Genomic DNA, 124401 nt, shown 5'->3' with positions numbered 1-124401 from the left:
CATCTAGAGCAGTCTACATTTTTAGTATAGTTATATTTAATTCGAACACATTCAACCACATTTCATGGATAAGTAATAACGATTTAGTAATTTAAAATAAAAACAACTACAAACACGTCTTTAGAAATATGTATAGTATTATCCAAACTAAAATACATTTCCAAACATACACATATATCGCTATTATTGGAAGGTTCCCAATGTCAAGCTTACATTCCAATACGTTGTAATATCGGATCAATTTAACACAAATGGCACAACACCAAGAACACTGAATAACCGTTTTATGGGCCCATGAATCCTAAACTGCGACGGATACAAATCCGCGAATCGTTCTCACTATTCCTTATTTCCACTAAGAATTTTTGGACCATCTTCTTGTTCTTCTATTTCTTGCGGGGAGATGTCCCCGAAAAAAACCAAGGCTCCGCATATTCAAATACGGTCGACATGTAACTTGGCATGCTTTTTACTTGGACAATTGCGTATTGACTGACGATTCGAAGATGGCGGTGGTACTATCGCACTTTTTGTGAGACGCCTTATCCAAACTATATTCCTTGTCTAATATGAATAACGAACCAATTTATTTGGAACCCAGAAATGGATGAAACCGATGGCTTGATTTGGAGTTTGGCGGTGTAGTGTGAGTTTTAGTTGCTATAGGTTTAATTATTCCCATCTTTCGAGTTTCACTCAAAAAATCTCTTGCATGTACGGAACTTGATTTGTGACTTTCGGGTATGTTCGAATTTAATGAAGGAAAGGGAATTCTATGTGACACTATACTGCTGCTATTCGTGGCGGAACGATTCGGGTCTATGGATGAGCAGAACGGTGACAAATAGTCCCTAATTGGCATTTTATCCTTTAATCCGTAATTATGATATAGGTATTCTGTGATTGGATAACGTGACATGGGTGACATTAGTCCTACAGGCGGGCACGTTTGCACTTTATCCAGAAATAGTTTGTAAGCGGCCATTTGCTCATTTAAGGTTCTTGGATATGCAGGATTCATATAGAAGGGGAAAATATCCGTCATTTTTGGAACAGTTTGGCGATTTGGTTCCTGCCAGAATGAGGCCGGGAGTGGCCGCTGTCTCAGTGGAATTGCAGGATGTTGGTCCATAAATTTTGGGTCCGATTGCATTTCTCGTCTGCTCAGACCATGCGGAAATAATAATCTGGGTTGCACTGGTCCCGAATGAAGGGATTGTAAAGCAAAAGCATCCATTTCTATGATCCAGAAACGAAATATTCCTGGGAACACAAATAGATCACTAAGTGTAAAAAAAAAAGAAATCACAGAGTGTTGTTCACACACATTTTATAAAAAGTTCTTTGAAAGCAGTTTGGATAACGAAGTTTTCATTATTATCTATTTTAGAGCATTTCTGTAGCGAAAACTGTTGTTTTTATCATTTCACTTAACACTATCCTATTTTCACAAATTCGCGTATTTTAATTAGTTTTTGTCCAGTACACCTTTTAATAGAAGGTGCTATTTAAGTAAAACCACTAAAACAATTCTTCTCTCACTAATGCAATTATTTTCCCACCGAACTTCCTCTGTGGCATCTGCCCTGTCTGATATCGGGGAGATGGAAATTCACAGTGCGCGAAGTGCACGTGTTACTTTGTCAATATGGTTGTAGTTTTTATATTGAGAACGAGGCCGGGATGAAATACGGCGTATCGACGTGGTAGATAATTATTTGGAATGTTAACATGACAATAATGTCGACCCTAACTCGCTAACTATGTTGCTTATGTCGATTGAAAAGTGTCAGGCGTAAACAAGCGAACATAAACAACGAACCTAGCTCGCCTTTAATCATCTTTGCATCTCTCTTTTTTCCAGCCGGTTAGAATTCTAAACGCACATTCTCGACGTGTTCCGGTGCAGGCTTGGGATTCCACGCTCAGCGTTCGGCGTCGTTGGGGGAATATCTTAGTGGAGCCAGGAAATACTTGTAGAAAATGGCGTCATATTTACGATACCTGCTCTCAATTCCAACAAGTAAAAATGTAAACATCAAGAAAGAACGAAATCTTTTGATTTTCTTCTATCTTTTTTCCCTTCGTAGACATTAACTTGTGGAAAACTTAACTTGTTCAACTTAATGTTCTGCCAAAGTGTTTAAGTTTGTCATGTATATCTATGCAATCATTGGTTAGCTATTAAACATGATTTTATCACAGATGTTTGTCATTATGATGTGTTGAAATGCAATATATACTGAAATAATGTTCATATGTACCGTACTCTGAAGTCTAATATTGAAGCAGCAGCGGATACAGGATTTTTCAAAAGGGTGCAAACCGCAAATATAAGTATTTGGACCGTCTGAGATCCCCCCCCCCCCCCCCGTGTCAAAGTCGATTAAAATCTGCGACTTGTTAAAGGGATATGACCAGTTTTCCATAGAGACTAAAGTTGACATAAATTATATAGCATTCATATCAACAATTTGTCCACGGGAGTAAATCCCATACGACGACCGTAAATATAGACCCGGTTATCCAGACGAAACCTATTTTAAAACGTTACTTACGAGTTTAGCACCCCGGTCCGTCGGTTTGTCAGTCCGTTCACAATTCTTATAAACATGCCACATTTCACTTGAATTGATGGTGGGGACACTATTGAAAACGTGTCGGTTATCCAAGCGAAATTTATTTAAAACATGGCCCACGACATTAGCACCCCAGATTAGTGGTGCAGGACAGGCGGCTTGTTGAAGAACAGTGTCTAGTCGTTCGGATGGAACAAAAAAAAAACCGAGGTATCATGTACGTAGTAGAGAAGGCCGTAGCTTGCTAAACATACATTACGCAAGAGCTAAATCTGCCTATTACAGGTCTTTCTTTAGGCCTGAAATGCTATCTTAATCAACTCTCGATATCATCACTAGCCTGCGACATTTACTGGATTGGAATCCGATCTGCTGCTGAAAGCTCATTGATGATTAAATCAAAAAATGGATAATGCCTAAAATTCAATCGCTAAATTCTCGGTTTAGACTGCAATTTTCAGCAAATTCCCTTTACAATATCTAGTTTTAAACTATTATAGTGAGAACTGCCAGCTTTTTATCTAATCTCCCATAATGTATCTTTGACTAATAGACACTACAATTTTTTTTCTCCATGTTGAAGTGAATAAACGCTAATGTACGCTGGAAAATCAACGTTTTAGCCTGGTTACCCGTTTGCCATTTTTGGCGGTAAAGTCATTCCATTACTTAGACACAAGTACAGCTAAGTTCAACCCAGCTTTTGATTTACGGTTGTGAAAATATCCGAGTAATTTCAAGGAATCAGAGGAACGCGAGTAACAAATTGGATTTTTTAGTTTGGGGAAATTGTTAAATAGCAGACGACATGTTGTTAATTGCCACCAGATAGCGTCTCGGGAGAATAAAACGTCAGAAAGCTTTGAAGTAAAGAGAAGAAAACTCGCTAACTCTTTAAACAATTTCTTTCAAATTGTTTTACATACTTGTTTATTTTCTTTCATTAGTTTTTAGTTTTGTTTGAAAAAAAAACCCAGTTACTTAATAATTAGTTCCTCTGGGTTTATATTGAAACACATTGATCGTTTTCTGTTTGTTGATCTCTGCCACGGATCGATAAATTATTTAACGCCGTTTGAAGCGAATGGAAATCATATTTTAATTTATTTCCCTAGACCACCAAAAACTCCCTGAAAAAAGACCATTCTAATTCACAGAGATCTGGTGAATATTCCGTCATTTGTCATTCAGCTACTTTTATTTCTAGCACCTGTCTATAAAAAGAAAATTTGCATTTAATTGCATACGTGGAGGGCGTGGTGGCCCCATAAACATAACTGATTTATTTTCTAAAGTTAGGAATTTATATTTGAATTTTTAACTTTTACAATAACGGATCATTCTTGTAGCCACCACTAAATTATATGTTTTTATTTAGTTTCTAAAAACAGGGTTGTATGTAGTTCAGCTCTGAACGTAGGTCTCAGTACACTTGCCCTGTACGTTCAGGAACCGTCCTTTTGAATCCTTGTCGAAAAACTCTCGAACCCCAGTCAATTTTACTGGGCAACTTTTTGCTGCTAAACGGTCGCGTGTCAGTCCCTGTGAACGCCTGTACAATGTAAAGGAACATTTTAGTGAGAAAATAAGACCTTGCTTGCCTCGCTAGAGTCAGTATGCGCGACACAACATGCTGGTAAAAATACGTCCCCTTCTGCTACGGCTTGGCAGATTAAATTAGGGAAACGCAGAAGCCATTAAAATTTAAATATAGTATTAGGGTAACGCACAAATTTACGTAACTCGGACATATGAGGAAACGAAGTTATGTAAGCAGGTTTCTCTCACTGCTGAAGACTCCTACGCGCAAGCGAAATATTGAAATAAATTCTGCCATATGATAGTTCTGAAATGCCCTTATTTGTGTCATAATAAATGATGAGTTTAATAACAATAACAAACAATTAGTTATTAGTTTAATAACAAGTTTAATAGCAATAACAAACAATTAGTTTAATAACAATTAGTTCAATAACAATTAGTTCAATAACAATTAGTTTAATAACATAGTTTCATTAGTTTATTAACAATTAGTTTAATAACATAGTTTAATAACAATTAAACAACAATAATGAACAATTCAAATTAACCAAGAAACTTGTGATGTTAGTCCCGAAATAATCTAGTTTGTATCGACGAGTGGACTATACCCCCCCCCCCCCCCCCACCCAACACACACACACCTACTATCTCTCTCATATTGTGCGTCAGTTTTTTTTTCAAAAGTAAGCTATGGAGAAACAAAATGGACGTGGACTTTTTAAAATGTCTTCGATCTTCAAAAAGCGTCACGTGGCTCATCGCGCATCGTTTTTTCTAAATGGATAAAGGCGACGCGCGGCGCGGGAAGTGGCTGGACTAGAACACCATAGGTTTGTGATTCAAAACATACTGAAGTATTATACCATTTTATGTTAATGCCATTTCAAACAAAACTGATACAAAGAATCCAAAACACATACCACACAAAATCTAAAATATTAAACAAAAATGTAAGAAAACATTTACTTATTCCATACTTGAAATTTAAGGTGGCTTGCGATAAACTCTCATATTGTAATGTCGACGTAAACTAGGTCAAAACTTGAGATCTACTAAGCGAACGAAGATGAACCTTTCTTCTGGACTGGCTTGCCTTTTTCTTTCTCTTTGAAGCGAAAAATAACCAACACGAAAACATCTCCGTTGTTATTTCAGTTATCTGTTCACTGTGTACTCGATATATTTCTGACATTTTTACAAATAGTATGAACCGCCGAAGCACGAAAAAAATCTAATTCCTGGCCCGGCTATGTTACAACAATCTTGCGAAAAATTCACCTCATGAAATTTCGTTGTCATCCCCAAGCGTTTGACATAGTTTGAACGAAGGGTTGAAAGAAGCCGTATTTAGAGACAAAGGTCAGAACTATTCGTTTGTTGTCAAACTTGTAACTTTCAGATGTGGAAATCTGGTTAAAACATGATGGATAAAAAAGGGAATTATTCGTGTCGATGGCGATTGAAATATTTCTGGAGAAGTTTCTTGTAGCCTGGAAATAACTGTTTTGTCGTTTTATTTATTTCCTGGATTTATTTTTCGTTCCAGAAATAGTGATAGGCTACTCTAGAGAAATTAAAGTTATGAAAATTGAGATATCGGTTTAAATCCTCGCCAAAAAAACATGATGTGATTAAATTTTATACGATTGGGCCTGTGAATCGTTGTGATGGTATAGAATTGGCATTTTCAGCGATCGATGATGTAATTAATGCACGTAATAGATATGACCCGAGTTTTCTTGTTTCTCTTTGAATCCATTTAACTCACTAGCTTGAGAATTCCAAGCACATTGGAGACATGATTCTTTGTAATTAAGTAATCTGTAACATTTCAATCATGTTAAACACAAAGATAATATTTATTTTACACCACTTTTTGAAATGTAAAGTAATGCTAAATAACATTCCAACTGCTTGGTATCTTTTACAGAATCACCTGAACGTACTAGAAACATCGAATCATGTAAGTAAAACGTTCTACTCAAGCGACTATGCAGATAGCTCTTTACGAGAGTGGGAAAGCTCCTTGTTATGAGGGGGGTTGGATGGTCGAATGGTTAGCAAGCGCGCGCTGTATCATAAGGCCTGTCATTGAGTCAACTGGGGTGGTTTCGAATCCCCATTGTACGTGACAAGGAGTAGGGTCGCCTGTCCGACCTCGTGGGTTTTCTCCGGGTTCTCCGGTTTCCTCCCACTGCTAAAGACCCCTACGGGCAAGCAAATTATTAAAATAAAATTACCATATGTTAGCCCCGAAATGACCTAGTTTGTGTCGAGTGGACGTTAAACCCCATTTCTCTCTCTCTCTCTCTCTCCTTGTAATGAGATGGGATGACTGGTAATGGGATGGAAGTTACACCTGATGGTAAGGGTACATTCTAATGGTCCGAGGTCATTCCTTTTTGGCATGGATACATATATGATTATTTAAATTGAATGATAATCTACATTATTCCCCAATCTAGAATTCTCATATTGTCTAGGATTGTCATCAATTGACTTTAATACATCCAGACCACCAACGCTGTTCCTGATTTTGGTTGCAGCTATTTCTATAGCAGCTGACAAAATAGAATAAAACGCGGGAAAGGATGTGTTGCATATAGTGACCAGGTGTTATAGCGAGAAATACATGAAATCATAAGCTAGCTGCCTGTCCTTAATGAACGTGTTCAGATGGTATGCACATATGTATATATATATATGAATATATTAAGGAAACGTGCATGCAGATAAATAATCTAGTTCGTAACAGACAGAGGCGGTTTCATTGCAGGTTAGGGTGGTGAAGTGAACAGAACAGTAACTAAATATTTAGTAAAAATTTACCAAAAGAAGCTCAAGTAGTTCTCCTTCAGTTTCTAACAACGAAATTATGCATAGCTTCACCACCCATCACCACCACCACCCCCACCACCCACCGCATGCACAAATACCTCTCCGCCTCTAGTAGAAAATTACGATCTTGAGAGCTCGGTAATAACAAATCAGTACAAGAAAAATGTCAATGCGCAAAGCATAGCAGGGGTAGTGTGGGGCGACTAGATCATGCTTTATCGTACAAAAATTGTTTTTCATTTGCTTTATTTTAATTCTAAAGTAGCACTTAACGTTTTCCTTAGATAGTAAGTTATATATATATTTATTTATCTTGTTAAAAATCATCTTGGATAACAATCTAGAAATAAAATATGTCCCATACTTTCATCGACAATACATCACTTTATACTCTCATTTATTTTATGTACAAGATAAAGAAACCTCGCTTTGTTATTCCATTCCCCACGTGCTACAAGAACGTCTGTTATTCCATTTCCCGCGTTCCTGTTGCCCTAACAACATACCAGACGTAGTTGATAAATGACTATAGATATTTTAACGGTACAAGATCTAAGACTGACATTTTAAAGGAACGATAACTACGTTGATTTTGGAACAACAAACGGAGTCGTTTTTTGTCGGACCACCCTTCATGAAGTGAGAAAAAACGGACGTTTGATCGTATTCCCCAACACACAAAAATAGTTTTAAATTCAACGCTTTCTCAGATTATAGATGCTATATATAGCTAGGCCAGTTGAATGAGATATATGGTCTCTATTGCTAAAGTTGTAGTGTTTTGAGTCTCAATCATAGACATCCGTGTGTGTGTGTGTGGGGGGGGGGGGGGGGGGTAGCATGTGCGCTCAGGTCTGTCTTTGAGTCAACTGGCGTGGTTTCGATTCCCCGGTTGTACGTGAAAAGGGGTAGGGTTGCCTGTCCAACCTCGTGGGTTTTCTCCAGGTCCTCCGGTTTCCTCCCACTGCTAAAGACCCCTACGCACTACCGAATTATTGAAATAAAATTGAGCCATGTGTTAGTCCAGAAATGACCTAGTTTGTGTCGAGTTGACGTTAAACATCTCTCTCTCTCTCTCTCTCTCTCTCTCATAGACATCCGCTACAAACTATAGGAAAACAGCATTATAAAAAAAACCCCACTGTTCAAATAAACATTGTAAACTACAAGCATTCGTGACTTATTAGCAGTAATGGAATGAAATGAAATAGCTTTAACAGACTGTTGTTCTGCACCAACTGAGATAATGAAGACTGAAACACACCAAGCAGTGTATAACCACAACGGAAAGTATGCCCGGACAGCGGCGTTTTCGCCTACCCTTCGTCGAATAGGCAGAAACGCCAACTGTCCTGGCAAAACTCCAGCTGCTGATTATATGTGCAGTTGAGGGTTTAGTTCCATAACATTCTTTCTGACTCATTTTGAATACTTGATAAATATTTTCATGTTTAAAACAACATAGAGCTATATCCTACTATAACTTTATTCAACACCGCTTTAATAACAGAGAATATTCGAGCACTAAAGTCAGCAAAACCCAAAGACTATCTTTTTTAGATAAGATAAAACAATGGAAACGTGGTATTCTCCCTAGATGTTTGTCAAAAAAAAATCATTGTGACATTTAAAAACAGATACTGGGATTGGGATACTGTTCACAAATTCGGCTTTGGAATTTTAACTAGAAAGTCATTTAGCTTTTAAATTTCAATAGCCCATGAACTCCTCCTTCTCGGAAGAACGATCAATGACTTGTCAACAAAGATCAGAGGGAAAGTAATGTTCATAATTTCTAAATAATCTATTCATAATACATGGCATAAAGGGAGCCGACGGCGTAAAACGATTTGCATTCAAAGGTGGCAGTAGCGAAATTATCTACTTCCTGGTCCCATAGACAACGACTAGCCTGTTGACAACCTTCACCCATATTCTGTACAATGGTAACGTAAGCGACCAGTTTATAACGCGACAAACCGGAAGCTTTAACGCGTTCTTTTATTTGATCCGCCATTTTGGTTCCAAGAGAAGGACACTTTTTTGCGTCGTATTCTTTATCTTTAAGTGAAGATTCCAACACACTGTAAATAATCTGCTCGACTTTAGCAGTTGAAAATCTGTCGACTTCATCGGGTTTTAATTTATATGTATTTTGATACACAACTTCCGGTATTGTGCTATGACAGTTTTTTGACATCCGCAACCGACCACGATATCTGTAACGTCCTCTCCATGACATCATAGAACTAGCTGTTTTACTACTTGTATCACTACGCCTATCCGATTTACTGTCGTTTAATCGAGAACTTTTGTTCTTGTCGGGTGGTAATAAAAAATTATTCCGAGATGTATTTAACGAAGACATTTTGTTCATTTTAAACTTTTGAATTCACAGCTGCTTCCGAATATTTCGTGCACTAACTACCGTTGTTCTTTATATGAGTTTTTTTGGTGCTACTCAAATAAGGCTATCCAGGCCACTCCCAATTTATCCAGACTTCTAAAACACCAGCTAATCAGTGGTATCAAATAGCGTTGAATCAATAATGCCCATATCAGACTACTCCATCCGGCTTTTATGTTCAGGTTTTCAACTTAAGAACCAGGCAACTTTAAATGTGATCTTCTTGTGAACGTACCTGAATTTTATCCTGAAAAATATAATAGATACCATGTCATAATTATTTCGTTTTATCTAAAGTACATTTACACCTGGATAATACTGACTCGGGCAATGAAAACTGTTCTTTGAAATTATATGCCATACATTTGTCTTTTGTGCATTTTATCTGGTAAAGTTGCCGTTTGAGGTCATGATGGATTGGTTAAATGTAGCGAATATTCTATGAACATTTATATATGTTAAAGTACCTAGAAATTAACACAAATATATGGGTCGCAACGCATATAATAATGTAATGTGAATGTATATAAACTGATTTACATTCAACTGTTTCCGTTTTTACTCTAATTTTAAATCAATCTCCAGCGTCTGGTTATTCCAGTCAACATCGTTAGTATTTATTGTGCATGCTCTCCAGATCATGGTAAAATGTTTATTTTGTCTTAATTATTGGATATTATAAGCCCATCTTTTCCCGGTATGATCACTACATCCATGTTGATTTAAATTGACAAATAAATCGTGTTTTCAATGTCCAAGATTTTAGATGATATTGAGTTAGAGACTTAGCTACTTTAAATAACATTCGAAACATAATACTTTTTAAAATTGTGTCATGTCTTTTTTGGTATTACGAGAGATTAACAGAGATTATTCTGTCAATATAGCTATACATTTGGTCAAAACATCTACAGCCCAATAATATCTGGACCGTACCCCATCTGCCTAGTAACTACGACTGTAATTGAACACATTTCTCTATTTTCTAAAATATTTGATACATTAATTACTAATCAAGCAGTTTGTGAACCAACGTTTCTTTTGTTTTAATGAAATACCGTTAACTGTCATAGTAAATAAACACCGTTATCTAAGGTACTCTAATCTACACACAAAAGATTGATATTTTTTTACTGATCTATATCAAACAGTAAGCTGTCGGTAGGTCAGATTATTTATAGTTTTATAATTTACAAATCGAATGTGCAAGAAAGGGAGCGTTAGTGAATTTAGATTTCACAGTGACTGTCGTGCATGGGTGCACCCACATGCATCAATCAGTCTGAAGTAGGGTAATTACTGCATATCCTTCTTCTGACTAAATAATTGTTACGGAGAGTGAAATGAATGCGCCTGACAGACCAATAATAAAAAGTGTTGTTGCCTACAAATTAAATGTGTAGCCAATGAACATTGTCAAAATTTGGAGTCCCTCAAGGCTCTGTTTCTTTTCACAATCTATATAAACGAGTTGACATTATGTTTTCTGAAAAGGGGAGTAACATCGGAACGGAATGCCGCGGAACGCTGAATAACGATAGTTTGTCCCCTCATAATTTATTCAATGCTTCAAAACAAATTTGGCCAACATCCTTAAAGGGACAAAAACACTCTTGCTGGCTTGACAGCTCCAGAAAATAAAAAATAGCCTTATTCTAAGTACTAGATGTGTTAGTGTCTTACCTGTTGTGTAAATTATCCATTAAACCATATTTTACTTGTCCAGAGGGTTCAAAAATATTTTTTTTTAAATCCAAGTCACATTTGAAAAGCTTTACGTCAGGCTTTTCAAATCATTTAGTTGAATTTTTCCAATTTTTTAAATTAGGTGTGTTAAGATGAAATTTGTATCACCAATTAATTGGAATATTGTAAAATAGTACAATTTGTTCACCAGAATAAAGATTGGGATATATTATTCAGTTACAACAAGAGTGGTATTGAGCCTTTAAAAGCTTGTGGCCTCTATCGCGTTGACACGTTTCTGGAAAAGAGTCAACACCGGAGAGGAAGATCTACGGACGCTGAATATCAATAGTGGTCGTCCTCTCACGACCACAGGGCTTCACAACAACTTTGACCAACATCCGTTAAAAGCACCAAGGTTTACGGAACAGGAGTCGGGAGGTTGGGATCAAATAACTCAGAAACAGAATGCTTCACACAAAATTTGAAACGACTAGACACTTTAGACGCTATAAGATAGTGAACAACTCCCCCTTTCGTCTGATTGTCATTTGTATTTCCAGAAAATATCAAATATTATACCAATCCAATCTAAAATTGATTATTTAATATTATACCAATCCAGTCTAAAATTGATTATTTAATATTATACCAATCCAGTCTAAAATTGATTATTTATTTTTTTAATATCAAAGAATAAACAGTATAGATAATTTATCTGGATTCAGTCGCTGTAAATGAATGCACATCACAGATTTTCGGAAAGACGGCAGATGCTGGTTTACTTTGGCGATTCCCCGTTTAGATCGTCTACAATTAAGAGGACGCAGAATGTTGACAAATTTTCATTTGATCATATCTTTGTAAATACTGAAAGAAATTGAACCATTTTTGGACCGTTAATTCTTTATAGATACAACTTTCACAATACCACCCAATATATTGCAAAATATATTGTTCTTGATATATATATATATATATATATATATATATATATATATATATATATATATATATATATATAAAATATATACATGGATTTATTTTCACTATCGATAATGGAATTATTTCTATCTAAGCAGATACAACTAATAAAAATATATTAGAATTTATAATTTTTACCTACCAGTAATGTAAGTAGATAGAGCTGTAGATTAAGGTGTGTATATGAAGATCCTAGGTTATATATTATTATATTATGATAACAGTTTTATATATATATATAGATATATAGATAAGGTTTTTATATGACAATAAATAATAAAACCACTAAACACTGCTAGATATTTCAAGATGCAGTTGTAAACTTAACAATGTGGAATTCGGTGAAATTGGGGAGGGGATGGGGAGGGGAAGCAAAGGGTAGGGGAGAGTTGGGGAAGGGAGGGGTAGGGATTAGGCTGCTTCAATTTATAGACTCTGTGGAAAGTGTACTATGCTTTAATTGTAGTTTTTAATCAGTTTTTGGTCCCATCCGAAGGATTGGCACACTTTCATAGTCAGCTCCGATAGATTATTGGATTAGAGAGTACATAGTAAGACATCAAACGTATGTATGGATTAATACAGCAGTGTTGGGTGTAGCTTTATCAAACGAAAGGATGAGGGGAATTGGATCCTTATTGTGATTAAAATTTTACGTGACACAGTTGATATTAAACTTAACTATAAAGTCTTTTAAATTGTTATTGTACCAGTCGATACGTAAAAACCTAGTTAATTTACAGCAACGAGGCCAGTTTATTGTGTTAATGGTGTTTTTAAAGGATTAAACAAGCATTACAAGTTCGAAGTTATCTTGTAAATAGTTTTGTTTAAAATCACTTCAAGTGTAGATAACGTTATTATAAATGTTCTATAAATTTTATGATGATATAATAAACCAATAAAATCTTGTATTTATATGATTTTAAAAGGAAAGTTATGTAGTACAATATAAAACCCTTCCTACCTTATCTTTCACTAATGCATACAATGAAACACTGTGAAAAACAACTTGTTGAAAATGTGAAGTAAATGTGGTAAGTCTAGTTTTCAGAAAATTCACGATACCCAAGATAGTTACCCTTATAATGTGGTCAGACCCACAAGAGTTACAGACCATTTAACATTCGTTAGCAGTAGAGTTTAGTGTCACAAGAGGAAATCGTGTCATTTTGAAAACCTAAATAGTTGAATGAGGGTCACCAAATTAATGCTTGATATATGGTAATAAAAATCCAATCCCGTTCTTCGGGAAATTCTGTCTCGTTTCACGTTGTCGATCGAAGGGGACGAAAACCCGAAGTCCATCTTACACATTGGCAGTTGGAATTCGTTGGGGTGTAGGCGGAAACGCTGTCCGGGTAAATTCTTTCATATATAGCATACTTTTGGCGTATGGCTGCCTTCTTAAGCCCGGTTTATTTCATTTCTATTGTCTACCAATTCTAAACGTTACGTGTCAAGTGGTATCTGTCAATAATTCTCACACTAAATCTTTGCTTTTTTATTTTATTGGACATTTTTGCAGACTTCATTTCATTTGTTTAAGTGCGTCGAGCCCATAACGTGAAATTTGGCTGTGCACAAAAAGGTTTTTTCAATGTCCTTCCAAACTATTTTTATTAACGGAACCCGTGGGTATATCCCTCCTCTTCGTTCAAGGGACACATAGAAATTATGTTACCTCGTTTAGCAGGAATTATTTCTCCAAAACAATCATTGGAGTCGCACGTCGTCTCCTGTGTTCGTACAAAGTGGTACTTGGGAGCTCATTAGACATTACACTATATAAATAAATATATGGAAGCCGATAAGTATCCTTCTTGACTCCGCGTTAACTAAGTGCGAAGGAGAAATTTAAGTGCCGCAACATGAAGACGGAAATGGGGTACTTATCTACAGTGTTCTATTTCGGCCACTTCCCGCGTCGCCTTTTTCAATGTTAAGCTATAGAGAGAAAAAAAGTGACGTCGGCTTTTTAACACGACGTCGCCCTTACAGTTTTGGTGATGAAATGCGCATGTACCAGGAGAATTCATTTGCAGTTTTTTTGCCGTTTGGTATTTTATCTTCAATACAGTAATTTATATTGGACACAAGGAACTGCTATTAATATCCTTTATATAACAATACATTTCTATAATACCCAGATTATGTGTTATATACTCTTTTAAAAAAAGTAGGGGACATTGAAATGCAAATACCTATGCAGGTTGCGATATGATAAATAGTCATGAGTATGTTCACAGATGAAGAACTTATCGCCCAACAGAACCACTGAGCTGCATAAGCGACCCGCAATAGCGCCATACACGTGGGAGGGGTTCATTGTCAAATTTGACACTTCAAGTAAGAGTTGATGAAAACTGCCGCGTACTGGTTTATCTACCCATGTTTGCTTTCTTATCGGTTCTTGCATAAGATTTACTGTTTAGCGTATCTTTGCTTTAGTGTGTTACGTTTAATTTGATCGGGAGAGGTGTTCGTAGACGACAACGTCAACTTCAACCGACAACACTGCAAGAATTGGCCGTGGCACTCCTAGAGGAGTGGGTCAGATTGCCCCAAATCGCGATTGGACGGTTGATTAGGGGCATGCCACAACGAATTGCTGAATGCCCGAGGATTGGTGGAGCAATTACTCATTGCTCATGGTGGAGAAATTTTCACTTTTGACCGTGTATCTCTTTGCGAGTGAAATGGGGCCGTCAGATAAGCCGCCCATATGAACTGTTTATGTTCATGTGTAGGCAATTGGCCTGTTATTAATATAGATAAAGACATGATGACAGGGTACTGAGAACTTGTGGGTATGATTTCCGTTATTTACATTAGTTGTTTTATAGGTTCTCAAGTGTTGTATTACTGATAGTATGAACATGAGTGGGGCATACGCCCGGGGGCGAGCCTTTTTGGGAGGGGGGGGACAAATTATCTAAGTGCTAACCTTGGAGCCTGAGATAACAAATCACCGGCCTTCGCTTCTCCAGTGTAAACCAGGTCATGTTTCAACAAATAGAGGGGTAGAATTATGATTTTTCCAAGACATATTATAGGGTTTTTCGATCAAACGGAGAGTTCAAAGGGAAATAAATATAAACAATTTAATAAATTTAATAAATAGTTATTTAGACAAGGTGTTAAAGGTATAAAAGATGATATTTTAAAATTTATTTGTTCATCAAAATTCAACTGAACGAAGACACTGAACAAAGCAGTTACAGTGTGCAATGGCGGGAGGAGGGGGGGGGATACGTCACTGAAACGTTTGCTCTGGGACGCCACATAGGCTTGTGAGGGCCCTGCTAGTAGCTGCCTTTCGTTCCCATATCTCATTCAATGATTATAAACTGTGTGACGAAGTTAACTAGTGCAGAAGTGAACCTAATCAACATCGATCTTTAGGGTTGCTAATATATTCGTCGTAGGATATCCACAATAAAAAATATTCTCGTATTAATTCTGTCTTGGGAACCTATAAAACAGCTGATGTAAATAACGGAAACCACACCCACATCGTTATCAGTACCCTTTCATCGTTTGTTTAACTATATACTGTAGTGTATTACTGTATCTGCAGAGAGCACTCTTTCACAGTAGCGTTTAAAATTTTAAGTTTAGAATAGAGATAACATATTATCTGGATGTTATAGAAATGTCTTGTTATATAAAGGATATTAATGGCAGTTCCTTGTGTCCAGCATAAATCAATGTATTGAAGATAAAATACCAAACGGCAAATAAACTGCAAATGAATTCTCCTGGTACATGCGCATTTTATCACCAGAAATGTGAACAATATCTGTTTAGAAACGGCGTCGCGTCGCCTTTGCGACGTCGTGTTAAAAATGAAATGAAATGGAATTTAACGTCCTACTATTCTGCTCCTAACCTGGGCTAATGAAGACGGGCATACGCCATACAGTGTGCTATGAGGGAAATTTTGCCCGGGCAGCGGCGCTACGGCCTACTCTTATATCGAATTCCAACTGCCAAGGGATCTTTTACGTTCACGCCAATGTGTACACGGGACCTCGGTTTTCGTCCAATCCGAACGACTAGACAGCTTTCCTTGTCAGCCCCTCCGTCCTGCATCACTGACAAGGGAGAACCACGCCGGAAAATCTGGATGAACTTTCTCGGCCAATGCAGGGATCGAACATGTGATCCCCCTCGTGTTAAAAAAGCCGACGTTGCATTTTTTTCTCTATAGAACTTTGAAAAAGGCGGCGCGAGACGCGAGAAGTGGCCGAAATAGAACACTATTATACTTATCGGCTTCCATGTGCCACCTACACGCTATGTTGCTTTTAACCAAATTTTATGACGTCGGTTATAGTTTGATAGATTCTTGACATCTATCGGTCCTATCTTCTATATCTATATGCATAATCTAGATTTTCATTTTTTTTTAAAAATTCAAAATGCTGGATGAAAAATGTTTGTTTTATTAGGTTGTTCTTTAAATAAATCTGTTAATCTGTTACCTGGGGTTCTTTAAATAAATCTGTTACCTGTTTTTTGTGGTCTTTTTTTCCCCAAAGATATCAATTAATGACTATGGTGCTTTTCTTTATATGGAGAAGCTTACCAATCATATCAGAGAAATCGAACTCATCAACAATTAAATTTGTTATGTTTTAGAATAATTATGTAGCATGTCTTCTCGGATGAGGCTTTAAATTCATACACGACAGCAGGGGCTATCTGTGGAACAAGGGTTGATACGGCTTTAATTAGGCTACGCGTGTATTTCTAAAAATTCTGGGAGCCACGGTGGCTCAGTGGCTAGGACGTTGACTCGCTAACCTGAAAGTTCATGGGGATTTTCCGGCGTGGTTCCCTCTTGTCAGTGGTGTAGGGCGGAGGGCCTAAGGGAAAACGTATAGTCGTTCAGATGGGACGAAAAACCAAGGTCCCTTGACAGTTGGAATTCGAAATAAGAGTAGGCCATACCGGCGCAGCCCGGGCCAAATTTCCCTCATAGCACATTATGGCGTATGTCTGTCTTTATTAGAACATTAGGGCAGAACAGCACATTTCTTTCATTTCTAAAAATTCTGGGGGATCCAAATTCTTGGAAGTGTCGTTTGTTTAGAGAGGGTGCTCTTTTTTGCTAACTGTGCATGGCTGAGAATTACTGTTGAGTATTTCGGAAGGAATCATTTGATAACGGTAAATTTGATTTATAATGATTTTTGTAAGGATATTATCCTGTTTTCTTACCAGTAGAACATTTTATGAAAATAGTTTTAGGCAAAAATTATATATTGGTAAGAATTATATTATGTTATTCAAAATAGCAGAGGGGGTTAAACCTTGGGATTAATAACTTATATAGTCCCGTCTCCTTTCGAGGCAAAATCCTTAACAATTACCATATCACGAGTTTATATTACAATATAAATAATTGTAATTAAATATATTATGTAAATAGTACATAAAATATTTAGATTTTAGATTATAATACAGTTTACAATAGTATAATGGTATTCAGTTTTATTTACATTATATTAAGTTTACACTTTTCACAAATACTTCACGAAGATTTAGAATATTTAATTTATAGGAGTATAGAGTGTGGGCTTAGAGCCACGCTGGTCGCCTTCATATTATTGACACCAAATCCCATGGCAAATTTCGATATGAAGAAGTAATAAAATACACCCTCCCTGACCCTCACAAAGAAAATAATTTTTGATTTTTCTCCTCTGTGTTTTCAAATTTAAAGATAAAATAATTTAATGTCAGTCACATAAAAAATAGACCATTCTTTTCAGTTTGTGTTGTTTAGGTTTACATTATAGTAAGGTCTAACGGTATCTTTAAGAAGTTTTTATAGAGCTGAACTGGCGTGCCTTGACGTTTCATCTTGCCAATTGAACGGGACCGCAAAGACTCAATGGGAACAGAAATCAGGGCATTTTTCTGAAAAAAGGCGTCCGAAGCACTGGGGCATAAGGAGGCCAGAGAAAATTTTGAGATTGTGGTGTGCCACGTTACATCTCTCGAATAGAACTAAAAGCGTGTAATTTTCACATGACATTATCTGCCCCACTATTTATTATAATAAAACAAATGCCCTGACAGAAATGTAATGAGTCTAACGTCCTACTTTTCTGCACCAACCGGGCTAATGAAGATGGAAATTGATAAAGAATGTAGTGTAGGTCATTCGTAACAATTGTCTTTTAAAAGTTAGATTAAGTCCATAACGTACGTGTAGAACTATAAAGTATAAAATCTTAAGGATAAAATTACCCGCAATACTGTCCTATAGCCAGTGTAACTATCTCACAAAAATACAGAATATCACAGACAACCGATATGGCAAATCCTTTTACAAGTACATACAAAAAATGCACCAGGAAATTTTTTTTTATCCCGAATGTCAAGATGAAACAAAATGAGCAGGTGCGTTTATGCGGTCAGTTGAATAAAAAAAACCCAATCGATAAAATAAATCTGAAAATGAAAGAAGATAAAAATAATTTAATTGAATTATCTTACCTATAAACATGAAGTAGTAGACAGATTTGGGGTGATTATAAAACGCTCTACATGCTTTACAGGAGACGTTATTAACAACCATACTAATAAACCTATTAAAATCAAACAAATATTTGACGCGCTTTATATCATTCGGACTATTCGTTGGTTTCCAAGAGTTTGACGTTGACTATAGTCAAACAATGAGACACGATGAAATACACTGTGTAGAATGCAATGAGATTTAACGTCCTACTTATCTGCGTTAACCGGGATAATGAAGAAGAAGACGACGTTTTAAGTTTTGCCTATCTGTTTTGGGGCGTTTAATTAATCAGTAAGCTAAACTTGGCTGCAACTAAAGCATTGCTCCTCCTGAAATTATCAATATAAGCTACAAACCCTGTTTGGCATTTACCGTAATGACGGTTAAAAAAGATTACAGTCGGAATTTAGTTCGTTAGTTAGATATAGCTGTGAGTTGACACATTTTGAAATTGCACCCAAATCCATGCTTCTCTGATAATCTTATTTTATCTCACCAATGAATTGGTTCCATTTACGACAGCGGGTTTAAAACAACCATACCATAATAGCAATCTAATGTTATAACTATACAGCATTTATTTTCATTAGAATTTTAGAAATTGACTATCCATAGATTAACCTATGTGCGACTAGTTTCAGATCATAAACCACTTATTTCCAACTCTACTTTCCGATTGAATTTATGTCTAATCAACAATGTTTATCTTCAGACACTTCGTCATTTGTCGGCGTTTAGTCAATAAGTAAACACAACAGGGTACATTTAACTCACAGTAAGCTATAATATCAATATAATCTAGCTCAGCCTACTATAAAAACAACACAGGTGGGAGGTCAATCATATACACATACAAGAATCTTCCTTCATACTTTCTATCCTGATCTATCACTGCCTACTCCCCTTCACATTTTAAGCCGTACTCCAATAAATAAATACTGCTAGTTATTAAAGAAACAATAAATTAAAGTCATGAGAATAGAAAATTGTTAGCTTTAACGACTAAAACCCCAACAAATTTCTTGAAACGATTTTGTTTGCATGTAATATGGTACCTTTAATTATCAATATAGACGTTTCAAAACACTAATGTAGTCTATATACGCAGCTAACTTTGTCATTGTCTTCGAAGGATCACCCATTTGGGCGAAAGTCCTAGGGTAGTTCTCGTAGATGTATTGCAAGGGTGCATTGCAAGGGAAGGTTACTAACTTACTTGTAAAAGATTTGTGAGCATTATGCAGATATACAAGCATAAAAGATGTTACTTGGTAACAACCACATAACGATATTAAACGGTTCCTTAATTACAAGGGGTGTAAATGTTGGTCTGAATGCAGATTGCTCCAAATAAAATTAGACTTGTAATATTACTGGTTGGATTAGAATAGTATGGAAGTATTTAACGTTGCCAGAATCTGAAGATAGACAGCGTTTCAAAATGCTAATGTCATGTTTTAAAATTGCAAAGTACAATAATTCATTGATACATTCTGAAGAATGAACAACTCCGAAGTAACTACTTTAAACTTTACGTTATGCACTTTGGATTGTTGACCTAGGTACCGGTATCTGACAATTTGCAAAGTATAACGTATCCAAACCGGTTTTGGTAGTGAATTTTTTTATTTCAAAGAATCAATGGAGGAACTACAGGACTGCAAAATTTCAGATGCTTCCTATGTTTGACACATTTTAGCTGATTTTGCTTTACTTAACTTTTGCTTGAAGACAGGTGTGTGTACTATGACCAGGACCAGTCAGTTTTAGATAGTATTTAATAATGTGTTATGGTTAATATCAATCAGGGTAGAAGCTAATTAGTTAAGTATTTAATCCATTATTGTTTATTTATGTTAATGTCTCTGGTGATAATCCTGTATAGTTTATGTTTTGATGTGAACGCTTGAGCTTATCCATTTATAGTTAGAATATACAAATGCTAGTGTACATTAGGTCACCAGACGTAGTACTAGTAGCAGCTTCGTCGGCCATTCATTGTGCTGGAAGTGTACATTGTATGTATTGAATTATTTTGATTTGTAAGATATAAGTTCCCGTAATTACGTCGTAAAAGATTGAAGAACCATTCCAGACGTATTAGTTATTGAAGAACCTAGTGGTTATACATGGTGGAGATATCGGGTAAGATCCTGTAAAACTAGATAATGTAAAGGAAATTTGCCGAATTTCAGTCAAATTGATTCACCCTGAACCGAGAAATTAGCGATTGAATTTTGGGCCTAGCCTCGATCATTACTAAAGTCGGTACGATAAAAAACATAGTCTCGATTATCCATTTTTTGATTTAATCAACGATGAGCGTTCTAAGTTAATTAATGTCTAATTAATAATTTAGATAACATTTTAGGCCTAAAGAAAGACATGCATAATGTATGTTTAAGGCAGTGACCGCCCTAGACATTCGCCAATGGCGACAATTATTTTTATTGGCGAATAAAGTGATGATACTGGCGAAAAATTTGGCGAATGAATTTTAGAGAGTGTTATTTCGTAAATCAGCTAATATTAAACTTGAAATCGTCTCGTTAAACGCTTCTTTCGATCGACTCGATGGAGTGTCTATTTTTAGTACATTAATTACTCTAGTCTCAATCTTACAAGTCGCAAATCAGTCAATGTTACAATATTACGCATTAAAACGACCGAAAGATCGAGTCTGGAGACTATAAAACACAGTTACGCCCCTGCGATATCACCTCGGTGGAAGCGGACGTAAAATACAACTAACACTAACTAACTTTTGTGTGGCACTGCGTTGTTTACATTCGCTTCACTACAAGTTTTCTTTACTTACGCAGCAAATAAATAAAACGCACATTAATGACAACTAATACTAGTAAACCCAAAATAAGGATAGATTCCTTTTTCCTTCCTACGACTACTGTTAGTCCAGAATCTACTTCCGTGAGTGAGCGTGTCATCTCGGACGCAAGTCCTTCGTTGGCTTCATCAACATGTGGACAAAAATTAGACCTTTAACCGAGACCGTCGAGCTAACCCTCAATGACCTCATGCTTATAAAAATGGATGGACCGGACATAAATTTCAAATCAGCGGTGTCTTAAAAAGAATCGTCGTGTCTTTTCTGTTATGACGATGAAGTAAATTAAATCATGTGACTGTGAAGTACGTCCTATAAACATTTTTTTGTTATCTGCATTCATTCTCTCAATAATGTGAACTTTTGCATGAACAAGGAGATAAAATAATATTCTTGTGTACTATATATAGAGGATATTTGTCGTTTTAGAGTGAATAACATATTTTATTTCATCGAGAAGCAAGAAAACTTATATTTTCACGAATGCGTAGCATGAGTGAAAACATAAACGTTTTCTTGCTTAGAGATGAAATAAAATATGTTATTCACGACAAAACGACAAATGTTATATTTATTTTATGATTTTACAATCATTTTAGGTAAAAACAACTAGCCAGTGGAATAACACTTTTATTTCACTGATAAAACGCGATATTCCACTACTGATCATAAAATAAAAGTACATATTAAACATTTATTTTGTCCGCGATATCACCTCGGTGGAAGCGGACGTAAAATACAACAAACACACACACACATTTATTTTCATTTTTAATTAACAAACATATGAATAAAAATGATATAAAATATTTGGCTAAAACTTTCTGAATTGGCTAATAAAATTTTGAATTGGCTAAAAATTTGGCTAAAGGTTTTAAGAGTCTAGGGCGGTCACTGTTAAGGTAATGGATTTATATTCAGAAGCACATGTGTGGAGATGTGCAAATGGAAATAATCATTTCATAGTTACCTTGACATGGATAAAAATCGCAGTTCACAAGGACAACCCAAAATCTTCTAGTAGAAATACAAGAAATGTTCTTAGATGCCAGACTGTAGGTCTTGTTGAAAAAGGGACGTTGTGACAGGTATGAACTTTCAAAACCAGCAACACAGGCAGAAATCAGAATGTGTGAATGTGATGAAACCGTATATCCAAATGGTAAAAGATACAAAGCACATGCTCAATTTCAAGATCCACAAACTTTTACAAGATACGCCCACATTTTGCAAGAGAAGAATAGAGAGCAAGCTAAACAAAAAGCGATTTTTCGTACAATCAAGGGCCATAATTCAGGAAGTTACAATCTGATATGCGCGAACATCGACAGGGACCAAGATCTTTGGTTTATAAAGATATATTTCAAGTTTCATCAAAATCGGATGTAAATTGTGACGTCTAGAGGGTCCACAACCTTGATATATCATATATTTACACTATTTGCTCACGAGGGGCGGCCATTTTGTCCGGCAGTTTTGGTCCCATTTTCACGATATTTGAACTCAGTCGGCATTAGGGTGTGACGGTGATATATTCAAAAGTGTTTTTCAATCGGATGAAAATTGTGACCTCTAGAGGGACCACAAGCTAAAAACACGATTTATCGTACAATCAAGGAACCAAGATCTTTGGGTTATAAACACGTATCAAAATTGTGTCCTCAAGAGGGTCCACATCCTTGACATACCATATATCTACACTATTTGCGTACGAGGGTGGCCATTTTGTCCAGCAGTTATGGTCCGATTTTCACGAAATTCGAACCCAAACATCTTTAGGGTGTAACGGTGATATATTCAAACGTGTTTTTAAATTGGATAAAAATTGTTACCTCTAGAGTGACCACAAGCTAAAAACGCGATTTTTGGTACAATCAAGGGCCACAATTCAGGAAGTTACGATCCAATACGCGTGCGCGGCGTGAATATCGAAAGGAACCAAGATCTGTGGGTTATAAACATCTTCTTCAAGTCTCATCAAAATCGGATCAAAATTGTGTCCTCTAGAGGGTCCATAACCTTGATATACCCTATATTTACACTATTTGCGTACGAGGGGTGACCATTTTGTCCAGGAGTTTTGGTGCTATTATCACGAAATTCAAACTCAGCCATCATTAGGAAGGGTGTAACGGTGATACATTCACACGTTTCTTTAAAATCGGCTAAAAATTGTGACCTCTAGAGGGTCGACAAGCTAAAAACGCGATTATTTGTACAATCAGGGGCCAAATTTCAGGAAGTTACGATCCGATATGCGCGTATATGTTAAGAAACCAAGATCTTTGGGTTATAAACATATATTTCAAGTTTCATTAAAATGGAATCAAAATTATGACCTCTAGAGTGTCCACAACCTTGATATACCATATTTTTACACTATTTGCGTACGAGGGGCGGCCATTTTGTCCGGCAGTTTTGGTCCTATTTTCACGAAATTCGTGCACAAGCTTCATTACAGTTTAACGGTGATATATTAGAACGTTGTTTTTTTTAAATCGTTTTCGTACAATCAGGGACCTTAATTCAGGAAGTTACGATCAGATATTATGCGCAAATATCGAAAGGAACCAAGATCTTTGAGTTATAAACATGCATTTCAAGTTTCATCAAAATCAGATGAAAATTGTGACCTCTAGAGTGCCCACAAGCTAAAACCGGATTTTTCGTACAATCAGGGGTCATAATCCATGAAGTTATGGTCCGATATATGCAATATCAAAAGGAACCGGGATCTTTGGGTGATAGACCTACATTTTAAGTTTCGTCAAAATCGAATAAAAATTGTGACCTGTAGAGTGTCTACAAACAATGGTGGACGGACGGACAGGGGCGACGACAATATACGTCCACATGAAAATGTGGGCGTATAAAAATGTATATATAGAACTAGAACATTGAGTGCTTCAGTGAGTGGGAATGGATACAGAAAGTAATTCAAGAAGATCCAGAATTTTATCAGAGAATGACACATTACAGAGTTGCGGTTCCACGGATAGGTCTTAAGTTATGGAAACAAATTGCTAGATGATTGAACTGTGAATACATGCGATGTTAATAATAACGAATATTCTTGTTTCACTGCAGCAGTAGAGGGAAAATTGACGAGAGCATAGTTAACGCTGCACTATACGTCCACATTTCTGCTTTGATTGATGTGCTACTTTTAAAATGAAGAGAATGAAATATGAAATGGCTGTAATGTGACAAGAGGCAAAGAAGGATAGACTTTGGGTTTGTTTTGACAAATTTTCAGATAAAATATTAACAAGAAAGTGGGTCTGACACTGCCCCAGGGGGTCGGGACATGCACCAAAATAAATAGTTGCTATCCTTACAGTATAAGGAATAAATATGCCAAGATAATCCATTTAGAATTCCAGTCTGTAGATAAAAAACACAAAAATTGGGCGTGGCTCTGCCCCTCGGGGCTGGACATAGGTACAACCCTATGCTGGATCATTCCGAATTGGATCCAAATCTGTTAATAATTGCAACCTGTATATCATTTACAGACATTATCAACCAAAATAATAGAGTATAAGTGTCGACCTCCCTGGGACAGAGCCACGCCCAATGTTTGTGTTTCGCCTACAGGCCGCAATTCAGTTTTAGATAGTATTTAATAATGTGTCATGGTTAATATCAGTCAGGGTAACTAGTTACCTATTTAATCCATTATTGTTTATTTATGTGAATGTCTCTAGAGATAATCCTGAATAGTATATATTTTGATGTCAACACTTGAGCTTATCCATTTATAGTAAGAATATAAAAAGGCTAATATACATCAACAGGCAAGTCATTAGGTCACCCGACTTAGTAGCAGCTACGTTGGTCATCCACTGTGCTGGAAGTGTACATTGTATGTATTTAATTATTTTAATTTGTAAGATATAAGTTCCAGCAATTAAAAGATTGAAGAACAATTCCAGACTTATTAGCTATTGAAGAACCTAGCGGTTATAGTACCTTTATCTGAAGACATGTATTACATGTTTTCCATGCTTATGATACAGCTATGTTCTATTAATGGTTGATAAGATAGGTTACTAGACTCTGAAACATATGCTCCTATGGCACCTAAGCTTCATTGGTAAGCGATCAAAGGCCATAACTCAGACAGTAATTATCGGAAATAGTTGGACAGACGGATGACAATACATGTATATATGACCACACTTCTCTGTGAGAATATAAAAAGACTGAAGTACAGCACTGTTTAGATATAATATATTTACTATATATATACAATACAATAACATATCACACTATTAATACGATATGATGAATAACAAAACTGCCCCCCTTTCCTGTAAATTCTAACTAAATGGGAATTATGATGGTCGAGGTTTTAATGTTTGGAGATTTAAGTTTATCTAGGAAGAAATACTGTAAGACTGTAAATGCTGAAGACATATATACCATATTCATTGTAACAACTAACCTTACTCTAATAAGCACCCACCTGCTGGTTTTTCTTAGAAATGTATTAAGCATCCCTCCCTTCTCATCATAATTTGGTTAATAACTAGCCATTAAAAAAAACTAGCCATTTCCATTTTGAATCAATCCATAATAAACCAACTAATATTTTGTTGTTTGGCAAGTCATTACATCAAATATGATAAAGATTAGATGAGCACTGGCAGTGTAAATTCAATTTAATAAGATAACACTATACTACTGCTTGGGCTTGCATTCGATTTCACTAACTAAATTAAATAGGTCCCAGTCCAATGTAAGGGACATAACTCCATTTCTTTAACTGAAAGCTCCATGCATCTGGGAAAAAGTTATAAATGAATTAGTATTCTTTATCATTTTAGTTATTATTTATTTCTATCAGCTAATTTACAATGATAAAGTGTCAATTATTCACTTTGAAATATGGCTGTATTCACACACTAATTATATACACAAGCAGGGGAGATAAAATACATTGCATGATCAAAGTTCACAAAACCGGACTTCATTTACAGAATTGGTTTGAAAGCCATTGATATCTAAGTTTTCATATTACTCATGTGTTCAAATTGATTATTTAAATTAATTAAGAATACAAACCAAATTACAAGGGTAGATTTCTACAAATTTAAAGAGGACAATGGAATAATACTGGCTTGTTTATGTTTGTCGTATGTTACAAAATTGTCAAGTTTTATATGTAAATAATAAACAGAATTAAAGCATATTTTGATTGATATTCCTTTGAGAGATTCAAATTTCACATTAATGTAACTTGTAGGGGATTTAATATCCTTCAAATGACATTCGGTAGCTTATAATGATAACACGAGATAAAACAGTGAAAATTTCAAATACAAGATTCGAGTGTGCTAACAAAAACCACAAATATGTAATGATTTGTTTTAGTACTGTTGTCAAGAAAGCATTTTAAAATAGTATCCATGGGTCTTGGCAGTAGCATCAGTGTAAAGTTCAAATAACTAAAGCTGTAGTGAACTTATTGAAAGTTATACATGAGTTGATGAGGAACAATATGATGGAAAAACAGGTTGCCAGGCAACAAAACATACGCCCACAGCAGCTAAATTGTCTGAGCGGTCGAATAGCGTTGTAATTATAATTTTCATCGTTTGAGGGTTTACAAGGTTCTATAAAAAGAAACAAGGTCCTTATCTCTGGAAGTAATTAACAGAAATTGTTGAAATTTAATAGGCTTCTTCGTTTCACTAATTTAAATGATGCATATAAATTTCATACAGATTGGATGATAACTTTTGTCGTTCGAGCCTTCACAAGGTTCAACAAAGTGAAACAAGGGCCATAACTCTAGATTTTATTAACGGAAATTGCTTAAATTCAATAGGTGTCTTCGTTTCACTAAATCGAATCGATTACTTTTGTTGTTAGAGTGTTCACAAAGTGCAACAAAGTGCAACAAAGTGAAACAAGGGCCATACAGGTAACTCCAGAAGAAATTAATGGAAATTTTTGAAATTAAAATGGCTTCTAATGTAAACAACATATATCAATTTTAAAACAATCAGATGATAAATGTTGTCTGTAGAGTGTTCGCAAGAAATTGTGGACGACAGACTGAACGACAGATGGACAGGGGTGACGGCAATATACGACCCCATTTCTATATGGGCATATAAAAAGACACGGTGGTGGCTTTAAAACAATGAAATAGATATAATATACAAAGTTCATTTGATGATCACAACATTTCTAATATTAAACATCTAACACATATTAAACATAACAGTATTAATAATAATATTAAACCTTACAGTCAACTCAAATTATAACCTGCTGTAGTCTCTCATGACACTTAATATCTTGTTATTAATTACATGACACAACCCAAATTACTTTTGCCAATTTTGGCTCCCTCAATGTGAAAATCACTTCTATGTACATGCATGTTCTTGAATGACACCATTTATAATATATTTTCTCATTGATATTCAATACAAGGTAATTATTGGACCAATTAAGCTGGAAGTTCTGCACAAAATAAGCTGAAAAGAATGACTAATATCACAATATTTGTAAGAATGATGGGAAACCAAATTATCTTACAGATGTTAAATCATCTTTTATCAGACTAGAAATTCATTAGGCCAATATGTTTTTATATAAATGATCATTATCCAATTGTTAATTTCTTGCTTGCATTAACCTTTTTTTATAAATGAAGTCTTACTGTGTATTAATTATATATATTTATAAATCTGACATTATATAATTTCTATAAGTTAAGTATTTAACATAATTTAATTAGTGAATACAATTTTAAGCCCACGGTGAAAAAGACCCAATGTTATAACTTTTATACCTTGATTAGCTGTCAGTCAATAGACCCCATGTTATAACTTTTATACCTTCATTAGCTATCAGTCAGTAGACCCAATGTTATAGCTTTATACCATTATCAGCTGTCAGTAAAAAGTACAGTTTGAGATTAACATATGCTTATTTTAGTTCTATTGTTATGTTTACATGGAGGAGAATTTTGCCAGATCTTAACCAGGACAGACAATTTGGGTGTAATTAGCTATTTTACATGTAGGTTTCAACACTGTGTCTTTTTCAACTCAACTTTTTTCTTTCTCTATAAATCTCTATATCAGTTTAAAAAAACAACTTTTATTATACAATATTTGTCGAGATTTCTCTCTCTAATCTCCATCTATATAAATTGGTAAATTCTTTCGGAATGATTAATTTTAACTCCAATTTATCTCTTGCTTTACAATTATTTTAGGAAACAGTACCTTTGAAAAAGTTACCGTATCCCATCCCCTAAAATCTTCAAAGAGGCATTATCACTTTAAGCTAAAAAACAGTTGTAATTAATTCTGAATAATATATTCAAAAAAAGCTTTCACTCACCTAATTTTTGACAAGTCAAACACTAAGCTACTGAAGAGTAAGGTTGCTGAAAACCACTGAACAGTCCCCACAACACAAGTTTTAGAAAAGTCCAGCCCTTAATTTAGATCAACTGTCAAAATTAACTATTGTAAGCAACCATTTAACTACCATATTTGATACGATTTCTCACACTTCTGTTGATAAAAATTTCAACTTTGTGACCATATCAAAGGATGTGTTGACAGCAATCTGATTACGTTGACAGTTGACAACAGTAGAGATATTTGTGAAACTAAATTTTTCTGCCTTGTGAGTAGGACCGTAAAGCATTTGATAGTTAAAACATGTATATCTCAGCGAAAGCTTGGTAAATTGCTCTCAAATTTTGCATATACACTAATCTGAACAAATCCAAAATAATCTTGTACCATTTGGTGAAAGACTTACAAAGAGATAATGCCTCTTAACATTCATTCTTTTGACATAGTTTTGATGTTTATGAGCTAGAAAGAAATTTTAAATTTCTATAATTCGACCCCTGAAAACCCCCAGGTAAACAAGTACGCTCTGCAGTAACAAGACTTTTTACAATTTTCACAATATATATATATATAAATTACAAGCTTAGCCCGCAATAATTTAAACATCCCATAAAAATATTATCTATTCATCATACATTAAATAATTATTTAGAATAATAGACACGATAATATAAAGTCTTGGATCTCCATAATGAATATGAATTATCAAACTTCAGTAAATATACACCACGGCCTGGATACGTGTGACTACCACAATAAACTTCTTCATGACAATCTCGTCTATATACTGGTATTATTTCATCTGTTGGTGGTCGATCATCTCGCTTTTTACCGCTTTCTACATCAGCTTTAGCATCTGTATATAAAAAGATAAAACAATATACCTTCAAGACACAACTCAGGCAACGAAACATATGACATTGAAAATCAATAGGATTCTTCTCTTCAATTAAATAAACGACCATGATAGGTTAATAATTGCCTACTTTATAAATTTGTGATATTTTAATTTGTATTAGCATCTGTGTATCATTTTCATTTGATGGATAACCCTTCTTATAATGAAGAAACCAGTCATCAAGGACAGGGAAACAATCATAAATTATTGATATCATTAACATATTATGAAATCATCGTTTTTCAAATTTAATAAAATTTATTGAAGAACACTGTCAGGTGCATGGACATTTATGAAGGCTTCTGAAGAGAGAGAGAGAAATGGGGTTTAACGTCCAATCGACATAAACTAGGTCATTTCGGGACTAACACATGGTTCAATTTTATTTCAATCATTCGCTTGCGCGTAGAGGTCTTTAGCAGTGGGAGGAAACCAGAGGACCCGGAGAAAACCCACGAGGTTGGACAGGAAGGCTTCTGAAAATCAAAAGTGTAAGGCCCTCAGATGAAAAGTCTACTGACCTTCACCCTGTGCTTGCTCTTCGTCTACATCTTCTTCATCACTAGATTCACTAACATGTACACTAACGTTATTATTTGGTGATTCCGTCCACTCAAAATACAAACCAAAACCAATATCATAATAATCTGTACCAAACTCCCAGAATAAACAACTACCATCTTCATGTGTCGGCACCCGAACCTGAAAATATAGCATTTATATGTAAATATTTAGTAGATAGGAAATGAAACATAATCCCACAAACAGCTTTATCTTCAGAACCTTGTTGAAATTTCGTCAGGATTTTAATTTTTGTGTGAAATATCAAAAAGCATATTTAGGCCTAACCTTTTTAATTAAAAAATATTTCAAGTCTGTAATAACTCTACAGTCTACATGTCATAACTACCAAACATAGTTGAAATTTTTGATAATTCCCTGTACTGATACAAACAATGCATCTAAATTTAATACAATTGGGATGCTAACTATGTCTATACAAAATTCTATATGATCAAGTGCAATTACTTTTAATTATTGGCATTTAAAAAATTTAATAGTATTTTTTTTCCCAATAATTAAAACAAGCCTAAATATATAAGCAGAAAATCACTAGGTTACTTCTCACTTCCTAAATATTCAAAAACATTTTAAACATCATGTGTAATAAATCTGACGATGAGTAAATTCAATAGGAGAAAAAGTAAACAATTCACACAACATTAACAACGTAATTTTTGGACTAGCATACAGTAATTGTTATTTCATTAATTCACTTGAATTTTTTTGAATGCCGAGTTCTCGTAATAGAAACCATTCCATGTAATCTACAATGCCTGTGTTAAATAGCCTACGATACTATTAATATCGCGATATAGGAAATAAATTTAAAATGCTGTTAGATTTTGAAAGTCTTTCACTGTGAAAATTCAAGGCCTACTTTTACTCTAAATGTGGTGTTTTCTCGGTCAATTGAACGGATTTCATTGCTGTCATGCTTAACGTGGAATCCTAAAAACTCCCATACTGAATTTGGTGAATTCATAATGAAAAAATTTCAGCTGGCTGGCTCGTATGGCCACAACAATCTCAACCAATGAAAAGCTTTCTCGTTGGCACGTCAGTCATAGATTACAGAACGGCAAAGTAAATAGCAGTACGAAGTTTTTAGTGTCAAACATTAACATACATTGAAAATATGTGTGGATCAACATATGCATTATGTACAAATCGCCATTCTTATACAGTAATTTTATTACAAATTGCATATTATTGACATATATACACTCAAAGCCATTAAAAACGCAATGCCAAATTCAAAGTTTATTTACTGCAACAACTTGATAAGGTCGACGGCAGCGTAACCCAAGAGCAGCAAGACGCCTTCGAACTGTTCGAGGGCTGATCTGACGTTGTTGTGTTCCAACAGTTCTCCTGGCAGTAGCAGTAGCTGACTGGAGAGCGGTTGTTACAGGTGGCACTCCAGGTCGGGGTCGATCAGCAATTCTTCCAGTGGCATGCAAGCGTTGTCTGAGTCCAGCAATGGTCGATGAATGGACATTGAAGTGTCTGGCGACGGCTACATGTACCAGTGAAGCCCACTGATTCAGCATGCCAATAGCTCTGTTCCGAATTGATAAATGTTGAAATTTTGATCTGTATTTAAAGATCCAGAGTGCAGTGAATGCACGTGCAAAATGTGTGACATGGGACTGCTTAAAATCGTGAAAAAAGACAAGTGTTGCGTTTGCACAAACAAAGTTCATTACCGAGACCTGATATTGGGTTCAAACCCAGAACTCCACAAAAAGAGACCCATCACAAGTTTCACCTATGTGCCATAAGATAGAAAGCCCAAGAAAATGTTTACCAGAAATATTTCACGAATTAGGCATTGCGTTTTAATGGCTTTGAGTATATATGTTTTTTCCCACATTATTCAAGTGTGTAATTTGAACGCAACTTAATTTCCAGCACGACCTGCTTAACCAGACTGATATTTTCATCGTGATGAAATAGCTATAATAATAAGCCACTTCATGCGTCAAAAACGTCATAACACTCCCTGAAAGAAAAAAAGTTATTTTGCTCATGGACTTATTTACGCATTTAGAGGAATATTAATGTATTTTTGTGAAATTATTATTTGGATAACGAATCGCGATATGGACACTGATTGTATTGTACATCGTGGATTTTTAAAACATCGCGGTTCATCAATGAATCATTGCAGTCCTAGTGTTAAACCACTCCCTCCTCCCCAACCCCACAAGATTCAATATGATTCACTGCCTCTCTCTCTGTAAATAATTATACAAATAGTTACTGGAGTGATTACAATTATCAACAAAATACAAGACAGGACAAAATTCAATGAAACAGACAGAAAATAAACAAGGGAATGGGATGGAGTTTAAAATATCTTGAAAACACAATATTTATGTCACTTTAAGACTTTCTTTTATATGGTCAAGTGTGCAATTCTAAGTAGAAGATTTTGACAGTATTTCTACACACTTTGCACCAAATTCAAACTATCAAGCATTCTTTTACATATGTGAAGGTATGTAGATAATACATCAATAAAAGATTATGGCTGTACTTGCATTTAGTTTCACTGACTCAATGATAAAAGAAAAGCTCTACTTTCTGATGCGTACAGAGGTGCACCCTGTTTTTTTTGCCATCTGAAGTACTAGTCCACATTTTCTATGAAATTCCAGATGTTTTATTCGAATAATTTATCAGTAGTAACAAACATACAAAAGGCTTTCATTTTAAAAGTTGAAATATTATTTATAATTTAAAATTTTCTAATATAACAAGAATGTGGTGAGAAAAGAAAATAAGGCAGCACACAGTTAAAATGTCTTTATTAGTAAATAAATGAAGTGCAAAATGATTCTTTATCATTGTGAATTATTACTAGTAGTTTTATGTCTATATATCTTATTTTTAAAAAATAATTACCTATTCTGATTATATATATTATAATATTAGATCATGTTATAAAGATTGAGAAGGTTTTTTAAAAAAAGAAGAAAACAAAAAACTATTTTAAAGAAATCAAATTTTATTTTAATAGTTATATCATTATTGCTATGTATTAAGAATTCTTTGTAACTAATGCCATGCTTTTAGTCACAATGATATGCTAAGCTATTCTATCATTCAATACTCACTGTCACAGTCTCCCCTGATCCTACTTTAATTATAGAATCTTTATCATTTCGTAGCGAATCTTTCAACTCTTTTATTTCTTTCCTCGTCCACATTGAGGCTGCGGCAAGGGGAGGTAAGTCATCTACAAACACAACGAGAGACATGGATTAAAACGTGACATAAACACTCACCGTGGCTGTAGCAAGACAGTTGATTTTTAACACCTGTTCTTTAATTGGTCTGATCTCCTCTTTAAATGAACTAAGTTCAGGGCGTGTCCATAGTGACGCAGGTAGGATCTCAGGGGTGAAAGGTCGATATGCTGAAATGGTGAGGTTAGGGTAGCAAGCATCAATATATATTTACAAGTGAAGTTTATGCTGTAAAAGCAAAGATTATTACAGATAGCCTAGGTGGTGTTGGGCTGTTTCATTTGGAAATGACTTATGGGTGGGAGAGCAGTGTTTTGACATTGTCATTTAGTCTAGGCTTGGGGAAAAAATAAAAAAAAAAGGTTGCTTTTTTTAATCTGGTTACTTTTATTTCTTACATATCCCCAGTTTCTATTGCATTTAAAATAGCTCACTAATACGGGCGTCCCGGATTCGATCCACGTGTTTGCACAGAAAGTTCCCCACGATTTACCAAGGCAGTTTTCCTATGTCGTCAGTGGGTCTAGCAAGGAAATGCCTCAAGTCATTCAGATGAAATGAAAAACATAGGTCCAGTTGACATGCACATAAAAAAAACCTTGACAATCGGAATTTGTATGTCCGTCGTTCTTTAGTCCAAGTTGGTGCAGAAAAGCAGGACTTTAACCCCATTTCATGCATTTAAAGTATGCTCAGTTGTGCAAGTTTCAGGCCAGCAGGACAGTGAAGTCCTGTTGTAAAATACACATTTTAACCACAGCCCTACTAAATATATCCCATCAGTCTGTCTATAAAATTCCAGTTCTGTTCCTTTTGCTTTTGACCAAAAACCCTATTTAAAGGCTTAAAAACAAAGTCACATATCGGGTAAATGATGACAGTATCTGAAATGAGTGTTGAAAGTAGTACACTTATTCTATTTGTTACAGTCCTAGTTTTAGTAATCGGACACAATATAGTAGAGCTGGGTGATATTTCGATATAAAACCGTCATAGAAATAAAAAACATCAAAAATACCAACTTCAGAATAATATAAAAAAACCGAACATACTGCAATATATCGCGGTTTTGATCTTTCCGGATGATATTTAACATAAATATTGAAAAAATGTCTTCCTTTTTATGTTATTTACGACATTTTATTGCTTAATGATGAATAAATAGCAACAAATACTGTTATAAACTCCTTCGTATTCATTCCACGAAGTTAGCAAATGTCGATAAAGAACCTTATTTACGTCACATGGCTTCTCTCTCTCTCTCTCACTTTTCCACCCGACCAATACCGTTAAAAGTATCCCTGCTTCTACTTATTGATTTTCAGATTGAATTAAATATAAATAAGGCCAATTATATTGAGAGTTCCGGTAGACTGATTATCATTCAGTGTCAGACGTGTCATGGCTGTTCGTGATTCGGAAAAAAATATTTGACTAAATAAATCAATGAACACTTTTTGACATAGTACTTACATTTTATAGTATAATTTAGTATTTTTGCATTGCATAATGCATTTTCAAAAAGGCATGCGCTTGAGTGAGAAAAACGAGTTTGCCAAGGATACATGAATAGCATCCAATGATTCCAATTGTACCCGTATGGGTAGTTATAAAAATTATGCATGTCTGGAAGAACACAGGCTTTTTTAAAATGTCTTTTGTGCCTCCTTCATGTAAATATTCTTAATTTAAATAAAATATCATAATTAATATACTGCAAATTTAAAATTTTAATAAACAACATAGACCAATATTTTTAACAAGTTTTCATGGCTATAAATAGATCTGTGTTTGAAATCATTAAATTTTGTTTTAAATTTTCAAAATATATCGCAATTTCTGTTTCCAGGGATATTGCCCAGCTCTATAGTATAGCCTCAGTTTATTACATATGTATCAGTTTTGGTTTTATGTAATCCATCGAATAGACTTTGAAAAAAATTTGAAAATGTGTGAACCAAACTTACGAAATAGCAAAGAAATCTATTCAGCCATTCCGAAGAAGATCTTTTTTTAAGGAATCAATCGAATTGGGTTTAAGCATGTGATCTGCCTATAGATATTGGGTGATCACAACATAGTTATCAAATTTTGTTAAAATTCCATAGGGCAGATTAGGAGAAAAAGTCGGGGGGGGGGGGGGGGGGAAGGGACACAATGGTTAAAAGAAAAGCAAAGAATAGTTCTGAAACATGATGATGACGATAAAACCAATTTATGTTGACATTAGGGAGAGGGGTTTTACATAGGCTAAGCCTGTTCCCCAATTCCATTCCGATATCCTGAATAAAAATATTGTTTAAAAAAAAATCATGACATATAAAGTTCAGTAATCTCAAGCTGAAAAACAATATATAAATTACCGTCTCCATCTGTGCCATCTTGTAACCTAGCAACATGATTAACATTATTGAGCTGATTATCATGATCTTGTCGTAATGATTGATTATGGGTGGTTGTTGTTGTAGTTGTTGTTTGTTGTTGTATTTGTTGTTGTTGTAACATTTGTTGTTGATAAACTTGTTGCATGTATTGTTGAAAATGTTGTTCTTGTAACTGTCGTATTAACTCATCTTGCTGAAAAGAAAGGGACACAAAACTGAGTTTCAATTTTTCATTTGACAGATAATCTCAGACATGTTTACTAATAACAACAGTCACTTTCGACAGAAATTACGACTTTCCGAAAAACTAGTTCTTGGCTTTGTCCCAGATTTTAGCATACATAAAATATTATGTACAGGGATTCAGTGAAAATCTGATGCATTAACTACACCAACATGACCACTGGCACCAAGTAAACAACCCTGATACAAAAATTGAAAAATATAAACGGTATGTACTTGACAACCGTAAACTGCCTCATTTTTATCAGGAACTGGTTACCATTAACTCTTATAGATATGTTTGAACTGAATTAAATCCATTCTTTCATGGATGATAAGTATCTTGGTTACTACATTCAGCATTGACAAAGAAATGACTGAAATGATACTTTATAGGAGTTGGAACTTGGAAGGAAGAGCATTCACATAAGAACTAAACAGAGAAAAAGAAAAATGGGGTTTAACGTCCACTCAACACAAACTAGGTCATTTCGGGACTAACATATGGTATAAATTTATTTCAATAGAACTAAACAATTTGTGCTTTCATCTGTAGATTGAGACGAAAGTTATTGTAAAGGATTTACTGAGAACCAGAAAATTTTTTTGTATGTACGTACCATTTGTGTATTAGCAGGATATTGTTGCTCAGCATATTGACGGAACTGTACTTCGGTTTGTTGATTTAATGCTGCTCGAATCTGAATCCTGTAACAAACATAATATTACTCTGTTTAAACCATTGATATTTCTCAAAATATGATGTCTTCCCCGACTACTCTAAAATATGTTACCCCTGGCCGCACCAAAATATGATGTATGTCACCCCAAACACGTAAAAATAATATTTTACCCAAACTGACTGCACTAAAATATGATGTTACCGTGCTTAAAAAACTATTCTAAAACATGTAACAGTACACTCAGCGACTGCTCGAAAATATGATGTTACCCAAGCTTACTTCATTAAAATATGATGTTACCCAAGCTGACTACATTAAAATATAATGTTACTCTGCGTTTGCTCGAAAATATGATGTTGCTCCAGGCTGACCGGACTATAATATGTTCAATTTTATTGGTGTTTTGATGTAGGACTTTTGTAAATGTGTATACCTTCCAAGAAAACATCGAGACTTGATTAGAAGGATAACAAATCAATAGAAGAACATGTATATATAGACTCAAACATATTCATGAATAACTGTGCATGAAGGTCCTCTACATTGGGCCTTCTCTATTATTTTTCATGCCTTAAAATAAATCAAATTTGGTTGCTGTTAAATCCTATCTAATTCCATCTACCACAACCCCAAATCCCCATCTATATTAACTGCTTTGTGGATTCTAGCATGTTACCAATGGACATATATTATATTACTGGTAATAATAATGTTTACTTACTGTTGTTCTACTTGTCTCTGTCTTTCTACCTGTTGTTGTTTTTTAGCCTCATCTTCTAATTCTTGGCGTTTTCTTTCTTCTTCTTCATGTAATCTTTTCTCTTCTTCTTCTTTTCTATACAAATTTACAATTCAACATTTTAGAGAGTTTTTCAACTCTCTGTTGGATGGAAAGTTAACAAATAAATGTCTGTAGTAAAATTTGTCCTATAAGCTGAATATAAACAATTTACTACATGGAAAATTCTTTTAATAACTACAAACTTTGTTGTCATTCACATACGACCAATGCTGACTGTAGACTATCTTCAAAGGGAGGCTTATGTCGACTTTGCAACTAGTTCCAGTTAGTTGCAAGTGTGCTTATTATGTCAATCATTTCAGTACCTGGGGACAACTGAGAGCAAATGGATTAGGAGCACTTATGTCGACTCCAAACTAATAGCAATTACACTTAACATGTGACTGTTAATTTAAGAAATCATGTGATCAACAACGTGGCGAATACTTTAGAAGAAGCTGCACACCAAAGGTAAGGTCAGTCTTGCCACAATTCTATTAATACATTATTGTCGACATCATCAACATAATATAAGTGGGTGCCTTCCATTTTGCTTATTTATAAAGTCACGTCTCTTATCACATGATGTTATTTCCATAGAAACGAGTTGACACCAGTTGTAAAATCCCTAATATTGATGGCCACTAGTTGCCGCTAGTTGAAGCATGGGCAACTGGCTTCAACTGACTGGAACTATTTGCTTTGAGTTTACCGGGTAGTTATATTCTCAATCTGTTTAAAACACAAATCCTATTGCTTTTCGTTTTTTAGTTCAAAATTTCATTTTACTTGTCTTTACTACACTAGGATCTGAAAGAGTTGTTATATAACCCACGTTGTGGTTGATGTGAGGGATTAGCCAATGAAACGGTCCGTTGCAAGGAGTTCTTGGCGTGCGATGTTCGGAACTGTGGGTCTCTTACTAGAAACATCAACACTGATTGGTTAATCAAATGTCTGAAATCATAGGGTAAAAAGCTGCCCTGACGCAACCTCCCACCACAACTGATCAGATCTTCATGTAGTAGAGGATGTATAAAAAAAGAAGGAAATGAAATATAGATCTGTATTTTAATCAGATTGTTATAGTCTTCAATTGATCTTTTTCAAAACAATATGATTTGTGGGTGATCTGTACAAATTTTGTGAACAAAATTACTTGTGTTTAATGTGTATTCTGTAAAATATTTTTGAGAATTGGAAATGACTTCTTCATGTGTATTTTTTGATATAAAATCTTGCACATGTACTGTACATGTATTCAAACCTACAAAAATTTGTAAACATAGTGAATCATGTTCTGTCAACTTACTGTTTTCTAATTTGTTCTTCTTGTTCTGTTTTCAAAGCTTTAACATACGGTTGAAATAAATTACATGTGGAATTTAATGACTTGATAAACTCTTCCATTGCACATTCCTTCGACATATCTCCTAATGACTGCCATGCTTGTCTGTAAAGAGAAGAAAATAGATATAATCAATCAAGAGTAAAAACAAAGATAGGTTGCCAGACAATGAAACATACGCCCACCATAGCTAAATAGTCCTAGCAGCCAACAAGGGTTGCCACAGTTTATTGTTTTGTAGGTAATGGGAGAATTTACAAGACACTGATATCAATTTCATATCGTCTTTAGTGTGTTCATAAGGTTCAATAAAGTGAAACAAGGGCCACAACTGTAGAAGTGTTAAGAGAAATTGCTGAATATAATAGGCTTCTTATTTTACTAATCTATATAATGCATATATATTTAATAATATCTGATGATGACTTTTGTTGAGGTCCACTTACAAGGTTCAGCAAATTTCATACAGATCGGATGATAAGTTTTGTTGTGAGAGAGTTCACAAGAGGTTCAACAAAGTGAAACTAGGGTGAGAAGTCTAGTCGTTCAAGCATTCACAAGATTCAACAAAGTGAATCAAGGGTCATAACTCTAGAAGTTATTACTCGAAATTGCTTAAATCCAAAGACTTCTTTGTTTTAGTAACTTAAATAATGCGTCTAAATGTAATACAGATTGGATGATAACTTTAGATGCTAGACAGCTAAATTCAGACAGCTCTTATTAACCCTAGCCTGTTGGATTTAGAAAAATACTGGAATGGGGCAGGATATAACATGTTTTCAATACAAGAATTCTGCCATTTTGTCATATGATTTGATGTGATTATCACATAATAAATAATAAACTTTTATAGTTCTATCAGGCTAATCATCATTAATTATCAAGAAATCCTTTGTCGACAACCATGGCTTCAGTAGATTAACAAAAATCAAGTGTGGGCTGGTGGGCTGTGGCTGTGAATTTGATTGATATGAACACATGTAAAGTGTGAAATCCGATGAGCTTTATTACTATTATTGAATGTGAAACAACACTAATGAATATATTCAATGTTATACTGAGGCTCAAATGTGTTCATGTATACAGTATATTATTGATTTTAAAGGTAAACTTATTATTATGCCTAAATGCCTCAAGTCGATTATATTCATACCCATCATATAAATAGATAGTCAAATTCTAGGGCAAATAACTGGTCTGAAACCACCCATTCTATCCGTAGAAAAATAACAAGGTTGGAATCACAGGATCTGTACCTTTTCCCTTTCTCTACTTTTTCTTAAATAGTAACTCTTATTTGGCCAACAAATTTTTACTTGATTGTTCTCTAGGATCATTGTACTTTCCAACAAGACCTTTTGATGAAATAATTCCACGCTTTCAAAAAAAGGCATTTTTCCCACCTTGTCAGAGATAGGTGGAATCAAAGGTCGAGAGATGGACAAGGACCCTACATGTGGTAACTTTTTGGCACCCAAAATGCTTTCCAGATTAAAACTACTCTTTTTTTAATACAGTCATGTCACAGTCCTCCGGCACTTACTAATATAAGTGATACATATAATATGTAGATATCAACCAATGCCTACATGTAGCTGTATATCTTATTGCAGTCGTTGTTGTTTAGAGGACAGCTGAAAACAGCTCCCCTTAATCAACAAATTGAAAAATCGCTTGCCTAAAAAAACTCTCCCAGTTTCGATAAGAAAAGTCATTTAGAAATTAAGGAGAGTGATCTGATTTTAAGGAGAGTGATTAGTTGTGCGTATGGGGAAATAGTTCTGAAGATCAATAATCTCTGTCACCCAGAACCTCCTAGTTTTCAACGTACGGGGGGTCTGGGACCATTGTCAATATTTGACGTAAAGTTCATTGCCATGTTTAACCGGGAGTTTGGTTTTTAATGTGGTTGTTTATCTTTGGCCAAGTCAAGTAACAGTTGCACCCCTTCCCGCAATAAATCCCATAATTCTTGCATCAATATAAACAAACATGAATCGTGACGACGAATTAGGATTAATTTAAAAAACATAGATAGGCCCATGAAGAGAGATATTGAACTGGCATGCAGCAATCAAATGGATTATTTAAAATGGCATTCTTAAATGAATTCCATGGACGTTATCATCTTGTTTTAGGACAAGTTACCTCCCTTAGACATTTATGATAATGTAAAAGACCCGGATAATCTAGCCAATGACCTATTTTTCTTAAATGTTGACAACGCATCCAGACTAATATTTGTAAAATATTTTTCTGGATGATAGAGACTAGAAGATCACTATGTTCTGAATGTAATGGGGTCATTCTTGATGTCATAAATGATAATAAACCGCCCATGACTTTGTAAAGGAGTGCGATTTTCAATTTTAAGTTATATGTGATTGAATAATAAATAAATCACAATATATTGAGTGGTCTTTTAGTTTAATTTGGTCCGAGTGGGCTTCTAAGTAAATAAATAACAATACATTGACTGATTGAGTAGTCTTATTATTTCTATTTGGTCTCACTGACTCCGTGCTCTTCTGTCTCAGAATGTGTTTTGGTCTGAGTGGTCTTCTTATCTTGGTCCGAGTGGTCTTCTATCCTGGCCAGAGTGGTCTTCTATCGTGGTACGAGTGGTCTTCTATCGTGGTCCGAGTGGTCTTCTATCTTGGTCCGAGTGGTCTTCTATCTTGGTCCGAGTGGTCTTCTATCTTGGTCCGAGTGGTCTTCTATCTTGGTCTGAGTGCTCTTTGGTCCAAGTTATCATGCATTCAAACAATTGACCAGTAATGCTTATTCCATATATTTCAGTGTGTTGACTAACTTAGAATGTATTGTTAAATTAAATGGAAGTGAAATGAAATGAAATGGGGCTTAACATCCTACTGTTCTGCTCCAAACTGGGCTAATGAAGACGGGCATACGCCATACAGTGTGCTATGAGGGAAATTTTGCCCGGACAGCGGCACTACGGCCTACCCTTAAATCAAATTCCAACTGTCAAGGGATCTTTATGTGCACGCCAATGTGTACACAGGACCTCAGTTTTTTGTACCATCAGAACAACTAGACCGCTGTCCTTGTCAGGCCCTCCGTCCTGCATCACTGACAAGGGGGAACCACGCTGGAAAATCTGGATGAACTTTCTCGGCCAATGCAGGGAACGAACACCTGACTGCCAGGCTAGCGGGCCTGCATCTTACCCACTTAGCCACCGTGACCCCCATTAAATGGAAGAACAGTGAATATAAAACATACAAAACAACTATCATTTATATTTAAAATAATTGCTTGAAAATAAAAAAATAAAAAAAAAAAAAAATCTTGCCCATAAATGTTCTACTGGTACTTTATTCATGAAAATCTTGACAAAATGATACATTGAAACAATGACACAATCGTAATTTTAAGAGAATAAAAAAAACCCCCAAAACAACTAAAGTAAAATTAGTCACTATTATTTAGCCTTAGAAAAAGTAGAACATACTGTTTCAATTGTATTTGCACATCATGTCCTAAGGGGCACCTGATGACAAGCTTCACTCCATTTTGTAGTTTATACTAGTAGTAAGGTGTAAATGGAGAGCATAAATGAATAAATGTATATAAAATTGGGGTGAACGATCACATCTATGTATCATGTGTGATTTTCTCAATCTAGACAAATCTACCTACTGAATAAATTCACACATCAAAGGAATTTCCCCGACACTTGGATTTTTCAAACAAATCAAATGTAAATAGATTAATATTTCTATTTCTAAATGCAAATCTAATTTTATTGAAAACTGTTGAATGTAAAGATAATATCACACATTATGATAATAATATGTGTTAAAGACTCATAAGTGACAGAGCAAAGGTAACTTTTAAAGCGAAGCGAAATTCAATGGAAATGTTTAAATACATGTACATGTTTTATGTAGGTCTAGTAGAACAGAAACTATACTCTGCTGCACATATTGTATTATACATTATACACAATGAGCAATACACCTGTGCACTCAGTATACATCTGACAGAACAGCTAACTAATGCAAACTAAACTCAATTATATTATACATCATATATGTCTGTCATCAACTGATGGATAACTTATTTATGAAATGAAATGAAATGGGGTTGGTTCAATGTCCTACTGTTCTGCTCCCACTTGGCTAATAAAGACGGGCATATGCCATACAGTGTGCTATGAGGGAAATTTTGCCCAGACAGCAGCACTATGGCCTTCTCTTATATAAAATTCCATCTGCCAAGGTATCTTTTACGTGCATGCCAATGTGTATACAGAACCTCGGTTTTTCATCCCATCCGAATGACTAGACAGCTGCTCTTGTCAAGCCCTCCGTCCTGCACCACTGACAAGTGACATGGGGAAACCACATTGGAAAATCATGATGAACTATCTCGGCCAATGATAGCTTATTTATAACCATGAACTATGAGGTCAAGACGGTAAATGTGTCTATAAACCTTGATTTTTTGCTTTAATTGTCTAAATTACTATCCAAAGATCACTATCCAAAGCATATAAATTCAAAATTTTATTACTATAGCTTGGGCCATTGCTGAGATACCCCCACAAAGTTACCACCAGTGTTCACATCACAAGAACAAATTTACCAATCAAACTTTATTGAAGGGACCGTACACAGATTTTTGTCAAAAATTTATATTTTTATGAAAGCTTCTAGTTCTTCTAGTGCAATTTTAAGATCTTTATGATGTTTTTATCAAATTTTATATATTTTTATAATGTTTTTATCAGTTTTTAACTGCACCAACAGTAAATAACTTATCTCCGATTCCATGAAGTAGTGTTCAGCCAGTGTTATGCGGATAAGAACGTCCCACCAGTAGCACTGGTGGTATTAATGGTTGCAGTAATCTTCTCCTATGTTCATACAGGGCTCTCACAAGACTATGTGGCGCCCCATACATGTAGCAAACATTTCAGTGCCTTGGTTTTCAAAGATTTCCGATAATTACTGAGTGCTAGAGTAATGGCCCTTGGTCCTCTGTGAAAAATCTTGTGGGCACTCTAGAGGCTAAGAAGCCTATCAATTTTCAACGATTTCCAATGATTATGGCAACTGATATTAAATGTTTTGTATGCTAAATGTTAGAACAGGGCAGAACTAAAAGCCAGATGAGTTGTTACTCATAATCAGATTTTAGTGCATTGTAAATGTTTTCATTTCTGACCAAAGAAATAAATGTGCGATAACCCTTGTTGACTCCCCGGACAACTTAGCTGCTGTAAGCGTATATATTTCGTTGCCTGGCAGCCTATCTTTTATATTTTTAATCCTTTATCTAAATAACTATTTATAAAATATCAACTTATAAGTAAAAATTTTATGTTTATTTCCCATTCAACTCAACATTTGATCGAAAAACCGTAATATATCTTGGAAAAATCATAATTCTACCCTGATGGGTTTTTGTTTATACATTACGTATATATATAGTATGATTTGTTCATACACATGGAACTGTCATTGGCAGAATGCGATTGTGATATAAACAAGTAGATTAGATCACAATGTAGTGTAAAAATCATAAAACATTGCAATTCAATTTTTATTAAAGATACATTATGGGAGATTCGATAATGAGTTGGCAGTTCTCACTATAATAGTTAAAAACTAGATAATGTAAAGGCAATTTGCTGAAAATTTCATTCAAATTGATCCACTATGAACCGAGAACTAAGCGGTTGAAATTTCCGGCTAGCCTTGATCATTACTAAAGTCAGTATGATAAACAGCATAGTCTTAATTATCCATTTAATCAATAAAATCGTGAAGGAAAGTTATGCAGTAAATCGGCTCATAATCCACTAAAGATAGCAGGCTAGCGATGCCATGTAGAGTTGATTATGGTCTGGATAGGTTAATTAATGTCTAATTAATAATTTAGATAACATTTCAAGCCTAAAGAAAGACCTGCAATAGACAGATTTAGCTCTTGCATAATGTATGTTTAAGATTGAAGAATACATGCAAGATTATTTAGTTATTACCTTCGATCATTACCAACTACATCTAAAAATCCTACATCTGGTGATGTATCATTACGAAACTTGCCAAACACAACCTGTTTCGTGTAGGCTACCAGTTTCAGTTTATCTTTATATGTTAACTGTAAGGCTTTCCCTTCTTTTTCTGAAATATGAAACGATAAATATTTATTAACCATTAATTCAAATGCTCAAATTTCTATTCCTGTCTTATCATTGAATACACCAGAGCTTACCCACTTTAAAGTCACAAGTGTTTAACTATAATGTTCCCTGGAAATTTCAAGCCTGGAAAGGTTTCCTCATGTGCAGTGCCTGGCAAGGAACAACATCTAGCTGATGGCATGTAATCGATTCAAAGCCTTAGGAATCAATGCGAGAATCGTGAGAAAGTGAATTGCAATAGATCGATTCAACGATATGTCGTGCCAGTACCAATAGCATTCATGTAAAATAACACTTAAATAATGATTTGTTGTACCTGACAAAATGTCAGGTGTAACTGAACTAGGACCAGACATTTTGTATCTAACATGTATTAATAATATCAATAAAAACACAGATAGAAGATACATCTTTGGTAGACAAAATGACAGGCACCAAAGGGATCATGCATGACAAAGTCTGAATTTGTGCCTTATTAATGTCTGTGACAATGTGACAGGTGCTTTATTTCCAGGCTTGCAAATATGAGTTTACTGCATTTGTAGCTGATCCGGTTGCTTAAATAAATGAAATGAAATGGGGTTTAACGTCCTACTGTTTTACTCAGAACTGGGCTAATGAAGACGGGCATACACCATACAGTGTGCTATGAGGGAAATTTTGCCCGGACAGCGGCACTACGGCCTACTCTTATATCGAATTCCAACTGTCAAGGGATCTTTTACATTCACGCCAATGTGTACACAGGGCCTTGTTTTTTTGTCTCATCCGAATGACTAGACAGCTGTCCTTGTCAGACTCTCCGTCCTGCATCACTGACAAGGGGGAACCACGCCGGAAAATCTGGATGGACTTTCTCGGCCAATGCAGGGATCGAACACTCGACCTCCAGGCTAGCGAGTCAGTGTCTTACCCACTTAACCATGTGATCCCCCCCCCCCCCCAGGTTGCTTAATAAATCTATCGTACTTGATACGATTAGATCATTAGGAGCATGCAGGTAAATTGGTGAAATATTGTAAAGCCTATGGCTTAACAGATTACTATTAGGTGGACTGTAAAAACAAAATATTTAAAATTATCGAAATCAAAATGTGAAATGTCAATAAAATTGTCAGGAGACTTTTATAATTAGTAAAATCAAATTGACAGATGTGAACAATTATTTAATTGAACTATAAGTATTGCTTGTAGGCTACTCGTGGACAGTTATAATCATATTCATGATATCAATAATTGTGAAGTTTATTCATGAAAATATTCAGAACATTTTTTATGACTTCCTGTCCAGAAATGTGATGTTTTTCGGCGTAAAAATAGCAATTTACCTTTAAAAAACTTCAAGGCGATTTTATAGAGTTCTTCAAGTGGAAAACCCCATTTAGCAGAATACTCATCTAGGATCGTATTAGAATTTGAGTTGGCATCTTTATCGTCAGTGACATTTAGATTTTCTACACCGTTCACGATAGTTTCTGTGTCAGCCATGTTGGCTTCCCTCGGCCACGTATGATCGAGGCTGTCATTTAGCCTCGTTCTCACAAGTAGGTTATTATACTATATAGGTCAAAACCGAAAGTAGAGTTTTATTGATCGGATAATAACCATGGCAACCGTTGGTAATTAAAAAATCATTTTTCGTAATTTGATGTACGGGGTATGTCATTAAATAAAATAAGCAGTTAAATTTTTTCAACATGGAATAAGTTTTTTCTATGCCTTGATATAGTTATTTGTGATGGTAGAACTTTGTAATTTTTTAATACTAATAGCCATGATGATGGACATCATTTGGCAATGTCAGTGAGGTAAAATCATTATACACCTAAGGCAAAGTGGCATTTGTACATTTGATTTCTTTTTTCAAAAGTATGCACGACCTTAGCTGCACAACCATTGTATCCTTGTCTTTGGTACTGTCCTCTTACCATTACTAATGCATGCGTATTATTTGATAACCAAGAATTGATTTGATTCATATGTGTATGCACAAAACGTTCAACTGGTCTTCACAAAGCACCTGACTTAACTAGGAAATGATATTAAAATATTGCAAATGACTGTATTATTCTTTTACTGGCATTAAAATACACTATGCTAAAGTAAGAACAATCTTTACAGAACAACTTACATCAGTCATGTTTGACAGGTACATAGGTTATTTCACATTATTTAAGGTATTTAAGGTATCTGGCTTGAGCTTACTGAGATATTCGAAGGGTCACATGCGATATGGTATCAGTCTCCCATTGTTACAGAGCAATTTGGAAAGTGGCCCATTATGAACCCAACACAAGTTACATAAAAATTGTACTTTAGGGACTAAATTTATATAATAGGATATATCTATCAATAGTGAAAAGTGAATGTGGAGTATTGGACTACAAATGGACTAAGATGGCAACTTTTGCTGCAAGAGCATTCACAAGCTCCTAAAAGTGATCAAGGGAAATAACTCAAAAAGTGAGAGAGAGATTTGGGGTTAAACGTCCACTCCTTCTCTCAACACAAACTGTAATTTCATGACTAACATATGGTACAATTATATTTCAATAAAGCGCTTGCACATAGGGGTCTTTAGCAGTTCGAGGAAACTGGAGGATCCAGCCAGAGAAATATCATGAAGTTGGACAGGCGACCTTACTCCTTGTCAAATCCATGCCACTTGGCTCAATGACAGACCTTATACCATACCCCGAAATTCTGAAAGTAGATTAGATATCCACTATTCAGTTTCTTCATCTTGTTATAAAGAAGCCTTTCGTTAATACTTCGATACTTTACTAGAAAATCAATTCAACTAGTGTAAATAATGGTGTAAAATTATTTAATTCTCTATAAGAAGGTATAACAAATTATAATATCTAATATGATTATTGTTAACAGAATTCTACCCGATTTGTTATAATCATTTCTAAACTAGCAATCAAACAAACAATGATATTTTTAGGTGAATAATTTCAAGAAATAAAAGATAGAATATGGGAAGATAACACATATTTTGAGTATTTTTTAATAAGTATATTAACAGCTGATGAAAGACTTTTATAAAGGAACAAAGACATATAAAAGACAATACACAATATTAGATTCATAAATTATAGATTTTAACACTCCTCACAATCTTAATGAACGATTTCTGTGTATACATTAATTATTCAGTTGTTAATTTCAGAGTTGAAAGTTAAATGAAATGGGGGTTAATGTCCTACATTTATGCTCCATCTGGGCTAATGCAGACTGGCATAGACTGTGCCATGAGGGACATTTTACCCAGACAGCAGAACTACAGCCTACTCTTATTTCGAATTCCAACTGTCAAGGATTCTTTTACGTGCATGTCAAGGTATACACAGAACATGTTTTTCATCCAATCCAAACGACTAGATGCTGTTCCTACCACTGACAAAGGGGAACCATCCAGAAAATCCAGAAGAACTTTCTTGGCCGGACCCAGGACCTTCAGGTTAGCGAGCCAAAGCCTTACTCACTGATCCTTCCTTGAAAGCTAAGACAGACAAAGATTTTCATTATGATAAAATACAAAGTAACTGATTAACAAACATGAATGGATATATGAATTATATCTGAAGATAAAGTTTGGGATAATAGCATTGACATATTTATTACAGAGAATTAAATAGTATGATATGATTTCCAAGTTAAGCCCTAAAACAAAATTAATACACCATTCTAAATACACAAACTAATAAAATAAAATGTGAAAATTGTAGCACTTTATAAACAATAATTTTTCACAAATCGATAAACAATAATTTTTATGTGGTAGGCTACTACATGGTTATCATTTTATCATATACACTGTATGTCAATTACGTCCACTCTCTTTGATTCTTGTCCCATTTAGCTCCAATAAACCACCAAAATACAGTTCTTCCTGACATACCCCAGTGTATACGATAAAAAAATAATCCCTAATAAAATATATTATCTGATAAAAAAGTAAAAACTAAACGTCACTACACAACCCCATAGCTAATAAAAATCTGAAATTATATATACAATAAAAGATTCATAAATGAAATTCAATAATAAACTTACTAGATATGTTAGCATTTAGCATTCACAAATTAACAAGACAGACTTACTACACTGTCCATTACATTATATCTCATAGTCATTATTTTCAGAGGTTTATGTATTGTGGTTTTCAGTGAATAAGTAATTTATGCAAAATCTAGTTTAAAAAAAAAAGTAAATTAAACTATTATTCTGAACCATGAAAACAAAATAAACAGCAGTTAGTCTTTGCAATCTGCTCAATATTGTAAGACACTATGTAAAAATAACAATGGCAGGATACACAGCTTGCTTGCTAATAATAATAACAGTAAACAGTTAACACATTGCTTGCTATACATGTCACTACAATATGCTGTTATAAAAATTTGGAAAGAATTTCTTTCTTTCAATTAATCTCATGCATACAATCGAGTTCATGGTGCCAATTCAGAATTTCAAAAAATGTTTTCTTACAATTTTGTTTAATTAATCTCATAAAGTCAGAATAAGATAAAAATCACTTTCCCTGATTCCATATATAATTTATAAAATCAGATATTTAACTCGTTGTGTCTACACATTTCATTCCGTTATAAATATGTAAATATATGATATTAAAATATGGCAAAGCTACACTTTAAATTCTGGATCTATAAATGTACAAGAAACTCTAGCGGCATTATAATGCTAATATATTATGCAATAGTATTTTTCGAGCACACAGAAAAGAGAGTATTTTTGTTTAATAATAATTAATAATATAAACAACTATTATTAATAATAATAATATGATACTTGTAAATATGATTACGTAACACAATTAAAATATCCAGTTAAAATCTTTCCGAAAATACTTCTTCCTACAAAACCCTGATCGGTTTAAACCATTTTTATTCAAACTTCCATGGACGATTCTGTTTCTTTTGAATTTTTAAACCTCTGTTTCCAAAGAAACACGTACAACTGAATCTTCAGGTTGCAAGTCAAACCTACAAAAAAATAAATAATATTGTTCTGTTAACATGTTTCATTGGCAACAATTAAATATTAAATTAAATCAATTTACACTAGGAAAGATTTGGCAATGCGGAGAAATTAATCAAATTAATATTTGATGTCAAAATATGTAAGTACTTTTGAAATTACTAAAAAAGTAAAAGTACAATAAAATCATACCATTTTGTTAGGGCTTTGTTGATATTCATATTAGCCAGATCTATCGTTGTTACTCCCATCATCTTCTGACCTGATGAAAAAACACCAACTTGGTTCTTTACAGCCAATTCCACCAGTTTACCCGACACTTCAGATGGACTCACTGGAAACTCAAACCTGAATGATAAATGAATGAATGAATAAATGAATAAATGAATAAATGAATAAATAAATAAATAAATAAATAAATAAATTCAGAGATAGAACCTCTCTTCTATATGATTAATTTTTCTTTGCTATTTCAGTAAACTGGGCCATTAAAAGAAGACATTGAACAGTGGATGGCAAATGAGTACTGTACCTTCCTTTCAAATGATAAATGGACCCAACACTTGCAAAAATTAATAAAAGTCAGTGATGTTAATTTTAAATTTCCAATCATTCGTCAACAGAAACTGCCTGGAGCAGCAGAGTTTCAAGCCTCTTCCATTAAATTTTGCAGACAGCAATTAAAAGTCAAGATTATTTGATGTGAAAAAAAACCCCTTACGTGTCATCATATACAGGATTAAGATTATCTTTAACAACAGTTGTTTTACGTTTAACTTTCTCCGGCATTAAGTAGACACGGACATAAGGATCAGACAGATTATTACTATCTAATGCCTGTAGATTCCTGAAATATTAAATCCATGAATTAAGATTCATCTAATTTTTTGTACAGTTTATAACTGTTGATTTTATTGCCAGTGATTTTATTTGTTCTTTTTAGTATAGTTTATTAAATGATAAATAGGGCTCATGGTGAGTTTTATGGGTTTTGTTTGTGCTTGCATGGGCGTGTTCAGGAATGTCAGCAGTGGGCAGTTGAAGGTGGAAACAACGTCCAGATTAGCGTATGGTCTTGGAAATTACCCGATAATTTGATATAATCTGAAGCTCTGAGACAATATTTCTGCCCATTTAGGTGCATACATGTATAGGATTAAACTGGAGTGAGGTCAAAAAGGTGGTAACGTTATTTCAATGATTGTGTGGGGAGATCCTCCTGCACTTACTATTTGGTAATGGCTGTTTGGCAACTGTGAACACCGTAATTGTGTCTCCACATGTTGACCTAATTTATGTCTTTTGATTTTGTTATGTTTTAATTAAACTTACGAGCATTTATGTACTATTATAATAAGTTTGTTTTTCTGTGCCATATATTGTAAAGTCAGCTGTATTCTTCCTAAACCATGGGCTCCTTTACCATCATCACTGAAAAACAAATATGGAAAATTTAAAGTCAAATAAAAATACATAAAAAATATTAATTATAAGTAATAATAATACATAAAAATATTAATTACAAGTATTAATAATACATAAAAAGTTAATTAAAAAAAAAACCAGTAGATAAAAATTGAATTTGCAATATACGTAAACTTGTCCACTACATAGCTAAATCTGTAACTAACTAGTCAAGAATGTTATGCATGAAATTGAATCTAAATAATTGATGGCCTGGTGTACTCTAAAATACAAGTACTGAATTTCTAAAATGAGAAATGGTATCAACATCCAAATCATGTAATAGGCCTACTTACGCAGACGATGTGTTTTTTCGTTGACGTACTGTTGATTCCAATGGTTTACTACTAGGAGCAGATCTAATCACTTCTTTTTTCTCTGCCTTTTCAACGTTTGAGGAAGATACTGTGCCCTCGCCTGATGTTCCTTCATTATCTACAGATGTGCCTTCCTGTTCAGATAGTGTAGGTGTGACAGCTTCTGCAACTTCTTCAATCAGATCTTTCTCTTCTCGCCATTCTGGATTATCTGTTGTTGTCAAAACCTGTTCATAAATTGAAATAGTATTCATTATGAAAATCAAATGAGTAACATTGCTAACTCAAGTAAATAAATCTTGTAAAATGTGGCCTAATAATTTGGTCAAATATAACCTAATTATTTCTGTGGATTTTTAATCTAATTACCATATATTCTTTATGATACAGAATGATTTTAAACATTTTACTCCACTCTGAAAACAGCCGTATATTTTTTCATGAAAGACAGAATCCTACTGACCAATCACGACCTTGTGTGAACGGCACCATTTCCAATTTATGATAACACTTAGCTCCTGGTATATTTTTGACAAAAATGTATCTTAACCAGTAATGAGATGTTGAAAGATCTGAACAAATGACCAACAACTACACGGTTGACAGCAACATACAACTACTTAATACATAGCCTATTAAAACTGACATAGATAATATAATATGGAAATGGATTCAATGTATTATTAACACAATACTGAGGTCATTTAGAGACAAACATGTAGTTTTAAATCTAGAGTTAAATGTTCAATGCGAGGTTGGAGAAGTTTCTCTGGATAGCAATGTTTCTGTCTTTGTGCATGCCAACATGTATACAGGTAGATATTTTTTTCTTATCCTAATGACTAGGCACATTTTACTCAAAGAAGCAACCACTGACAAGTGAAAGCTGGGTTTGATAAACCCCTAAGGTTCTTCTTTGTTCACATAGGAATTCAAACATAGGGCATATTCGCCAATAGTCCAGTTGAATAATTATAAAGAATTAATGAACTATCATACTGAGTAATAAAAACTGACAATTACAGTTTAAATGACACTTACCCTCAGAGTACATCTCATGTTAATATATGCGTTACTATTGGATTGTTTCAGTGGGAATTTACGATCAACAACCATATTTGTTGCTCCAAGTACTTCCCTCAATTTTAGAGTACAAACTCCTAGAGTTTTACCAGTATTTTTATCTTTAACCTAAAAAAACCCCCCAAAAACAAACAAGAAACCAAATTAATGATCATCTCTATTTTTATGAGCTAGGAATGAAATACAACAAAAGAAACCAAACAAAATCAAATGGATTTTAATGTCATGCTTTCTCAGCATCAATCAGACTTATGAAGAGGGGAACAAACTAAAACTATTTTTCGTCAAGGGAGTTTCGGTGGCTGAGTGGTAGAATGTGTGAAATTTAGATCATACGGTCTGTCAAAGATTCAAGAGTTGTTTCGATCCAAGACTTGTACTTGAGAGGGTGTAGGATCACCTCCCTAAACTTGTGGGTTTTCTCCAGTTTTCCTCCTACTGCTAAACACATGCAAACTTATTGAAGCAAAGATATGTTATTTTCCCTCTTTTTTTTTGTGAGGATTATTTTGTCAAATTGGATTTATTTTTAATTACATCTGTACCAGGACATTATCCAATCTACATATTTTGTTCTGATTTAATATAACCATCCCTTTTTAGTCCTTATTGTAATTATATTTTTAATTACATCTGTACACTCTACATATTTTGTTCTAATTTAATATAACCATCACTTTTTAGTCCTTATTGTAATTTTTTATTGATTGGCCATTTTTTGATACAAAGGATTAATTACCTAATTACCTTGTTCTAAGTAAAGGAAAACCCATAACAATTAGATATAGTGGGTTTCATATGGCTTTTAACATCAGCCCTAAATACCATACTGTAAGCCTACTTACATCAACATCAAGATTTTGATAATTAGGGTTGTGGATCAGGAATCTGAAATTCTGTTCCCATCTTGGTTCAACTGTGTTATATTTGATCCAACTCTCTTTGGTTTCTGTACCAACAGAAAGGAAACAGTGTGGAGATGGCTCATTCAAGCTCCTTTTACCACGCTAAAATAAAATTTGAAGAATATTATTCAATAGAACACAGGTATGTGATGCATAGATATTTTCAAAATTCTATAATTGGATAAAAAAAAGTTGTTAGCATCTAACGGACTAGAATATTAAAGTTAGAAATCTAATAATAAATAATCTAAAAGGGAGGTAACTAAAAAAAGGTGAAATTAAGATTAAAAGCTACATATACATGTAAGTTTTATAAATAAAAGTGGTGTATAGGACATACATATAAATATATAAAGGTGTATATAAACCGTTACATTTCATATCAATATATTTAACAAACAAACAAAATCAAGAATTCCACAATTTTATTTACTGTCAATCATCTGATCTTTAATTGGCTTTTTGTTGTCAGTTCCACTAAACTGACTGCTTTTTTCATCAATTCACAGATTTGAGGCTTAGGTCTGACTTGTCAAACCCAACATGAACGAATATTAGCAGAAATCAAAATTGCATATCAGAAAAAAAAAGCGAATAATAATGTATTTGATTTCTATTGCGATTTGGGCTATTTAAATAAAGACATGTAGCCAGGCAATGAAACATACGCTGACAACAGTCAAATTGTCTGAGTAATCAATACACTGAATACAGATTATCACATTACAAATATTTAGGTAAATAAAGAGCAATGTCTTTATACTGTAAAATATTCATTGATAAGAAACTAGAAGTAATTAACAGGAAATGATAAACAGATTGAATACTAATTTTTGTTGCTAAAGCATTCACTAGATTCTACAAAGCATTGGGGCATTGACACTGGAAGTTATCAGATATCAATGAAATTCAATAGGCTTCTGACTTATGCAAACTGATAAATATAAAAAAAAATTAGATGATAAAGGTATTCCGAATGTATTCACAAGAAATCATGGATGACAGACGGACTGACAAGGATGATGACAATATCCGGTTATATTTCAATGTGGGCGTATAAAAATGCATATTAATCTCACACACTGTTAAATGCTGGGAGTTAATTAATTAGGAAAATTGTTAATAAATATATATAACATAATAATAATCAGAAATATGCACATTACAAGCATAGAATGTTAATGTATAGTCATAGGAATAATTTCATGGGGAAGAAGCACAGGTGCCAACTTGATTTGAAAAAGTCAATCAAATTTTTTGATTGCTACCTTCACTTATACCCTTAATTTTCCTCTCTAGATTCTCTTTATAATTTTCTATTTATGATATTTAGAATTACTCTGGGCTGTTTTCATGGATCTTTGTTATAATACTACAAAACATTTTTTGGAATGCACTTCCTTTACGTTTATAAAGCACATACTGTTAATATTAGATTTCAGTCATTGAGACATATTACATGAGAAATGCCATGGAGGACACCAATGTTTCCACCCATAGTTTCACTTCCACAAGGATCTTGTACTTTCAATTTGTATATGGAGCACCAATTTCCAAACCACTAGAGAGACTAGACACATTTTTTTGTATCCCTGGTGGACCAGGGTATAAAAATATCCAAGGCTGTTCTTAGTTACGTGTTTAGATTCAAACTCAGGACATTTTTGTTCAGTTCCCTAACCACACATGATGCATGGTTGTTTGAGGTGTAGTGAAGTACATTATGTGCTCAGATAATTTTGTTAATTGTTAAATTTGCAAATCAAGAAATCACTCTGTGCAAACCATACCTTCTTGATAAAACGCTAAGAAACACAGAATAAAATTAGAAACTTAGATAAGGAGGATTAACAAGAATGGAATGAGGTTCATACAATTATTCTAAATTGAAATTTACTAAAAAAAAAAAAAATCTTCTTCTATATGAACATACACAAACATTCATACATCATATACACACTAAAGACAATGTCAATGACTTGCTTTTGTACAATCATGGCAGCATATGTCCATGTGTATGACTTGAAATCACAGGAGATAACTCTTGCTTGATTCGTAATCTTCCATGTACAAGAGTATTGAGTTTTGTATGAAATTAATCCAAATTGTATGGTTTCTGCAACTTTATTAGGATTATTTTTAAACATATCTAAACTAGATGTAAAATTGTTGGACAGATAAATTAACCATATTCATATCATTATATAAAATAGAGGTGAACAAAGGGTAACTTAATTTGTTCCAAAAAAAAAAAAATGGGTTCTTTAAACCATACATTGTACTTTCCAGTCAATGGTAAACAAACATGCTTGGATTGTTTGGATAATAAAATTGTTAAAAAGTCAAAACAATGAGAAATTCAATATAAATTACTTCATTAGAATAAGCCTGAAAATTAAAAACCAAAAATTGTAATATGAAAACTGATAAAAAAATTAACAAAACATTCTACTGAAAAAACAAAAATATCCAACCAAATAATTTTGTAAATTTTTAAACACGAGGTTTTTTTTGGGGTAAACTGACTAAATATTCAAACAATGAAATTTCAACAATAACTTTTTAACATAATAACTGTTTACCCAATAGCTATATTCTTCATAACACTAATAAAAAAATACACAGAATCTTAACATGACCTAACCCATACATTTGAAACCAGCAGTTGCCCATGCAAGATATGCCCACACGTTGCAAGAGATGGATAGAAAACAAGCTACCCCCCACCTCACAAGGATTTTTCATACAATCAGGGGCAATAATCAAGTAAGTTATGGGCTGAAATACACAAATTCTAGAGGGTCTGCAACCTTCGTATAACATACTTTTACACTATTTGCGTACGATGAGCGGCAATTTTGTAGTCGCGATTTGCCCAAATTTCGAACTCAACCTTCATTCTTTATGGTGTAACAGCGATATATTTAAACGGTTTTTAAAATCAGATAAAAATTGTGCTCTAGAGGGACCACAGGCTAAAAAAGTGAAGTTACAGTCCGATACATGCCAATATAGAAAGGAACCGAGATCTCTTTTGGAGATAAACCTTATTTCAAGTTGTGTCAAAATTGGATAAAAATTGTGACCTGTAGAGGGTCCATAAACAAACTGTGGACGTCTGGACAGACAGGGGCGACAACAATATACATCCACATGAAAATGTGGGTGTATAAGAAAAACCAAATCCAACTGCAACCCTATCAAATAGAGATGATAGAAATGGAACCGAGACATCAGTGAAGATGGATATTGAACTGCAGATAACTATTTCCTATCTGACATAATCAATATGTTTGGTCTGGGCTTCATCACCTACAAGAAGCTTTTTCAATAAAAGAAATTCTCAAAAAGTTTACCATTGCTGAGAAACTAATGTCCTTAACAGCTGACAGGTTCAAGCTGTTTTTAACATACTAAAGGCCGCAACACTGCAAATTTTTCCACATGGGCTAATGTACCAAAGGTCATAACAATACACCAAGAAAAATTGTATCTCAGTAATGTTAACAAAAATAACAATGCATCTAATGATCAGTTTAAAAGTTGAATCCCTTCAGAAATGAGAATACTTTAAACCTCTAAGTTTTCCCAAAACTGACCAACAACAGACCCCCATCTGTACAGAACTACACAATAAAATCAATTAATTTATACTTACTGGTAGATCACGAGCCGAGTCCAGATTAATTAGTAGTATACATGAAGAGAACCGGTCATCTGTTTTTTTCTCTGATTCCATCTTTTGTACCACCTACAATACAAGTATATAGTCTTGATTAAGATTCTTGCCAACCACAACACTATGAATTATTGAAGATTCTATCATAATACTACAAAAGAATTTCACTTAACAGTGGTAACAGTTTGTACATAATTCTGACAAATTCTATTAATTAACACCAGCAAATAGTCAGACATTTAAAAATTATATTATTCTCCATAGAAAAGTGTAGGACTGTAAATATGGGCATATAAAAACTGTAATTTTAAATTCATCTGCTATTTTTAAAAACAAAGAACAGACACATTGGATGAGAAACATATTTGCTTCTGAGACAAGTTTTTACTCAAATCTGAAATCCTCCTGAACTTAAACCATTCTGAAGTTAAAAACTCAATAATCATTTTTTTTAAAAATTTAGCCAAAGTAAGGATTTTAAAATTCAGATGGCCATAAGAAATCAAACCTTCGATAAGGTCTCAATATTTCTTATTACATGACACTGTTATAAAATACAAACCTGAATTAGGGAATTAAGGTCAATTATAGAATTTTCACACTTAATTTGGGTAATGAATGATATCATAATTCCAAAATAATGTCACAATTTAAAATTGATTTATGGAATTATGGTGTCATAATTTTATACAGAGTGTGTAAAAATTACCATAATTATACTTAAAAGGATAAAGGTATATTTTTCTTTGAATAAAACAAAATATATTGAAAAATGGTATTAATATCCTTTTTTTCTGGCACAACAAAATAATTAAATGTTTAACTCTTAACAGATAAATCATTTCTTTTGTTAAATTATTATCATGCAGACTGTCAACAAAGAAAAACATACCCTTAAAACAGAGGAAAAATTAGTTCACACTTTAATCAACATAACAACACACACATAAATAGCCTAGACCTGTTTGATCTGGGTAAAGAAGTGTTTAATTAAATATGCTGTACTGATTTGGATCACAGACGAAGCCAATGTTAAGATATAACTGATTTTGTGTTTCACTGTCGACAGTTTAGGTTGAGAATGAAACTAAAATTACTAAACAAACAGATTTCACGTTAAGCCTAATATATCGAAAGAAAAATCAAATCATATAAGACTTGTCCCATCACGTATTGAAATGAGATCAACCAAACAAAACACTTGATTTTTACCCAAAACAAAGAGGTTTAACTGCTTTAAGGTCAGCAAGACATCAAAATAATAGCATCTTCACAATAACACTACACTCGCCTAATTATTGAAAATCTGGAGTTTCAGATCAAAACATTGTTCATGAGCATCTGCTGAACATTTGAAAAGCATAATAGTCTATAATACATAGGACTTTTATAAATTTCTTGAAAGTTCTATATCTCGGCAATAGATTTATCTCAAATTTTATATCATCACTATGTAGTCAAAATCAAAAGCAAATACATAATAGAAACTTTTTTTTGGGACGGGAAAAGATCTCTAATGCTTCTTTAATGTTTGAATGTAAAACTTTAAAAGAAAAAAATGTCAGGAGTTAAATTTCCATGTTATGCTGACCTAATAACATAAAAATCATTAAAATCAATAATTAAATAAAATCTCAAGTAATTCTGATTTATCAAATAGAAATTTCAAATTAATTCAATTCCAATTCACTCACACTTCACTTACCCCAAGAAATGGTCATAAATAACAGGAAACAGGACGAAAAAAATAACCATAAATTATAAACATCAAAAAGTGACAAGAAAACAAACAGAAATTTATATTTGTTTGCAAGAGTATTTCATTGTTTAAATCTTATTTTCGCATATACTTAAATACTTTGTTTTTATTTTTAAAAAAAAAATTAATAATCAAACTCAAGTTTCAAAATCTTTCTTTTTTTCTTAAAAGATAAAATATACATAATTTCTTTATTAACTTTATTATTAAGACTTATGAAATAAAAAATCTATATTTTTCTTCGTAGGGTAGTTACACACTTTATGGTGCATTACGTATTGCCGCAAAATGTACATGTACATATAGGTTCGAATTTTCATGTACTTTTTGACTTGAGTTTTTATAAAATTCAAATAGATCCCGAACTAGTCAGGCTAAAATTGCTATAGGAAATCACTGGGTCACGCATTTTTACCTCATAGCAAATGCTGACCAAAGTCAACTTGTGTCTGTTTAGTGATTATGCTGGCCAGTAAAGAGGTAATTCTTAAGTGTGTAACTACTCTAAACTCACAAGAAGAAGTTAGTTAGCCACACAATAATATTTCTAAGTTATTGTGAAGAATAATTTGAATTTGAAAAGCATGAAAAATGGAGTGAATGATCATGAAAACCTTTTAAAATTTAATCAAACTAATTCTAATTCTAATTGTAAGCATTTTTTTTATTCAATTCTATTCTAATATAGTATTTTTATCTAATTCTAATATAGTATTTTTATTTAATTCTAATACACTGGTAGTATTTTTTATTTAATTTATTCTAATATAATATTTTTATTTAATTCTATTCTAATATAATATTTTTTTTTTATTAAATTTTAATATAGTATTTTTATTAATTTACAAAGAACTTGTCTGATTCCGAATTTTTTAATTATTTTATATTGTCTGTTTTGCAAGATAAACTAAAATCAAGCCAAGAATATACAAGAAATATGAAAAGTTCTAATAAAGAACATTAAGAAAGAGAAAACCTCACAGATTACCTATTTTGTAAATATTTTTTCCTTAGTAGGTATTTACAGGGGGGGAAAGGGAAACAGTGGAGAAGGGAAACATGTTATATGGAGAAGGTAATATGAGTAAAGTGTGTAGTGATAGATAGTGAATCAAATATCATAGTACATACATATCATTGGATTTCTGACAATTAGAGAACTACATCTCATCATCTTGGGGGTTATTGCCTTGTTCACCATGATTACAAAATAAACTGTATTTTAATGGGGTTTTACGTGTAAAACACATACACCGTTAAAATAACAAAATTGGAAGCTCAAACTAAAATTCGTTTAGCCCTGATATCAAATTAATATTTTGTAAATAGGTGATAAGTCTATGGAAAAAGATGGATATCAGTGTGGGTTTTCTTTTTATAAACATTAGCCTTCTTAATGCAATTAACTAAACATTAATAATTAAAATAATCCACTAGTAAACAAACAGAAAAAGTAGTTTTTATGACTGAATATCACTATATTTTGTACTAATTAGTTAAAATAATCTAAACTAATGATAACATCCTTAATATCTATGAAATTCTAAAAGTCTATAAAATAAAAAGATTCCTAATAATCAACTTGCTTCTCATATTCTGTGAATATTAGTACAGTGGTTATGATAATCCAATCAAAATAAAAAAGATGAGTTGAAACAGTCACAATCTTTTTTCCATTCAAATTTAATTAAATATACTTAGAATATACAGTAAATTTTATCTTTATAAACTAAAAGGATCGACAACCCTATTCCGATTTCAATATTGATCAAGTCTACATGCTGAGATGAAAAAAAACCCCAACAGCTTCATATACTGTGTCAATTATGTTTGACAGCAATCGGCCATACAATGGTTACTAATTTTTGTACTCTGTATATGCATCCAATGACAAATACAAAATAAGTTCAAATAATATATTTGATATTAATCTATTATTTAAAGAACTGTGCTTATTATTGTTCTGTTTTATTATTTATGCACATGAATATCATGAAACAAAAAATCTAGAGAACTTTTTCACATCATGTTATTGGTGAGCAATAATTCTTGATGATGTTAGCTAGAATTTTGAATGATATACATTCATTATGTATGGATCATGATGAAACACTCAGGTTATGTTCTTTCTAAGGTCTACATATTTCTATAATTAACCTCTTTTCTTGATTTAACCTAATTAAATCATAAGGAACCAACGTTAAGAAATATTAGTCATGTATTTTATGACATGACTACTTGAAAACACAATACTGAGCAACAATAACAATGATTTTAAGACTAAGAAAAAACATTTTAGGAATGATGACTGAGATCACAGTTGATTTCAAGCTTATCTATCAAAGAACTATAGAGCTTTTATTAAGACATATGCTAAAACAGAACAAAAGCATCACTTTATTTCAATTCTGGAATTTTATATAATTTCACTTTATTAGGAGAAATCAAAAACTAATTTTTAAATATTTACTGAAAAAAGATATATTTCCAACATGCAAAATATAAATATTTACAACACAAAAGCACGGTAATTTTAAAATTTAGAAAATATATCAATTTATAGGAAATTGAGAATCAAAATTTAGAAGAGACTTGATATATAACTGAAAATGATAAATCAGTTGAAGATTCAATGTATTTTTCCAGTTTGTGTAAGAGTTACTTACCCTGTCCAATTCCAATGGATCATTAGCCAGGTGGAGCCAGCAAAGATTAAGATGAACCAAACCTTTTTTAACATCTTCTAATGGAAGCCACTGAAATATCATTTAACTATTATCATCACACTGGAGAATGTCAACAATTATATGCATCTAATCAATGTCAAGTCAACACAACTAGGTCATTTCTGTAATGACAAGAGTACCGTTGCATGGCAATTGATAAGTAGCATTAATCTTGGGGGTGATTCTGGGGGCTGGTTAACAACCTTTGGGAAACTTTTTGTACCAGGAACCAGGCCCCAAACGCTATTTATCTTCTTGATCCTTTTTGTATTGGAATGCGTGTTCCTTGGACAATTGTGCAACAATATTTGATGGACTTTGGTTTTTGGTATGTCACAATTCCAAGATGGATGTGAAATGAAATGAACTGGGGTTTAACGTCCTACTGTTCTGCTTCGAACTGGGCTGATGAAGACGGGCATACACCATACAGGGAAATTTTGCCCGGACAGTGACACTACGGCCTACTCTTATATCGAATTCCAACTGTCAGGGGATCTTTCATGTGCATGCCAATGTGTACACGGAACCTTGGTTTTTCGTCACATCCAAAAGACTAGACAGCTGTCCTTGTCAGGCCCTGTCCTGCATCACTAACAAGGGGGAACTACACCGGAAAATCTGGATGAACTTTCTCGGTCAATGCAGAGATTGAACACCCAACCTCCAGACTAGCGAGCCAGCGTCTTACCCACTTAGCCACCGTGATGCCCAAAGATGGCTGTGATGATATCATGCTAGGTTTCTGGTCCATAGTACGCTCATATTTATTTTGTATAGAATGATGTAAAATCCTAAACAATGATGACAAAAACAGTTACAAATATCGACACTACTCCAGGGTACCTAGAGGGTTCATGGACACGTAACCTCTAGGGTCTTCAATCAGGGTTTAGTTCACACCAGTTCCTCCTAAATTTTTGGCGCATCAAATACTTAGTTGGTAAATTTCAAATGCATATCCTAGCTTTTTCCATTAGCCATTAATGAACAACAATAAAGTTCACTGACAAGCAATGACTGTCCATTAAAACATGCTTATCTAAAGTCACATTCACCGGGACCTCCTAGATGAAAACTCGACAACCATGTTGGGATAGGTTTCCCTATATGTGACGTCTTAAAAAGTTTTACTCGAAATGAAATATAATGTTGCAGTGTTTTTGACACCATGTCTGTCTGGCTCATATAACCAAATATAAATGTTTTGGGACAACTTATATAACTATAATAACAAAGTAAATGACTTAATATTGAAATTAATGAAAAATAGATGAATTTCATCTTGTGTGGAATCGTGTTCAGAATTTGAATTTGCTAGAGTTCAACGAGGCCATTTCCTGCTTAATGGCTTGCAGTTGCATTGTCGGTGATAAATTTTTTGAAATCTTGTAAAATGGACAGTAAAAAAAAAGTTTTGTGTGAAATAATTGGACTGGATATATAAGTTTAATGTGTTAGCAGTGTAGATAACTGAAAATTGTGAATTTGGCCGTCTGCTGAAATAAATAAACTAATTATCAACTTTTGCACCAAGCATTTGACCGTTTCGGGTGTTAGATGTTATGTCGTCAGAATATCAAAGAGTAACATTTGACATGTTGATAATATCGACAGTTTCTAAAATTTTAGTACTTTCACCCGATTTCTTGGGATGCTGATGCCTTTTCACTAGTGCTCCTACGGCTAGTCGGATAGCCGTAAACGGTAAGAACTGGCCGGTTAAACGGTTCGAATTCAACGGTACGGTTATTTGGAGATGTCCCCCATTACATAGAGTTGTGTCTGATTATATTCCTCTTTATAACAAAACTTGCCCGTTGTCATTTTGTATTTGATGTTTGAAAATCTTAGAATGTAACAGTCGTCCTACGATGTCGACTGCTAAAAAATAATACTATTAATAGCACTCGTCGTAGTCATACGGCAAAGTCAACGGACCTGGTTCTGACTTTAGCTATTGTTAATCCAATCTAAATACTTCTCGGCATTTCTAACTATATTCTACCTTGTTTATTATTTACTTAAAAACGTAACCACCATTCAAAATATAATCATAAAGGCTAGAAAATGACATTATACTAGATTCGTTACGACATTCAACACGTTTCATATTTCGTAATTTCTCGCATGAATTCTACTTTGGTTTTTAGTTAAATTAACAAATCATAAAAATTCTACTTGCAAGCAAGTTATTTCTTTATTGTCCAATCAATAGACGCCTTCCAATTTACTTTATTCTATTCTTAGTAACATTGTGTAATCGTAATATTATCGCCAAATGTTACGTACCAAACGAAACAGAGTATTGTTTTGTATATTATTGTAGATATATATTGAATTAAAAAATGTTTCAAATGAACCAATTTAACCAGGTAAACAAATAACTATGACCTTAGATAGTTTAAATTTTCATTAAAGAATTGTACATGTCTATGAAAAAATCCCTGAAATTTTTGCGCGTGTAATGCCTTTTAGGCGAGTATAGCGTGCGCACGAGTAATGACTGGCACATCCTGACAAGCTATGTTTTATGTTTAAAAATGATGCCATACCATTAAACGGTTACTAACCCGTTAATATCTACGGCTATTCGAATAACAAAAAGTCCTAACCGTAGCAGCACTACTTTTCACCTAATTCTAAGCCCTCCACTCAAATAATTTAAAACCAGTACTCTTACCTCATCCATGACACCTTCAGAAAATACTTGACTGATATCAACAGCTAAACTAAAAATATATAAATAAACGTAAATGTTTTAATCAGATCAAACTGCATGTATCATGCTTATAATCAAATTATATCATACATGCCTGATTTCATATTGGCAGATATTTTCTTCAATTAATACTGACCTTATCTTTTCATAAAGTTTCCAGCTCTTTTCTGGACACGTATTACTCAAGGATCATAATAAGTGTAAAAAACAATGCCTCTTATGATTCAGATTGAAGTCGCATTGTTTCCATTAGTAAAAAATATCCAATCACATCAAACTAATTTACATCTGATCGCAAAATCAAGTTTTTCAAGATTTTAATAAATAATTCAAGTAATATTCAGATTGTCATAGCCCTAACTCCTTTCCACGCCCTTTGCTTCATATAGTAACTTATGCAGTCTTTTAACTTACCTTCCAAGAGGGTCATCTTTGTTGCCAGGATCTTTATCAAAGACGTCTAATGTTAGTAACTGACCATTAGCTACATCAATAATTGCCTGAAATACAAGAAATAACATCATACAAATGATAATAATGATTATTATAAATACAAGAAAAAACCTTATACTAATGATAATAATGATCATTACAAGAAAAAACATCCTACTAATGGTAATAATGATCATTACAAAGGCTTCAATGACTCCAAATAATTAAAGTGGCATTATATAAGATTTAGATAAAGAACTGTTTGTCCTTGCTATAATAGTTCAAAAATAGATAATGCAAAATAATTATATTGAAAATTTCATTCAAATTACTTTATTCTGAGCCAAGTTATCAGTGTTTGTTGTTTTGACAAGATGTGTGCACTGATTGTTTATTATCGTTAACACTGTCCTGGTATATTTGAGATATAACCTTGCTTCTCCATTCTTAAGTTAAATCATTAAATGGCTAAACTGTTCTGATCTACTAGTCTCTCTGCACAGAGAGTTAATTGTGGTCTTGCCATGTTAATAAATGTCTAATTAATAATTTCGGCTACTTAACATTTAAGGCCTAAAGAAAGGCCTGCAATAAGTAGATATAGCTCTTTAATAATGTATCTTTAAATGTTTTTAAAAAGATATTGATCCTACACACCTCATAAAACTCATTCCAAACAGGTTCCACTGTATTATCAATAACCTTTGTTGAAAACTTCTGTGCACCAACTGAAATACACAATATAGCTCTTATTAAAAAATCATTACCATATATAAGTTTGTTTTTTTGGTAAAAAGACTCTTTTTATTCTTGGAATAAACACTGTTATAATCATTGTAAAATATCTACCAGTAAATTTGACATAGGGGTCAGATTTTCCTTTTCCCCCTAATCCGATATCTGCTTTCTTTAATTCCTTGGCTTCTATAATGTTGATACGTAGTACACCCTGTGGTTGTGGATACCGTAATTTATTGAGATCTAGTCCCTTGGCCATAGAGATTGGTATACGATTAGGCAATACCATGATGTTGGCTATCTGTTCTTGTACGATGGTCTTAAGCATATCACTGTAGGATACAAAATTATATTAAAATAAAATACAATAGAGATTTCTAATAATGTTGATGATATATTTTATACGTAAGTTTTTCATGTCTAAAATAACACTAAACAAATATGATATTGCAACTTTGATAAGTATTTAAAAGAAGAAACTATAACAATTCTTGTCAATAACCATTTTATTTTGCAATTGACAACATAAGTGTTGGATAAATGAAACAACACACTTTGAGGAATGAGGAGTATAATGGATAATGAATAAATAAAACAGTAAGTTGATCTATTAAAATTGTTATAGTCCATATTATGTACATGATATCGTAATTCCTGAATCAATGTTAATCCAACAGAATTGTTATAGCTCATATTACGTACTATTTAAAGTCATTTCCAAAATTAAAGAAACTTTTTAAACTGTTTTAAAATCTGTCATTTTCCTTTTTTTTAATATAAAAACATACCTTAATCCTGGTAAATCAAAGGCATTTGCCAAACTGGTTAAATTAAAATCAACTGTCTGAAAATAAGCCATGAAAAAATATTTTACTATCAAACATATGTTTAACATAGGTCAACAAAGTATAGTACAATATCAAAGCTTTCACTTATTGAGCATATTTAATCAAAGTTAAATGCATATTTATATCTGCCTTCAATGACATAACATACTCTTTCAAATCATGTTAACGGCATTAAAAATAGGTACAATGTGAACGAAAGTGAAGGGGGATAACTTACAGGATTATTGATGAAGAAAACGCTCAGTCCACCAAACAAAGGTATTCGACTGATCAATGGTTTAAATATTACTCTCATTGTTCCATGGATCTGTTGAGAGTAAAAGATCATTTTAATCAAACATATTTAAGACAGCAAACATAATTAATAACATTTCTACAGATTATTTACATGCAAATAATATTTCTTCTTATCATAAAGTTAATTTCAAGATTTAATTAGTTTACAATAAAACAAATATAGCTCAGACTATCTGAGATTCCATCCTAACCTAATCTGAGACCTATTATGATATAAGACAGAATAGCGGGTGTATAAAATATGTGTAACATAAATACCTGAAGCTCTTTAATACCAGCATTGATTCCCTTAGCTACAACAGTTATCTCTGAATCACTGCTATAGCTAGAAAATATAAAACATCAAATTCAATTACTGTGTTTCTTTTGAAAATTACTGCACAAGTACCGTGAAATTAACTCTACACATTAATTTAACTCTCAATATTAAATTCATACTCAATTTTTGCACTAATTTCATGTTTTACTGAATATGTGATAACAAAAATGTGGCAAACATTTAAGTCTGAAAGAGAAATGGGAAGAGCCTCTAGACTAAATGTTAACAACTTGCAGTTTTCGGAATGACCAACAGCAGCAGTTTCACAATACCGGTACCGAAATGATAAGCCAATCAAATGCTTTTTTCCCTAAATCAAGGGCAATAAAACTTCAAACTTATATCAGCTCTAAAATACAGCCACAAAACAATCAGCATCAAAATGATGAGACAAATTCATACTTATAATAGATGTGCATGAAAACAAAACTTACATAATTTCCAAGTCCATGTAAATTTCATCACGTCGGACATTTTCAGTGTAAACTTTAACTCCTCCGATTCTTGGTGGCTAAATTGAAAACAATAGTAACGTAAACTTTTTATACAACTTAAATTGAACAAGCCAAAACGTTTTTGGCTGGGGGATGTGGGGGGGGGGGGGGTGATTTAAAAAAAAAAAGTAAAATTGCCAACTTATCATTGAATCAATGTTTATCATAGCTAATATGACACTAGTTTACTTTTTTAGAGTCAACAAATGGTGGTCAATCTACAATCATCAAGGAATTTAAATATGAGAATTTAGCACAGGCCTCGAAATGTTACAGATAGCTTTTCTTCATACCTGTCGCTTCAGTAAATAACCTGTCACTCTCAATTATCAAACTCAAGGACTAATCACATCACACATATCCATACATGTAGGTACACACGCACGTGGTTAGATCTTTGACGTACATTGCTCTATATAAATATCGTAATATGAAACCTTTTTATTTCTTCGACATCGGATTGCCTAAAAATTCTTGAAAGTCGGCGAATCTGCTTTGGCTCAACGACTCGAAGATTCGTACAATTCTATCATCCGTATCCACGTGAATTCCGCAACGTATCATGGTACCACACTTCCGTACTAAATCGAATACTTCACCGTTGAGTTGTAGAATTCAGATTTTAAAATATCCATAATAAATTGAATATCAAAACACAAATCACACCTGTGCATGGCACCATATTTACATCTACTGCGTGTGAAGGACAGATAACGCCACCTGGAATTCCCTTCTCACATATCCGGACTATATTTACGCTACAAATTATATTTATATATGAAATATTTTTCCGACCTGATTTTTTGATTTTGTCAAATTGTCTTATAAATTATTCATAGCCTTTATTTATGGAAATTGTTTAAAACTTTTTAAATGATTAAATACACCAAGCAACGAGCCGTGTGCATTTCCATTCCAACCACTACTATATTTACTGTGGTGTCGTTACGGTAGAATTATTTCAGGTGAATTGGGGGTGCGTTTTAATTTATTTAGATATAATACTCCATAATGCTATAAACTAGTGTCAAGCAGATGAAAACAAGCGTAGATGGTGTGAAATTCATTGATATAAAATTGTCTACTTCCAAACTGTGTGAGTAACTGTAGCCTACGACAGAGCGAAATGTAAACAGTGCAAATGGCGGCTTTTCGCGGTATTTCCGTGCTTGATTCTTGCATTTAGAAACAAATAATTAAATGTACGTGACATGGACGTGGGTATTGTGGTCAATTTACTGAACATCAAGTAAAATTTAGTCCACCTGTCGCAAGCGACAGGTAGTTTTATTTGCTACCTGTCAGACGAAAAAATCGCCTGTCGACGACAAGTAGACAGGCGAACATTTCGAGCCATGATTTAGCATAATAAAAGAATACAAATTAAAATCTTACAATATCACCCAAATCAATCTGTGAGAATCTAAATGAGGTTGCAATGGCTGCTGGCAAACTTTTCTTGATTGCGGGTTCGATAGATTTATGTAGAAGATCTTTAACGTAGTCACCAATATATGGCCATAGTTGATCAATCATCTATGAATATAAAATAGTTAAAGACATAAGACAGAAGCAAATAGAAAACAAGGAGACAGATATTACAGGGATCCTTAGCTTAAAATTATCTGGTTCTCCTTTAACTCTTTAGCATCTGACACTACATGGTCCCTCTTCATCCCCAAACCGCCTAAACCTGAGTAAACAGCTGTGAAATGTTTAAATGAACTATACTAGAACTAGAACTTTCTGTGACTCAGATGGTTTGGGGTGATCTAGGCTAGGAAACAGTAGTTTAAGGTGGTTCCGAAATTGAGCTAAAAAACTCAATTTCTCAAACTTTTTTCACAGAACAGGGGTAGTTGCTATTTATGAGAACCAGGTGCTAAACAGCACTCCAGATATGGAATATTACAAGCTGGTCAAGAAAATATCTATCATTCAGCAATGATTAAAATTTGAGATATACCTGACCAACAGCCAAGATTGTTTGAAAAGGCTGACATAGTACATTTACTTGCAAAGCAAGAAATTAAGTTAACAATTCTAATGACTTCTGGGTGTATTAATTTCATATTATATACTATTTTAACAGTATGGGTGAAAATATTGTGTCAATTTAGCTACGGATTTTAGTCACACCAACAGATGTTTGCAATACTGTATAGTGTTAATTTATAGTATCACACTGTGTTGTAACATTCTAGCTTACATCAACAAAAGGTCAAGCTCAAAGGTAATGATATCTACCATTACAATTATGAACTTCATAATAGATCCAATGCGAGTGCTTTAGATCATAAGGTTTATCATTGAGTCAGGTGTACGTGACATGGTGTATGGTTAACTGTCCAACCTCGTGGCTTTTCTCCGGGTCCTCCAGTTTCCTCCCACCGATAAAGACCCCTACGTATAAGCAATTTATTGAAACAAAATTGAACGATATGTTAGTCCTGAAATGACCTGGTTTGTATCGTGATAAAGACCCCTATTTACAAGCCAATTACTGAAATAAAATTGAACCATATGTTAGTCCCAAAATGACCCGGTTTGTATTGAGTGGATGTTAAACCCTCTCTCTCATAATATATTTACCTGTTTTTCCAAGTATACATGTTAAAGGCACAATATTTGGTGTTACATGCAATACATAACCCTGGGACTAATTGATAGGTTCCACACATGTACTACTATTCAAAAAGTATTTGTGTGCATTTTAATACTCATAAATGGCTATCATGGACTTTTATGCAATTGGAATTATAAACTGTTTTAATTCGTTTTTTATCATAGGGATTGGTAATAAGAACCTACTTTGTTCAGCCATTCAGCTCTTTCAACATCAGGGAAAAACACCTGCAATGAACAAGATATACAAAAAAAACGTTAATATAATAAGGATACATGTACAATGATTCACAGTGTCTGACAACTTCAAGGTTTTAAAGTTTTAGTCAAACTAAGATAGCATAACTATTGTATTTCAATTCTCACAATCCACATGTGTACCCATTCAGTAATGCAACAGGTATGTGTAGTTAAAGATACATTAGTTCAGATTTTGATAAAGAGTTGGCCATTCTTGATATAACAGTTCAAAACTAGATGATAAAAAAATAATTTTGGGGAGAAATTTCTTTATTCTGAACAAAGTTATTACATATTCTCGATTATCAAGTAACATTCTCAATGCCTATATGGTACCCTCGATTATCAGTCCTTTCATCGGCTGTCTGCGGGAGTGACGTCAGTGATCAACGATAAATATTAGGTTAGTCAGCCATTTAATGATTTAATTATTAAATGGACGACTGTTTAAATCCAAGCTGTATCCAAGCCATCTGAGGGTCAACAGAGTTGATTTTGGGCTTGTTATGAAAATGTGGGCGTATAAAAATACACTTAGAGGTTAAAATCATGAATTCTTTTTAGTGTATCTAATTTCATTTATTAATATCAAACATACATTATAAAAGAGCTAAATCTGCCTATTGCAGGTCTTTCTTTTGGCCTGTAATGTTATCTAAATTATTAATTAGACATTAATTAACTTATCCAGACCATAATCAACTCTTGATGTCATCGCTAGCCTGCGATATTTACTGGATTAAATCAAACAAGCCAACTGTGTGGCTGTTGTACCCCACCGAAATCCCAAAATAAATAGGAGACACATATTAATTAATAGCACATTTTTTTTTTCAAAAGTATCGAGCAATCAAGCTATACGCTAAGTTTCATCACTACTAGTGTATTTAGCTCTGTTTAGCTTTAGCTCAAAATGTTAATCATTGAACTCAGTCAAAACAACCTACATCAAGTTTAAACATTCTACCTCAATTAAAAGCAGAGTTGTTATATTCCAAAGTCTTGACCAATCAAATTGCTTATCGCTCCTTAGCCTAAGCAGAAAATTCTCATCATTGAACTTAGTCAAGGTAATGATATAATGAATCTATACTCAGAGTTTCATCACTCTCACTTAATTAAAATTAAAGTTATCGTGCCCCAAAGCATCAACCAATCAGATTGCTTATCTCTTCTTATCATCGAACTCCATCAAGGCATTCACCTAATGAATGCCTGCACCAAGTTTGAACATTATACCTCAATTAGAAGGAGTTATTTTGTTCCAAAGTCTCAACCAACCAAATTGCTTATCGCTCTGGGAGCCACGGTGGCTAGATGGTTAAGACACTGGCTCGCTAGCTTGGAGGTCGGGTGTTCGATCCCTGCATTGGCCGAGAAAGTTTATCCAGATTTTCCGACATGGTTTCCCCTTGTCAGTGGTGCAGAACGGAGGGCCTGACAAGGACAGTTGTCTAGTCCTTCGGATGAGACGGAAAACCGAGGTCCGGTGTATATATTGGAATGCACGTTGGAATTTGATATAAGAGTAGGCGATAGTGCCGCTGCCCGGGCAAAACTTCCCTCATAGCACACTGTATGGCATATGCCCGTCTTCATTAGCCCAGTATAGGAGCAGAACAGTAGGACGTTAAACCCCATTTCATTTCCCGCTTATCGCTCTGCTTACCCTGACAAGACGATGCTCATTATCGAACATAGTCAAGGTATTGATGTAATGAAACTATACACAAAGTTTCATCACTCTCACGTAATTAGAACTAAAGTTATTGTGTCCCAAAGCATCAAACAATCAGATTGCTTATCTCTGCTTAACCTAAGCGGAAAATGCTCATCTTGGAACTCCTAATAAACACCTACACCAAGTTTGAACATTCTAGCTCAATTAGAAGGAGAGTTATTGTGTCCCAAAAAGTATGACGGACGGACGGACGGACGGATGAACAGACAGACAGACGAAGCCATTTTAATAGTCCCCTGCTTTCTTCGAAAGGCGGGGGACAAAAATGAATACTCGAGACAATGTTTTTTATTGTAGGCTACCGACTTTAGAAATGATGATCGAGGCAAGGCCCAAAATTCAATCGCTAAATTCTCGGTTCAGAGTGGATCAATTCCCTTTTCATTATCTAGTTTTTATCTATTATAGTGAGAGCTGTCAGCTCTTTATCTAATCTCCTATAATGTATCTTTAATATCCATAATGCATGTATTATGGATTTCTAAAAATATGAATTTTGTATAGAGGTACATTGTATATGTATGTTATACAAAAAAAAGTTATACAAAATGTAAAATTGTTTGACTGCACAACACAGCCCAAATCGCTGACCCTAATCTTATTATTCTCTTATTTCCTCGGCTTTAAAACTTTAGGCGTGATTTTCTCTATAAAAAATTCCAGCACTGAAAATTTGGTATTGTTTTCAAGAACTTTACTCAGTAATTAAGCTAGAAATGCTAGGAAATAGATAATACACACTCCACAAAAAAATTAAAAAAACAAAAAAACAATGAAAAAACCCAACCCTATTTTGGGGGTCTAAGTACCGTAAAGGCGTAAACACAGTTATTTTTCTTCTTGTCCTTAATCAAAATTACAAATATATTTGTACACATACATGTAGCCAACTACATGTACTTGTACACAAGTACGTTAAAGTATAACATAATGGACATGGGTGTGTCTCTTTGTTTTTATACATGTAGTTCATAAATATGTCACACTCAAACCTAATGGCTTATTGTGGACTACAAGCCTGCATGATAATATAAACTACCACCTGAATGTTCAAGTGAAATGCTGAATTCAATTCAATCTCACGAATGTTTTTCTTTTACCTGATAATATTACTCTAAATACAATTGTATAACTCAAGTCACATATGAAAAGAAATATTAATACCTGAGCAGGAAGACTCTAAAAGTATTAAGGGAAACGTGTAATATCTGTGATCCAAAAACAGTATAATTTAAATGCTACAGAAAGTCAGGATATAAATAAAGTATTCATTTAAAATCAGTTAACAGAGTTTAACCTTTAAAATATCAAATATATTAAATTACAAAACAGGTTCATCTGTTTCCTAAAACTCAATTTGTCATATACATGTATGTATAGAGTTTGTTCTTTGAACCATAGTAATTTACATGTTTCTGTTGTATACAGTGTATACTGAACAAAAAAAATCATCTTCTTAACCTGGGATACAAAAGAATGTGCAAGCTGTATTGATGTTTAACAATTTGAATACCCACAACATTAATTCAAATAAAATTCTTGATGGATCAGATTGACATTGCGCTGATATTACATTAACAATAATCTTGTTCCCTATGGTCATCAATGTAATCTTGCATGTTAGGTATACAGTAGGTGCATATAAATGTATCCATTTTAGCAAATTTTGATCAGGGCAACAATAAATGTTGAATTCTTTAGTGCTAAAACTCCACAAAAAAATGTGCTTCTACGTGCATGTAGTGCTTCACCTCGCAGTGCTTGTAATGCCTCAATATTTCTTAGTAAATTTTGAGGACTTGTACATACATGTAATGGTTTATTTCTCTCAGAATATACTCCATACATACAGAGTTACAGACATACATGAAAGTCATACATAATTCACAGTACTGATTCTCTGTAGGATATTTCTATTTGAATATAGTTGAGAAAGTAACATCTTTAGTATGTAGTTAAGAAAGTATACATACAGTGCACTCTGTCACATCCGACATCGTACGGGATCGTTACAATATGTCGGATTACGCAGAGTGTCGGAATACCCAGTTTTCTCAAAACTGGAAAAATTGGAACTTATAATGTAGCTTCGAAAATAGAACTTCGAATCACCAGAATGTTATTCCCTTTAAAAAGGATAAACCTTTCTGTACATTCAAAATTTTATTAAATTACTTTTTATTTCATTTAACATGCGTAGGCATTTTGAATAGGTCAAATCTGTCATTAATTTGTCTTCTTCGCCGTCTTAAGTTGATCGCACTCTTGTCTTTGCTATCATTTGTTCATTGATAATTGGGCGCACTCGATTGAACGTTCCGGAATTGAATTCTCTCAATCCCAAAAATATTGACAATCAAGTGAAAATGGGTACTTCGGGCTACAACGCATGCGTCAACTGGATATATAAATATCTCATCCAACCATGCAGCCGAAACCTGTTCGCCGTGTTTAATTACATCACAATTCTACTCACACCACCTCCGTCGTCGGGACCAACAGAACTGTGACAGGACTGACTTCCACGTCACTCGATTGCAATTCTGTCAATTTGGGACGTTCCGGACTGTGAATCGAGCATCGTCACACGGTTCCAAGACATCCGTAGGGTGACCAAACTTATAGGTTATTCAGGTTCAATCGGCATGCGTAACGAATGTTTCCAGCAGGTGCGAGGAATATTTTTACGACTGTGAATTCGGGGGAAAATTCGTGGATATTCTTGAGTATTTGTTACAACTGTCGTACAAGAGATTAAAATCATCAAAGTAATCAACAAAGACCCACGTTAGCGAGTTTTAATCTCACAGATAATTGATTGGTGATTGATTGCTTGTTAATCTTTTGTGGCTTCACACCCATCCAGTTTTAATCTCACGAATAATTGATCGGTAAGTGTTTGCTTCACACCCACCGATTGAAGGCCGGATTATACGGTGTCGATTCAATGGAAATCGTATGACGGGACGGCGGATTGATGTCGTAATCAGGAATGTACAGAGGTCGAATTACCCAGAGATTTTTTGGCTGAAGTAATAAGGAAATAAATCGGGACATGAAAATGGTGTCGGATGTAACAGAGTGCTGGAGTGATCAGAGGTCGAATGTGACAGAGTGCACTGTATATTTATTTAGTTTTGGTCTCTGTACTGTAACTGAAACTTCTTGTTGTATTTATACCAGGGTAGTCTCTGATTCATACTTTACAACCAATAAATCATGACCCCTTGAATCTCAACATTGTCAAACTTGAACATTTGACAACTTATTAAAAGTATTGACCTTGACAGGTATTATGGATGTTTGTACATCGGTTGATATACTATTCTTTTAAACTATATTATAACTAGCTTATTTAGAACAGTACTAGATAATTTTCTTGGCCTATTTATTTTACTTTAATGTTCTTGTTGATCAGGGTTGTTTTATGTTGCGATTTAAAACTTAAAATAAGTAAAATGATGGAAACCATTAAAGTTTTCTGTGTTGCTGCCATAAAAGTACTGCACCATGAAACAATGATAAGAATGTATTGATTTACATTTACACAGAGTTCTTAAATCTAATATACATGTACCATAACATGGTTTCATAAACTTAAATTTACATTTGTCAATGCATATTATAAATAGCCTATTCACTCTGTACGAAGCAGGTTATTTTCATGTTTACAATGTAATTAATGTACATGTACTGTACAGTGTCCTACATTTTTACTACCTAAAAAGACAATTTGTTGTTAAATATTTTTATGACATTTTTTAAAACAATTTCTTATTATAATTTGTGTCTAATGACACATGCAGTTATCTACATGTAGTTGTATGTAAACACATCTATTTCCATGTTATTAATACATGAGCTATATTTCTACTGACTAGTATAGCAACATTATTCATAGAATCAGTAATATCAAAGTCAAAGTAAATTAAATTTTATTACTTTTCTCACATTGCTCGACCTGTTGTTAGTGGTACATCAGTTTATTAAACAGACAAGAGTAGCCACACTACATTTACATGTACATATATCTAATAATTGAAGTAAAGACTGTGATTTGTAGTGGGTTGTACCATGGACAACTGATTAATATGATAATCAATAAAGTGTGGGATGTGCTGTGTATGGTAGTAACAGTGGAAGTTGTGGAGAAACTTGGATCTTCATAAAATGTTCACTCCAAACTTGACATGATCTGACAAGTTATTACAATTTTTCTGCAAGTGCAAGATTACTTATAATTATTTTAATGACTAGATTAAACAGTATAAAGATCTGACTTTAGCCTGTAGCTAAAGCACTGGTATTATATAATTCCTATAGACAGGCTTTTACAAATGTTAATAATGGATAAAGATCAACTTGACCTACATATATTTATGAGAATTGGAGAGTTGTGAAATTTGGGTTTCAATTTACATTATAAATATAATTAGTAGAACAATTCTTTATTTCTCTTACATGCCTTGCTTTTGTCAGAGAGAGAGAGAGAGAGAGAGAGAGAGAGCAGGACAATTTTGCAATTAACCATAAAATTATTGAATGAATGAATGAAATGAGGTTTAACATCCTACATTTTGGCACATACTGGGTTAATGAAGACAGGCATATGCCATACAGTGTGCTATGCAGCAAATTTTGTCAATGATTCTTCTTTTGTCCCACTAGACGCTGTTCCTTGCCAGATACCCGCCTCCACCATAAAATTAAGCAGCCATAAGCTTACTCATTGTAATGTACATGTTGGGCGCATGCTCCACCCGATCTGTGCTGCTGTGTAGCGCAGAGTCCACTTTGTCCGCGCAGATTGGACCCTGCGTGCGCCAATTGTAATCTGCGCATATCAAGCTGGTGTGAAGATTGTCAACTTTGCATGGATTACACCTTGATGTTTTTAAGGATCAGATAGGATATTAGATGCCCCATGTAGGATCTGTCCTCTATTGTAATGATTTTTTTCAAATAATTTTCAATATCACTGTGTGTGTGCTAAGAATAAGATTTAACTTTGAGTCAACTGATCACATGAGTGAATGTCCAAAAATATTTGCTGTAATTACCGTAAACTTCAGTGTTATTTTTGTATAGTTACGATAAATACATTCATATTCATAACAGTCAGTTGACAGATTTTTAAATATTTTATCAAAGTGCAATGTACGTGTTTCTAAAATCTTGCTACTGCTTTCCTTTAAGGTTATCAACTGTGCGATCATACTTTTCTTTCCGTATCTGCTAGCTCATACTTGTAGTTGTACCAGTAAACAATGGCCCAATTTTTTCAAAGAGCTGTTGGGCTGTGACGCCGCAAAAAATTGGTCAATTACCACTAAAATATACTATTGTATGCAACTCAACATAAATATACCCTTTGAAGATTTTGATGGCTGTTTCGGGCAGTTGCATGCTAGCAATAAAAAAATAGAATTTTCTTCCATTAAGGTAATCAACTACGGGATTATACTTTTCTTTTTGCATCGCCTTGCTCGTACAGTACTTATACGATACCAGGAAACTGACGGACACAAACTTTATTAAACGAATAAAAGTAATGCAGTGATCCATGGATTGGTGAATACCAAGTAGGATAAGGCGGATTATCAGTGTGCGACAGTGTTTAAAATTCGGCAAGAAAAGTTGTAAGCCAACAGAACCCGCTGGTAGACGCCATTCATGAAAGCTGTAGGTCCTAACATTAACTTGTGGGCCCAATAAATATTAACAAAATACACACACTACCCCACCCAATGCTGTTAGGAATTCAGACATTGTCCGAAAAATGCAAGCCATGATCAGTGACCTCAAGGCAATTAAGCCTTTTACTAAACTTTTAGCCTAGTTCAATGATGTGATGGTAATAGCTTTGTTTACAGGGTAAAATCGCTGAATTGGTTGTTTTACTAAATATTGTGGTCAACCCTTCAGAAAATGGCATACAAATTGTTGACTTTTTATACTGGCACTATTACTGGACACGAAAATTATATTCCTTTAAAATTAAACAACAAAACTTGTTATTCATATTCCCTGGCCCTTCCTGTCCTATGCCTATGTTAATATAACGAAACCCGTTTCGTGCACCTGAGCTATTTTATGATTATGAATAAATAAATAAATCTTACCCAAGATGGCAAATCTTCAACTCTTGCTAAAATAGTTTCCTTTTCTCCTCGAGCAGCTTCTTGGGCGATGGCTATTTGTAATTTTTGAGTCTTTTTATTCTTTTCTTTCCAAATGTAGACGACAAGACCAAGTAGAAGCCAACTGGGACTGAAGGAAAAGTATCCAAATCCCCATACCGACAGAACAACTCCTGCATATTTGAAGTAACTTTTAACGGCGTTGAATATAAGAGTGTCCTCGTGTACAGCTTTCCTTTTCGCCTCGGATACTGGGGGTTTTACCTGCGCTGTTCCCGGCGGTGGCATGTTTGTAGTTTGTTTAACAGATAACTAAAATGGTAAATATTGTCCACCGTTATCGCTTCGCTGCACGGTCTGCTCTGCTGAGCTATACGTGTTACTATTAATACACAAAACGGAAACGGAAGCGCGTGTTAAAAAAAATAAGAAAGGAATGTAAACGCGCAGCTACTTTCACTTTATGAGTGGGTGTGGGCGTGACTTATTATTTTTATCATAGAACTCAGATAATGGCTAGAAATAATAATAAATCTACGCCGAAATTTTCCAGATTTGAACTTTCTTGCAAAATACAATATTGTGAAAGTTGGTTTTCTAAAAAGAACATAAGTCCAAATATGATTCACAAATAAATAGATTGAGCAAATTATCCCAGTGAATACAGCCGCGCCATAAACAAGCCATTAAAATTATCTACCATCGATATAATTAATGTATTACTGCAGTTTTATATAGCGTGGATTAAGTATCCCCCCCTCCCGATATTTTCCGAAAGATCTGCTTTAAATTAAAACACATGGCATAGTACCATTATAGGCGTATGGGGAAATTTTTGACTGGGGGGGGGGGCGGTGGTGGTTGGTGCCCAAAAAATGTAGTTTATAGGTTCTTAGTATGTTACATAATAATAATAAATTCGCTGTTAAATTGGACACATTCAAGAACGCAATATTTTTTTTATACAACTTTTACAAAGTACAATTGTGTTCCCATATTTTCACAGCATATGGTGCCCAAAATGGGGGGGCGGCCGTCCCCCAGCCCCCCCCCCCCCCAGCTCATACGCCTAGATGTCGTACACTATCGAATGTGTGACAATTAGTTTTACCAATGTTTGACATTTCAGTTATTTCATGTCTTTGGTTGTATTTTATCGCTAAACGGCGTGCTGCGGCCCACTCAGGTGTTGAATGCATGGGTAAATGTGTTTTTGTTGAATAGGTAAATGTGTTCTATCCGGAACCAAAAGGGACTCAGAAGGATTTGTTCTGATCTACTGTTCTTGTGCATTTTTGAATGAATACAAAGGGCGTATGCCCGTCTTCATTAGCCCAGTCGGACCAGAACAGTAGGACGTTAAACCCCATTTCGCAAACCTATCAGTGCCAGATATAATTAAGGTGTATAGAGGCTAAATTGGTAGTCCGAAAGGGTATAAAAGGTATAACCAGCGGCTGCCAGGCGGGATACGCCCACATTTTGCAAGAAATGGATAGAGAACAAGCTAAAAACAAAAACGATTTTTTGTACACTCTCAGGGGCCACAATCAAGAAAATTAGTGTCTGAAATGCGCAAATATCGAAAGGGGTTGAGATTTTTGGAATATAAAGATATGTTTTAAGTTTCATCAAAATCGGATAAAAATTGTGACCTCCAAAATTGTGACCTTTGTATTACATACTTATACACAATTTGCGTACAATTAAGAGCGGCCATTTTGTCGGGCAGTTTCATTTCGATTTTCCCGAACTTCGAATTCAACCTTCATTATGGTGGAATAGGGATATATATCTAAAGTAAACGGTTTTTAAAATCGGAAAAAAAATGTGACCTCTAGTATGTGTGATTATCAAAAAGACCCACGATCTTTATGATAAAAACATATATTTAAAGTTTCATCCAAATCGGATAAAAACTGTGGCCTCTAGAGGGTCATAATTAAAACCTTGAAACAGTTTACTTGATATACCACTCGGCAAACCTCAGCATATTACAGTACCCTACATCTAGCCTCGGCTGTATAACGAAGTCCGCCATTGGAACTACTTTCAAATTTCCAGATTACCAACGGCGTTGCCCATGACGACGCCTTTGAAGAATGTTTTTATCATACAAATATTTCAAAGTTTGAAGCTGTTTTTCTTTCAAGTGTATCCGAATTTCTTCAAACAAGGACAACTTTGCACTAAAAATTCTGCACATGTTTCGAAAGACGCAATTTTGATAACTTCGTTTTAGAAGCGGCAAGTTTTCCTTATAGTTATAAGTAAACCGGTGTCGCATCGCAATTGTATACGCGTAGGTACATATCACTTACCGTCATAGTTACAGTCAATCTGATTAAAATACAGATCTATATTTCGTTTCGTTTTTTATACTTTCGATGGCCTACACTACATGGCATGAAGATCTGACCGGTTGTAGTGATAGGTCGCCTCAGAGGTTAGACATTTGATTAACCAATCAGCATTGGTGTAACTAGTGGATTACCCACAGTTCCGTGCAAAACACGCCTAAACCTCGCTGTAACAGACCGTTTCATTGGCTATTCCCTCACATCATTCAGAACACGTCAATGATAACAACTCTTCCAGATCCTAGTGTAGTAAAGACAAGTAAAACGAAATTTTGATCTATAAAAACGAAATAGGATCTGTGTTTTAATCAGATTGCCATACAGCTGAGAGTAACGGAATCCTCTGAGGTTTGTCGAGTGCTTGATATACCATATTTTTTTACACTATTTGCGTACAAGGGGAGGTGCGGCCATTTTGTCCGCCAGTTTTAGTCCGATTTTCACGAAATTCGAACTTAACCATCATTAGTGTACAACTGTGATATATTCACAGGTTTTTTTTTTTAAATCGGATAAAAATTTTGACCTCTATAGGCCCAAACGCGATTTTTCGTACAATCAAGGGTCATAATTCTTGAAGTTACGATTCGATATGCGCGAATATTGAAAGGAACCATGATCTTGGGGTTATAAACATGCATTTCAAGTTTCATCAAAATCGGATCAAAATTGTGACCTCTAGAGTGCCCACAAGCTAAAAACGTGATTTTGATCGTACAATCAGGGGACATAATCCATGAAGTTATGGTCCGATACATGTCAATATCGAAAGGAACCGAGATCTTTCAAGTTTTGTCAAAATCGGGTAAAAATTGTGACCTAGTTAGTACAGTAGTAGAGTGTCCACAAACAAATTGTTTACGGACGGACTGTATTTCATTTCATTTAATTTTCTGCGATATCACCTCGGTAGAAGCGGGCATTAAATAAACCTATAATTTCACACACATTTAATTTTTGTCTGCGATATCAACTCGGTGGACGCGGACGTTAAATAAAGCTATTTCCTACACACATTTCATTTCGATTTAGACATTAGGGGAAAGGGGAGACTATTCCATTTTTTGACGATCGGAAGGAAAGGAAATTATGACTTCCGAATTATTTTTTTTTTTCAAGTTCATTTCGCGCGTCGCGTTGCATTCTGGTCACCTGTACAGAAAGCAAAATGGCGGATTCTGAAGAGCAAGAACCAACTCCAGCAAAACAAGACGTTTTAAAGAAATATAAAGCCGCTGGGGTCATTGTCAAAAGTATGGAAAGTTTGCAACTATTACAGGGAATTAGAATATATAAAGTTTTCATGAAATCGTGAAGCGACTTGATTACATTTCATGGATAAATGGCCGGTATTGTTCAAGCTGGTTGGAAGCCATGCGGTCCCCATGCCGTTTCTGTAAAATAACAACATTTGTGGACGGATGAGGCTTATCTATCGAATTTTCAGATATATTTGACATGATTTTAATATGTGAACATGTGTATCTTTTTTGTAGACAATTACCAACAGTTATTAATGATGTTTGAATAAAATTTACTTATATTTTTTTATATTTCTACAAAAAGAAAAATGTTATAACTTATGTTTGTGAGGGAAGTCATGAGTTGAATGGACAGGACACATTCAATTGGCACATTGCTAGGTCACATATGGTTCATACATAATGTGTCACTTTCATGATTCATATCTCAATAGATTATATGGTTAGCATAATTATATAATCCGGTTTACCAGTCACTAGCATTTATTATTTGTACTTACAAACATTAATTTTATTAGGCCTAATCAGTATTATTAACTGGACCTATTTCACAATAGTGTGCAATACTAGTGTGAGGCTCATGTTTATGATGTTTGTCAAATTAATGAAGTTACATGTACTTTTCTTTTTTTGCAGCTGTTTTTGGAGAAATTTTGCAAAAGATACAGCCTGGTGCCTCAGTTCATGAAATTTGTGGTTATGGCAACAATAGAATTCTAGAAGAAACATCAAAAATATACAAAAAAGAAAAATCAATAAAGAAAGGTATATTTCAGCAATACTTTTCCTGTACTTTGTCATACTTACTTCATCCCCTGATTTGGCCACACAAAATATATGAATCTGATACTGCCACGTTTTAAAATAAATAAAAATAATAATTTCCGCATGTTCATATTACCTTTCGATCGAGAGAATTAAGCCCCCCCCCCCCAAAAAAAAAATGTTCTGTTTCCGGTAACCCAACCGACCTATTTAGTTTCATAATTAATTGATATGGTAACGCATGCGTGTCAGACAGGGAGTTGTCTTGTCAAGGGCATTGAGAAAAACATGTCTTTGTTTAACATTTTTTGACGAAAAACGTGATTTAACGATGTCGGGAACGTTAAAGACGCTCTAAGTGGTTGAAATACTTATGAATGATTCCGACTCGGATTATATCGATGACATCGATTCTGAAGACGATATTTTTGATGAAAAGGACTTGGAATGATTTGCAAATTATAGATCAACTTATCCCCTTCAACTTTTTTATTGGTGTCAAGCATCTATCACTCATAGTTACTCGACAGTAGTCGACTGAAATAGGCATACAAAATATTTATTTAGCCTGACCACTTGACGTCATGACGTGAAAATGACGTTGACCGGTTAAGGGTTAAGAACTACCATAAGTGACGGCACGCGATTGGACAAAAACAGGTGAACTTATATTTCAAACAGGTGGATATGATCTGCCCGATTGGTATTTACAACATGACAAATAAATTTATTACGGACCTATTTCGTGCAACGGCACGATATGATTTTTTAAGTTTTCATCGCAAGTTCTTTCCCTTGAACAAAATGGCCTCCGCTATTTTTTTTTTTTAGCATAGAGCGATTAAGAATTCCATTTGCCCCTAAGAGAATATTTAAATCATAAACTAGCCTCTGACACATTTTAAACAATTATCCAACTTATCCCCTTCAACTTTTTTATTGGTGTCAAGCGTCTATCACTCATAGTTACTCGACAGTAGTCGACTGAAATAGGCATACAAAATATTTATTTGCCCCTAAGAGAATATTTAATTTCATAAACTAGCCTCTGACACATTTTAAACAATTATCCAAGAACTCCATCCACCAATCTATTCGTGCTTCATGCTCCCCTGCGCCGACTCAACCTAACATAAAATTAAAGATTTTCACAAAGAATATTATTCTACGGTAGATCTACTAGATCTAACAATTTAACATTAAAAAAAGAAAGAAAAAAAAATGCGACCCGACCCTATTTTCCATCCATTACAGGACACAGAACCCTCATTTTTTTTGGCCTAACTATTGTTTCTTGGAAAGGAACTGAAGACTAGACCCAGCTAACAAGTATGTAGATCTACTAGATCTAACAATTTAACATTAAAAAAAGAAAGAAAAAAAAATGCGACCCAACCCTATTTTCCATCCATTACAGGACACAGAACCCTCATTTTTTTTGGCCTAACTATTGTTTCTTGGAAAGGAACTGAAGACTAGACCCAGCTATCAAGTATGTAACCACGGAAAACACTATTGACAATCATGAATGGCACTGAATACTAGATTGTTAAATTGTTATTCTGCAATTTTGCTGTCAATCTCTCTTACGACCAAAATGCCTTCTCCAGTGGACTATTTTATCTTTCCCGAGAAGTATGACTGAAAGTATTCTCCATTTAAAGAGATCGAGGGCGCAGACTTCAATTGAAATAACCTCAAAATCCATGCTTTAACATTGAATGTGGTACAGTATTGATATCACGAAAACGTTTTCCCAGGAGTTAATCAAGATAAAGTCACAGAATTATTCGGCCGTCATTTCAAAATCCTATTTTTATTTTGTTGTCCCCAGCCTTTTGAAGAAAGCAATGGACTATTAAAATGGGTCTGTCGTCACTTTTCGGGACACAATAACTCTCTATATTGAGCTTGATGTAGGTGTTTATTAGTACGAAGATGAGCATTTTCTGCTTAGGGTAAGCAGAGATAAGCAATTTGATTGGTTGATGCTTTGGGACACAATTACTTTAGTTCTAATTGAGTGGTAAAACTTGGTGTATAGTTTAATTACATCAATACCTTGACTAAGTTCAATAATGAATGTTTTCTGCTCAGGGTAAGTAGTGCGATAAGCAATTTGATTGGTCGAGACTTTGGAACACAATAACTCTCCTCCTAATTGAGCTAGAATCTTCAAACTTGGTGTAGGTGTTCATTAGGTCAATGCCTTGATGGAGATCGGAGATAACAATCTGATTGGTTGTCTGGTTGATGCTTTGGGGCACGATAACTTTGTGAGTGATGAAACTCTGAGCATAGATTCATTATATCATTACCTTGACTAAGTTCAATGATGAGATTTTTCTGCTTAGGCTAAGGAGCGATAAGCAATTTGATTGGTCAAGACTTTGAAACATAACAACTCTGCTTTTAATTGAGGTACATGTAGAATGTTTAAACTTGATGTAGATGTTCGTTACTGAGTTCAATGATTAACATTTCGAGTTAAAGCTAAGCAGAGCTAAGCCATTTCATTTGCTGATGCTTTGAGACAAGATAACTTTGTTTCTATCTGATAGAGAGTGATGACACTTAAGTGTATAGTTGTTAATCAGTTTGATTTCTTGATACTTTTGAAAAAAATAAATGTGTGATTAGTATGTGTCGTCTATTTATTTTGTGATTTAAGCGGAGAACATCAGCCTCACTGTTGGCTTGATCCTTATACCGGAAAGACCGCAACTTTTTTTTTTGTGCATGTCCCGCCCCCCTGTTAATATTTAGTCCCTAATTTGGCAAAACAAACCCAACGCCTAGCCCTTTTTGCCACTTGTCATATTACAGTCAGTGAAGCTATTTTATATATCATTTTCTTCATTTTAAAAAGTACCATATCAATGAAAGCAGGAATGTGGACATATATTGCAGTGTTGGCGATGCTATAGTCTTGTATGTAAGCCTGGCCATATATTAAAAAAGTATAACTTGTATTATATAACATAACCCTATTCAATCATAAGTTCTAGAAAATTCAATCAAATTAAATTTTTCTTTCAACATTCATTTGGAAATTTACATTGTGCCATCTCTTGTAATTTCTACTTAGTAGTTTTCATTTAAGTTAACCAATCGTATGTAGCTGCCTTCTAATATTTTTATAAGCCTACATGGAAATGTGGGTGTATTTTGCTATCCTAAAATGGAGACATATCATGTTCTGAAATGATCTTAATACTTCAAAGTCGAGATTAAACCTTTAGTATAGCTGTAATGCGAGATCCAATTTTTTTTATTTTTCAGGTATTGCATTTCCAGTATGCCTTTCAGTCAATAATTGTATCTGTCATTTTAGCCCTTTGAAGACAGATCCTGATGTCACACTTCAAGATGGTGACTTAGTTAAAGTGTAAGTCCCCAACTTTTGTACTATTTTGTTCAGTTCTTTAGAATCTTTACAGGCATTGTGTTTGAAACATGCACTTAAAAAATTGGTGGACTTAGCCATTGAAACTACCATCACAAGTGTGTTTGTTATTTAACCCAGATTCTTCTACTCTTTCCCACTGCTAACTAAAAAAAACCCTGCAATGATGTGAGTCAATGAAATACCATGTTAATTGGTCAGAGCCACAGTGGGTAAGATGCTGGCTTGCTAACCTGGAGGTCGCGTGTTTGATCCCGGGATTGACCAAGAAAGTTCATTGGGATTTTCCGACGTGGTTTCCCCCTTGTTAGTGGTGCAGGACGGGGAGGGTATTACAATGTCAAGTTTTTTGGATGTGACAAAAAAACGAGGTCCCGTATACATTGGTGTGCACGTAAAAGATCCCCTGGGACTTGGAATTTGATATAAGAGTAGGCCGTAGTGCCGCTGCCCGGGCAAAAATTCCCTCATGGCACACTGTATGGTGTATGCCCTTCTTTACTTGATCTCTCTCTCCCACCTCCCTATTCTTTTTTATCCGGTTAAATATCTAAATCTTACAAAGCCTAACCATTTTCCCAATATTAATTACTGTAGGATTTAATTTCTTGAGGTGGCACATTTTGTAAGGTGGTAATACTAATTGATATGTTCTGGGACTGTGTACTTCGAGGTTATGCAACAAATATTATTATTTCAGTGATTTAGGAGCTCAGATAGATGGATATATAGCTGTTGCTGCTTACACAGTAGTAGTTGGAGCTACTCCTGTAAGTATTGGTGAATTTAGTTGGAAGCAATTACAAATTGAGTTTTGAGTCAGCTGTGGTTCTGTTTGTTTATTAAAGGAATATTATTTTCTTATTAGTCTCAAAACCATCATGGCCTCGTAAGGTATGCTATTGGTAGCTCCCCTTGGTAAAAGTCAATTATTATCATAAGAGGCAGGCTGTTGATCACTCTTAAAATTTATAATTTTAAACTTTATGATTTTAACCCAGGTATCATTTAATCTTGTTTAGCATTGATTTCTTAAACATTCATCCAATATCCAAACTTTGTTTGAAAATTCATTAAAATCATTTAAAATCACCAAGAATCATCTAATTTGTAAGTGTTTAATTTCTTGTTTTAATAACTGAACACGTCTAGCTCTGCACTAAAATTACCCAAATCGCCAAAATCAAAAAATAAATCAAACAGTGCAATGGAAATCTTTGCTCACGTTCGCTATTAAATAAAGTTGAAGTGCGTAATGAGTGTATTTTTTACTTGGCTTTATATACCAATACATGTTTGTAAAATACCTTGTGTGACGTATATTTGCTGCGACCTCTGAACCCACGTGCGAGGGACTAAACTTTGCACACTTAAGAAAATTTCTGGAAGATGCAATCAGACAGATAAGTGGGTCAGTTTTTATAAGGACAAAAATTTGAGTCTGAACCACTGTACTACATGTACATACAGATCTGGTAAAAAGCACTCTCACTTATGCTCTTCATGCTGCTTTCATGGGAATTGTTCTGACTTATGTTTTGTTCTCATTGCATACATAATACTTTTTACGTGATCCAATGACTATTATCATATTTTATATTTTTATTTAACAGGAAAACAAGGTTAAAGGTCGTAAGGCTGATGTTATATTGGCTGCTTACAATGCCTCACAAGCTGCTTTAAGATTAGTTAAACCCGGTAATGAAGTAAGTTGAGGGTACCCAATCCCATTCAGACATCCAGAGTAAAAATATTGTTTAAAAAAAGGGGGGCTGTCATTGAGTCGAAATGGTGTGGTTTTGAACAAAGTGTTGTACATAACGAGGAGTAGGGTTGACTTCCAAACCTTGTGGCGTGCCTCCAGGAGAATCTTGTTTCCATCTCACTGCTTAAAATCCATGCTTGCTAGAAAATTATCGAAATAAAAACATACCATAATATAGGGCTAATCTGAAGTGAACTGTAATCCCTGTTCCTCTTTGGGTATAGATTTTTTGGACATTGAACTAATGTTTAAAAGGGCAGGGAAGGTTGAATATTTAGTTATTGTATTAGTCTTTTCATAAATGAAATCGTGTAAAAATAAATACTTTCACAAATTTGTCTACCATATAATTGGATGTGGAAAAATAGTAAATGTGGCAAAACTAAGTAAACAGTTATTTACTTGTATATTTATGTTGACATAGAGATATCTATGGATTTTTTCTCCTTTTCAGAATTTTACAGTAACAGAAACGATACAGAAAGTAGCAGAGTCGTTTGATTGTAAACCTATTGAAGGTACAAACTATGTACATTGGTATTGAATTTTAAAACGACCAGACTTGAAACTCTTCTGCCTAGGCCAAATTTACAAAAATAAATCTTATCTTATAATGCAATACAAATAATAGCCTATCATGTTAGGCATAAAATGTTTTGAAAAATATGTGCTGACTGGATATTAATTCATGAATCTCATTTAATCCTGGTTATAAATAGTATAATCCATATCTAATTTTGTTTATTACAGGTATGTTATCACACCAGTTAAAGAGGAATGTAATTGATGGAGAGAAAGCTTTTATAATTAATCCATCAGATTTACAGAAGTAAGATTTCATACTTTTGTTTACTCAATGTCCAATTGTTTCAATGGCAACCACAGTTGAATTCTAAAGTCAATGTACCATTTGCATTGTTTTGAAATATCAAATGGCTTAATCCACTCACTAATGTATGGAAATTAATTTTTTAAAATAAATCGAAGAAAAACAAATTAAAATGTAGATAATCTCACTGATTGCATTCCATCTGATTAATAAAAGGCCAATTAAAAGATCTTTGCAATGTTTACAACTTATCAATTAAACCAGGGATTCCACTTAAAAATTTTCACTATTGGTCATTTTTTATAATGCACTAAACTTTGCAAAATATATTCATATTTCATGTTTATTATTTACTAGCAGGATACCCGGCTTCGCTCAGGGTCATAACTCCGAAACCGGAAGTGTCAGACTAACGCCACCTGGTCTATGTTACTCCCCGGTCCGAGCTACCCCTATACCCCAAATTACAGACCGGCTTCGCTCGGGGGTCATAACTCTGAAACCGGAAGTGGTAGACTAACACCACCTGGCCTATGTTACTTCCCGGTCCGAGCTACCCCTATACCCCAAATTTCAGACTCGGGGCAGACCTAGTGTAGCCGCCAACCCCGAACAGACCGACTTCACTCGGGGGTCATAACTCCGAAACCGGAAGTGGTAGAGTAACGCCACCTGGCCTATGTTACTCCCCGGTCCGAGCTTACCCTATACCCCAAATTTCAGACTCGGGGCAGACCTAGTGTAGCCGCCAACCCCGAACAGACAAACGACAGTCACAAATATATATATAGAGGGTAGGGTATTGTGAATTCACGTGTCTATACCACTTTTTCAGCATGGGGTACACAAAAAATTAAATTTTGGATTTAAAAACTGAAATATTAGTAAGAGTTTGGATAGTTATTAATTAATGAAATATTTCCTTTTGGCTACTTAAATAATCGAAATAGCTGAATTGGCCATTGAAAAATCATCCCAGTAGCTTAACACGTGTTACCACATGTTCTATAGAAAACACCCTGACCTGGATAATTTTGAGTGGTAATGCAATAACTTTGAATGAACCGCTTCACGCCTTTGATAAAATTTCCACATATCAATCTACTTTTATTGTTCTACTACCAGACACTCATCATTAATTACCAACACAACACTTAGTATAATCTGTTGATGACTGTATACATTTTTATCACACCAATCATGAGATTATGTGGATTCAAAATGTGTGCATTATTCTGTACTGGCCATACAAATTTATAGTTATAGTAGAGGTTGAACCTAGCCATGTTTAAAAATTGGGTTTTGAAAAAAAGGCTATTTTTCTGGCGGGCAAAATGATAGATGGGTCAGATCTAGTTACGGCCATTTTACATAGCTCAAGGTCTAGACTGGCATATTCGGCCGACATGGAACCCATGAATTTTTGGACTATATTGTAGTTTGCAAGGATTTGTTCAAATGATGTTTAGAAACTAAGTTGTCTATAAGATATCAAATGCATAGAAATGATGCTCAGATAATTTTGGAAGAAAATAATATTTTATGCTGAAATGTTCAAGTTAACTTTGATCTTAAATTGCAAAAAGATAAGTTTGTATAAACGAATGATCAAATTGTAACTGTAAATGTTGTGTTTGTAGAAAAGAATTAGAGAAATGTACGTTTGAAGTACATGAAGTTTATGGTGTAGATGTTCTTGTCAGTACTGGTAAAGGAAAGGTAGGTTTCAATATTTAAACAATATTACAATTATTACAAATCAGTTTTTAAATGATTGTCTCAAGAATATTTAAAATTTAAAAATGATTTTCATAGTTGGAAGTAATTGTTAATTTCTCAATATTATACTATTCAAAAAAAGTAGGGGATATTTGATTTTTAAGTGTTATTAAAGTCACCTAATGAAACTGACGAAGAAACAAATGACAAAATGAAATGAAGTTCACATTCATCGATTTATTCCAAATGATCGTTAGACTAAGTAAGGCACAGACTGACCATTATAAGGGCAAAATGATACCCGGGGTCAAACAGCAAAGTTACCACAGCATCACAACCAAGTCAGTAACGGGTAAATCCTCTTCTGTTTGCCAAACAAGCATTGATCCGACGTGGCATACTCCTAATGAGACGTCTACGGTCGTTTTGGTCCAGATTGTCCCATTCCTGTTGCAACGCAGCAGCAAGTTCTTGGACATTGGCAGGACGTTGTTGACGTTGACGTAACCTCTGCCCAAGCATGTCCCAGACAGGTAACCTGTAACGATCCTGGCCCTGTGACATCTTGCATTGTCATCCTGGAAGATGAAACGGCGGCCATGACGTCGTGCGAACGGCACAACATGGACTGCCAAGATGTTGTCCCGGTAGTACTGGCCTGTAACACGCCCTGCAACAACATGTAAAGCCGTTCTTCCAGCAACAGTGATGCCTCCCCACACCATAACAGAACCACCCCCAAATCGATCATGTCTGATGACGTTAACGTTTTGGAAGCGCTCGTTTCGACGACGCCACACCCTCCTACGTCTGTCCAAAAAATCAACAGTGAACCTTGACTCATCTGAAAACATCACATTGCTCCAGCGTCGATTATCCCAGTGTTGACGATCCCTACACCAACGACGTCTTGCCTGAATGTGATGATCTCTCAAACAAGGGATCACGCGAGGACGTCGGGCGCAAAGGTGACCCCTATGCAGTCGATTCTGAATCGTCTGGCCACTCACTCTCACACCAGTGTCTGTTTGAAGACGAGCGCTGATCTGATTTGCTGTAATGACACGATTTCTCAAGGCCAAGGTACGGATAAATCGATCCTGGGCTTGAGTTGTCGCCCTTGGTCGACCTGAGCGTGGTCTGTCCTGTACAGATTGTGTATCACGGTATCTGGACCATAGCCTGCTTATGACAGACTGAGAAACATTCATCGTCCGCGCCACAACCGCCTGTGTTGTGCCGATCTGTAGCATGCCAAGGGCACGTAACCTTTCATTTTGGGTAAGCCGACGCATATCAAAATTTGTTTTCTGGTCACTAAAACAATTAAACTGATGTTTCCACCCTGGAATTCAATGCCACAATGACTGTAACATTCAAAGTCAGAGTCGTGCAAATCTTGGGTTGGACCCCCATGATGATCCCAAGCATCACCTGCATTCCATGCGGTAGCTATTGGTGCGTTTGGGCGTCACATGTAACTGGAAATGTTTCTTCTGTTAGGTTCTATAGTGACTTTTTTCGTAGTCATTTGCATATTTTAGTATTATACCCCCAAAATCAAATATCCCCTACTTTTTTTGAATAGTATATATGTAAATGCCATGAATTATTTGTGCTGTAGGGCAAAGACATGGACACCAGGACCACTGTTTATAAAAAGAGGGATTGTAGTTATCAACTAAAGATGAGAACATCCAGACGTAAGTTGGTCACTATTGTTCATTAGCTGATTTATTAAAAAATTTCTGACTCATAGTCTAGCTGTTTCAGTTCAGATCTGTCTTAAAATATAAGTTTGACAGAAATCAGAACTTAAAATTTGGAACTTATGTCAGATTTCAGTTATGTATGCAAGATAATTTTTAATGAAAAGGTCTTGCTAATGTTATTTGAATTGATTAAAGATACATTATTGGAGATTATATAAAGAACTGGTAGTTCTCACTATAATAGTTAAAAACTAGATAATGTAAAGGGAATTTGCTGAAAATTTCTGATATATTTATCCATCCCGAACAGAGTATTTAGCGATTGAATTTTGGGCCTAGTTTCGATCATCATTACTAAAGTCGGTACGATGAAAAACATAGTCTCGATTATCCATTTTTTGATTTAATCAGAAGCAGCAGATCAAGTTCTAATCCAGTAAATATCGCAGGCTAGCGATGCCATTGAGAGTTGATTATGGTCTGGATAAGTTAATTAATAATTTAGATAACATTTCCGGCCTAAAGAAAGACCTGCAATTGGCAGATTTAGCTCTTGCATAATGTATGTTTAATAAAGTAATCACTTCTTTTTCTAGAATTTTTAACCGAAGTCAATAAAAAATTTGGTTTTCTTCCTTTCTCATTAAGGTATGTATTTTATAATTATTTTTTTTATCTGAATAACATTACGATTACCATGACTGGTGCCATTTGTGACCCATATACTATGTGAACTTCAATTGTTTTTGTTTACCGTATAATTTATATTGTCTGACCTCTGTGCTAGTCATCAGAATGTCCATTTGAAACATTGCATTGATAATGGATGTCTGTATAATTTTGTAACATGCCATTGTGAGTATAGCTGATTTTGACCACTGACTGAACACCTGTATGTAAAAGAGCTGAAACATCTTGGATCACTATATTGAGTTACGGTGTCGAGTCATACCGTCTTAACTTTGAGCTTTGTGTGAAATAAATGAAATGGGGTTTAACGTCCTACTGTTTTGCTCCGAACTGGGCTAATGAAGACGGGCATACGCCATACAGTGTGCTATGAGGGAAATTTTGCCCGGACAGCCACACTACGACCTACTCTTATATTGAATTCCAACTGTCAAGGGATCTTTTATGTGCACGCCAATGTGTACACGGGATCTCGGTTTTTCGTCTCATCCGAATGACTAGACAGCTGTCCTTGTCAGACCCTCCGTCCTGCATCACTGACAAGGGGAAACCACGCCGGAAAATCGGGATGAACTTTCTCGGCCAATGCAGGGATCGAACACCCGACCTCCAGGCTAGCGAGCCAGCGCCTTACCCACTTAGCCACTGTGACCCCCGTGTGAAATAAACTAGGCTATAAAATACATTTACATACTGTTCAGCATAGATCACAGAAGACATGACTGATATAATAAAATAAAGTCATTATTAATTGTATTTTTTATTATTATAGTTTATGCGAAGATGAGAAGACAGCTAGAATGGGTGTTGTAGAGTGTTATAAACATGATGTAATGCAGCCATTCAATGTACTATATGAAAAAGAAGGTATGCAGTAACACAAATTTATTATTATAATTTGATGTTTTTATTGTGTAATCGCAACTTACAGTTAACTATTAAACTTTTGTGGAAGAATTTCATTTGTAAGTTAAATAGAAGTATTGACAGAGATTCCAACCCTCCAGAAAAGTAACCCTAGATGCTATGTACATTTATTGTATATCTACAATATTTTAATTTGTGTATTTGGTATTGAATTAATCAATATGTGATCATTGTATTTCAGGTGAACTTGTAGCTCAGTTTAAGTTTACGGTTGTTTTAATGCCTAATGGTACAGTACAGGCCACAGAATTACCCTTTGATCCTACGCTGTATGAAAGTGAACATTCTATTCAAGATGAGGAACTTAAGGTAGCAATTAATTATATTTTTCAAAAACATGCTTGTATATCTGTCTTGGGTAAAGGGGTAGTTGTCCTAATTTGCATTTTCTGCTCAGCCTTTGGGACGTGAACACTTCGATTATAATTGTCATTTGTGTGATCTATTTAAGCCGTGTTGAATTGATTCCTTGTTTCTCCTTGCATGTGCGCTTAGGTCGAGGACCCCGAAAATCATGCTCTTAGCTTTTTAACACACAAAAAAAAAATTACGTTAATAACATCTAAATAAAATTCTACCAAACATCAGAAGTCAATTCTCGTTGTTTATTCCTCGTTATGAATTAAAGATGTTAATACACATGTAGGGGTCCCCAAACCGTGGAATAAGTTACCCTGTATTTGATTGGATGAATTCCACAAAATGGAGCATGTTATGGTCATTTTGGCTAATTGGAAAGCATGTTATAAACTGTAAGACAGTCACTAATATTTAACCGCGAACCTGAATAATCAATTTTTTCATTGGCTAAAATTATAACACATGTCATTATTATTCATGTATTGTCCAATCATATCTTGTGTACTAAATTATGCACGCCTTTCAAAATGGCTAGCGATGTCGGGACCACTATTATTTCCTTGAAGATCAATAAATTACCGGTACCGAATTTACCTATCTCGACTGGACTCTGGTGGGTATTCCCAGTACTTTCACTTTCGATAATCTTGTCGAAACTGTCTAACTCAGCAAGTGAATTTATTTCTGTTTAATAGAGAGCTGTTAGTACCCGACATAAACAGTCAGACTTGTCAGTGATGTCACAAATTTTTTGTTGTCAAAACTAACAGTGGACTCCAAGCAAATCAAATTTCATCTAACTGAAATGTTTCCATTGTATTGTAACACAAGAAAATAGATCAAAATATGGCTATTTCATATTTTAAAAAATTAAACAAGAAGTCACTTGTTATCAAATTTTAGTTATTAAATTTATTCAATGTATGCCAAGTCACTGACATCCATCCAATTAATGGGGTTTTATTCTAAAAACTGAACAATGAGATACTGACTCCTTGGGTTTAGTTTTAAGTTTTCTTGAATATGTCCCATGGCTTTATTATTATAGAAGTTGAATTGAATGCTTTTGTTGGAATTCTAAAGCTAAGAAAGATTTGGTATGTTGTATTGAAATTTCTAAACAAAATAAAGTCTTTAATTTTATGTTCCATTTATTTTATTACTGTTGAAAAATAAAAGTACTGCTAATTTTTTTTTTCAGACATTATTGGCCACTGATGTATTTGTTAAATCTAAGAAAAATATGAAGAAAGCTGCCAGTGCTGCTGCTCAAGAGGCTGAGGCTGCTGCATCAAATCCTGAAGCAGGTGCTGCTGCAGGTGCAGGGGGAGACAATCCCGCCAAATAATTGATGCTTTAGGGCTTTTGACATCTTGAGTACGAATATTATGAAAAATGGGGATCCCATGGTTTTGTATTTGGTTGCTTTTTGTGGTGGTTTATTATTTGACACATTGGTCGTCATGCAGAATTGCTTAAGACAAGTTCTTTGGACTGCTCTATGGATTGCATCTTCTACATTTAAGGTGTTCTGATTTATAAATTCAGTAAGTCTGCCTGAAAAGGGATTGATTGAAGATGTCCGTTGATTGATCAATTAAATGCTTCACAAATATGGATAATAAAATGCCAAAGGACTTTATTTGATGAGTTCAACAGAAACAGGTGCAGTTCTTGTGTGTCGACAAATGTGCCCAATGAAAGCAAAAAAACCATTCAGAGATAAAACGTTTGTTAAAATTGTTAAGTGCTAGTTAAAAAAGAAGTCCTCCATTTTGTGAATTTTTTATTACAGCAAAATGCGAAACTGTTTTTCTTGTTACAAATTATTCAGTGCTATTTTGCACTACCAAATGTATAAAACATCTATTTGTTTAGAATTTATGTAGTGTTATGGGGTTGTAGCATCACAAACCGTGGTTTCAGAATTTATGTAACATTATATAGCATTACATCACTTTCACAAATATATAAATTGGGTGTCTAGACAAAGGTCTATAAGAAATGTGGGGAATGGTGGTTGTTAAATGAATTGTGTTGTCTTTGGTAAAAAAATTCAAACTATTTGGGAATAGTTGAAACGGCTGGTTCGATGTTTGTCAATCTACACAGGTAAATTGCACTAAATGTTGAATGAAACATCCAGGAATTTGTGAAAGTGAAGTATGGCTGTGCTAATTTTCTTGGCTCAAGTGGTTAAAACTTCACCAAATAAACTTTTATTCTCTTTAATTGTAATCTTATTTATTTTGTTTTGTACATAAATTAAAACAAATTCTACTAAATTGCCAGAAATCTATCAGAAATGTTAACCTATCAACATCTTGGTGAATTGAATATATTTTGGTAAGATAAATATATTTCAATGGAGAATCAATGATTTGAACATCCGATATTGAGTATGGAAGTTACTTTATAAGTTGTTTTGTCTTTTCTCACTTAAAGATTCATGTTGAATTCTCTACTTAAATGTTGGGATCACATTTTGCATTGATTTGTACTTACATTCTTGAATCATATAAAGAAAAGAAAACTTGTCATTGAGATCTACAGGACAACCACAGTTAACTTAATATAATTATGGCTACTCTGGAAACTATTAATACAGGACTCCTTAAAAAGATGACATGGAATGTGAGCCCAACTTTTAAGGCATAAATATTGATATATATGTCATGGTGCAGGATTTTATCATCTTCCACAATCAAAGACCATTCTACCTGTACTGGCTAGTAATAAAGTAGTTAATCAAAAATATTTTATTTAGACAAATTGATTTCTAGCACTTGTTTATATTATATTTGTTGGTAAGGGTTAGTTCTTACCAAATTCCTCTTCGAGACATAGTCATAAAACCCCATCCTCTAGACAATGTAGGGGATAAAAAGTTCAAAATCCTGTGTAGAACTGAAGGAGCGTGATAAATACATGCACTTGCATCATTTTTTGACGCTTTGTAAAAAGCAGTTTGATTAAATTTATTGAAATAAATATCTACAAATGTTATTGAAATAGCTGCATTAGGCAAAATATTTTTGTAATTTAACATCTGAAATTTGTTCAGATATTTGGATATTCATTGTTTTCAAGACTTTCTCATGTGAATAGGATATTGTTCATGGTATTTAAAATGGTAGTATCGAGAGTTTGCACTTATCAATTTTTATTATTCCCAAATAGATTTATTCTAATGAAGTGACAGCCTTCGCGTCTTGAATACGAGCTGTGAGGGGATTTGAGAAATTGTTATATTAAAGAGTAATTATTAAATTTGAAAAAAAAAAAAATAAGTTGCAAAAAGTGATTATTCAAATAATGTAGATTTTATTTCTTACTTTTCCAAACTATAAACTGGCTGCTTCAAAATATTTATTGTATGACAGTTCTTTTGTAGAAAATAATAAAACATTTGCTTGTTGAGGTCTTCATATTGGGTTCCCTACCCTGTCTACTTGAATCTGTTATATAACTTGACAAAAAATCATTGAAACATTTTGTGCATTGCACTAAATTCTTAATGACCAAGAATTAAACATATCTTATTAAAAGATAATTACAACATAATTTTATATTTATGAAATCAGAACTAAATGGGCCAATTTGCAACAGTTGTGACCAACATTTATTATAGGTTCATGTAATGGATTCTTGACATGTACTAACAGTGGAATGTGCAGAGATCAATTAAATCCAAACTAATTGTGTATTCTTAAGAAAAATAATAAACTTCTATTAATAACAATGGATGGAAAAAGAAATAAAAATCTCAATACAAAAATACTTTGCTCTGTTTATATGTCCATATACCATATAGGAGTATTTTGTCATACATATAGTCCACAATTTTTAAATGTCCTTAATCCACCCGTAGGTCTATTATTAGAAATTGCAGAGGTTTTATTCCCTTTGTTGTACACCCACATTGAACTGGGAATTTTCGCGCGACTCGTATTGCACAGCATCGTTATCTGCGCATATTTAATTGAACAACTGGGACCTCCTTTGATCATGTGAACAGCAAGAAGTTGACGTGAATAGAATTGGATAAAACTTGACCACAGCCTCTCAAGTTCGAAGGTAAAATACCTTATGCACATGCTGCAGAGTATTCCTTGATTGTACGTGACAAGGAGTAGGGTCGCCTACGCGCAATCGAATTATTGAAATAAAATTGAATTATATGTTAGTCCTGAAATAACCTAGGTTGTGTCGAGTGGACGTTAAACACCATTTCTCCCGCTTTCCCATAAACAAAACTTGGAATAACCCGATTCATGCCAAGTCTGTAGCTTTTCAAATAATAATAATAATGACTGTCTTTAAGAAGGGTTGAAGATTAGGCTATAATAGCCTTTCTAACATTTTGCCCTTCATAGAAAATATATTCCAAAAGATATGGACTGATACATTAAATAACACATCACAATAATTTACAATAGAGGAGAGAGAGAGAAATGGGCTTTAACGTCCACTCAACACAAACTAGATCATTTCGGGACTAACATATGGTTCAATTTTATTTCAATAATTTGCTTGCGCGTAGGGATCTTTAGCAGTGGGAGGACCCTGAAAAAACTGATACAGCGCAGTGCGCACGTGCTAACCATTCGGCCATCCAATCCCCCCAAATAGAGGAAATAATAGGATACAAATCAGTAGTTAAAAGATTAAACATACATCATGCAAGAGCTAAATCTGATTATTGCAAGTCTTTATTTAGGCTTAAGATGTCATAGAAATTATAAATTAGATCTTTATTTACACAACAAGCACAAAATCAACTCTGTAGACCCACGGATGGCTTGGATTTAAACAGGATTTCATTGATTGATTAAATTTTTAAATGGCGTCGTAAGCGGAGATTAACCGTTACGTTGACGTCATACTCCCGGAAATTTTAGATCGAGGCTAAATGATAGAGTGTACGAAGCGAGGCCGCATGTCAATCAATTTGATTGAAAGTTCGATATATACGGCCTTGATATATTATGTTTAGTTGTGGTTAAAATGAGACTTTGGATGTCGGTATTATACGCTCTTTTGTCACTTGCGTTTACAGAAAAATTATGGAAATTGATAAAAATCGCAGCCAACATCACCCCAGTTGAATTGCAGCCTCATCATTGGATCACTGTTTCCTATTTGTCTGCTTCGTGAGTTACGTAGCCCTACCAGTTACAGTACAAGAGTACACACAGGCTAACAAGAAGTCGGCTATATGCCTCATTGATTTGGTCCATTTCTTCAAACTTTCGATTCTTATCTATATATTAAAAGTCTTATTTTTAATTTGTAGTAAAAATAAATTTGATACGAATTGAATTGCAACCCCGTCTCAAACCGAATAGGCTAACGGTACCACAGCCATTGAAAACGTTACTTGATAATCGAGATTATGTAGGTGGAGTTAACGCCTGTCAATCAAACGATCGCCCATTCTCGGAGACGGCGAAGAGAGAGTTGAATCCTATTTCTAGTCAAAAATTACAATGGTGATAACTTTGTTCAAAATAAAGTAATTTGACTGAAATTTTCAATATATTCTTCTTTCATCATCTATTTTTGAACTGTTATAGCAAGAATGGCCAACTATCTATTAAAATCTCCCATAATGTATTTTTGATTTATGTATATATGCGAGTTCATAAAACAGAAAGTTTGAATACATAGATATAACATGTAACAAAATATACAATACATGTATGTACATGCAGATAATATGGTGATACACAGAATACATATACATGTAATAAGAAATATTGGGGGTGGGGGCTTTTTTTAGCATAATATACTGAGCGCCATGGAAACGCATCACTTTTTTTCCCAAATATTTTATTACTAGGTGGTTTTGTATGTATACTCAGCCAAATTAAAAACTTGACACTCGGGATTTTTGGGACTAGATTTTTAATATTTGGTTTAAGGCAACTATTATAGTGTTATGTTGTGCACAGACGACCTTGACATCAACAGAAAGCAAGAATACGTCTCGCCGAAAGTCCTTGACATTGATAACGTTCGTGATGTCACAGTACCCCCCAAAATGAAATTCACAGACTTGCAGAACAATCGGAATAAAGTGTTTAATAACGGGTGTGGCCTCCTCTAGCGTCTCGTACTGCCACACAACATCTTCTCATGGATCTCAGAAAATTAGTTTAACTACCCGAGGAAGACGTCGCCACTGCTCAGCAAGAGCATGTTGAAGGTCCTGCAACGTCAGTGGTGGATTCACTTGCTGACGAACACGTCGACCCAGTTCGTCCCAGATGTGTTCAGTAGTATTAAGGTCGGGGCTAAGCGACGGCCAATCCAGGACTTAGACACCGGCATTTCTTAAAAAATTCTGGGTAGCTATTGCTGTATGGGGTCGAGCATTGTCTTGTTGAAACGTTAGTCCAAGCCCATGTCTCTGCATAAACGGAAGAAGAACAGGTTGCAAAATCTGATAACTGTACTGGACAGCATTTAAGTTCCCTTGGACAACAACAAGAGGAGAACGTCCATGTGCACAAAAAGAACCCAAAACCATGACGCTGCCGCCACCAAATCGGTCAACCTCTCTGACGCATACTTGAGCGTAACGTTCACCTCGTCTGCGGTACACTCAGACCCTGCCATCGGCAAATCTCAAAGTGAATCGAGATTCGTCACTAAAGACAACCGAATTCCACTGTCTTTGAGTAAATCTTATGTGTCTTGTGGCCCACACAAGTCGGTTACGGTGATGAAGAGGTGTCAATATTGGTCCATTATAGGGCCTCCGAGCTCGAAGACCAGCAGCCTGCAAGCGATTTCGAACAGTTTCTGCAGTTACCCTTCCACCAAACATATCTCTACTTGTGGAGGTTGCAGTGACAAATCTGTTTCTAAGATGACGTAATCGTATTGCTTGATCTTCCTGGAGTGACGTCACACGTGGCGCTCCCGCCCTTGGGCGGTCGGCAATAGTTCCAGTTTGAAGCACTCTCATTCTAAGATTAATTATTGTCTGGCGTGAACAATTAAAGGTTCTTGCAACAGTGACCACAGACTGACCAGCATAGAGCCTACCTAAAGCACGTAGACGTTCTACATTTGAAAGGCGCGGCATTTTCTAACAAAGATGAAAATAACAATTTTAATTTGTTTTTCCAGTTCAAGTTACGTGTGCGTGTTCAGTTTAAGCAAACTTGCATCGATTGACCCCAAGAGTTTGTGTTTGCACGTGTTTTTCAGGTTTTTCATCTTTATATGCTCAAAAGTCACGTGATCCACGTGACTTTACAATTTTATGAAATTAAAGGCTTCTTACTACTTACTATCGTTAGAAACACTTTAAAATTTATTTGACTTACCAGAAAAAAAAATTGTTGAAATTCATCAGTGTCAAATTTTTATTTGGCTGAGTATATAATATTATGCAATACTATGAACTATTGTTTCACACAATGCTCCCAAACGCAAAAAATATCGGCCCGTGTGCAAAAAAAAAAAAAAAAAAATTGAAGGAGATGCACATGAAAAACCCAATATTCACGTGCAGCATTGTGTGTGAGCCCTTTAAAAGCATGTTTTCAAATTAATGTGCAGTACATGAACTGTGAAACGTCAATCTGTCTTAATTTGTTGTTGGACGTGTGAAGGAATCGAGCTAGAGATGCCGAGACTTATTGAAAATCAACGGAATGAAGCCATAGGAATGTCCAGGGCTGGCATGTCTACACGTGCTATTGCCAGACACTTCAATTGTCATCAGTCCACTATTGTATGGTTGGTGGAACGTGTTCGAGTTACTGGATCAACACGTGACCGTCAACGTCCTGGTCCACAACGCGTTACAACCCAGACTCGAACAGGTGCAGCAGTCGTCGGAAGACAAGGACCAGTAAGTGCCAACACCGTAAGACGTCGTCTAAGAGAAGTATGACTCCGTGCAAAACGACCTTATGTTGGAGCTATCCTCAGGGATCATCACCGTCAGCGGCGTTTGATATGGGCTCAAGGACACCAGACATGGAGAAGAGTAGACTGGCAAAGTGTGCTCTTCAGTGATGAGAGTCGCTTTCACCTTTATCACGCTGATGGCCGTCAACGTGTGTGGGGACGTCTTGGGGAACGTCTTGCAGACTGTTGCGTCTTCGAAACGAATCGATGGGGTGGGGGAAGGGTAATGGTGTGGGGAGGCTTCACATTTCATCACCGGACCGCCCTACACATTTGCAGGGGTCGCGTTAATGCTGTAGCCTACCGTGATGATGTCTTGCAACCAATTGTTGTTCCGATGTTTCGAGCGCACCCACAACTTCAGCACTTCCAACAGGATAATGCACGTCCGCATACCGCCCGTTTTAGTATGGACTACGTCTACAACATCAATGTCTTGGACTGGCCAGCCACGTCTCCGGACATGGCACCGATAGAACATGTCTGGAATGAGATTGGACGCAGTCTGTATCGGAGACCACAGATGCACACCATTGCTGCTTTAGAAGCTGCTCTTGTCCAAGAATGGAACAATTTGCCCCAGGCCTTTTTTTCAAACATTGGTAAATTCCATGCGACGTCGCTGCACAGCGTGCGTAAGAGCCCGTGGAGGACACGTACGCGCTACTGACATCTGTGTCGTACTTTTGGTTTTGACCCCTCTGACTTTGTACCGTTGATTACAGATTAAACATCCATAAGTGTACAAATGTGTTGTTATTGATGTGTTCCCATTTGAATATTGTTCACAATAAGAAACAAAATAAATAAGATATGTTTACAGGATCATTTTGTTATACGAAAAACTAAGTGATACTGAGCGCCATGGAAACGCATCACTTAGTTTTTCGTATAACAAAATGATCCTGTAAACATATATATTTGGAATAGATTTAAAGTAAAGGAGAAGTTTTTTTCCTGAAAAGATTCAAGTGTGAGACTGTGTAAGGATATCTGACAATTCATGAAAAAAATTGACTGTCACTAGATAAGAGAACATGAAAGAAAAATAGAAAAAGTCCGTGCATTACCATGTTTTTATAAGGATAGAATGAATAAACACGCGTGAATGTACGGACTGTTTTTATTTTATTCGTGTTCTCTTATCTAAGGACAATCAATTTCTTTTTTGAATTGTCAGATATACTCTTACAGTCTCATATAACAACTTTTGGTCTTCGAAGGAATTATTAGTGAGAAGAAATTCGCCCATGTGTCTGTTATCACTCGTCACTTCAGTCAGTTATATAGAGGGATAACTCGTGTTTTCCTTTTGCGTTCGTCATTTCCAATTGTTGAAGCATTGATTACGCCTCTGTCGCAGCAATGATCTCTGTGATAAAATATTATTCGGAACGTGTTTAACCAGTTCTATCACATATGTGATAATGACTGGCACCAATATTGTCCTTTAAATCAACATTGATCTTACGGGAAAAGATGGGCTTCTGATATTCAATATTTAAGACAAAATAAACATTTTACCATTGGTACACAGGGAGCCACGGTGGCTAGTTGGGTAAGGCGCTGGCTCGCTAGCCTGGAGGTCGGGTGTTCGATCCCTGCATTGGCCGAGAAAGTTCATCCCGATTTTCCGACGTGGTTTCCCCTTGTCAGCGATGCAGGACGGAGGGCCTGACAAGGACAGCTGTCTAGTCCTTCGGATGAGACGAAAAACCGAGGTCCCGTGTAAACATTGGAATGCACGTAAAAGATCCCTTGGCAGTTGGAATTCGATATAAGAGTAGGCGATAGTGCCGCTGCCCGGGCAAAATTTCCCTCATAGCACACTGTATGGCGTATGCCCGTCTTCATTAGCCCAGTATAGGAGCAGAACAGTAGGACGTTAAACCCCATTTCATTTCATTTCCATTGGTACACGAATCGTGTACCATAATGCGTTTCAGCTGCATTTCTAACAAGGGACTCAAAGAACGAGGCTAGACATATTCCACGAGTCATGTCAGACGGTGACGTCATATTCTTATCTGGAGAGCATGCGCAATAAATATTATCGGTGTAGACTGGAATAACCAGACGTTAGAGATTGCTTCCTGGATTATGACCCTTGATTATACAAAAAATCGCTTCTTTTTTTGAACTCTGTCCATATCTTGCAAAAATGTGTTCGTATCTTTTTTTTGAACTTGTTCTCGGTCCGTGTTTTGCAAAATTTGGGCGTATCTTGCATGGTTGTACGTTACAATGAGTAGGTCGCCTGTCCAACCTCTTCGGTTTTCTCCGGGTCCTCCGGTTTCCTCCCACTGCTAAAGACCCCTACGCGCAAGCGAAGTATTGAAATAAAATTGAACCATAATATGTTAGTCCCGAAATGACCTAGTTTGTGTCGAGTGGACAGGACGTTACCCCCCCCCCCCCTTCTCTCTCTCTCTCTCTCTCTCTCTCTCTCTCTGCTCTATTAAATTTGTGTTAAGTTTATGTAGGCACCATATTGAGTGGAGTTATCCCCCCTCCATCCAAAATTCATATTTGGGCTTGTGTTTTGTTATATCTCTTCGTGGACCTTATAAGGTCCATGGCCTCTTAACAAAAATAAGTTGCCATAAAATTTAAACCAGTTGTTTGCAACTTTTTTATTAGAGAAATCGAAGAATATACCATGGTCCCGAAACGAAAGAGTAGGCTATCCTTCCTTCAGTTGCCTGTCTTCATTAGCCCAGTCGGAGCAGAACAGTAGGACGTTAAACCCCATTTCATTTCATTTCATTTCATTTCTTTCAGTTGTTTAATAAATGTTCTTGTTCCAATATAAAACAAATGTTCTTATTAACTCAGTAACGAGATACTAGTTCCATTGTGCTCTTATGTATAAATGGCGAACAAATTATCTGTAGATCTGACAATTCGAAGGTCATAAGGTGGCGTTCGCAAAGTCAAGAAAGATACACCTTACCAAACAGTTCGAGGCATAACTTGTTTTGAGTGATCCTGAAATATCAATGACGATTGACAAACTGCCACGACCACGGACCTTATATGATGGATTGAAGACAAATGGGAGATTTTTTTTTATATTTCTGTAGTAGGGATGTGCTGGTAGATCATTCGTTTAATTCCCCAGTAGATCATATTCGAAGAACCGCTGTTGCCACGTTGTTAAAAAGTATCTGGATTTTGGAAAAAGTAATATCGTTCAGCTGTTCCAGGTAACCAATTCTGCTGGAATGAGTGGTTTTAGCACCGACGGGTACATGCTTAGGCCACTTATAATACTTTGAAACTAAAGCCCCCGTAGAAACTATTTATATACCTTTCGTGCTAATTAAACAATGGGGCCTAGTTGGTTATTTTTTGCACATGTATAATAAAAAAGCTAAAATAAGCAGCTCGTTGAAAACGTCACTTCGTGGAAATTACATCAAATATTTTATTCGTTTTTAATTTGGTGTCTCTTTAGTCTCCTTGTCATAAAAATGACTTTCAGTTGAATGTAAATAGGTATGATTTATGAAACCACAAACATGTTGTATGTAGTTATAGTTGGTAATATGAGACCTATTTAATATCGACAAAAGCTTTTCGTCATTGACAAGGTAGTACACGACTATACTATAGCCTATGTAAAATAAAAATATATTAATTGTTATTTGACCACAGTATATCTCAGTGGTCACATGATAAATATCTAGTTATAATACCTGTCATATAAAAACTCCTTCATTCATTCACATAAACTAACTTAGTTCACTTTACTATCTCCCTGACGACCACTCTTGGCAACCTTGTCATTCACAAAATGGCGACTTACGATAAGTTATCAAATTGGGATGTTTAAAGTGACTGTTTCTATATTTGAGACACGATAAATAACACTGTCAATGTAAAACGATATTTCATCATAGGCAGACAACATTTCATTATCGCGATTACACTGTTTGCTGCGTTGGTCATTTTGATATCCACGTTGAAAACGAATGTAGTGTTGTATAAACGCTCTTCCTGATCGAAAACGGATGTAGGCAAAATCCTTTATTTGCCGTAAACGAACATAGACCCTCTTATCCAAGACGGATACACATTTCCTAAAACGGAAGTAGAGCCTATACGTTTCTTCCCAATTACAAAATTTAGGTCCTATGGTCGGATTGGGGATGTTGATATTGTTTTGAAAACGAATGTAACCTCAATTTGTTTTTTGGTTTTTTTTGTGATCGAAACCGGATACAACCATTTCGTATTTCCCAAAAACGGACTTTTCCCCGATCACCTGTCTAAAACGGATGTATAGGCCTGCTGTAAATGACTTAGCCAGTCTCAAAGTAAACTGTCTACATCGCTGGAAAATATATCTTTGTATCACAATATTGAAAGCTACTCGCTTCCTCCTTAGTTTTCTATTCAGGTTTTGACGAATTACGAGAACGGGGACGCACCATTGCCTACTATTCTTCATTATCAAAAGCCTGAAGTAGACTCTCTTCAAAATTCCGAAGTAAGCCTTTCTGATAAAACATCAACTCAATACTCGTGCGAGAATAGGACTATAATAGCCTATGCTTCGGCGACTAATCGACAATGAGCCACAATGGTTGAGCAAGAGAACGCTGGCTCACTAACCACGAGGTCCCGGGTGTTGACCACTGGACACAAACTAGGTCATTTCGGGGCTAACATAATTATGGTTCAATTTCATTACAGTAATTCGCATGCGCAGTGGGAGAACCCGGGGAAAACCCACGAGGTTGGACAGGCGACCTTACTCCTTGTCACGTACAAACGGGAAATCGAAACCACGCCACTTGACTCAATGACAGACCTTATGATTTCACGCTCACGCTTTAAACCACCCAATTACCCTGAAAAGCCCCGGACCTATTATACTCGTTGGCATGCATGTAATATAACCATTAGAAGTTGGAATACGATGATGACTTGGACGTACGTATGCACGTCTTCATTAGCCTGTTGATACAGAAATATACCATCCCATTTCATTTCTTCTCGAGACAAAGATTACATTTGTAGCAATAACAATTGTACGTAATTCCTGTTTTTTAAAAGCCCAGTTATTGTTGCAAATTTAACTCTTGTAGTTGTACCGAAAAGTTTTATTAGGCTTACCTTAATACATTTATAGAGCCATGTCATTAATTCAATGTTTTAATCGAGGAATTTCAATTTACCATTGGTTTTGGAAAACGAATATTTGCAAACATTCCTCAAATTTAGATTTTGAAATAATTATGAAATTCCTCCATACGTCCATTTCTTGTGCAATCGTAAGAACTGGCATCAAATAGATTTACTGCCCGAAAAGAAGTAAAGTTCAGTGTCAAGTGTTTGCATCTCTAATATTTTCAATATCTCTATGTAGTTTTTTGACATCATAAAACAAATAAGTGAAATTAAGCCTATCTAACGTGAGATAATTTTTGTATCATTACAACAGATACTGATGCATTTTAGGTCATAGACGATGCGACTTATTGACATTACCTCGATATCTCGACAATCGCACTGATTTGAAACCCCAATGACACATATTTATAGACTGACATTCATTGATAAACTAATAATTAATAAATAAACGAATGACGAAATTAGGAGAAAAATGAATAAATACAAAGAACTAAATGAATAGAATGGGAAGAGAATGAAAAAAAGCCAAGGTTGGCATTGATGATTGAAGTAAAATGACCATTATTTGACCATGGATCTATATTTTAAGACTTTGTTAGCTGGAATCTCAGAGCAGATTGACCTCTCTCTAATTTCTGAATTTATTCAAGTTATAAATACTTTGGGGTAGTTACTTAGTAACGAATTCTTAGAGAGCTGGTGCTTAAGGATTATATATTAATTGATTTTATGTAATGATTGTTATGTATGTTGGATACATAAACTTTAGTGGTATCACCATTGACAGTTTTGTCCGTTACTTGAAGTACCCCAAACATTTTCGTTTACGGTAACATTCAATTCCTAAATTTGGAATATTGGCTGCGCACAGACGCGACTTTCACAATGGCGGATCATTTCAAATGAATTTTGATTGTGTTTTTGGATCGCTAAATTCTACATGAAAATAGTGTTCGATTATTATAAATTTTTGTCCGGTGTGGCAAGAAATGATTCCTTTTGGCGAACAAAGAAGAATAACGGTGAAGAATAGACGGTAAGGATTCCAAAATAGCCTTAGAACCGCGAGATGGGGGAAAAGCCCTATTTTTATATCAGTTGTGCACAGGATCCGTCAGTAACGAAGGAGAGCACCAGCTCTCTAAGAATTCGTTACTAAAGTAACTAACTTTGAGGTATTTGGAATTTCATTATTTTGATTCTGAGTGAGAGTGGTTAAATGTGGTGCCTTATTTTAATACATTTCAAAATACCTTGACAGTTGGATATTAATTACTTTCTGCTCATGGTAAGCAGAGTCATAAGCGATTTGATTGGTCTAGACTTTGAACAGGATGCCTTTTCATTCTGAGTGAAAGTGATGAAACTTGGTGTATAGTTTCACTGAATGTGTATATTACATTCAACCTGAAAATATCAAACATTGTTCGGGGAACACTACTAACTCGGCTTTTATCTAATAGTTTACGAGGAAATCTAAGTCGTACTCTTGTATACTATTATGTAGTGAAAATTATTGGAGATTAAATATAAACAAAAAAGATATTTTGTCAACGTAAGTTAATAAGTCGGTAACTGTCCTTGTCTGTCAAAACAATTAGGGCGAAAATGGTCCCTACGCCTTAATACGCCACTGATCATACTTATAGTATAATACATTTGTAAGGGAATGCCTTTCAGAATCACATTTTAAGTGGCAGAAGAACTCGCGTTTGAGTATTGGTAATCCAAAAAGCACAAGAGTAACATGTGCTTTATTACTAATGCCTCCGTCAGACTGGGGTGGCGTCCATACTGCGCTTCTGCGACCGTACGGCAACCAGAAAATGCACATGGTCGCCGACAAACGTGAACACAACGCGAGAAAATGTCCAAAAAATTACAAACTTGAAAAAAGTCGCGTTCTCACAACTTTCCAGGTCAGATCACAAAGCCTTGGCGTTTGTTTTGAACATGCTCAAAACAAACGCCGTGACACGGCGATCATTTAATTGCGATCATGGAGACCACAGCACTATATCTGGCGTTTTCAGCGCGCTTTTACCACGCTTATGGCGATTTTGACGCGCCTTGAGGCCCTTTTCCGTCGCCGTAGCAACGCAGTAAGGACGCCATCTCGGTCTGATGGAGGTATAATTAATTAATTAATTTATTTATGCTAGTTGTCTACGATCAGGACCTGAAACAAGGAAACCAAAACCTAGGTGCAAAAATGACATTTCTGAATGATAACCGATTTTAAGTTCACATAGTTTTCATTCGTCCGATATGTTAGAGATTAGGGAACCGGTGAACTACTTGCTATTGTTTCTCAGGCTTTCCTAAAATCGGACGCTTCATAGTACTGTACATTTTATTCTCTAGACATTATCGGTCGATCCCCTTTAAGTATCTGCTCATTTTGTACACCTTGGCCCCGCCCCTTTTATCTTGCACGGTGAAGTGGCTTGACCTTTGTATTTGACACATTTTCAAGGTTGCTTGACTGTGGTTGATTTAATGACTGTCTTACATTCATAAATAGAAGATAATACATTTCAATATCCGCTATAAATCATCACTCGATCTAAACGGCCAATATAAAATGCATTTCAATTTATATGTCGCACTAAAGAGACCCACATTTGTTTAGCACTTACAGTTTTCATAGTTATCTTTGCCCAATAATTAAAATGTAGATAAAAAGAATCAAAGCAGGTGTGGAATTAGAGACCTTTATTACTCATCGCGGTGTTTCGAAAAACTGATGATTTGACTGATGATATGAAGGAAATATCTGGCACTAATTCGCAAGTCGTTATTGTAAATCATATACATAGGAAAATTGAGAGATTTGGTATGAAAGCTAGCGTATTCAGCCATGGCCAAGACTTAAGGACATGATATATCCATAAAAGAATACGTTATGTGAACAGTCGGAAACACCAACAAATTATGACGTGCATGTAAATGTAATCATATAAACGAAGTTCAGGGAAGGAATTTCATGGAAGGATATCAGTTTGGGTTTCAGATGTCTCTTGGCGCTCTCTTGCCGTCCTGCCACGATGGAAAAAAACCCCTTAAAATCTGGAGGTCGTGTTATGTGACCTGTAGTGATAAATATGCATGTAGGACCACCCCCTGGGTGACTATCAACCTTCGTCCGTCCATTTAGCCGTATGACAGTTTTGGGGGTATGCTTCACCATTCACAATGCATGCAAGAAGCAGCCCTGATTCTGTACACTACACTTTGCCTTGTTCTGTAGCTGTGAATTGAACTGTCGGGGTTTATCGACCATGCAGAGAGCTCACCTGGCATGGTTATCCTAATACGATATAACAGTGGGTCGCCGATACTCTTATCACCTGTGAAAGGTCCCTAATTTGCGATGTTGGTCAGTTAGCATCGGGCGTATTGATCAACCTTCTGTTCCTAAACCCATTTCTCTCAACCAATTACGGAACGTTTGATTTAATAGGATTCTGTTGACAATACAATTCCACACCAGATAAGCACTGGATTTAAAGTGTCAACTGATAATTCGGACAGGACGGTCTTACGATGTGGTTTTACATAAAAAGGCACGGATCTCGGACGACCATTCACCTCATGTATTTGTCTAAAATTATTAACGAAAGAATGGTGACAACAAAACACATACTTATGGAAAGAATGGTGGTAACCTAGTTGTAGACCTATCGCATTGCACAGTAAACCGATATTGATCCTGATTTGACCTGTGCCACACTGTAACAAAAATTTCCATGAAAAAACGTAAAAAATTCCGGAAACAAAAATTACCAGGAAAATTTTATCCGTATTTGTTTTTCCTGTAATTTACAGAAATTCCTTCAATTAACATAAATTCCATTTTCAAATACAGAAAAAAAAAATCCTGGTAAATTTTGTTTCCTGACCATGAAGGTGATAAAAATTTCATTGAATTAACCATTGACTTTATACGCGTGCGTGAAATAGCTTTATTTAACGTCCGCTTCCACCGAAGTGATATCGCAAATACTTTTTAGACGTAACCTCTTTTCGCTATTATAAGAATCGAGGGCAAGGTATCACAAACCGCTACTCGTCAGTGGTTGGAGGCTTTCAGATGTAAGTTTGCGGTATTATCAATTCGCAGGTATGCAGACTCTGCCATAGAGACAAACCGACTTACACTGGCCAATCGGTTGTACTATCTGGACTTTAGCGTGCTTGATTACCAGATATTACAACCTTAACACACGCAGCATTAAAACATACTTTTACATATTTATGAAAATACTTACAATCTGATTACCGTATGATGAATAACAATACACTTTATAGATCTTATAAATAATGGAAATTAGATATACATGTCAATTAATATACCAAACGTTACAAAATATGATTCTTCATATTATGGTTAATAAATTGAAATGAATACTATAACATGATGATTATTAGGAATGATTATATATGTATACGATTACTTATCGTTGCACCGTTTATCCCGTAAAACAACAGAATTAAGTCCATTACAGAACGGAATAAAACATTTTATCCCTAAATTTCACGGAACTTCCTTGTCATTCCACCGTTTATTCCGTAAAATAACAGAATTAAGTCCGTTATAGAAGGGAATAAAACATTTTATCCCTAAATTTCACGGAAATTTCCTGTTTAATACTGAATATTCCACAGAAATACATAAAACACGTAATTTGAAGAAATAATTCAGACAATTAACACAATTTCTCCAAAAAATCCATCGATTAACAGAAAAAAGGTGTTAAATTACGGAATTCGGCCACATAAAAAATGGATATTTTTTACAGTGCACCTTCATTCTTCATTCGCGCCTTCAGCAGTACAACTCATTGCTTCATTTGACGGTTATACTTTGGGACCTGTGAACGCGAAACAGGACAAAGCCCCCGATCGAATTGTTCATAGGGGCATATGGAGGAACTTCGATAGTACATCGTAGAGTTGCCTAAATTCTCTAAAATTGTTCACTGGGGCATACGGAGAAATCGCACCGATATTCAGAATATTTTTGTTTCTCATAATGTTTATGTTTTGAATCTTGTGAACAGGATACATGAAGTAATTTTAGAACCACCATGCACGATTTTGCTGCTGGTTGCCTAGTCAGGAGACAAAACACTTATCAATTACCGGATCGCCGTGATCCTAGTAAACAATGTACCTCGAAATTGTCTAATTACTTATTGATATAACTAAAACGGATTTGATTGAATTTACACCCTTGAATACAAAAGTATAACGAAATACCCGAATGAGGAGTGGTGTCAGGGGTTCTAGACACAAAGGGCATACTATTAAATGCCTAAATTGATTTTTAGATATTAATATACACAACATTACATTTGTACCAGCCTATTTAATCCATATTACTAGCACATGTCCCTTTAAACTAGAATTAAGCCATGATGTAGTAAGTTCGTAAACAATGTACGTCGAAAACTTCGAATTACTTAATGATCCACTATAACCGATTTTACTACATGAGCACCATTGTTAACAATGTGTATTGCCCAAATAATGAGACGTAGAAGACACAACAGAATAACAATCAAATGGTTTAATCGATTTTTACCGTGTATCCGCTATCCATTTTTTTAAAACTTTTATACCCCTTTAAGCGATATTAATATCCGCACGAGCTTAGTTAATCCACCATATATAAGCATGCATCTCTTTAAGATAGAATTTAGACATGATTTCATATTATTTCCAGTGACAGTGTGTTAAGTAATTTTTATCTTTAAAATCAGACCACAGGTAATACTCTCTTTGTCACACTAACGGTCACGTGATCACCTTATTTATCATAATAGTTTTGACACTGAGTGACGGTTTCCGACCACACTTGAAAGTAGGGGTTGATAAGACAAGGTAGTCGGTGGGTTTATAAAATACACATGACTAGATTATTAACCCTTTAATTCTGAAAAAAGAGACTACAATTGATTAAAGGGGCACACACAGAGTTTGAGGATTGAAATACTCTATTTAAATCGAATCATGCATTTATGGGGCAAAATAGAATTACAAAGGGCACTCATGCAAGAAAGTTGTGACCTCTTATATTGTTTGTTTTAATTTCATTTTGAATTATATCAGCATTCTCCCATGAAAGTCTAGCTATTCTAAGTCTGCTAGGGAGGATGCTATATCAGATGAAGGGATGATTCACATGTATTTTAAGGCATAGTGTTACCCTCATGATCATGTTACTGATAAGCCCCAGTCTCCTACAGATTGTAGGGCCCATAGTTGTAGTATCTCCAGTCTAATTTCGTTCTTAGATGGGAATGAAAGATGGATGGTGAGATCGAAGACAGGAACGAGTTGGATTTCCAATAGTGATGTAAGCGCCAACGTTGTTTCCGAAGAAACACGATTCCCGTGCATGTTTCGATAAAATACAACTTGCGCCTTCTCATAGTGAAAAACAATTCCAAATTTCTGGCTATTGATCAAGAATTTTTACGTTGCCGTATTCGTCAGGTATTGTGAACTCCTGTCTAAAGCAATACCTCCCCAGTTTTATACATACCTACACCTAACACAGAAACCCATTAAAATATTAGCATAATATTCTAATAGATTTTAAAGCATGATAATATTTAAAAAGATATGCATATTAAATATCCTGTATTGGTTTCCCGAGACTGTCTACCTTTGTATTTTACAACAAATATGCAACTGGTAGGGCATTATTATGTTGTGCATACACGTGGTTCTGCTTGTGATGCCAATATAGGTATTTCCAGCTAAGGAACTGAAATGAAATAAAATGTAGTGTAATATGAGGAAAATATTTGTCGAGAGAGCGGCGTTTCCGCCTGTTTTTCTTTGAATTCCAAGTGTCAGTGGTTCTTTTACGTGCACGCTCACGTGTACACATGGCCTTATCCGAGCGAATTTACGTTGTTCCTCGCCAGACACTCTCTTCTGCACCACTGATAAAGGGAGACCTTATTGGAAAATCCAGATGAACACCCGGATCTAAATCGTACCTTACTCACCGAGCCCGTCTCTTTCAAATTAAGAACGCAGGCTTTATGGGAGGAAAACAACGATTACACTTGCCAGGGAAAGGACTGAAGATGTCGTTTTTAATATGTATCTTCAGCCAAGCGTAATAATAAAGATTTTTTTTTAGTTACTCGCTTTACATAGCAGCGCTTCATGTAATCCGAACTGCATAGCAAATGTGTACGTTAGATTGACATTTTCCCGTGTCCTATTCAAAGCACCTTTATACATACGAGTGACATCCTCATCTATATCTCAAGACCACTATTAATCATTAATTATATATCCCCCCTCCCACACAAACCCAACAATAACCAATGTAAATCAATGTCTCGACTCAATCGGCGATTTAACCACGAGACTTGACCCATTAAACTAGATGTATTCGCAATTTAGCAATTCACTGATCTTATAAACCTATAACAGTAAATCTCTTTGATCTTTGGGGTATATTCTATGCCCGGAATAACTTTCGGTCTAAAAGTTGGGGGTGGCTTTGAATATATACAGGGGGATTTGGAGTTATTCTTCTGAAAGTTTTTCTTTAAACCTGTAACGGGTTATTCTTCCGGGGTAGGTTGTTTTCTCCATAAGAAAACATAAGATTTTTCTTACTGGGATTCTTGGATATTCTCATTTTACCTACATGTAAACATAGATGGTTTATAAGTAAGATAAAGTCCTCGACTTCGGTTATGTTGGGAAAGAAAGACATCAGAAATAACCCTCGAAAGAAAAACCGATGGTTATTTCTGAACTCTTTCTTTCCCGAACATAACCCCAGTCTCGTGCTTTATCCTACATATAAAACATGATATGGTGCTTTATTTGGCTCATCTGCTGCTTGAGATATAACACTGGATAGCGGGACTAAACATTATCATTGTACTCTTACAGTAATCCTTTTACTCTAAATAACGATGTTCTTTTTTTTTATTTCGATGCTTGGTTTTTAATTTCAAAATTACATGGTATAAAAGAAAGGGGTAAGACGTTTTTGAATTATGTGACAACACCTTTTATTGAGGTTGAAGCTAATAAAGTTATGTAAAGGGGGGGTATATGGGTGGATGTGACCTAGTCAAAGATAAAGAATAACCCCGGGAGCGAAGAGGTGAGCGATCCTGCAATAGAAGACAACATGGTCGCTGGTGCGTGAACGATTCTTCCCTCGTGTAAAATGAGCATCAAGGAGCTCGAGTGATATTCGGACACCTGTATAGAAACCCAGCTCATGTGTCTCTACGGAGATTCTGGTGATAAAGACGCTTCTACACACAATGATACGTTTGTATTCTGATTGAAATCCAGTCGATGTTTTACAGGCAGTATCATATTAACAACCTATTACTCCAGTCTAATGTCGCTTACAAACTATTATTAAAACACTCTTAGCACAACGACAGCCGCCTCGCTCAGTTTTTTTCAATTATATTTAGCCCGCGGGAAGACGGTGATCAGTAGCTATTAATGGCGGGGGTCTAGTCAACAGGGTAACGATCCACTTACATAAATCATCTCAGTTTTAAAATTGTATTTTAATCCTTTATCTGGTTACATATTAGTTACAAAACCTCATAATGAATTGAAACACACGTTGGACGAAACAGACAGTGTAGCTTACCATCCCAAGCAAAGCAAACATATCCGAAGAACATTCTGCGTTGGTATACTTAGTCGGTTGTCTGTGTATTATATGCATGCATAATAAATTACATAAGTATTACTGTTGAGTACATCCCTTTTCCAACAGGAAACTAACAAACTTTGATCTTAACCACTAGATTGGTGAATCTGCTGCTGCATTGGACCCCATAGTAGTTGCTTCTGAATTCCAGTTCCAAACTAACATCTTATTAAGTTATAACCATATACGTGTCATATACGTCAGGGTTTCATACTAGGTCTGTAGTTGAAAGGGAGTAAGTTTTCCCCAACTGTCATAAACCGCAGAAAGGTTTCAGTTTAGATGTGCAACGCTTTTACATTGATTTGAGTTTTCTTAACTTATTAGAATGAAAGTTTAATGCGTGTACATCTATAATATGCAAGGAAAAATGAATTGCTTAACAGATAGACTTTTTCAAGCGGTTCAATTTATACGGTTCTCTTGCCTATACTATAAGGGATGTTTATAACCCCAAAAGTTACTATAATGAGTGCTCGTTTGTTGGTTGTTTCTGAATGTTTTACTAATGGTAATTTGGTCACTGAGAAGTACATCAATGCTAAGAAGTTCATTTTCTCTGTAAATTCATTATTACAAACTAATTTCATTGTATCGGATGCTCACCATATATTCATAAGGTCAATGATACCTCCTCATGTATATCCATTGTCAATATCACGGGTTGTTGTACTTTGGAATACCAGGTCGTTTCATTTTAATACTAGATTGTTTAAGACTGGCAAAACCACCCAGCATGATATTTGGGGATTAAAGAACTCTTATTATCTCACGGAGTGATCCTATTGAAGGATTAGCAGTCCATAACTAGTCTATATTACATCCGTACCATGGGGAGCAGGGTATATTGAAGGGTGATACAAAATTGTATTAGACCTTTCTGTTAAAAAATCCCCATCTACCGATATCCAATCTTTATATAATTAAACCATCGACTGGTACAGATGTATTTAGATGTATTTAAAGTTAGAAGGTGCTAGATACCTGTCACAATCTGGACATAGTTTGAAGGAAGAAGATTAACATTGGCTGCACACGAAGCACGTTGGTGAGACGCTCATGAAAGAGGCATATATTGTTTAAGTGCTAAGGTGTTCTATACAGAATGAATGGCAAGGACCCGGTAATTCCTACCTAGTCAGAATGCGGTATTGAATATTATCTTTACGAATGTGGTGATCGTTGGCATACCAGAAGCCCTTCTGTTATGCTAGTTTTCAAAATCGGAACATAAATTCTGAACCTGTTCCACACAGGGTGGTTCGAAATAAAATGCGAGTTTAGTTTTTTATAACATAATAAATTACATTTGTCATGCTTTAGAATGTATCCTCATTTGACGTCTTCTAGGAAACTGAAAAAAAGGATTTTGTATAGATTACGATTTCAAGCTAATGAGCGTATATAGTAGAGACTACTGGTGTGTATTGTATTCACATCCCGTATTGTGAATGCGTTTAAAATGAAAGTGGAAAAACAAATCACGTGTTTCTGTAGTAAATTTGGTAATAATGATAAACATTGGGTGGTCAACAGTGATAGATCTATCATGACATCACCAAAATACAAGTCCAGGTATATAAACGACATTATATCTATTAATAGATCTTACCCTAGCAAAAACAGCTAAATTTATAGCGTTAGTATTTCAAATATGTGAAACATACAACATTCATGTACAGTAATTCTATTATACGCCCATAATAACAGCAAACCACAAGTTTGTACAACAGTTTATAGTGTTGATTAGTTATTCGGATAACCAAACAGTGTGGATAAGGTGGATAGTTTCGGATAATGACCGTATCAACCTGGATATCACAGAAGAAATGGTCTACTAATTACAAAAAAAAACCCGAAAAAAAAACATACAACAGATTTTCATAGTGTATCCATTTGGATTTTTAAAACAGCATGGATATAAATAGTATGTTGGTTTGGATCTATGCAATGTAAAGGGCGTGGACATTTGCATGGATCTAGAAGCAATGGACCTCGTGTAGAAGAATATTACTATTAAGGATTGCTAAGTTTCAACTCTGAGTAATATACTTCTCATTTGAGGAGTTTTCATGGCCGTTCTTGTTGTATAATAGTGATGTAAATATTGTTGTTTGGTGTCTGATAAAGTACTTTGATATTTGTTGATTTGGATGTGCACCTAAAAGTGTACACATATATCATTGATCTGGCTGGATATTGGCCTCGGCAAAGCTACAAACGTATAACCTTTAGCTATGCTATCTCGCCAAATAGACTGAGAAGTGATATAGAGTGAGTAGAGACTTGGATCTAATCCAAAAATATCAATATCGTGTATGTTTTATGTTTAGAAACACAATACATATTAAGATGTTCACCAATTGACCTGGAAATTGAATAAAACGGTATTAAGCTTGTTTCAGGATATAGAAAGCAAGTCGATATGGAATCTAAGGAGATCAGAAGTCTATAAAATACCCCTTTGTTTTTAAAATAAAATGTAGTACTGGGTGTTCTAGAAAGTCTTAAACTATATCGGCAATACCGGGTAATCGTTACTGCTGCTGCAGGTGAAGCTAAATCAACCTGCAGAAGGTGGATCATAATGGTGGACTTCCGTTGCTGTTAAACATTCAGGACTAAAGCAGAAATCACAGATAGTCATTTTGATGAAGGCTTGAAATTCCGTTTAATTCTTTGATTTTAAACCATGTTCAACGGGAGAATGTAAGAGACTGAATGCAGGGAATGAAAGTTGGTTTTAGATGAATGGATTAAAGCAGGATGCAAGGTAGGCGTTTGTATTATTATGTCGTCACATCGCTATATGCGTGTATGGTTAACTAAATTCTATTCATACCATTCTGTATGTTTATTAATAAGTTATATTACTCCTATTTGATTTCTTGATATTTCACGTATGATGATTGTATTGTTTTCAATTCAAATTTAAAGAGAAGACACCACCTACGTACATTGATTTCTGCATCCATGGCAGATGGAAGTGCTACAGGATTTAGCTTGATCAAACGAGCACACCTATAAGTTCTAAAAGTTGATCGAGCCAAACACCCAAAGGATGATGCCAAGGGTAGGCATAACACAGGGGCGGATCTAGGAATTTTGAAAAGGGGGGGGGGGGGGCGCGCTGAAAAATGAAGGCATTGACCGCGGAGACGGGGCACGCCGCTGAGGGGGGAGGGGGTCCCCAAGAAATTATCCGTCATTTCCTTGCATCTGTAGCCATTCCAAGAGCTATTTCCCAGACTGGGTTGGGAACGGACATATTTGAGTCTGAGAAAAGGCACTTTCAGCAGTAAAAAGGGTACTGTCGAAAATTAGGCGCCCACCGCGCCCCCCATTGAATCCGCCTCTGTAACACTTACACCAGTTGCGGATGTTGAAATTATCAGTTAACGTAAAACAATTATGGTTTTCTTAAAAACCCACAAAATAACGTCATTTCCGTGGGACTTACGTCACAAATCTAGAGTTATCCAATGATAGCTGTTCAATGCAAGGCGTGTTATCTAGATTGCCGTTGATAAAAGTCAATGACATCCGAAAAAAACCCTCACGTAAAACAAAAAAACGTTATCAGTGTGGTGGTGTTGAAATTGTGGAGTATATATGTTAATTGTATACGAACCCGTTGATAAATGAACAGAGTATTCATTGTTCTGTATAGATAATATAACTTGTCGGTGGATTAGATATCTTCTGTCGACGGCTTAAATTTTACTGTTTTAAAACCCCCAAGTATATCACCAATTATGCACGTTTAAAGTGATGGTCTTATTTACCTTTATTGTATATGGCTATTAACTTCTCTAAAGTGATTTAATTAAATACGGGATAAGATATTCCATGAGTTATTAACCCTCAGGTAAATTAGAGTTACATCCGATAGCGAAGGTCTGGCAGCATTGAAGTAGTTCTTGATGATTATTTGATTTCAAGCTTTGGTTTTGTTATTTTTATATCTCAGTTATCTTGATAAGTATTTATATTAGGTGCTTATTCTTGGCTGGAAACATTAATCCGAAATAGATGGGCCAAGTGATAATGAATGTCTATTATATTTATAACCAACAATAAATAACCGCTGCATCACATTTGATAGACTACTTTGTAGCATGCATGGCTAGTTTCAACTTTATTTTGTTAAAATCGCCGGACCAGCTATAAAGCTTCAATCATCAAGTGACCAATGACGACTGAGCTGTTTCTTTCACATTTACAATATCTGAACAACTTCTACCAAAGATTTTGATAACACGGCTAGATTACTGGGTGCCTATTCGGTTCCAGAGGGTTATTGGTAACTTAAATTTCGCTATTGGCTGTACTTGTCATAACATAGTCGACCAAATTTGTTATCATTGGTCATTGCGTCTAGTAATTCCCAGAAGACGACCAGTTCCACAAATTCTTTTCACATAAACATGCCCGAACAAATATATCACTTTTAATAAATCTGAGACAAGTGTTCTGATAATCTCAATGTAAAAATCCACATACCATATCCAATACTGTTAAGTCAGAAGAGAGTTATCGTATCACAGCATTTTCAACTAAAGGACAAAGCAGTAAGCCTACTTCATGTTTAGCTATAATCATTTTCAGAACTGGTTTAACAAGGTATATATTTGTGGGAATAGTTTAATCATGGGAGATACGTCAGAATGTTGCCCAATTTTCTACGACTACTCCATTCTCAACAGTAACTTGCATCTGGCGGTATCAGACCACCTTTGTGGAAGGTTTAATGCCATGTTCAAAAGTCCCGCAACCGTATATACAATATATCGCTCGTATTTTCATTATGTTTTTGACGTTCTAACTCAAGTTTGACCACCTATCGGCGATTTTGTCAAGATCGATCGTGTCCGTCAGGTCAAGTTCAAATGCAAGAATCATAGTCTATTGAGGAGTTCCTGTTTCATTACTGAACGCATAGCAGTTTTTATTTAATTTGAGCTTTGAAAAACTGGCGCGTATTGTGATATCCAATCAAAGCTATCAAACCTATACACAGATATATGTTGATTGACAGCACACCAATCGCCCTCTCATTAGTTTACATATTCTTACTGCTGTAATATGCTTGTAGCTGTTATTTTATAAAACATTTCAACACAAAACAGACGGCGGTTTGTTGTTTATTGTTCTATTTCCCCTATACGACGCCATTTCCTACACGAATTCTGATATTACGGTAACCAGAAGATAGTATTGCTGCTATTACTAATGATGTAGTAACTTATTATCGTATACATTTATATAATTGTTTTATTGAATCTTTGTTCTATTCCTGACCCTTTTTGTGCCAATTAGTTTTCGAAGGTCACTCAATTCAAACCATTATACAAATATTTACTGAAATTCTATCGCTGAAGACATAATATCAATTTTATACAAAAAAGAAATCCCTCTCATTTAAAGTGACAACTCCATGTGATACGCTGTTATATTCCGAATAACGATATAACCCAATTTCCCTTCTGTAGTTCATTCACCCTTTTTTAACTCCTGTTTAAACAATCACTTATGTATTCTATAATTCGTAAATTGACATCCCAGCTAGGTGCAGTAGATTGCTTCAGATTACATCATAAATTCTCGAAGCCGCCCTTATGAATGAAATGATGGTCTGTTAACTTCAAAGACATGTATTGAATTCAAAATCTTTAAAGGAATTAAAAAAACCCTATTAATTTCTAGAGGAAAAAATATTGTTTTGGTCTGTCGGAGACGAATGGATCACACCACTCCTAGTAGATTGTACGCGTGCACGACTGTCTGTTGGCAATATATTTAATAGATGTTATTGAATTCATAATAATATAATTGATAGAAATGACGACCTCTTTCTTTATACCCGTAGTTTGCTTATTGACAGTACACACAAACATCTATCGTTTCCAACGACATGTGCTGTACGTTTATCCATGGTACGCTAGAAAAGTATTAGAGATAGCATAATTATGAAAAGTTAAAGATATTTTCCTTCGTATAAACTGTGTGATTTGATGATATATAATTAGGGGATATTCAGAAACAATACAAAACTGCGCCAATGCACTGCTGTTTTTATTAGAGGATACCAGTGTATGTTAATAACAGGCCAATTGCCTACACATGAACATAAACAGTTCATATGGGCTGCTTATCTGACGGCCCCATTTCACTCGCAAAGATAATATACACTGTCAAAAGTGAAAATGGCGTTTTTGATTTTTGTCTTAATGAGTAATTGCTCCACCAATCCTCAAACATTCAGCAATTCGTCGTGGCATGCTCCTAATCAACCATCCAATCACGATTTGGGGCAATCTGACGTGGTGACCCATGAATTTGCATAATGAACAAGATCCCGCCCGGCCCCCCAAAAAACAATATTTATATGTGTGCGGGGTAGGGGGTGGGTTCAGTCCCATCCAGTGCTACCGGATAATATTGGGCTGTGTGGAATATGCTAGAGGCGATTTGTAGCATATCTGACCCACGGTATTATGTTTGATACTGGATGAGCATTATGATTATGATTATAATGTTGAAAACCGCATTGAAACCTCATGATTTTTTGCCATTTACGAGAGGGTGCAAATACTCAAGGGTGCGCTTGTCATTGCGCCCCTCTCACTTAGCCCCTAGGGCACAACAGTTCGTGGGGTGATTGTAAGCTTTCCTTCAGAACATGTTCGAAAATTCAAATTGAGTAGGTCCTGGAAATAAAATGTGGTTTTAGGGGTTGTCACTGTGAATATCGGCAAATACGTCTCACGGAATCAGGTACCAAAGCTAATTGCACGGGCATTTGGAGGGATTATTAGAAGCTTGTAGTTTAACGGTTTGCTTCAACTGAAGGTGAATCTCCTGGTGGTTTAACGTCTGCTTCTACAATAGTGATATCGGAGAAAAGAGCCAGGAGAAGCCGAACATTACCCCTGTAAATTAAAATATCGTTTTTTCAACCAGTTCCATTTGCGACCTATAGTGGGAATATCTTCCCTTTATTTATAACATAAAATAATGGGCTCAGCTAACCGGGTTGTTTTCTTTAGATGATGCATTATTGCTAAGCTGCATAATTTTTTTCATGGTGTTGGCGAATAATTAGGTGTCGGGTACGTCTAACCTCAGGTACGGAACTTACTTCATGATTCCACTTAGCTCGACTTGGTCATTACTAGATTGATCTGTCTCTTAACCATACTGTTGATTTCGGGTATGTTATAGTTTATGTTGTTGTGAATATGAAGTAAACTTTTATATCTGTCTCTTAACCATACTGTTGATTTCGACGATGCTCTAGTTTATGTTGCTGTAAATATGAAGTCAACTTTTAGAGATGGTCTCAAGTTTATGGAGTTTCCCCATCAGGGCACTATATATTTAACAAGTTAATATTTTCTCCCGACAGTAGACTAACATGTGAAATCGATTCTGGCCAATATCATTTTGGCTTTGCTGCCGTTATGAAAGTAGGCGGGGGACTTTTAAGGCTAATGATTTGGTCATTGCTATCTCAAAAGTCACCGCAATCAAACTCTGGCTCCAGTGGTAATATTTAGAAAACGACCAACTATCAAATGGGAAGAGCTCAAAAAGTAATAGTACTAAGGGATATGCAAGGAGGATTTCTATGACAAGCTAAACAAATACCAATCGCTCTTACCGACACTTGACCAAAACATGCAATTTGTGTGTCTGTAATTTTGCGAAAAACGCGAATATCGTAGTTAACGATGTACTTGTAGAAATACTAGCAACTATTACTTTGAAGATTTGTGGAAACAGAATATAAGAAAATGGTCTTAGGAATAAATGCCCCCGTGTCTCGTTAACAAACCCACCGAATACCTTATTGTTAGATTCTCAAAGAAGGCAATATCCGATTAATCACTGTACTTGACATGTGAATTATTGGTGGAGCCGGAAATTTTAAGAATTCAAGTTCAAAAGATCTTTACTCGACATAAGATATTGAACAACTATTTAAAAATAAGTTTCGACCATGCATACAATTTTGACGTTGAGTTAGGTAAGTGCAGTACGAACAGTTAATGGCCGTGGATAGTAACGGCACCTTTTCATTTTGTATTTTGCTACAGAAATCTTTGGTGATATTTACACCATCTTATATACCTTAAAGCGAGAATTTCAGTTTATTTTAAGTCATATGTTT

The 124401-nt window shown here is 34.9% G+C and overlaps 3 protein-coding genes across 7 annotated transcripts; 1 reads left to right on the top strand and 2 right to left on the bottom strand.

Annotated features, from left to right (window-relative positions):
* Positions 1–25634: 25634 nt before the first annotated feature.
* On the bottom strand, positions 25635–46625 carry LOC126820926 (Golgi resident protein GCP60). Of its 2 annotated transcripts, none has more exons than XM_050549109.2 (9): positions 46442–46625; positions 44952–45093; positions 38900–39040; positions 37528–37641; positions 36744–36831; positions 35881–36094; positions 33557–33687; positions 30224–30404; positions 25635–29660 (listed from the first exon to the last, which is right to left on the bottom strand). In XM_050549109.2, the coding sequence occupies exons 1-9, from the start codon at positions 46599–46601 to the stop codon at positions 29449–29451; spliced, it is 1383 nt and encodes a 460-aa protein (XP_050405066.1). In that variant the 5' UTR covers positions 46602–46625; the 3' UTR covers positions 25635–29448. The 2 variants fall into 2 exon arrangements, with proteins under 2 accessions (XP_050405066.1, XP_050405067.1); XM_050549110.2 differs by lacking the exon at positions 33557–33687 and adding an exon at positions 33386–33507.
* A 1298-nt stretch (positions 46626–47923) lies between these two features.
* On the bottom strand, positions 47924–79039 carry LOC126821400 (extended synaptotagmin-2). 4 transcript variants are annotated; one of them, XM_050549814.2, is made up of 21 exons: positions 78632–79039; positions 70715–70756; positions 69299–69439; positions 67844–67920; positions 67349–67415; positions 67011–67100; positions 66734–66789; positions 66057–66277; positions 65865–65935; positions 65190–65275; positions 64737–64785; positions 61994–62083; positions 61485–61502; positions 57548–57628; positions 53830–53991; positions 52943–53092; positions 51881–52128; positions 51453–51551; positions 50842–50967; positions 50313–50468; positions 47924–50125 (listed from the first exon to the last, which is right to left on the bottom strand). In XM_050549814.2, the coding sequence occupies exons 1-21, from the start codon at positions 78935–78937 to the stop codon at positions 50068–50070; spliced, it is 2394 nt and encodes a 797-aa protein (XP_050405771.1). In that variant the 5' UTR covers positions 78938–79039; the 3' UTR covers positions 47924–50067. The 4 variants fall into 4 exon arrangements, with proteins under 4 accessions (XP_050405771.1, XP_050405772.1, XP_050405773.1 ...); XM_050549815.2 differs by lacking the exon at positions 61485–61502 and having other exon boundaries at positions 57548–57640; positions 78632–79038; XM_050549816.2 differs by lacking the exon at positions 61485–61502 and having other exon boundaries at positions 78632–79038.
* A 3075-nt stretch (positions 79040–82114) lies between these two features.
* Positions 82115–97796, top strand: LOC126821407 (proliferation-associated protein 2G4). Its single transcript, XM_050549829.2, has 13 exons — positions 82115–82262; positions 82908–83036; positions 86319–86424; positions 87143–87212; positions 88056–88148; positions 88662–88725; positions 88958–89036; positions 90677–90755; positions 92380–92458; positions 93064–93115; positions 93930–94024; positions 94266–94393; positions 95646–97796. Exons 1-13 carry the CDS (start codon positions 82178–82180, stop codon positions 95790–95792), a joined length of 1206 nt encoding a protein of 401 aa, XP_050405786.1. The 5' UTR covers positions 82115–82177; the 3' UTR covers positions 95793–97796.
* Positions 97797–124401: the final 26605 nt, after the last annotated feature.

Source organism: Patella vulgata, chromosome 5 (assembly GCF_932274485.2).
Source record: "Patella vulgata chromosome 5, xgPatVulg1.2, whole genome shotgun sequence".
NCBI classification, from domain to species: domain Eukaryota; kingdom Metazoa; phylum Mollusca; class Gastropoda; family Patellidae; genus Patella; species Patella vulgata.
The sequence above is the reverse complement of the archived record's forward strand: the minus strand, read 5'-3'. Positions and strand labels throughout refer to the sequence as shown.

Coding starts and splice junctions, on each gene's coding strand:
- LOC126821400 (XM_050549814.2), bottom strand. CDS start 78,937: ATGCCACCGCCGGGAACAGCGCAGGTAAAACCCCCAGTATCCGAGGCG. Junction 69,440..70,714: donor GAGCTGAATGGCTGAACAAA/GTAGGTTCTTAT, acceptor TTATATTCATAG/ATGATTGATCAACTATGGCC. Junction 51,552..51,880: donor CGAAAAAACACATCGTCTGC/GTAAGTAGGCCT, acceptor TTTGTTTTTCAG/TGATGATGGTAAAGGAGCCC.
- LOC126820926 (XM_050549109.2), bottom strand. CDS start 46,601: ATGGCTGACACAGAAACTATCGTGAACGGTGTAGAAAATCTAAATGTC. Junction 33,688..35,880: donor AGATGGCACAGATGGAGACG/GTAATTTATATA, acceptor TCACCATTTCAG/CATATCGACCTTTCACCCCT. Junction 29,661..30,223: donor AGAGCAAGCACAGGGTGAAG/GTCAGTAGACTT, acceptor TTTTATATACAG/ATGCTAAAGCTGATGTAGAA.
- LOC126821407 (XM_050549829.2), top strand. CDS start 82,178: ATGGCGGATTCTGAAGAGCAAGAACCAACTCCAGCAAAACAAGACGTT. Junction 88,726..88,957: donor TGATTGTAAACCTATTGAAG/GTACAAACTATG, acceptor TGTTTATTACAG/GTATGTTATCACACCAGTTA. Junction 93,116..93,929: donor TTTCTTCCTTTCTCATTAAG/GTATGTATTTTA, acceptor TTATTATTATAG/TTTATGCGAAGATGAGAAGA.